We start from the raw sequence: 120985 nt of genomic DNA, 5'->3' as shown, positions 1-120985 counted from the left end.
GATAAACGTCATTGGCTCATTTTATTTTAAATATTGTTGAGTATGAATGTATTTGTAGAATTTATACTTCAATAGGAAGTAAATATATTGTTATGTGCAAAGATGATGTGATTTAGATATTATGTGAAATCTAAGACGAGTTCGTGCTTCAAATTTGCCAAGTAAACGATAAAACGATTTTTAAAATTTGCTACACTGATTTTATAAAGTTGTCGTTTGCCGCAAAACATAAAGATATGGCGTAGTACAGTGCCATCTGCCCATTTCTAGTATGCTGAATGTTATCGTATTTTGAGTACGTGTTTTTCTTAGACTATTACAATCTATTTTAATTGTTTTGCTGACCTAAAGTCCGTAACACACTACCGCAGCGCACCTCAAGGAATGTGCGCCGCACCATTTGAATCACTCTCACTTGAGTGATTCAAATTTTAAACTTATCAAGGGACCGCCTGATAAAAAAAAACACCTACAGAACATATTTTATTCGTTAGTAAAATTACAAACGTCATTCCTTGTGACTTCCTCTCTAAAATCACTTAATTATTAAATATTTAACGAATTTACAATAGTGTTTTACTCACTGCGGAATAAAACTATTTTATTTAAATAGTTCCGAAGAGATTTTGTCGGTAGCCTTTTTCCCGAAATATCTAAACAGAATGTCTAAATATGTTTTGATGACATATTTTAAAGAGGTATTTATGATTAGTGTCATGATCAATAGATTTCGACCGAAAAATTGATTTTTCGGATGAGGGCTCCATAATGAATTTAAATATATATAGATAATAGTTTTGGGGCATCGACTTTCTTGAGATCCTATAAAATATGTTTTAATTATTATTTTTGTATGTTTCAAGCATGATAAAATAAGAAATTTTATATACGCAATCATATTAAATCGATATCAAAGTCAATAAATAATGTACAACCCAAAACAGACGGCCGAACTGACGTGACAATGACATTTGGTGCGCTAAACATGGCGGATTTTCGGCCTCATTAGACGGAGACGGAGACATTTACGTATATTCATGTTTCATTTTATGTACGCACTGAAATACTGTTATATTGTTTTCCTGCGAGTTAAAGTGCTGAGTAAGAACGAGATAAATATATGTTTATGTGTGTGCCTTCAAAATGGGTGCTATTTATATAAGCAATTGTACGTATAGAACAATATGTCGTGTCCCTACTATATAGGTCTATGATTAATAGTAATTACGTTTGAAGGAGCAAATTGCTGTTCTTTATTGTCAATAGTGACGTGCAGGTCATTAATTTATCGAATGTATTATTTTAGGACACAAAATTGATTTATTACATTGATTTCTAAACTATATATATATATTAAGGATTATAATTATTATTGTACTTATTTATCACAGAACTCAGCGCTTGTATTTCAAAATTAAAATTAAAAAAAATGAAATTTAATACGATCGTCGCATAGGATCGCTGGCCACACGACTACTACCTCCGGCAAACTCGCGGCAATGCTCTATGCTAAACAAAGCAGTTTCGACTTGACGTTGCTTCGAAAAGTACAAACTGTGAGTGCACTGCGATTCTAATATAGTTTTGACCTGGCTTTGGATTTCGGATATTAATACTACAGTACTATTGACCCTTCCTTGTTAATTTGGACTCTGTTTATCCCTTTTGTCGTGGGATTCGTCGATATGGCCGAACGTATGCAGAGAACTGTTCTAAACAGACACGCGAGTTCGTCATACGCCTTCGTAACTATTGCGACCGTGAATTTCAAAATGGAGGGCCAATTTTATCTATACCGTCAGTGGTTGAACGCGTAGCTCATGCGCTTAATATTGGATAACAAACTGTTGGACAAATAACTAAAGAAAAATATGGCGAGACTGGCACAGAAGAAAATAAACTTCACACCAAAAAAGAGATCAAAACCAGTCGTAGGCATCGATAGCTTTGATGCCGATGCCATCCGAAGACACGTGAATGGCTAATATTTACGAAAGGAGAATCCAACAAGAAAAAAGTTAGTGCAATCACTGAAGCAAACTGAATTATTCTTCGTTGGAGACCGTTATAAAGACCGTCGGATTTCGATACAAACAATGTAACAAACGCAAAATATTGATGGAGAGATATCGTGATGGCAAAATATACTTTTTTATGGCAAGTGAAACAAATCGAAAATTGGCAAAATGTTGTGTTTTTGGATGAAACATGGCTTAATGCTAACCATACCGTAAGCCGTTCTTGGACCGATGACACTGCAGCATCTACGTCCACAGTTCCTGTTGGAAAAGGATCGCGACTTATAATTTGTCACGCCGGAACTATCAACGGATTTGTCGAAGGTTTTTTTTATATTTTTTTTATTGCTCTTGTAGGCAGACGAGCACACGGCCCACCTGATGGTGAGTGGTTACCGTCACCCATGGACTTCAGCAATGCCAGGAGCAGTGCCAAGCCGCTGGCTACCGCTTAATACTCTCCACAAGTCTCGTTTGAAGAAGAACATGTCATAGCGCTCGGGAAACACCATGGAGGAGAGCTCATTCCATAGCCGGATGGTACGTGGCAAAAAAGATCTCTTGAAACGCACTGTGGATGACCGCAGTGGCTCCAGGTAGTATGGATGAACTCTACTCCGGTGGCGGGCGTTGCGATGGTAAAAACGAGATGACGGTATCATGTCACACAATTCCTCAGAGAACTCCCCATGGAACATACGGTACAAAATACAGAGAGAACCGAAATCCCTCCGCAAACTCAGAGGTTCCAAACGATGCGTGAGAATGGGATTATCAACAATCCGAACGGCCATCTTCTATATGGAGTCAAATGGAAGAAGCTATTATTTGGGAGCCCCGGTACTCCACGCGAGGCCGGACTTGTGCTTTATAAAGCAAAAGTCTTTGTCCAGGCGTGAAGTACCGCTTCGCTCTGTTGAGGACTCCCAGCATTTTGGACGCCAACTTGGCTTTACCTTCCAAATGACTCTGAAATTGGACATCGCTCGAAATGTCGACCCCAAGTATCCCGATACTCTCGGAAGGTTGCAGGGATACTCCTTGGAATTGCGGCACCATGACAAAGGGGTCCTTCTTCGCAGTGAACGTGCAAACTTGTGTCTCTAATCGGTTAAATTGAACCTAGTTCAATCGAACCACGTTCAATTCACCCCATTCTAGCCCCATTCTCGCGGAAACTCGCCCCAGAGAGTTCTGCACTTCAGACACAAGTTTTGATCGTCTCTCTTGCACCACGCTCCGAGAGAGACTCTGATGGCCGAAATATCGCGCATCCCCCGTGCTGTCATCCGCATAGCAATGCATGCCACCAGTAGACAGCATTTCATTGATATACAGGATGAAAAGCGTGGGAGAGAGCACCGAACCTTTTGGAACGCCAGCGTAAATGGTCATGATATCAAAACAGTCACCGTCTACAACGACCGTGATGCTCCCCATCCAAAAAGCTAGCAATCCACTTGTAGAGACCCTCAGGGATTCCGTAAGATGGTAGCTTCGACAAAAGTGCCCTATGCCAGACCTGTCGAAGGCCGTCGCGATATCAAGGCTCACAGCAAGAGCTTCGACCTTACTCTCCCACTACTACAAGGCTTCAAGCCCACCTGTAAGTAGGTAACCAAGAAGATCGCCAGCTCAGCGACCGTGACGGAAACCGTACTGTCGGTCACTGATCGGCTGGCGATCTTCAAGATACTTCAGGAATTGTATATTTATTATTCGCTCCATCACCTTGGAAAGCAAGGAAGTGATCGCGATAGTCCTATAGCTCGACTCGACTCGTTTTCCGAACCACTGCAGGGATGCCGCCTGGCCCACTCGACTTATAGACGTCCAGGATTCGGAATTCCTGCCTGACTGCATACTGTGTGAAGCGGATCTCCGGTAGGAAACTATCACACCGGGGGATGTTCGGTGATGTGGCACCCCTGTCGTCGACGATCGAGTTTAAGGCGTAGAGTTTGACCAGTAGGTCAGCCTTCTCTTTCGCACTATGGGCCAGACTGTCATCGGACTTGCGTAGTGGTGGGAGACTAGACCTTCAAAAATTTCCTTCTGCAGTTTTAGCAAGCGACCAAAAAGCACGGCTCCCAGAGGGATAGCTCTTTAGTCGCTCGCCAATTATAGCAACGTACTCCGACTTCGCCCTGGCAATAAACCTCTTTTAGGACCTGGAAGCGGCGTTATATTTCCGCCTTTCCTCTGAGACGTTAGGGTCCTGACGTCTCCTGGCATTATCCCATGCCGCGTATGCGGACCACTTAAGGTGTGCAGCATCCCTAATGGCATTGTTATACCAGGTTCTGCCGCGACCGCTAACGCGCACCTCAGAGGAGGGAATAAGCAATGCCATCTCCTGGAGCATCACGTCATGTAAGACGGTCTGCGCAGACGTCAGAATCAGCACAAAAAAAGCAGAACCGCCTCCATGGGCAGGATGCGTAAAATTTTCGTAACCACAGTTCTCTCCTGGCTGATCATGGCAATCACTGAGAACTATAATGAAGAATTGAATGGAGGAAACTTAACTGAATGGCTTACCTCAATGCTGTGTAGCCTCCCTGAACCATCTATTATAATTATGGATAACGCCTCATACCACTCGATGCAAATTGACAAGCCAGTTACCTAATCCCAAAAGAAAGATGACATCGTCACATCTCTTAAAAAAAAATTGCGTAAATGCAAACATAAATATGTTAAAAGCGGAATTAGTACATACGTCTCTTAAAAGAAAACAAACCAACCAAGATACGATACGTCATTGACGAAATAGTGTTAGAACATGGCCACAGAGTTATACGGTTACCGCCTTACCATTGTGATTAAAATGCAATTGAGTTGGTGTGGGCTCAAATAAAGGGATATGCTGTAAGACACAATACAAAACTCTCATTTAACACAACAAAAATGCTAAAAATTTTAGAACAAGTTTGTGAACATGTGGCTAAAGGAGACTGGAAAAAGGTTGTGAATAGAACTGTTAAATAAATAAGGGAAGATTATGAAAGAGATGTGAACATAGATAATATTTTAAAAACGAACTTATAATTAATGCAGGTGATGATATTAGTGACAACAGTGAAAATAGCAGTATGAACGAATCTTATTAAACATAGCCTTTCGGGAATCTTTTTTTGGTCTCTTTTTTTATTAATTTGTTTCTGTGCATATAAAGTATGTATATTCATTTTCACTCCAATATTCATATCGTTCAAATATATTAAGTAAGCAGTTATATTTTTGTTTTATTAAGCCATTTTAATTAGGTATTACTTGCAATAAAAACTTATAGATTACAAATTTTTTCGAGAATAAATTGACATTTCACATCACTATTGTAATATGTCAAAACGGCCATCATAGCTTGCCGATAGTGTAATGTGTACCGGTAAAATGGGGCGATTAGGGATTGAGAGGCGAATCGGGAAAAAACCGGGAAAATCTTTCGACGCTCAATATAAGTTTTATATTCGTTGCAAAATCTTCCATTTTTTGTAGTTTAATAGTAGAATGTTGAAAGTTCACAAAACAACTCTGAATATGCATGATAATAGCTGCTAACGTATAAAAAATCGCGTATCAAATTAACTTCCTGTGGTGGTAATTATTTTAGTGCTAGAAACTTTGCTCTCTTTTATTTATTTGATAATAATAGAAGACGACTATGATTTATAAACGTTATTTAGTGTTTGAACCAGCATATATATTAAAGGTAAGTCTCAGTTATTATTGGTTTTAATGTATTTGATTAAATAAAAATACATGTAAAAATCTGTTGTTTTTGGGGATATTGGAGACGTCTTAGGTACAAATAACAACGAAAAAGAGGTCAATTGGTATGAGAATACGTGAAATGGAAACGACCTAAGTATAAATAGGTACAGGTTTGTAGGGTTGTCTATGTAGTTATAACAATATTTTTTAAATTTGTTAGTAAAAATCTGGTTTATTCGAAGCGAAATTGGGAATAAGTCTTTAGTTGAAATAGATAAGCAATTTAATATAAGGAAGTCGATTTTGCAGAGACATGTAACAAGATCAATGAAATCTCAAGGTGGACAAAAATGTCTAAGTAATACATAATAAAATATTTAATATTTGTTCAGAGTGGGGGTATTCATCTGATTAATCCATAGAATAACCGACACACCTAATCTCTTAACCCAGATAGAAATATCAGCCCCTAAGTACTTACCAAGAACGGAGAAATATAAACCGTTTCTAAGAAAGCCCATTATATATGTATAAATATATATATATATTTGTTAATGCAATTAATGTTGTTAATGCACTGTCGATTGCACCTATAATTGAGGTGATGTCTGCCATGTACTTTTGTCAGTTTTTCAATTTTTTTTATTGATGATCACTTTGTTGGTGCAACTAAATAAATAAATAAATTAAAACTATATATAAAAATAAAAGTAGTGCCAACCCTAGCAAATTTCTCATTTCGTCCCAATTAACCGCAATTTTCGGGTAAATAGGGATTACACCTATTTTTGCATTTTTTGCTTAAACTGTAATGCTAGTTGTATAATTTTAAATTAGACAACAAAGATGCCCCCAAGACTCAATCATTTTGATCCTGATATAGCATTATATACATCAACAACTACCTTAAAATTGCTCATAAAGTTGGAATTTGTCCCTAACCGCCCCATTTTACGGTAGTATTTTAGTATTTACTGTTTACCTGTTTTATTGTTTTTTGTATGGTAGCTTTTTGCTTTTACCCGGATCGTTAATCGTTCGAGTTAATAATGATAATATTTCTTACAGAATTACAAAAGGATCATCTAAAATTATTACATGAACATTCTGTTCAAGGTAAATAGAATAACAGAATTGTTATTATCTATTTTTGCAATAATACAATAATTATGCTTTTGGGATCATTTCAGTTTTGATAGACTTCTGCAAATTGGCTGTGGAATATATTAATAAGGGAGCCAACTCAAACAAGTATGGAATCGCTGCTGGTATAGTCTCAGGAAATTAAGTTGTTTGTTACATTAAATCGTAGGTAATGATCGAGGCATACTGAAATTAACGTATCTTCTTTTTTCAGAAAAACTTAAAGTTCCATTGGCCACAATACAAAATCTTGTCCAAGCTATCGTTTATCTAATATTGGAGGGAAGTAAGCACAATGTATGCAGTCAGTTTTATTTACAGAAGTTAAATGTTTTGTTAGTAATAATACTATAATTTTATTTTGTTTTGCGTCTACGTAAAATTATCAAATGATCTATTACGCACATATTTGAAGAATTAAATTGTACTTCAGTAAGTTTTTGAAGGAATGGGGCCACATTTTTTGTTGTTGTAGATGGGCATTCACTCTGAAAACACAGTCAAACTTGCTTTTAATTGATTGGGAATAACCAAATATCATCTCCCTTTAGAAAGTAGTGGTTTAACAGACTGCTTCTTTTCACACAAATATCACCGTGTGACACATTATGAACTCGTATCAAGCAATGTTTTGCTGTTCTTGTGGTTCAGATATTGAGGCAGATGACATCTAAAAAAACGTACCCAAGGCATGAGATTGAAGTCTCAATTTATTGATTAATAATGGCTATCACTCCTCTTAAACTGGAACATGTGATGGCTTTGGGCTAGAAACAGACAGGTTGGTGGTAACGGATAGTTAGATGGGCTTACAATTTCCAGAGCACCAGCGTTAATAATTATAATTTTCTATTTACAGTTATCAGAATCTGATTTTAGATCTTCATTAGCATTGGCAGGTTTTTCAAATGATCAGCAAGATGTTATGAGTAAATTGTACAATACAAAGAAGAAGGAACTATATGAAGCCTTACAATTGTTACAACGTAATGATCCAAAATATATAGATTTTACTTGGAGGTTTGAAGTGCAGGTAATTTAGTTAAAAAAGAGATAACTTTAAGTATTTTATCTGTGCTATTGGAGTTTAGTTATCCTATCCATTAAACATATTGCAGTTTTTCCATTATGTTTAATATTCAAAACTACTACTGAGTAAAACAGTTCTCTCGATTTATATAAATACTTACATATTTATACTTATATGGTTTTGCAGTCATCACTATTACACATTAAAGGTATATCAACCCTATATCATGTAAGTTGCATATGATATATTTAAATAAAGATGACTAGTAAAAAACAACAAAATAACCAATTTTTTAAAGAAAGTACTAGTTACAGCAATCAAACCGGTCATTGTTTTTGTTTTCTTGTTTTGTTCGTCGCTTGCGACGAAGGTCTCGGCAAGTAAATTAACCCACAGACACAACCTACTGATTTTCACACCGGATCTTTTCAGTGGGTCACGTTGCCAATCCGGTAGTAGATTCTGCAAAGCACGGCTCTTGCTAGGGTTTGTGTTAGCAACATCGTCAGGTTTGAGCCCCGTGAGCTCACCTACTAGCCCAGTGACGCCGGCATGGTCTCTCTAGACCATCTGCTTAGGTAGGAAAAAAAAAGCAATCAAGTTCTACCATTTCGAAGAGGAAGGATCATTTGAAATTTATGGTAGTTCAACTGCCCCTTAGTGTATTTTATTGGTTGGTGTATCTCACAATAGACAAATAAAGTATTATGTAGTATAGTTTTACTGCTGGTGCTACAAGTTAAAACAAATTAACTTGTTTAAGAAACAAATTTAATCAATAAGCCTACTAAGTCTACTAAGAGCATTGCTATTTACTAATCTCAGACATATTAAGCTATTAAGTCTGCCTAGAGCAGGGCTATAATAACAGCCAATCATGTACTTACAAAAATATAATTGGAATCATATTTTCAGATTGCTTCTAGGAATTCAAATGGAGGAATAAAACCAGTGGTGACAATGGATTTTGTTACAATGAGACCTAAGAGCTTTGCCTTACATGAGAAGGAAACCATTATAAATAGAAAACAAAAGGCTACAAATTATATAGTGGATGCAACTGTACAGGAAGCGAAGGCAGCAATTCAATGTCAAAATAATGTTAATCACACACTTCTTCAGTGTGATATACCAAACCTTATTCATCTCACTAATAAACTGGATCAAGCACTAAAGGAATCAAAGAGTCAACATGTACGTAAAGTACAAAGATCGTTATAAAGTAATGTAAATAAATATGAAAATAATCAATCAAATTCTATTTGTATTTTATACATTAAAATAATTTAGACAACATCAAACCTCCATAATAAAAAATTAAGAGTTTCCACCCAAACTTAAGATCTCAAGTAATTGCCTTTTCATTCATTCACGTTGTGATGTCTGCAGTAACCACTGTAGATCGTAATTTTGCTCCCGAATCTACACCATAAAAATTGATACAGAAGAAGATAAGTTTGTAATTGACCCAAGAGGTTTAATTCTAACATGTTGACGTATGTGCCCAGTGCCAGCCAGTGCTAAGAAAATTGTGAATATACAGTTTTTCACCAAACAGATCACAGACTTGCAAATATTTTCATATCGCCAAAAATGACAACATAAATCGAAAAACAAATCTGGGATGAATATGGAGTGTGATCACATTTATGATTCATGCAGATGTGGAAGGGCCTGAACAGTATCATGCGATATGATAGTAGGTAGCATTTATTTATCACAATTGGCTTCGACAATTCTTTCTGGTGTAAAGATGTTCAATCCGATCCGATACTTGTGTGGATCGAAACAAAGGAATACAATCCAAACGATTTTTCTCGACACAGTAGTTTTCCATCGGTTTGTGGATTAATACATATACAATGAGGATCGACCGATTGTTTCATATTAAATTCTAAAAAAGTTAAACTTATACTTTTACATAAACAATATTATCTCTTCGTAACATTATTACCGTGTTCCTTAATTACAAAATATAACTCTTACGAACAGGTTCATATAACAGTGCACACCTATGCAATGTTTTGCATCTGAAATTTCAATATACTTTCAATTTCGGCATTTTTATGGATTAATTTTTGTGTATTACGTTTTCCAACTAAATGCTACTGTTTGGTCGTTTTTCACGAAAACGGCGAGTGGTGGAAATTGAAAATTATGTTTCCTAGATGTAAGATTTTTTAATGGCGCTGATGGTTGGACGAGTTCATGGCCCACCTGGTGTTAAGTGGAAACCGGAGCTCATAGACATCTACAACGTAAATGCCGCCATCCACCTCAAGACATGAGTTCTAAGGTTTCAGTTTTTACAGTACAACGCCTGCCCCACCCTTCAAACCGAAACGAATTACCTATTGCGTCATGGCAGAAATAGGCGGGGTGGTGGTACCTGCCCGTGCAGACTCACAAAATGTCCTGCCACCAGTAATTACGCAAATTATAATTTAGGCCACAACGACTTCAAAATTCCAAAGGAATAAGGACAAACTGAGCGAAACATAACAAAACACAAAGAAATACAGAAATTGGAAGTGCAATTTTTGTAAAAGTCAATATTTATCTCTTTATGTAGATACTAGCGACCCGCCCTCGCTTCGCTTCGGAAACATTAAAACACACATGAAACCAAAAAAATAAAAAAATAAAAATAAAAAAAAGTATGTAGCCTATGTTCATCAGGGACAATGTCGGCTTCTAATGGAAAAATAATTTTTCAAATCGGTCCAGTAGTTTCGGAGCCTATTCGAAACAAACAAACAAACAAATCTTTCCTCTTTATAATATTAAGTATAGATAATTGTAATATGTGGACCAATTCATGTGATTCTTCTTTTTTTTTGTTATAAAGGAAAGCTGATCTCGTTTAAATTTTAGTAACTTTGGCACAATTGGAATGAAAGCCCCAGTCGTCTATATTATTGAGGGTGGAATTAAGGAGTACCATCTCAGTATATTAAAAAGAGTCCGCTGAAAACGCTGAAAACGCTACTAGCCTCTACCCTCCGTAGCCTAGATCCAGAGCGGCTATATCCGTATCAATCAAATATTGGCCCTACGGCAAGTACAGCTGACATGAATGCTAGTATCTTGTGAAGAAATAAGCGCGGTACTCGATTTCCGCCATTAAAATCTTTGGCCAGCCCATTACCGCGGACTTTGAAGGCCAAGTATCTAGGCGTCACCTTCGACAGAGGGATGACATTCGGGCTCCAAATTAAGTGAGTGCGCGACCGAGCCGCGTTCCTACTCTGTCGACTCTACCCCATGATCTGCAAGCGAAGTGAATTATCCCTTCCTCCAAACTTGAATATGTCCGTCATGACCTATACAAGTGTAGTGTTCGCTCACGCGGCCGTTTTCGAAGGAAACCGTCGGAGCCCCGTGGTATGAAGAATGTAGATTTTTCACGACCACCTAAATCGAGTGCCGATATGTAAGTATCCTAATGAAGCGTCAGAACGCTACTTCAACAAAACGGCGCGTCACAAAAACCCTCTTAACGTGGCGGCCGCTAATTACCCGACCGCGACGGGGCAACGCTAAGCCGCAGCGGGTCGCGATTCCGATTCGGTGGTAAATTCTGCGAAGCACTGCTCTTGCTAGATAGAGCTAGTGTTAGCAAATTCTCTCAGGTTGAGCCCGTGAGCTCACCTAACCGACCGGACGTAGCTGAAATAGCCGCTGAGGCTACCAGCGAATGGTTAGAGAAAAAAAATTAATTGGCCAATGTAAAAAGTTTTATGCTCTATCAAAACAAACTTTGATTGACGCTAAAAATACAAAAATCGAATCGTAGTCGGATCGATATAGTTTATTACCATCTATTGCGGTTTAGATTATTGATACAAAGCACCTGGAGCGAACGCCCCTATTTTGCTATCCGTTGCTTAAATAAATACCTACACACACATTTATTTAATTTTGTGACTTGTTCATAGATAATACACTTAAGACTTGTAATCATTACTCGAGATTCACTCACACGCTACGTCACTTACGCCAGTACCAGTATATTGTCTACTCGCATTATATATATAAAGCCAGTACGTCGGCTTTGCCGAAGCTACTCGCTTGGGTAGTTTGTTGTTTTTTTTTAAATAAGACTGTGATATAACTTAAGGAAGTGTCGCTTTAAACACTTTTTAAACAAGATAATACGCAATTATATTCCTTTAAAAATGTAAATGTTAAGAATACTAATATTAGGAATGTTCATAGCTGGTACTTTGAGCTGTAAATGAAATTGGCCGGAGTATCTCGAAATTCTAAACGCTCTACTGTTGCTAAGCAATATTGAGGTTTAATACTTTGTGCCTCGAAATAACAGGACGCGAAAACTATTTGTGATTATAAATACACGTAAGCTCGATTGTTTTAGTGTGAATTAAATTTATGACTTAATATTTCATAACCTATAAAAAGTTTTATAAAAACAACAGCTCGTTTAACTGTTTTAGCTAAATTAAAATTACAAAATGGAGTCAAAAGTAGTGTTGAACAATAAGAATCCTCACGATGAAGCTAATATCCTGTCGAAGACGTTTTTAACGTAAGTACAATGTTGATGAAAATTTAGAAATGTAAGTTATGTTGGTAGGTAGGTACTTCGTAAAATTAACACTGAAAAAAGACCCAGAACATTAAAATTATTATTTACCCACGTATCACATTTTTCAATTTGTCGCAAATGCTATTAAATTATAATAATATATAAGCATTAAGCTTATAAAGTTATAAATAGGTAGGTATATAATTTTATAGTAGAAAGTACTTATACCTATCTAGCAAACCATGTGAAACATATCAAACAAAAATTCACAACCATATGATTTTAATTAATAACCTATTTCAATCATCAACCTGAACATAACACAAATATATAAAAATGTAACAGACACGTACCTACATATACTTTAATTTATTACCAATTGTGATTTTTTGAAATTCTAGAAGTCTAACAATTGCCGAATATGCGTGCATATGTATGTTGTAATATGTACTGTGTCTCAAATATATTAAGTGTATAATCTATGGTACTGTGTTTGTTTAACTTTGTTGATGTTTGGCTTTGACAATAACGAATGTTGATTGACATTAATGGACAACGTCAAGGACGGAAATCACTGGAAATCGGGAAAACGGACTGAGCTCATAAATAAATAACAAGGGAAAAGGAAATTACTTAGAACCAAGAATATATCAAGAATAATCTTTGGATTATCACTACGTACATTTTGCACTACTATTAGAAAAGTAGATTTTGCAAAATCTATAAAAGATTTTTAAAGCTCATTTGTATTGATACATTCTGTGTAGGTAGTGCTACTAAAGAACCATTCTACATATACCTATAATCTTGTAAGTGCTCCAGGCTTACGAATTTGTAACAAATTATTTAAATTAGAAAACCTTTAAAATGAAAAAGATGGTTGTGGGAAGTCGCGTTCAGAAATATATGAAAAAGTATTCTGTGAGAAAACTTAAGAGAATCATTCTTCCTCCTCTGAAATTCGCGCCAAAGGAATGGTTTCCGAACAGGCAGGAACGCAGATTTTAGGAGCAAGTGTAATATTATGCCGATTCGAAAATAAAACGGATTAAGTAAATCGAATAGACTTGATCTAAAAAGTCAATTAGATTGTAGGTCGTTTGGAATATCTGGGTCTGATTCCTGGGGGACTTCGGTTCTCTCTGTGTTTTGTACCGAATGTTCTATGGGGAGTACTTTAAGGAATTCTTTGAGAAAATACCATTATATCGTTTCTACTATCGCATCGCCCACCACGGGAACTAGAACCACTGCGTCATCCACAGTATGTTTGAGATTTTTTCTGCCACGTACCATCCTGCTTTGGAATTAAATCCTCGCGACCGTAATTCTTGAGCGCTATGACATATTCCTCCTCTTCAAATGAGACTTACGGAGAGAACTTAGCAGTAGGCGTGCGACTTGGCTCTGCCCTTGTCATTGCTGTCTTCCAAAAGCGACGGTAGCCGAGTGGTTACCGTGGTGAGTACCATGAGTTCGTATGCTCGGCAGGCATTCTCGTCTGCCTCCAAGGGCAGTAAAAAAATGACAAAATTTTGTTATCCTTCTGCGTAAAAATTAAATACTTTTTTATTCTCTAAATCCTTATTTTAGGTTGTTTTTTTTCTACCTAGCTGAGAGCCTTGAGAGGCTATTTCAGGGTAACCTTAACTAGTAGGTGAGCTCACGGGGCTCAAACCTGACGACGTTGCTAACACGAACCCTAGCAAGAGCCGTGCTTTGCAGAATCTACCACCGGATCGGAAACGCGACCTACTGAGAAGATCCGGCGAGAAACTCAGTGGGCTGTGTTTGAGGTAAAAGCACTGTTAGTGGATCGGGAGGATCCATAATGTGTCATAATCAATGGTTAGGTTATTTTATTTTATTTTTTTATTTTATTTTATTTCCTGGGTTGTTTGGCTCGGATCGGCTTCCACCATCTCTTTCAATTCATTGTTACACATATCTTCCACGTGGCTCGTTCTTCAAATCAAAATTTCCATCACGAAAGCGTTTAAACCAAAATTGCACGGTGCGTTCATTAGCACCCCCCCTTAATCCCCTCTGTTTCCGCATCGGAACCCGTATTCAAAAATCACTCGAATTTTCGAAGTATCCATCTTCTTGTCTAAGCCGAATAAAAATAAAAACAACTGAAAGTCGATAATCGAATGTTGCACATTTTTTTAAAGAAGAACCACATTCATAGGTACCATCTGAAAAAAGTTTCACTCAAAAATCTCAGACCATGAAGCTTCTATGTCAATTCGAACTACCTATTGCAATATAACGGCAATTTCATACTTTAACCCCTATTATCATAATTATGTTGGTACCTCCACTATCCGACGTTGGCAAAATTGTACTTTAATCTAAGTAACAAAAGCCAGAATGAAAGGAAAAAAACCCCTGTTATTATCCACAAGGCCATCCTTCTTCTAAGCTAAACAATACTTGTTTCTTCTTAAAGTACACCATTTCGCAAATAGTGTAATCCAAAACACACAGCTCTAGTTTATCTGGGTCTCTCTGCAGTCGCCGGTACTTGACAAGACGCAAAGCTTAGATTATTGTGGTTTGTGCACCATTAAAACGGGTTCCAACAAGACTCCTTAGCGTTCCATATACCTTAATAGGCCCTTAATCAGTAAGAGAATAACCGGAGTGATGGTTTGTTTTCGTCGACTCACGCATTCTGTTTCAGCGTATTACGCATAGCAAGCATATTACGTATTATGAATTATTGGTATTCATGTCGCACAGTTTTTTTTTTGTATTTGGAATGCATGTCAATAAGTGATGTACAGTAGAATGCTGTAATTCTAATAAATACCGGTACCTACTGTTTTAATCAATAACGGTGAAATTGTTTGGACGATCATTATCTACGTTTTTTCTTATTACTATTCATTAAATAAATATTATTTTAGGTTTCCATCTCTTTACCATTCTACACTTAAGTGCCATACAACAAAATCCTTGTAAATTGCGTTATGTCCGCCTAGCCCTCGCGTCAGTATGTTACAGTCCGTTTACAATAGCACAATTGTTTACTGTTACATATTATTATTATTATTGGTAGTAAAGGTGCGGGCTGCGCCAAACTGGTCTTTGTGGCGGATTTTGGGGGAGGTCTTTTCCAGCAATGGACATCTGTGGGCTGATAATGATGATGGTAGTTATCACTCGAAAGGGCTGTCAGGGAACCGATTCCGGAGCCGAAACGACTTAAGTATTACGCCAATAGAAATGGAAAACAATAAGAATTAATTAAATGAAGCCTATGTACGTTTTACCTATCGTTTTAAAAATTTTTTTTTTTTTTTTTTTACTGACAATCACGCAATTACATTAAGTACTGTGGACTCTAAATGAACTAATTGATATTTAAAAAGCATGGGATCATGGTATGACTTGTTGTTTGTTATCTGTCAAGGGTATTTGGGTCATTCATATCAAATAGATAGTTGGAATCCATCAATTTTGATTTGGATGATGTTTGTTCAAAAATTTATTTCATTGTATAACGAAGTTTTAGCAACGAAAAAAAATGTTTAAAAGGAATCGAATAAAAAAAAAACTTTAAATCTTCCAACACAATGTTTTTAGTATTTGGAAACTTATTATAGTTACAAAAATAGACTTTGGATTATTTATTAATAGGTGATATTTGAGGCCAGAAAAAAATATGAATAGAACAAAAATTAAAAATAACCTCCCTAATTATTTGTACAGAATATTTCTACCTTTTTGGAAGGTTAACGTAAATTTTACAATTTCATAGCGTACACGGATGTAAATATAAAAGTAATGAAAATGTGGAGTGTACCTAATAGATTGCGCTGCACGCAGACGAAGAATTCATTGCTCTCAGTGTTATCATATTGACATAGTTTTAAAGAAAACTTCTGTCTAAATTATTCAAATCATTAGGATAGTTTAAAAATGAAAGTGTAATTTTTCTAAAATTACCATTTAAAAATATAGAATTCGATTCTTAAGTTGTAGCTTGTCAACACACAATTTTGGTTTTTTCCAAATGCCAAGAAGGTTATAAACCCGAAACCGGTATTAAATGTTTATTTTCGATTTCTTATCACATACAAACTGTCCAAACGTATACAATTTAAATATTTCTACTGTTGGTGACTATTTGAAACCCGCACAGGTAGGTTCCACTACTCTGCCTAATTCTGACGCGAAACATTTTAATTAAAATGTGTGTATAAAACAGTCATTTTACAACACAAACGATACTTCGGCCTTATGGCTCAAGGTAGGTAGGTAGCGACATTTAACCATTTAACATCAGATGGGCCGTGAGCTCATTTAACCATCTATCCAATAAAAATATATAAACTTGTTTACTCATTGATATGCAAAACTGAATAAAAAGATATTTTTAATAAACCATGAAAGTAAGTTTATTAAATATATTATTTAATAAAATATATTATTTAATAAACTTTAAGTAAGTTATTTGAACAAGTAAAAATATTGAAATTTAAATAAGAGTAAAAAATACTGTAAAGGTACATAGGTACATACATTCCATTTTCTGTCAATCTTCGATCAATTATTGATCGAAGCTGTCAATTATTTAATTTCTTGGCCTAAAGGATAAGACGTTCGGTGCATTCGTATGTTGCCATGCATCGGTGCTCGAATCCCGCTGGCGGGTACCAATCTTTCTAATAAATACGTACTTAACAAATGTTCACGATTGACGTCCACGCTGAAGAAATAAACGTGTAATAAAAATCAAACCTGCGAAATTATAATTTGCGTAGTTACTGATGGTAGGACCTCTTGTGAGTCCGCACGCGTTGGTACCACCACCCTGCATATTTCTGCCATGAAGCAGTAATGCGTTTCGGTTTGAAGGGTGGGGCAGCCGTTGTAACTATACTGAGACCTTAGAACTCATATCTCAAGGCATTTATGTTGTAGATGTCTATGGGCTCCGGTAACCACTTAACATCAGGTGGACCGTGAGCTCGTCGACCCATCTAAACAATTAAAAAAAATATTAAAATTTATCAACAGTAAATCATACCTTATTTGACTACAGTACGAATATCGCTTTAATTTCCCTATTAAATAAAAACAATTAAAAAAAACAGTTGATAAGCATTGTTTGCATAACCTGTAAAATATGTAAACATGTAATTTTGTGATGTTCACAGGTGGAGTTTTACTTTATTCAAAAGGGGTTATAAACAGGGCATTTCTATCGACGATTTATGGCAGGCTCGTGGGGCAGATCATTCGAAGCACCTCGGCGATCGTCTTGAAGTAGCCTGGGAAAGAGAGTTAGAAAGAGCCAAACAGACTGGTTCAAAACCATCTTTCTCGAAAGCGATCATTCGCTCATTTTGGCTCGAATATATGATTTGCGGCATATTTGTTGGTTTTCTCTTTATCGTATTATGGTAAATATTTTGTCGTATCGTTATTTTATTCAACACAACAGCAAGACACGATTTTAAAACAGAACATTATTTCCAGGCCACTGGTTCCGTTTACACTAGCATTGTTTATCGGATATTTCTCTGGAGAAAAATCACCTGAAAATTATAAAAACGCTCACATCTACAATTTCTTGATGAACTTTTTGAGTATAACGACGTCTTTAATGTTAAATCATTTACAACTTAGTCAGGGGAGAGTCGGTATGCGGATAAGGATTGCTAGCTGCTCGTTACTATATAGAAAGGCAAGTAAAATTTTGTTTTTTTGTTTTATTTTATGTATACTTTAACGACAAAGTGGGTTTTCTACAAAAAAACGTTCTGGTTACAGATTCTCAAACTTGACAGGACAGGATTAGCTAAAACCGAGCCCGGTCAGGTGATTAATCTGATGTCAAACGATGTTAATCGATTTGATTTGGTTGTTTTGTTTTTGAACTACATCTGGGTAATGCCTATTGTTGTACCTGTTGTTTCGTATCTCGTCTGGCAGCATATAGGCTGGGCCACACTTGCAGCGCTCATTGTAATATTTTTACAAACAGTTGTCGTGCAAGGTATGTCAAATATTATCATAAATTTCAATTGAAAGACAAATACAAAAAATTTTCATTACCCTTGTCGGCATACTAGCTGAGAGCTTCTCTAATGGTGAGAGGTTACCGTGACTCATTGACATAAGCAAGCCCAGGGGCACAGCCAAGCTGGTGCCTACAGTGTGCTTAAAACTATACAGAGATCTTAGAACTTATATCTCAATGTGGTGCATTTACGTTGTAGATGTCTATGGGCTCCAGTTACCACTTAACACCAGGTGGGCTGTGAGCTCATCCACCTACCCAAGCAATAAAAAAAGAATAAAAAAAAGAAGTCACTATCAATGAAGCACTTATCTATATTTTACGTAAAACATTACAATTAATTTTGTTTTCGTTTAAAACTAGTTTTCCTTGTGTTTGATAGAAACAACGCATGTAACTACATCATGCATTTTTCAATAAATGTAGTACAGTTGTAAATACATATTTAGGTGAAATTGTGTTTACAAATAAAAGAAGTTACAAGACAAAGAAACTTACCGACATTCTTAGTCATTGTTAAAGTTCGTTTACATTATATCGAATTGTGGATTAAACATGTGGTTTAATCATGGCAATCAAAATTATAATCATTCGTTTGTTCCCAAACAAATAAAAAGTGTTGCGATTTTACAAAATTATATAATTCGTTGTTACCTTTCAGCGTATCTAAGTAATATGCAAGGTGTTCTTCGTGGAAAAATTGCGAAACGCACCGATGAGAGAGTAAAAGTTATGAGCGAATTGGTGAACGGAGTTCAAGTAATCAAAATGTATGCTTGGGAAAAACCGTTTGAGAAACTCGTTGATAAACTGAGAAAGTAAGGGAGTCAGTCGTTTACGTCATAAAAAAAGTAAATATGTAGTGCCATGTTTGTGGTAGTGCTCATAATTTTCCGTTTACAGGCTCGAAGTGCATTACATAATGCGAACGTCCATGATCAAAGGTTTTTCAACAGCACTGAGCGTGTTCACGGAGCGTTTCATACTTTTCGCCGCCATCGTCGCATTCGTAGTGATGGGGGGCGAAATACGTTCAGAAATAACCTTCTCATTAGTGCAGTACTTTAATCTTTTGCAACTCGCCTGTAACATATTCTTTCCCTTGGCTTTAGCATTTCTTGCTGAGTCAAAAGTCTCAGTGAGTCGTTTGGAGGTTAGTTATTTTAAAATTGTTAAAATTCTTAAGATTAGCATATTATTTATTCTTATATAATAGTCATAAAAAATACCTAACGGTGGCAGATTACCGTTGCTTGTTCTTTAGCTTCATGTTGTATATGTTTCGGATATGGACATGATCAGACTAGACACTACCTACCAATCATACACAAATATATACTGTACGACTCAACTCAGTAATATTATCTTATAATACTCTATTTTAAAATACTCACTTTAAACGTCACCATCATCCGTGCAATTAAGAATTACACAAAACAATTATAAAACCGGTAACCAATCAAACACAAAATTGTTTTCAAATTTGGTTTATTCATATAAGAGGCAATCCAGAGATAAACACAAGTGCAGAAGAATTAGGTATCTCTTAAATAAAATAAAGAATTATTTCGTTCTCGTTTGCAGATATAACGGTTATACCAAAGCATTTCAGACTCAAACCTTATGTCTCATTGTGAGCAGCAACATTCACGTTAACCATGGGCTACAAGTTATCAACAGAATGTCTATTGAAAGTCCTAGCTTGGGATCGTACAATATTGAATGTTTTAAAAAATATATATTTTTTAAAACTGCTCTTAACATTTAAAAACCAATGAATAATGATATGAAATGTAATGTAACATGTACTTAACGTAATCAAATCAAAGTTTACGTAATTATCTGAAGTACCTAGCTAGTTACTAGAATACCTACTAATCATGGATTACAAGTGCTATAATTGAATACAATGATGTACAAATTTGATAGTATTGCTACTCATCGCGTTAATATACGCGCTATCGTCATTATCTTGGGCTCTTGGATAAAGTATGTTTCAACATAATAAAATTTTTCGAATAGGAATTTCTGTTGTTGGACGAGTTAGAACAAACTAAGCAAAATGAGTCTATCAAAGCCGCAATGGACTCTAAACTCATTTTGACCAATGGAAACGCAAAAGACACTGAGAAAATTAAATCGAAATCAACTGGTTTAAGTTTGACCGGAGTTTCGGCCAGTTGGTCAACCGATCCAATAGTCCACACATTGAGAAACATTACGTTTTCCGCTGAACCAGGAGAATTTGTTGGGATCGCCGGTCTCGTTGGTGCCGGTAAGGTAAGTAGTATTGTTCACAAGAATCTTTGCTCTTAACTGGTGTCTCAATAGTACATATAATTTTCATTTTAAACGTTGTAGTCGTCTCTGCTACAAGTGCTCCTGGGAGAACTGAAGCCATCTCAGGGGACCGTATCATTGGATGGTGCGCGTATTTCTTACGCAAGTCAAGAGCCGTGGCTCTTCGTGGCGACGATTAGACAGAATATCTTGTTCGGTTTACCATACGATAAAACACGTTACAAGAAGGTAAGGTGAATGCTATCTTCGAATCTTGTTGATCGATTGATACGAAGATAACAATAATCTATATTACAAGTTCGAACATGCACTGCACGGTCTGCATGTGCACACTAAACAATTTGAATTGGCGATCTGCTTAATTGAAGGTCAATTCAATTTAAATTGTAAAAATGTAGTAAATTATATGTGTATGTAGTATATTAAAGTCGTCGTGGCCTAAAGGATAAGACTCCCGGTGCATTCGTATGAAACGACGCGACAGTGCCGGTGTTCGAATCCGAACACAGGTACCAATTTTTCTAATGAAATACGTACTTGACTCGTCTTCATGAATGATATTATGCAATAAAAACCATACTCTCAAAAGTTATAATTTGTAAAATTACTCTACAATAATTAATTGAGTTTAAGATCTCTCAGGTCGGAAGGTGGGTAGCGCAATTCACGTTGCGATGTAACGTTGTTAACACCGGGTGGACCGTGTGCTCATTCACCCGTCCACTCATTCACCAAAAAACATAAAACGAAATTACCCAAAACCAATCAGTTAATTTAGTCGACGAATATGATATAATAACAAATACATATACAAGTTTTCTTCGATAACATTATAAACTTAACATTTTCAAAGATAAAGCTAGAAACTACACCAATAACTCATAATTCATTAACTGTAAACGCATAAATTACGATTTTTCTGATTGATTGTATTAACAATTAATTGATTGTATTAATTTATTGATTGATTGTATTAACGTTTAACAATTAATATGAAGAATAATAAAAAAGGACAATTAATTCGATTCCATTATCTGTTTATCAAAGCGGAGACTAATGTACCTGCAAACATAATACCGATATAACAATTAATCGGTCATTGATTTGTTATTGTTATTATTAATTTTAGCCTTTCTCAAAGTGTGCGATAACGCCCCCTTGTGGGCACTGCAGGCCTAAAGGGGGTGTAGGGTGGGGGGGGGTGGTTTAAAAACCCAGAAAATAAATTGGGGGCGTTGTGTAATTGCGTCTAGAAGGACTCTTTAGACACCCACTGAGCTCTCGCTATAGTGGTTTTTAAGTCGGTGAAAATTGGAGGCGCTAAAAAATAATTAAATCGCCAAGTGGGCAGTAGATAAAATAAGTTTGGGAACCCCTGCCACTTCGATAAAGCGGCACGACACGAGAACCCTCTCATCGTGGACGTCATTTCGGATCCTCCCGATCCACTAACGGTGCTTTTAGGTACCTCAAGCACCGGTCACCATTCTCGTCGAACCCGTCGCTTGCGACGAAGGGCTCGACGAGCGAATCAACCCATAGACACAGCCCACTGAGTTTCTCGCGGGGGGGTAATGTGGGTCGCGTTTCCGATCCGGTGGTAGATTCTGCGATACACGGCTCTTGCTAGGGTTCGTGTTAGCAACGTCGTCAGGTTTGAGCCCCGTGAGCTCACCTACTAGTTAAGGTTCCGCTGAAGTAGCCTCCCAAGGCTATCAGCTTAGGTAGGAAAAAAAAAAGGTACCCCTGATTTATTTATAGGTGGTGACTGCGTGCGCCTTGTTGCGGGACTTCGAGCAGTTGCCGGCGGGAGACTGCACGCTGGTCGGCGAGCGCGGCACCAGCCTCAGCGGGGGGCAGCGGGCGCGGGTGGGACTCGCGCGTGCCTGCTACAGACAAGTACGTTAACTTTACATAGCTTCTCGTTTCTAAATGATTACAGATATCGTCGCATTTGTGGGAAGGCTTAAACGACGAAAGGAAGGATCTTCCACCGAGCGGGTGGTATTGCTCGGTAGAACGACGGTCCGAATGTTGTTGTTCGGAACTTGTATACATATATGCAAGCTTTTCTTGAAAATGTCGTAAGTGAGATTCAGGCATCTGCAAATATCTTGCGTTGTATGATGGCTACCCACCACACATTCTATGATCATTGACAGTTCAGCAATTGACATATTTTCCGTCCCTAGTTCTAGTATTTGTTAATTTCACGCAACCATTTACTAGCTTAAATCTTCTAGCATAGCTTCTTTTGAAGATCTGAGGCTTATCGTTCCCAAGAAGGGCTGATCTGTTTGTCTGTCTGTTGTCACAGGTGTCAAATAAAACAGCTAAATGGAAACATATGCCAACTATGCCTAGTGATAACAATAGTCATTCTCAGTCAGAATAGAAATTTGTGTGCGTGTCGATTGCAACTTGCACGAATATTTGCAACATATAATTACTGACCACAAAGTTTAATAGATTGTAAATAATACTTGGCTTTAGACAAAGGAGATCATTTTTAAATGAGCTTCATATTTTTAAATTGTTGTTATATTATATTAATATGTACACTGACACACACTGTAGTAATAAATATATTATAAAAAAACAATGTTTTTCTTATAAGAAAATTTATCGCGAGACAGTATTGACAATACAATCTAAGATATGAAAGGTCTTGACGACAAGACGATTTGTCATTCACAAGGAGTTTCATAATAATACACATTCACGTTACGTTGCAAAATTTTCATGTTGAAAAAAAATACATTCCAAATTTACGTAAAATAAACTGTTACAGGTCATTTCATAAAAAAATGTACAAAATGTAATTTAAATTAAAACTGACATCTCAGTTGTTTGTTTTATAAAATATAATAATAATTATGTAGAACGAAGTACTTTGTTTAAATTTTGTTACCATGATGTTTATTTCATGTTTGCACTATATTTAAAATACATATGTAGGTATATGACCTCTATGTGTACATTCATATTTAGTTAAATCCTACAATTTATTCATTACACAACCGTATTTTGTTATAAAGATTTATTTATTATATTTTTTGCTAAGTGACGAAGTGATGAATTACGGGTACTTTTACTTAAAAAAAAAACATTTACATATTTCATTAGTTTAAATTATAAATCTACTGTTGACTACTTTACTCGACTTTGACTATCATATACATATTCATAACCTATAAATATATTCAACTATAGCATTTCGCTAACCATGAGTTTAACTATATTCAAAAATTTGCAAGTCATTAATCTAACGATTACGTAGGTAGTTCCTTATTTGTCAAATTGTAATACTGCGTCATGGTTATGAAATCTGGCGATGTCATATTGTTATCATTACGTTATATCAGTTTCGGTAAAAGGAAAAGATTTTATTTCAATAGATTAATCCAGCTTAAGTCGAATAGCGTGTAAACATTGACGGCGTCTATGTATCAAATAGATAATCAGTACTTTGAGTTAAGGAAGCTGCCGCGTAATGGTATTGCATAATGCAAATTAATGAAGACTGACTTTTTTTTTTTGAGGGACTCACAAAAGCTTCTACCACCAGTAATTGCCTTTTATTATACGGTGTTATTCTTTCACCGTGGAAGTCAATCGTTTTGTTAAGTACGTATTTCATTAGAAAAATTGGTACCCGCCTGCGGGATTCGAACTCCGTTGCATCGTTAGATACGAATGCACCAGACGTCCTATCCTTTAGGCCACGACGCAGTGTTAGCGCCACTGACCGTTCGTGATCGTGGATTCGATTCCCTCTTTGGACGAACATTCCTGTAATCAACAAGTTTACTTGTTTTTGGTGTCTGTGTTTACTATGTATAACATGATAGGTATTTATAAACGTATTAATTATATTTATAAGGTATCCTAGTTTGGAGCCAGATACCCTCGTTCAATTTGTATTTTTTTTGACGTGTGGACGACCTCACGGCCCATCTGGTGTTCAGTGGTTACCGGAGCCCATAGACATCTACAACGTAAATGCCACCACCCACCTTAAGATATTAGTTCGAAGCCCTCAGTATAGTTACAACCCTTCAAACCGAAATGTATTACTGATTCACGAAAGAAATAGGCAGGGGTTGATACCTACCTTGCGGTTGTTCTATTACCAGCTTCAAGTATTTACTTATATACTCATCAAGTTACCTAAGTTTTATTTGTTCAACAGGCCGATATATATCTCCTCGACGATCCATTGTCAGCGGTGGACACGCATGTTGGCAAACATCTCGTTTCCGAATGTGTGAATGGATTTCTGCAGAACCACACCCGTATTCTGGTCACACATCAGTTGCACCACCTCAAAACCGCTGATAAAGTCATCATTCTACGTAATGTAAGTAGCAATATACACAAATCCTTGATTAAAAGTTAAAACTTAGTTTAATTTCGCGTTTATTATTTTCATTTTATAATTTCTTATGTTTCGAGAACTTTACTACTTTCGTGGTCGCGGACTTCGTAAACTCATTCGTTGACATTTCAATATTATCGTGCATACTATAATACCGGTAAGTTTGTGATTTTTATATGATCATTACTAAGATTTTTTTATAAGTGGACTAGAAGAGTGTTGGTTAACAGGACGATAGGGGGATGTCACAGTGGTCACGATAGTAGATATTTTAAAGTATGAATGAGTTAATCCGTCATTAAATAATGGAACTAAAATGAATAGGAACGTAATACCATATATCTCAAATTTATAGAATATGTAGTTTAAAAAAAACAGAAAACACGCTTAAATAGCAAGCCGAAATTCAAATAATTTCTGTTTTTTTTTATCCTGCTGATATCGATAAAGATATTAGAAATTTGTATTGACATTGGTAGCACTTGACGGATTGCTTGTTCAGTCAAAGTTCGCGACTGAAACCTTTATTTTTAAGTAATGTTTTTTAATCATTCATTTAACGCGAATTATTACGCGATTATGATCTGGTTAAGTGTCTCATCGACGAAACGCGGTTGTCCTAAATAGCAGTTCATGAGAAATTGGGGGAAGAAAGGGTCGAGTCAAATGTCTCGGAATTTCACCAATCATGTGGGCTCGACAAATCGCCAATATCGCCTGACCTAATTAATGGACGCAGGACGCCCCGTTATTGACGCGTCTGTGTCTGAGCACGTGATCTCATATCGTAGTGCTTTAATAAGTAGACTAATAAATTGTTGCCTTCTATCTGTATTAAAAATATCTACCAATGTTGATTGAAGTGATACATATGCCCAAATTAAAAACGTACATTTAAGCCAATAAACTAAAGAAACCTTGCCCGTGGGTCAATTGTTATCCCACTTACAAAGTGATACATAAACAATGACCATATAAACGTAACATATAAAAATAAATCAATAAATTGAATTTCGTTAGGTTTGGTTAGGTAAGGATTTGGAACATGTGGGTATAGAGAAAAAAAGTGTAAAAATTATACATATTGCTTCGTTTTCATATTGTAGCAGAGTATATTGTTTCGGGCTTGAATAATATCACTCGCATCTATGCCCGTGGGTGTCTTAAAGACCACCAATCGATTCACCAGAGCACGGGCCACAGCATTTTCTGAGTATTGTACTAGCATATTGAGTTCTTCAACTGTTATTTATTGGTAGTAGGAAGTATTATGACCCCGCGCGGGTGTATACCACTATCCCGGCGTGGAAGGTCAAGTCCGTGTGCATGTACGCATCTTTTAGTTATTTAGTTTGGTATACACCAAGAACACACCTCAGTTTATATTGGTATAATGATTTACTCCAAAACGATTAGGTAAGTTAGTTTACACTGCTATTAGATTAAGTTTAAAATGAGTCAGCCCACCTGCATATAATACACTAATAGTCATGTTTACACATCTTATTGAATTGAATCCTTGTGTATTTTATTATATTTTTCTCGATAAAATGCAATTTTAGTAGTATTGATTTAATGAGGTGCTGCTAATATTCATTATTAAACCACTTGTTTTAATTATATATCAATATATTGTTGATCTTCATGACACTTTTAGTTTATTTTGTTTAGATAGCTGGTTGTAATTGTATTGCTACTATGGATAAAGTAAAGATATGTAGTAGCATACTTTAGTGAAGAGCCATGACAAACATCATAAATCAAAAGTAGGATTCTCTGACCTCAATATTCTCTTCAAAATTATACACAAACAATGAGCAAGATCAATTTTATTTTAGTAGATTGAATTCAATGACAGTAACTGGCCACTGTATTGTTGAAGAATTTGTTACTCTTTTGACAACACATTTTTGTGTACAAAATGACATAGCTGATTTTTATCAATTCCTAAACTTGTTATCCTCAACTCATATCGATTCCTAGTTTGATTCAGTTGAAACATTCTACATATTGCATTAATATTAGGTATTTATTTATGAAATTGCCGTTTAGTATAGAGAAGATTAAAGTTATTTTTTTATAAAGATTTTATATTTCTATAAATCAAAATATGCATCCATGGTATTGATGCATTTCTGCCAGCGCATTGATAGTTTTTCAATGTCCTTCTTGAACGAGTCATTTGTACGGGAGCCAGCAAACTCTTCAAATGCATTTTGTACTGCCTTCTCGGGTATTGAATTTTTTCGCTGCAAAGAAGTAGTTTCAACTTTTGTAGTAGTAAAAGTAGAATTCTGTTAGTGTAAGTTCAGTCAAGTACGGTAGATGACGCAAAACTTCCAATACGTAGCTCTTGTAGCGTCTGTTGGCCCATATAAGCGCTGTCGTGTAGGAGCTGCGGGGACGAACGATTAACCAAGGTTGGAAGATTCGCGAGCTTCTCCATCATTGTGTCCAGTTCCTCACAGCACAGATCCGTAGCAATGTTGGTCCCATTCGGTAAGAAGCTCTCATGACCATGACTTTCTTAGTGGTATTCGTTATGGGCATAGCCTAGTTGCTGAATCAGGGTCAAGCCAACATGATGACCGTTTACAATTATCAAAAAGAAACCATTTTTCATCGCAAGTGATAATGCGGTTCCAAATCCCTTCGTTTTTGTTTCTGTTAAGAAAAGCAAGGCACACGCGCATTAACGCGGTCGTCATGCTGCAGACCATCCAGTTCGAGCGGAACCCACTTATGAAGTTTTTTTGACCTTGCCAACTTGACGCAAATAGACCAAGATTATTTTGATGCTAACGTTGAAAGCTGCTAAAGCAGTAGCAGTTTCAGTAGGTTCGACTATCGCCTTTATTCCCTTGTCGTTGACTTGAGTTTTCGGACCACGGGTTCATTTTTTAAATAAAAATATCGATATCAGAAGCGTTCTAACTAATAAAGTGTTATGCGTTCGTTTGTAATATTCATTCCCCCACGTCATTAATGTTGTGAGCTGTTTGTGCGGTATTGCTAAGGCGACGGAAACACCTATTCCTTAATTAATCGTATTTTTAATATGTACATATTGATTAAAAATAAACAAATGTCGTGAAAACAAAAAAACACTAATCAATAAACGAATTCCTAATTTTGAAAATAGAATTCAATGTGTTTAACATAAAATTCATTTGAATTTAGAATTAATTTTCAGCCATACATATTTTCAACTCTCTAACGGCAACTATATAGGTGAAGACCTATTTATTATTCATTAAATATTACGGTAACCTTATCAATATTTCAATACCTATGCATTTTGTTCATTGTTACTTAGGGAGAAATTGAAATGCAAGGAAAATTCGAAGAGGCGTCACGCTGTCCACTCTTTTCTGAAATGGAAGAGGAAGATGAACCCGATGAAAAAAATCTAAAACATCTCAGGAAACGAACTATCTCCATTCAGGTATGTATTTTTGAAATATGCATTCATATTATGAAATAAAATTCGAATTCATCTCTCAACCATTAAAAAAATGCGTATTTTAATAAATTAAAATTGCTCATAAAGTTGGAATTTGTCCCTAATCGCCCCATTTTACGGTAGTTGTTGATGTATATAATGCTATATCAGGATCAAAATGATTGGGTCTTGGGGGCATCTTTGTTGTCCAATTTAAAACTATGCAACTAGCATTCCAGTTTAAGCAAAAAAAGCAAAAATAGGTGTAATCCCTATTTACCCGGAAATTGCGGTTAATTGGGACGAAATGAGAAATTTGCTAGGGTGGGCACTACTTGGTTTTAATTAATTTATTTATTTAGTTGCACCAACAAAGTGATCATCAATAAAAAACATTGAAAAACTGACACTCTGAACAAATATTAAATATTTTATTATGTATTACTTAGACATTTTTGTCCACCTTGAGATTTCATTGTTCTTATTACATGTCTGTGCAAAATTGACTTACTTATATTAAATTGCTTAGCTATTTCAACTAAAGTTATTCCCAATTAGGAAATTTCCCAATTGCTGTTTTTAATATTAAGGGATAATATCTCTTATAAGGCTTTGCACTCTTTGATACGTACACGCGAGGCATATCTAAAAATAGAAAACAATACGTAACTGATAATATAAATATTTACCAAACAATAAAATAACATACTGATAATTTTGAATAAAAGTTCTAGACAAAAACATAATGAATACACCAGATTTTTACCAACAAATTTAAAAAATATTGTTATAACTACATAGACAACCCTAGAAACCTGTACCTATTTATACTTAGGTCGTTTCCATTTCACGTATTGTCATCCCAATTGACCCCTTTTTCGTTGTTATTTGTACCTAAGACGTCCCCAATATCCCCAAAAACAACAGATTTTTACATGTATTTTTATTTTATCAAATACATTAAAACCAATAACAACTGAGACTTACCTTTAATATACATGATGGTTCAAACACTAAATAACGTTTATAAATCACAGTCGTCTTCTATTATAATCAAATAAATAAAAGAGAGCAAAGTTTCTAGCAGTAAAATAATTACCACCACAGAAAGTTAATTTGAAACGCGATTTTTTATAAGTTAGCAGCTATTATCATGCATATTCAGAGTTGTTTTGTAAACTTTCAACATTCTACTATTAAACTACAAAAAATTGAAGATTTTGCAACGAATTTATAACTAATATTGAGTGTCGAAAGATTTTCCCGGTTTTTTCCCGATTCGCCTCTCAATCCCTAATCGCCCCATTTTACGGTACATATTCATAATATACATATAAACATACAGTATTTAAATTAAAGTTATTAGCCTGTAACATTTGTAACCGTTGTGTGTTTTGTGTAAAATAATTTATACCATCTTGTGGCCAATGAAGTGTAAATAAGTAAAAAGTAGGTAGGTAGCTACAGAAAGTAATTGTGAATATATGAATTGAGTATATCTTATCACAGTGTCTGACGGCGAAAGGACGTTAAGGACGATCCGATTCTATTTTTGATCTCTATCTTTGTTTTTATTATTTTAAAATATTTTATTTTTTTACCTAATCGTTGTTAGTCTAAGGGGCTATTCCGACTACACGGCTGAACCCGACAGAGTTTGGTAACACTGGCCCCAGCAAGAGCAGTGCTTTGCATAATTTACTACCGGATCGGAATCGTAACCCACTGAGCCGACCCAGCGAGAAGCCCATTGGGTTATTTCTAGTTCGCACTCTTCGTCGAATTTGGCGATTTCAACGAGGAGGACAAAACAATAAAGTGACATAGTAGGCACTTCTGCAAACAGTTTTATTGAACAATATAAGGATACAATACAATACCAAGCTATAAGGAATCACATCACTTATTAATGTTTATTGAAATAAATATATGGTTTACCGTTTGTCATCGTTTACAAATAATATCTTCAAAGAAAACGATGAATCAGCGGTCACTACCATTTACTGAAAAAGTTTATTTGCCTCAGCATGTTTGTGTGCATAATTTGTCATCGTTCGCAAGGGAAAAAAGCTAAATACCGGTTTTAACTGGAAACTAAAATATGTTTTACACCGTATTTAAACTAACAATACATAAAACTGGCATTTTTGGTCCATTTACCGGAAGGTGCACATTTAAATAGTAAAATAATTCACAATGAATTATTTAGTTCAATACGGTTTTCGATTATGACTTCATGAAATTACCGCAATACGCATGTAATACTTACCAGGAACCATTATACGATAATCTTACCACATTACCTAATATCCAATGAATGAGACGAGAAGTACTTACTTTAATTTATTTACAGTCCAAAACGAGTGTTAGTACAACACACGATGGAAGCCAGGTTGATGTTGAAGAAGATGAGCAGAAGGAGTCCGAAGAACTAACTGGATCTGGTACGTAAAATATATCAAACTTCACCACAATAATGAATAGCTATGAGAAAACGCGTTTAATACATGCAATATATTCCTGATCCCTACCTGGATAATGAAACCGCAAAAAATGTTTTTCTAATCTTTTGTATTATGTATTCTTGTAGAGCAGGGGTGAGCAACCTTTTTAATCAATGGACTAATTTAAATTTAAATATTTTTCGGCGGGCCTCACTTTCTTTTACTCTTATTAATAATTTACGAAACTTTATTTATAATAAACATTAGAATAAAAAAATATAAAACTAAAAAAAAGTAATGATTTCATATACAAATTTTAATGCAAAATGAAAACAGAAAAACAAATTTGATGGGAGAAAGACGATAAAATAAATTCAATTTTAGAAATGCTTGGCGTGCCGTGTATTGCTCGTCCTTGTTGTAGAGTAATATCATAAGTACATATTAGGAACTCTAAAATCCACGGATTTACCAGCAAATACATCACAAGAAGCAAATTGAAAAGGCAAATCGTAAAAACGGTTACGTAATTGTATTTTTTAGAAGCATGTGTGGAAAAAAACGTACAAAAGAGTAAGAAAAAATATAAGCTCAGCAATTAGTAGTTTTACAACCCAGAAGATATAGTAGAATAAAAAAAAAACATTACTCTTTGATAGATAATTTTTATTGAGCTCCGCATATTTACCTTAAATTTTATATTATTCTTATAATGTTACTACGTACGTATGTGCTATAAGCGTAAACATAATTCATATCTATCTTAAGCTCAAAGAAACCTACAGTGTAGGAGTTATTTCCTTATTGAATACTCTCTGAAATTATCATGCTGATGTTGTATGGCGAGTTCGCAAGCTGTTACTACTCCTCAGCATATGCCGTGAAGCAATTATTCGTTCTTATTAACGGTAGCAAAGCAATTGTTCCAATGACATTGTAATTGGCTTCAAGGTTCGCGTGCTAGTAGGGCACATTTTGAGATCGTACCACCACCCTGCTTATATCTGCAATAATTCTGAAAACAAAATTCTATGTTTTAATGGTGGTTTATAGTACAGACCGATATTTCTAAGCAGTAGCGAAAACTATTCTTATAAATAGATACATATATACTGTATAGTCTATCTAGTGTCTACAGAAGTTTCAATTTAATTAAAACCCAGTTTTCTTTTTAACGTCCATCCCACTTTTTATTTAATCGTCATTCTGGTCCAGTTTACGTAGGCATTTCGAAGTTTTTTTTATCTTGTAGGCAGACGAACATACTGCCCGCCAATGGTAAATGGTTACCGTCGCCCATGGACATCAGCAATGCCAGGGACAGAGCTAAGCCGCTGCCTGCTGTTAAGTACAGAGCGTAGAACTTACTGTCGTTGTACAATACGGTTGAGTCTTCGACGTTATGGTGGCGGGTATCAGATTGTCTGGAAACCCCCTAACAGGTCCCAGGTAGTGCTAGATTCTACGAAAGTTAACTCTTATAAAAAGTACATAGACGCATATTTTATTCACTTATACTAACGCAAAGTCAGTCATGGTTTAGTCTGTCAATCTCGTACTATTTGGACTTAAGTCAGCTGTCACATGTCATGTCACATAATTGATTAATGTAGTCATATCGTCGACGTTCACGATAAACAAAGAATAAAATGTGTTTCTGTAAGAAATTTTGCAAACTATGTATCGCACAGCTCTTTCTCCTTGATAGCTCTCTTAGTAATCGTGATAAGCACATTGCGTTTAAATTATTGTCTTCATAATATTTGCTTACTGTCGTAATACTTCATTACGTTGTAATGTGATAAGATTTAGATGTATTATGTATTTAATTAGATAAATTTCGCTACATTACACCATTTAATTACTTACCCTATTAAACAGTTGTTAGCTAATACATATATAATAGTATAAATTAATGATAGAGAAACTCTTTTTTTCTTCTCCACCTTATCCCACTAGGTGGGGTCGGCATAGCTATTTTTTCTCTTCTATTCTCTTCTATCAGCCGACATCTCAACACTCACTCCTCTCTCTCATATAGTCATTCACACACTTCATCCATATCTTCTTCGGTCGACCTCTTCCCCCTTACTATACATGCCCCCTTGCCCTCTACCTTGCCATACATCTCCTGGTCACATGCTAGAAAACAGAGAGCTCGAATTATTTTTTTCTAATTTGTTTGGTTTTCCGAGAGGAATGATAGGTTTTCGAGTAGACGCTAGAAACATCCTCACGATACACACCGTGTTGAAAACGGCCAGTGTGTTAGTCGAATAATTTGGACAAAAAACCGTTCACAGACAAAACTATCGTAACACCGGTCACTCACATGCGCACGAATACGCAAACCCACAAGTGTAGGACGACATTTGCGAATGATTATGCAAAGTTTTCGCTGCATTCGTGGTTTTCCAAGCTGTGTCGATTTTTTAACAGACATCAAAGCGCGCGAACCTCGAACCTTCGCGTAGTCTCCCACACATTCGCTTGCCCAGTTGCGCCGACGATTGCGAAGGTAACGGACGTATACTATACGCCATTTTCATAGTTCGTGACGTCTACTGTGTAGCGTATCTTCATCAAAAGAAATCCCATAAAAACAGCATGGCTGTTAATGATGTCTGGGAAAGAATTAAAAACTCTTTTTCTCTTCAATGTTCTATTGACGAATTAAAAAGGAGGAGAAATTCGTGACACATTCGTAAACAAGTGTAGGAGGAAGCGCAAACGGGTTCTCAAATTGAGTATGCGAACCCATTTGCACAGCCGTTAGGTTTGCGAATGAATGTTTGAAGGCCCTTCACATGCGCGCAAACATTCGTACAATGTACGAATATTTGCGCGCATGTTAGTGGCCGGCATAACAATGATACTTGTGTCAACATGTCACGTGGCTGTGGTCTCGTGATACTTTGAACGTTTTATCAATTTATCCTTTTCTGTCTTCACGAGGTTTTCATCGTCCCGTCCTTTATTTGTCATGATAACTACTACATTTACAATTGCAACGAAGAAACCTACAGTTTCTCAAAAGAGGTAACGGTGTTAAGTGGTTACCGGCGCCCATAGACAGTTCTAAGATATCAAGTATAGTTACAACGGCTGCCCCACCGTTCAAATTAAAACGCATTACTGCTTCACGGCAAAAATAGGCAGGGTGATGGTACATGGCGTGCGGACTCAAGACGTCCTACCACCTGTAAGATCTAAGTATCTACCGTGCCGTCGAAGTCAACAATTTAATAAATGTTATTTTAAGATTCTTTGGTATATATTTTCTAAACGTCGGAAATAAAAAAATTAAAATGTAATCTAGATTAATCTGTGACGGTAGTTTTAATTATATCTACGACTTGCGGAAACTAATGGTCGTGATTTATTAATTTACAATATTACAGATATTGAGTTATTACAGGTAAAATGTATTTCAAACATAATATTACAATGTTGCCACAAGCTAAAAGAAGATCCTAACAATAGTGCGTGTGAAAGATAAAATGTTCTTTCATTATGACTTACATGTTTGCATAATTATTATACTATGTAAATACGCAAATAAAGGAAATTCTACTGAACACATAATATGTATGCATATATTATAATGGGTAGACGATTATTTATTCACTGACTGTATGAAGTATTTTTTATGGAGGTATTTATTTTATACGCTATACATTATCATCTGCTGTGGTATGTGTTTATTGTAATTATAATATGTATTTAAGTGTTAAGTGGAATCTTTCAAGTCAGTTTTCGTCCTCTTCTAATTGCTGTGTCAGACTCGTTAATAAAACTATTCATTTGTATTAGCAGTTCTGATGGCAACATGGTTGATACTATGCACAGAAAGACTTTGTGTTTTTGAAATATAATTTGTTTACAAAATACTGTAGCTGTACTAACGAAGTTGCGGCCATAGCTAGCATACCATATTCCTAGCCTTAAAAATGCCGCTGACAACGACATTGGTGTGGGCAAACTATACGTCACTAATCTATATATTCATGCATATGAAAGTGAGATAGATAGTTAATAAAGCGATAGTTCGTTGATTTGGTGTGTGACTATGGCTACTATATTGCGGTATCCGGATTTGATATATTGGTATCGTGAGCTCTACTTTTCCTTCAAAATGGAACGCATGATTACTTTGGACAGGGAGTTGTAGACATAAACGATGGTTTCACAAGATTAATCTTTCGCGCCCGATGTCGCGCATTGTGTGTCTGATACACGCAGCTGTTAGTGTGTGATAAATTTTTTTTCTTACGTGTAGGGGAGCTCACGGGGCTCAAACCGGGAGCGTGGCTAATACTGGCCCTAGCAAGAGCAGTGCTTCGCAGAATCTACCATCGGATTGGAAACGCGACCCACTGAGAAGATCCCGCGAGAAACTCAGTGGGTTGTCTCTATGGGTTAATTTACTCGTCGAGCCCTTCGTCGCAAGCGACGGGTTCGGCGAGGACGGTGACCGGTACTAAGGTACCTAAAAGCACCGTTAATGGATCGGGAGGATCCGTAATGTGTGATGATCAATGGTTAGGTCTTTATACTTTTTCGCTCTAAATGACGTCACAGGTCATGTTCCCTTCGATCGAACTCCGTAGCGTTAACGCCGAAATTGAGAAAATAAAGAACTGACCGGTTCTCTGTTATAATATATTCAAAACTACACACACACCCATACTTATTGAAAAATCACTTTCTACTAACTTGTAAATATAAAATTTATTAATGAATTTTTAGGGAGAGTATCAGGATTAGTATACATGAGCTACTTCCGTGCCGGCGGTGGTTGGGGACTTTTGTTCTGGACTTTGTTTTCTATCATTATTGCACAAGCCGTGACGTCAATGAGCGATATGTGGCTCACACACTGGTAAGTTTCATTGCCATCATTCATTTAATCGCCCGCATAAAGTCTTACAGATGAACTAATTTACAAAAAAAATACGCCTGTTTCGGTTTCTTGATTTCTTCTATGTATTTTACAATTATTTTACTGTATTCATTAGCGGTTAATCGATTGCCGTCACTTATAGTCTTGCAAAAAAACAATTGAATAGAGTATCGGGAATTAATCTTCCAACTACATTCTATGTCATACAGAGTTAGTAGCTGTATTTTTTTCTTTTTTTTATTGCTTAGATGGGTGGACGAGCTTACAGCCCACCTGGTGTTAAGTGATTACTGGAGCCCATAGACATCTACAACGTAAACGTGCCACCCACCTTGAGATATAAGTTCTAAGGTCTCAGTATAGTTACAACGGCTGCCCTGCCCTGCAAACCGAAACGCATTACTGCTTCACGGCAGAAACAGGCAGAGTGGTGGTACCTACGCGCGCGGGCTCACAAGAGGTCCTACCACCAGTAAGTGTTTGAGGTTAAGCAATACTCTCACTTCATTATGTGGAAATTATCAGAAAGAAGACAAGGAACAAGTTATTTTACATGACATGTTTCACGTTTTAGGATGAACGACGTGGAAGTGACGTACTTGACACCGACTTTTGAAACGGATCTCCTTACTGATCGCAACGAAACGAATAATTTAAATTTAACGAGTGAAGTTCCCACAGTCGTTGACTCGGCCGCCTTCCCGCCAAACTTAACAGTGATCGGTACGATCATGAAAACGGCCATGGCCATACAGAACGCGACGGAAACGGAACGTGAAAATGTAAATCACTCGTATTACATTTACATATGGGCGATCGGAATATTGGGTTGCATAATATTAACAACGGCCAGGTACGTCGTATTGATTATTAATACTTATTTATATTTATATTATTTATATTTATTTAAAATTCAAATTAATTACACCACATATTTTAAAAAAAAGATGCCTATTTCTGCCGTGAAGCAGTAATGCGTTTCGGCTTGAAGGGTGGGCCAGCCGTTGCAACTATACTGAGACCTTACAACTTATATCTCAAGGTGGGTGGCGCATTTACGTTGTAAATGTCAATGGGCTACACCTATCTAAGCAATACAAAAAAAAAAAATTTTTAATCTATAAAAATAGATTGCTACTGATGGCGGTGTCTACGACACAAGCCACCTGTGATTAGGACTCCGAAGTGAGAAACCTCCTCACAATGCGCGCAGTATCGAGGATAACTGCCTTCTGCACTAGGCCCCTAATCCAACTGGATAACGAAAGCTTATTAAGATGTTGATCCAAACTTTTCGCTATCAAAATCGTGTATCGTACACAACTATTGGAACAATGATGGTTGAATCAACATGGCGGTAGTCTAGTCTCGTGGGCTAGGTCTAAATTGATAATTATTATTATTATTAGCATCATATAACTATTTCGTATTTTCAAAAGTACCTTTTTTTGGTATGTCTACGCCGACTCACGGCTGTCAAAGGAAAATCATGTTTTTATTTACGTTCTCAATTGTATTTGTCGATATGTTTCACTGGATAAATAAATACAATTGAGTCGTCTATTATCAAAGGTGGCAATCTGTGCATTTGGACAAAAAAATGTTATTGATATGTCAATACAGATTGATTTGAATATAATCGTCTCCTTCAAAGAATACGGTTCAAAACCTGCATTAAATAAAGGTTAATATTTAACCTGTTATTTATCTAAGATGTCGTTCCGAAGAGTTTTGTGACTGCCAATGGAATACAAAGTCAATAATTCGTTTTTCTGCTTTACCAATCATTGTCCAAAAGTCAGATTGCCGGCTTTGATAATAGTCGACTCAATTGTAACGATATCTTTTATTGGCGTAACTACAGCTATAGATACAAGATTTGAAACTGATTCACCGGTTAGTATCATTGTCATTGTCACGTCCTTGTATGTATATCGTATATACCTATATAAAATACGACACGATAATAAACGAAGATAACACAATTTTATTTTGTAAGTAAATTTTACATCACGTAAATCCGTCTCATAAAAAACCGATATTTATTATCAATCAGTTTTAGTAATGGGTGGATAACTGACAAAGTACCGTTGTTACGTGCGTCACGTTGAAATATCCCCATTATTTATTTATGATTTCCAATCGAATTATATTACTTCTATGGTAAAAGTGAATGAGTGATTTCAAACGTTGAAATAAATTTCAAAAAAGGCAGTAATTGTTGAAAAAAATGATTAATGTCAAGATTTTTTTAGGTGAAATGTGAATGAAACACGTGAATGTGCTCGCGATCCACCGGAGCCCATAGATATCAAAACATGAATACCTTCAGTCCAATACCAACTTTTATGCTTACTGCAAGTTTTTTTAAATTCTTGATAGCTAAAATCTAACTCAAATTTGTATGCAGTTGGAACAGCGCCCCTGGCGGCAAACATTCCAACTCCATACAAATTTTAGTTAACTTTTACGTCGTTATCGAGAACCTTAAAAAACTCGCACTAAGCACACTTGTGCGGGCTTGAAACATTCCCTATGAGAAATTACCAAAATAAAAAATTATACATTGATTTTTATACACGATGCTACTCCATTTAAATCATTTGTGAGCTATATTAAATGCATTTAAGTATATTTCTTTAGAACTATTATATTATAATGAGATGTGAACACCCGCATCGCGCGTTACGAGTACACATGGCGTACTTTTTCTATAGGTCAATAGGAATACTTTTATAAATGTTGCCTTCCTTCTTAATCTCCTCACTATAAAGTTCATTTTAGATCGATGATGTTCCTGTGGGTGTGTATGCGGAGCTCTATAAAACTCCACAACCAAATGTTCAGTAATATTATCGCGGCGACGATGCGCTTCTTCGACACAAACCCGTCCGGACGAGTCCTCAACAGATTCTCGAAGGACATGGGCGTAGTCGACGAGATACTGCCCCGGATGTTTTTAGACAGCATACAGGTATTATGCAATTTATGGTCTTTAATAGTTTTTTTTTTAATATTACCAGTGGTCTCCTGTAAGTCGAAATTCGACTATAATTAATTAAAATTATAAGTTTGTACACTATTATGATTCTATTGTCACAGATTTCATCAAGATTGCACTTTAGGTAAATATTAATAAAGACAAACAAAATTTTACCACAGACTATATGCAATAAGAAAAGTTTGATGCAACTATGCATGCGTGTGTGTGTCAAATACATGGTAGTGTGTCTAATGAATTTTTATTGATTTAATGTATTTTTTATGCATAATTTAAAAAAAAAATTAAAATTCTGCACTCCATCTGTATATTCTCTATAAATTTAGAAAATTTTATACTCCACTGTCCGCGCAATTTTCGAAAAAGGGGTACTAAGTTTTTGCTTCACGTATTAATATATAAATATAACTGGTAATTCAGTAATGAGAATGTATTGTAAGTATTTTAAAAGGAAAACATCTATTTAGCATTATCATGAACTTAACCCTATTATATTGCAAATAATAATTCCATACTCAATAATTTAAATAAAACTAAGTTTTTTGTCAACTGTATTTTGTTGCGGGTGACGTCACGTGAATATTAACGTGAAATGGTCTCGGCGCATTAACAATTTGCTTTTATTGTATCAGGATCGACATGAGGTCGGAGTCTCGGTGGCAACTATCATTTAGCTTAAAACGTGAAATTAATGTCTTAGTATCTAAATCAGTCTAAATACATCTAAGCCGGTAGCAGAAGCTTGACCGGGGCGGACTACTTATCATATGATTAAATTTGAATTCGTTATTATAATGAAACTAAAAAAGAAAACATGTTCAGCTAAACAGAATCAATAAACTCGTTTTGAGACGGTCTAATGTCCGTTGAAGGTCAATTCATTTGTTTAGCCCGCACATTAACTCAATACATTTTTTGTTTCTTTTTAATTGCTCTCGACGAGCTTATTAATTAATCGACGAGCTCTTGACCCATCTGGTGTTAAGTAGCTATCGGAGTCCATAAACATCACCATCTACCCTCAGGTGGATGCCGATATTAGCACCAGCTCCTAATCAGATCCAGAATTATCTGAATAAAAAATATTATTTTAATTTTTAGTTCGTTCTGCTACTTGTGCTTATTTTATTATTGCGTTAGCCAACGAATGTTCCACATTCGATCATCTACAAAAAAATGCACTTCAGCAGTGGCTCTCAACCTTTTTTATTCAACGATAGACTAACATTCTCTTTACAAGTTCGCGACACCGCTATATATTCACTTTTTTTTTATTGCTTAGATGGGTGGACGAGCTTACCCACCTGGTGTTAAGTGGTTACTGGAGCCCATAGACATCCACAACGTAAATGCGCCACCCACCTTGAGATATAAGTTCTAAGGTCTCAGTATAGTTATAACGGCTGCCACACCCTTCAAACCGAAATGCATTACTGCTTCACGGCGGAAATAGGCGGAGTGGTGGTACCTACCCGTGCGGACTCCCAAGAGGTCCTACCACCAGTAATTACGCAAATTATAATTTTGCGGGTTTGATTTTTATCACATGAATTTTTACACACATTAAAGTGAAATAAATAGAAATCAATAAACTATTGAACGTATTTCTGTAGTTAACACCCAGTAAACGTTTGATAACGTAACCCAGAGATGCGATTCCCCCGGATCGCCTTAGATAAAAATACCGTATCGCAAGCCCCTGTTAAGCTTTTTTTTTTTCCTAACTGTTCTAGTGACCTCGGGGGGTCATATTAGATTCAACGAGCGAGTATTTTGAGCTCACGAGGCTCTAACTTGAGGACTTAGTTAACTCTAGCCCTAGCAAGAGCAGGCCTTCGCAGAATCTACCCCCGGATCGGAAATGCGACCCACTGAGAAGATCCCCCCTGTCAAACGTGTCGCGAGATTGTGAACTTCACTAATGTGTCGCGTTACTGTAGTTAAGAACCACTGCACTTACAGTGTAATTTTTCGCTAAGCATTTTTTATTCGGATTTTTAATTTTTTAATTTTGTAATCTTTCAGATATTTATGGTGATGATCGGTATATTAGTGATGGTCGCTATAGTGAGCCCCTTCATGATGCTTACGACGGTAGTGTGCGGGGTGCTCATGTATCTGTGGACCGTCGTTTACCTCACCACCGCTCAAGCTGTAAAAAGGTATTGATAGCTATAGCTATATACTATATACAATTTAATCAACCATTTTTTTAAATTTCATTTTATTGCATTGTTGAGTGGACCAGCTCACAGCCTACCTGGTGTAAACGGGTGGTTACCGGAGCCCATAGACAACTACAACGTAATTGCCGCCACCCACCCTGAGACATGAGTTCTAAGCTCTCAGTATAGTCACAACATTGCCCCACCCTTCAAATCGAAACGCACCAGTAAACCAATTCATTAATCTCCTATAAGAATAGAAGTAGATTTACGGTTCTTTCTGAAACAATTCAATTAGATAAAATAATGAAAATTACAATAAAATTCACCTTTTTTTGATTTCATACACTAGTTTGAAGAGACAAATTCATTATTATTTAGTAATCTTTTTTTTTTTGTTGCTTAGATGGGTGGACCAGCTCACAGCCCACCTGATGTTAAGTTTTTACCGGAGCCCATAGACATCTACGTAAATGCCACCACCCACCTTGAGATATGAGTTCTAAGCTCTCAGTATAGTTACAACGGCTGCCCCACCCTTCAAACCAGTTTTAAACGATGATTTAAAATTATATGTAACTAGCGGCCCGCTCCGGCTCCGCTCGGGTCTTTAACAAAAATTTCAACGATATTTGACGTTGTTTTATTTTTTTAAATAAAAGAACTCTTATTGCCGCATAACTATAATAGTTAGACATATGCTGTCGCGACACTTTTTGCAAATAATAATGTGTTCTACAAAGTCGTAGTATTATTTTATTCTATTATCAATAGCTTTCGCAGGGCACGTGATGTAATGAATATTTTAGATATTTTTTTTACACCTTGGGTTACATTATTGGAGTTTTAGTAAGGATCCCTAATTTTTTTCAAAAAAGATTATAGCCTATGTTACTCGGGAATAGTGTAGCTTCCAAACAGTGAAATATTTTTTCTAATCGGTTCAGTAGTTTCGGAGCCTATTCAATACAAACAAACAAATCTTTCCTCTTTATAATATTAGTATAGATGTGTTGTGTGCGTGGTTCCTTAGGGTTGAAGGCATATCTCGGAGCCCTGTGTTCTCCCACGTGTCGGCCAGCATGGCGGGCCTGTCCACCGTGAGGGCTTGTAACGCTGAAATGATGCTGGCGGATCAATTCGACGATAAGCAGGACGTACACACAGCCGCCTGGTGAGCTACTATTAACAACATATTTAATGATCTTGAAGTCTGATGTCCTAACAGAAATATGTAGGAACGTAATTAGTAAGATGATATTATTTTTAAATATTTGTATGTAATTTAAATTCGGCATTGCTATTTTTATTAGTAGGCGTTTTTTTTTTTTTTTTGCCTGGATGTGTGGACAAGCTCACAGCCCACCTGGTGTTAAGTGGTTACTGGAACCCATAGACATCTACAACGTAAATGCGCCACACACCTTGAGATATAAGTTCTAAGGTCTCAGTATAGTTACAACAGCTGCCCCACCCTTCAAACCGAAACGCATTACTGCTTCACGGCAGAAATAGGCGGGGCGGTGGTACCTACCCGTGCGGACTCACAAGAGGTCCTACCACCAGTGGTTACGCAAATTATAATTTTGCGGGTTTGATTTTTATTACACGATGTTATTCCTTCACCGGGGAAGTCAATCGTGAACAATTGTTAAGTACGTATTTCATTAGAAAAATTGGTACCCGCCTGCGTGATTGGATCATGCTTGCATCGCTATATACGAATGCACCGGACGTCTTATCCTTTAGGCCAGGATGACTGAAGCGTGGATAAAGCGTACAGCATATCTGATTTTTGCTCTTATCTTGAAGCTGCTGTTTTACGCACGGAACGCACAATGCTTTGTCGTAAGAATTATCGAAATCTGGTCCTTTCCATGTGCGTGTCACATTAAAAACCCTTACCATAACTTTTGAGTTGTGTCTTAATTTTTTTTTATAAACATGTCTCTTCCAGGTATTTAACTCTGGTCACAAACACTGCTTTCTCGATCTGGCTCAGTCTCATATCTGCCTTGTACGTTATAGTGGTGGCCTATACATTTTTACTACTGGATGACGGTGAGACGATTTTCCTTTATTAATCATTATTATTTTCGTATTCAACATTTTTTTTAATTTAGAATTTTATTTATGTACCAGGAACCACGAAGTCTGGAAACGTCGGTCTGGCGTTAAGTCAAGGTTTAATTTTGGTGAACATGGTTCAGTATGGTATCAAACAGACAACGGAGGTTATATCGCAAATGACCAGCGTCGAAAGAGTGATACAATTCACGTCGCTGCCTCTCGAGAAGACGGAAGGGCCCGCCCCGCCGCCGAGCTGGCCGCAGCGCGCTCGCGTCGTATTCAAGGATCTCAATCTTCGATACGACAAAGATTCCGACCCGGTGCTCAGAAACCTTAACATCATCATTGAAAGCGGCTGGAAGGTACGGAGAAACAAAAATGCTTTGTAGGCAGCTAAATTTAACGAGTGAACGAGTTCGCGGTTTGGCCGTGTTCTTAGTGCGAGTTTTTTAACGTTCTCGATAGCGTAAAAGTTAACTCGGATTTTTATGAAGTTTAGGAAGTTGAACAGCGCCCCTAGCCGAAAACCTAGGCAAACGTTGTGACAGCTGTCACACGTACGATTTTGTTTTATAATAAGCTTTGAATAAAGTTTAATTTACCACACTTTTTTTTAAAGGTCGGTGTCGTCGGGCGCACCGGTGCCGGTAAATCGTCATTGATCTCGGCTTTGTTCCGATTGGCTCCGATCGAGGGTCATATTTATATCGATGATGTTGAAACTGGAGAAATCGCTCTTAAAGTAAGATTTTTTGTTTTTTCGTATGTTTATTCCACGACTACATTTTTTTAAGGATAATGCGAAGCGCGATCTTTAGGTGGTGGTTTCTAGGTATATTCTTTTGTTTTATTATTTTATTATTTCATGGAGTTTAAGGATGTAATACCGGCTAACCTTTTAGGATCTGCGAAAGTGCACGTGATTGTAAAAATGTAACAAAGTCGCACGTAGCTTCTCAAGTTCTTCCAAAAAGTCTACTGAAGTCGTCGTAAATTTCTTTTATTTTACTTCACCAACTTCAGATAAATCATGTAGCGAAGTATAATATACTTAGTTTAATAAATATTACTTAATAAAAAAACTTCACTTTTGTTAAGATAATGAAATTTAAATATGTAATAACTTTTAATCTTTAAACTAGATCAAATCGAGACGCAGTGACATTTAGTGACAGAATGTAACAATGAGTCATCGAGTATGTAGCTACAATGGAATACAATTTGCATAAATAAAACGATAAAGACTTGTCGTTGTGTGCGCTTCACCCAAAAATTAGTTTATAGATTTCGATCAGTTCCCTTTTAATTTAGTAGTCAGACACATCAACATATTGTTACGCGCTGGGGTTCGGGATAAATAAAAAAAATCCGATTACAGACTGACTGCGTGCCATCTCTGCAACGCTTTTATAGCCGATACCACATCCTTAGAATTATCGAGAATATTCCACACATTTCGAGTATTGTTTTTCCGCTATCTAACAGTAGATGGCGTTGTACTTCTCGCGCGTTCTAGATGCTACTATACCCTTCGGTGTTCGTTCGACTATGCGGCGATAGATGACGTTACTCTCACCGACGTTCATTGCATATCAAAGTTTGAAGCTTCATTGAATTAAGTTTGAAATCATTGAAGTTAACTAGTCTTAAGCGCTTTTACAATAGTATACACAGTAGATGTAACTACACGTTAGTTTTCTGAATCGCGTTATGAGTGTTCCATAAATGCATTTTTCTCTTAAAAAGATTAGTTAGCAAGCTTTCCACTCCTGTTTGATTTCCCGCCCCGATGCATTGGCATATCCTCGCGGCGTATTACAATCGATCTGTCCCGATAAAAAAAGATTAAAGACAAAATAATGACAAAGAACTTATATACTAATATCAGAGGACTTTTCTTAATAATGTTTAATTTAATTATTTTAGGCATTGCGCTCGAAGATTTCCATCATTCCTCAAGAACCAGTCCTGTTTTCTGCTACTTTGCGATACAATTTGGATCCATTCGATAAATACACTGACGCTGAAATATGGACCGCCCTAGAACAGGTAAGGAGTATAGCAAGCAATGACAATTATCATTTCTAAAATTTAACTTTTATCTATGTAGAATTCCTGACAACAATATGTGACAACCCCTGAATTTTTCTTTTCAATGATTACCGTTAAGGCTATGTTTTTTTTTATTGCTTAAATGGGTAGACGAGCTCACAGCCCACATAGTTGTTAAGTAGTTACTGGAGCCCATAGACATCTACAACGTAAATGCGCCACACACCTTGAGATATAAGTTCTAAGGTCTCAGTATAGTTACAACGGCTGCCCCACCCTTCAAACCGAAACGCATTACTGCTTCACGGCAGAAATAGGCGGGGTGGTGGTACCTACCCGTGCGGACTCACCAGAGGTCCTACAATCAGTTTATGTATCATCAACATGGTGTAAGAATAGTAAGATGTAAGAAATAACCGAGACGGTGATCCGTATTTATTAACCACAGGACTTAAGCGCCATACGATCTCAATAGGTAATAAGAATTAGGAATTGAATTTAAACATTTACATTGTTTTTAGGTTGAACTCAAAAATACTGTGACGTCATTATCATCATCAGTCGCTTCTGGTGGATCCAATTTTAGTGCTGGACAACGGCAGCTTCTGTGCCTGGCTCGAGCGGCCCTTGCTAGAAATAGACTACTCGTGTTGGATGAAGCTACCGCTAATGTAGATCCGAAGTAAGACAATAAAAATGTTATTTTTGGAACGAAGTTCCTTATGGGACGATGCGGAGGGGTACCCTAACTGGGAAAAAACGTCCGTAACGTAAGACTTTTATTAGTAATGCACACAGTGTACGATTTAACTTTGTAATAATGTAAAAAAATAACATATTTTTTTATCATTCATTGACCACGATTTCAGAGCGTTCGTTTGCGCAATACACTAACTCTTATGTAAACAATCGTGAATGAAGTGTACCACAATAAGTTGGCACGTTACCGAATGACCGTGGGTTGTTGCGAAACCTTTAGTTTTATTTTCTTTATACCTCGAATAGAACTTAAAATTAATATTTTTATAATAAAGAACTTCGTTCCTATCCGGTGTGCCACGACACCACACATCTTTTTTTTTTATTTATCTGCTTTCTTGTTTCATTCGGTCACACTTCGCTGTGATTTATTTAATATTTGAGGCATTTAAGTTGGCCTTGTACAAAACGTAATCAGCTACTAAAACAACTAATGGAGTTTGAAATCAATAGAACGAACAATACTTAAAATACAGATAAAAAGAAGGAAAACAAAATTTTTATTTAAAATGGTTTGTCTAAATAATTTGACGTAACGAAATCCATCGACCACCTCTGAATGCTCTAAAACCAATGAAGTAGGAAACCTATGGAAATGAAACGTCAACCAAAATTTCGTGCCACTGTGACGTCATCTGGCCACAAAACATGGCGGCTTTAGTGCTGTACAAAAGATTTCAATGTTATCAGGTTTTATCGATAAACGTTCTTGGCTCATTTTATTTTAAATATTGTTGAGTATTATTTATTTGTAGAATTTATACTTTAATGGGAAGTAAGTAGGTATATTGTTATGTGCAAATATGATATGATTTAGATGGGTGAAATCTAAGACAAGTTCGTCCTTCGAATTTGCCAAGTAAACGATATGATGATTTTTAAAAGTTGCTACACTGATTTTATAAAGTTGTCGTTTGTCGCAAAACATAAAGATATGGCGTAGTTCAAAGCCATCAGCCCATTTCTAGCATGCTAAATGTTATCGTATTTTGAGTACGTGTTTTTCTTAGACTATTACAATCTATTTTAATTGTTTTGCTGACTCTAAAGTCCGTAACATACTACCGCAGCGCACCCCAAGGAAGGTGCGCCGCACCATTTGAATCACTTTCGCTTGAGAGTGATTCAAATTTTAAACTTATCAAGGGACCGCGTGAAAAAAAAACACCTACAGAACATTTATTCATTAATTACAAACGTCATTCCTTGTGACTTCCTCTCTAAAATCACTGAATTATTAAAAATTTAACAAATTTACAATAGTGTTTTACTCACTGTGGAATAAAACTATTTTATTTAAATAGTTCCGAAGAGATTTTGTCGGTAGCCTTTTTCCCGAAATATCTAAACAGAATGTCTAAATATGTTTTGATGACATATTTTAAAGTGGTATTTATGATTAGTGTCATGATCATTAGATTCCGACCGAAAAATGGATTTTTCGGATGAGGGCTCCATAATGAATTTAAATACATATAGATAATAGTTTTAGGACATCGACTTTCTTGAGATCCTATAAAATACGTTTTAATTATTGAAGTGAAACTTCTTTATCGGCGTTGGAAAAAAATTTACCGTCACATTTTTCGGTTACGCGTCACATTTTTCCGTTACGCGCCATCTTTTTTGTATTCATGTCTATGATAATAAAATCCTTTTGTTTAAACTTTATCTAATTTAACTTTTTTGTATTCATGTCTATGATAATAAAATCCTTTTGTTTCAACTTTATCTAATTTAACTTTATTTAACCAATTTCTAGAAAGTTGCATGTAGATCATTTTTCGAAAAATAAGGCCATAAAGAAGTTTCACTTCTTACGTGTGTACACTAGTACACGCACACATTTTTTTTTATTTTTGTATGTTTTAAGCATGATAAATTATGAAATTTTATATAATCAATCATATTAAATCGATATCATAGTCAATAAATAATGTACAACCCAAAACAGACGGCCGAACTGACGTGACAATGACATTTGGCGCGCTAAACATGGCGGATTTTCGGCCTCATTAGACGGAGACGGAGATATTTACGTATATTCATGTTTCATTTTATGTACGCACTGAAATACTGTTATATTGTTTTCCTGCGAGTTAAAGTGCTGAGTAAGAACGAGATAGATATATGTTTATGTATGTGCCTTCAAAATGGGTGCTATTTATATAAGCAATTGTACGTATAGAACAATATGTCGTGTCCCTACTATATAGGTCTATGTCTAAAACACGTGCACATTTTGTCCTCAGTACTGATGCATTGATCCAGAAGTCTATTCGCAAACATTTTGCCGACTGCACCGTTGTCACAGTCGCCCATCGACTACACACCGTTGCGGATTCTGATCGAGTTGTGGTAAGTCAATCGTATTCACTATGGCTTTTTTTTTTATTAATAAATTTGTAATATATTTTTAGTAGTGGTATTCACTGGTAAGCCCGTCGCTTTGACCGGTTTGGCTTTTGTATATTTATGTGCAGTATCCAGAGGGTTTATTTGCAACAAAAAAATGGACAGTCCATTTTATAAGCATTGACCAATCAACGCGTCAAACTGCCGAGCTCGGAGTCTGTTCCAATCCCAACCATATGCTAGATTAACTAATGTTTAAAATAGATAAGCTATTAACAACATATATATTATCCCAATATAATTTTTAGAATCAACGTGAGATTTTGACCTCGTGTCTCAAAGGCGATTTCTATCTGAATTCACGTAGTGAAGTTTAAGAGCTATGATTTATTGTTTAATATCCTTCTTGTCGTGACTTCGTCTACTCGTATTCACCAATTGAAAAACAACGAATTATTAATGGCTGTGCCAGTCTTATGAATGTGCTCAACATTTGCTTGTAGGTCATGGAAGCAGGCCAGATTGTCGAATGTGGACACCCCTACGAGCTACTTAAGAACGATAACGGGCATTTCTCGAAAATGGTTAAACAATTGGGTCCCGCCTCAGAGCAGAGCCTTAGAGAACTTGCGCGGGACGCACACGCACAACACATACAATACGTCGACGCGGACGACCAGGATAAAACGAAATAACTGAACGTTTTATTACGTAATAGAAACGTTAATATTATGTAACACACGTACTCGCCTATTTGTCATAATCGTCATTACAAATTGATAGGTACTTCAATTCTGAAAGTGGCAGGCGGCATTCCGTTGTGGTGTCTATGAGCTCAGATAATTACTTAACAACAGGCGAGTCGAAAGCCGGTTTTATGTACGATGTACTTAATGTGTTACTTAAATTTTTAAGGTACTTAATTCGTTGGTACAAGATTAGTTTCAAATAAATAAATTGCCATAGCTGGGCAGCCAAGTTCGAGATACACTTGGTTTTAAAAGATTACAAGTATCCATAGACTCCACAGTTGAATACCCTCGACGAGAAACTACCGCCCGCCTTTTAAAACGTCAGATCGAAGCTTTAATTGAGGCAACATTCACGGGTTCCCACTGTTTGCTGTAGGTTTTTTTAATGTCATATTTACTTGATAATAGCATTGGCGATGTTTATATCTAATTAAGAATATTATAAAGTCCCGGTAACACTAACATAGATAAGTAAGAAATTATATCCACCACAACTGTTAAATTACTATTTTAAACGGTTGTCACCAAAGTACATGTCGCGTCTCTAAATTAATAGTGCATGGATATCTTTAGTCCAATTCACATTTACAGGGTCATAACGAACTATTTGTTTAAATTATCTACATATATCTATTTTCACAAAGAGTTTATTTCTGTTACTTTTAAATAATGAGGAAGCTTTAAATGTTACCAATAATAATCATAGTACTTATTTAGTTATACATATATGTATATAAAAATATTTTATTTACAGTCCATATTTAATACTCTATTTATAAGCAATGTTTTTAATTTGTATCTTTGCTTTATGTTTGTATAATGTACATTTTACTATGGCAACATACAAAAAAGTAACTTATTACACAATATGTTGATTATAATAAGGTTTTTATCGAATATATGTAGATTAATGTTTAAATTTTAAGATCTGCTAGTAAGGTGCTGTTCATTATAACCTAACCTAGCCTAGCTAGCCAATAAAATGTATCCAAATTCCAGATATATTTTTGTAAGGAAAAATAATAAGCTGTCAGATTTCACTTAAATAAAAATAAGTGCTTTATGAAAAAATATTGTGATATAATTACAAATAAATTTACATTGTAGTTTTTTAATGTTTCAACTGTCTATTCTTACATAAGTAGTAATTGTAACTGGAAATATATTTAAATTTTGTGAGATTATAATACTTCAGTACTTATTGTGTACTTACCTTGTATATTTATTATGTTAATTTACAATAAACTGAAAGTAAAAATTGATTTTGTTTAATTTATTAAACTAGCTACAAATGTTTTAAAAATAAATGAAATACAAAGTGTTTACAGAAAATTTACTATCATAACAATGTGACTTTCCCGTTCTTTAAAAGATCTGCAATTGGTTTGTATTGCAAGATGTGCTGCGAGCCCTCTGAAAGAAATAAGTAGTACTAAAGACATTATACTGCATTTTATGAATTTCACTTACTTTTATTCTTAGTCTGAACCCACACTTGTAGCAAGATTTTACATTTTATACTTAAATAAAACAATTTAATTGTAAACAATAAAGTAAAACTTGTGGCTGTTATTAACAAGTTAACATTTAGTATAGTGAAAATGATGAACAGGTAATCTTCCACAGATCAGTAATTATTTCTTGTTAAGCCAGTAGTCCAAATGTTGTTTGAAACTTTTATATATCTTAGATTTTTCTTGTATTTTTTTTGCATGGTTTCAGTTTTTGCTCAATTTTTGTCCTATGATAGTTACTGCTATTTCAGATTTAAAATTCTATGACATTCCCTAGTTTTCTTAGGAAATGCACAAACTTAGTATTTATATAGATAGCATTACTGCAATTACAAACCTACAAAATTAATAAATTTGACTTTACTGGTGTAAGTATATGGTTGGGTTACATACCTACAATAAAATTTAGACTTTAAATTGAAACGTTAAGGTAAGTACAAGCATTTTTACATTACAGCTTTATCATTTAACATCTTACTTACACTTTCACTAGTGGTACGGTGTCTTGTGAGCCTGCATGATGTGTACCACCACCCTGCCTATTTCTGCCATGAAGCAGTAATGGGTTTCGGTTTAAGAGTTGGGGCAGCCGTTAACTGACTGTCATAAAACTGAGACTTAGAACTCTTGTCTCAAGGCAGGAGGCGGCATTTAGGTTATTGATGTCTATGGGCTCCAGTAATCACAATTAACGTCAGGTGGGCCATGAGTTCGCCCATCTAAGAAGCAAAAAAATGAAGACCAGGTGGTGGTGGTGGTGTAAAGTAAAAAAAAAACTTGGAAAAGATTAATAAATTTTCACATTTTTAAAATTGAAATTATAGCATAACTTTGCAGTTTAGACTAGTTTAAAAGTATAAGATTTTAACTCTATGTATAAGATTTTAACTCTTTTAACTGTCATTCACTGTTTTTGATTCTTTTGAATTTCTGAGTCAGGCATACAATGGATTTTAGTTAATTAATGCAGGAGTGAAGTGAACATGCCTACACAATGTTAAATGTTCACCAAAATCTATAAATATAAAATGTGAATACCCCCTGAGATATGAGGTCTAAGTCTCCATTATCTAGTATGGGGACTTTCCCAATTGTTCAAACTTCATGACTGCTTTATGGCAGAGACTAATTAATGGTAATACATTCCCATATGGCCTACCACCAATAATTATGGGATATAATTTTTATTTTGGCAAGTTTATTTTTTCTATAGTGTTATTTCTTCTTTGTGGATTAATCAAAGAGAATTAGATTCAATTTGAGACATATATAATCAAATCATTCAATATACCATAATATTATTATTTAAGTCATGATAACTTCAATGATATAGGTGATATCCTGTGGTACAATAGTCAAGGTCATTAAACCAACAAGGGTATTGCTCTATCTATCAAAGTATAACAAAAGAAAAACTATAATTTGTTTTAGTTGTAAGAAAATCAACAACAAACCTTCTAAGTCAATTTCTTCATCTTCACCAGTCAAGTCTTCTAATACAACCCCATTAATGGTTTCATTGGCTTTAAGGAATACATGAGTTTGTAAATTAGGATGTTCTGCCATTTTATTCATTTCAAAGACTTGCATATTACCAGGCATTTTATTTAATACCACATTTTTCATATGATTTTCCATGTTCAAAACATATTCTTGAGCATATTTATATTCTGATGGTGTTAAGTAATTAGTATCAGTTTCTATTCTTTGTCTTTCTTGGTTTAGTATTGGAATGCAATATTTTTCAATCTTATTCAGTCTAGTTTTAAGATAATTACAAATAATAAATTTAATTCTGCTAATCTCCATTTTGTGTATAGAGGTTCTCAAATCAGTTTTTGAAAGTTTATTTATGTTTCTTTCCATGTGTTGTATTTGACCTAACATACATTCTACCATGTCATTTTGATGAGGGAGTATTTCTGGGGACAATCTTTCATTTTGCCAAGCACTTTGTAGTGTTTTTAAAACAGTCTCAGCTGTTACTTCTTCTTCATCATCACTAAACTGCAACTCTTCGGTTGACTCCATATTCTTCTAAATTATATATACCCACAGAATACTAGTGCAACTTTAGGTTATCACTGAAGGATATTAATCTAGCTTTCACGACTCGAATTTGAGTTCTGGTGTTTTTTAGGTTCTAAACAACTTTTTTTTACCAATTCATTATAAATTTAAAGAGTATATAATCGCATTCATGTTTCACTACATTACAATCATATCTTTAAGTTTATTTTTCTTTTTATCTTTTTCTTTTATTAAAATTTTCTGTTTTATTGTCTTTTGAATTTTCTGTACTAATTTACTAAACAAATTATAAGATAATTATGACATACCTCTATACTCTATTGTCATTAATTTTTTTTCTGAATAACACGGAATTTTATTTCTACTACCTTTATTGAAATAATAAGTTTATGGTAAAATTTATAATGTATTTTTTTTCTCACAGATTTTTTTGCTTACCTACTATTTGTTTAAAGCTTTGTTGGTTTGAATCAATGTTTTATCTATTTATAACATAAGTAAAACGGCGAAGAGTGAGTGAGCAGCTATGAGTCTCGATGATATCTAATAGCAAGTTCGATTTCTACAAATGATAATGTTCCTGTATTTGAAGTATATTCCTCCACTGTGCTCTTGAACAAAGTTTAATAGTGAAGCAATAACACCGAATGCTGTAATAAAATTAATATAAGCCGCCATGCCATCTTGTATATTTCTTGTGCAAACCAATCATCCTGGTTTGAAGGGTTGAATGGTTAATATTTTTAAATATTTTTTTATTGCTTCATGTTGTGGAAGTCTCAGTAGTAATGGGTGCTCGAGCCATCCTAGTAGGCTTACAGCAAGCCTTATCTTACTAGTAAAATTAGGGATGAAGAGCAAGAAAAAGAAATATGTCGATATTAATAAGAGAAAAGCCAGTGCTGACACTATGAAAGAGTGCGTCGCCTCCCACATAAAACTATATATTATTTTCAAAACTCGTCTGAATATAACTTTCAGAAATACTTTGCTAAGGAGTTCATCCTAGAATTATTTCTAAAAATGAGCTGTGGATGAACAATGAACTCTGCTTCGGACATTACTACTGAAAGTTGTTGTACCTAATAAAAGCATTTGTAAATAATTACTACTGTGTTGTTACACCTAGCGCGCATCTGCTTAGTACAAGCACACTAACCATCCCGTAAATACGTTTACATTATTCATTCTAAATTTCATTTAAAATAGAGCCGCGGGCCACGGGACACACCTAGTTTGTTTTAAACAATTAATTGCAGTTTTTGTATCGAATAATGTATGTACTACCGAAGACATTTGCAAGTCATCGTGGCCTAAAGGATAAGAAGACGTCCGGTGCATTCGTATGTAGCGATGCACCGGTGTTCGAATCCCGCAGGCGGGTACCAATTTTTCTAATGAAATACGTACTTAACAAATGTTTACGATTGACTTCCACGGTGAAGGAATAACATCGTGTAATAAAAACCAAACCCGCAAAATTATAATTTGCGTAATCACTGGTGGTAGGACCTCTTGTGATTCCGCACGGGTAGGTACCACCACCCCGCCTATTTCCGCCGTGAAGCAGTAATGCGTTTCGGTTCGAAGGGTGGGGTAGCCGTTGTAACTATACTGAGACCTTAGAACTTATATCGAGGTGGGTGGCGCATTTACGTTGTAGATGTCTATGGGCTCCAGTAACCACTTAACACCAGGTGGGCTGTGAGCTCGTCCACACATCTAAGCAATAAAAAAAATATATTTAATCTTGTTAGCCGCATAAACCTGCTTCTTTGAAGTCGCATAACTACATTACCTCAGTAATACAGAGCTGTACTTACAGCTTTAAATAAATTTGCAAATATCAATCGTGCCATAACGGCGGCACATAAACTTAGGTTATTTTATGTCTAGGACGGATAATTTTAGACATTAGAATATAGGTAAAGTTTTTCCTTGTTGTAATTAGGTATTTGAAATGTCTCCCAATTTAAATTTGGAATAATAAAATGTACATACTCTCGTTTTTTTTTATTCCATTAACGTGTCTTAATAATTATTTAACTTAAACATAATCGAAAATACATCTTTCTTATGTATAATTACATTATTATTATCATTTTCAATTTTAAATCCAAACCTGTAAAATTCACCCTCAAGTTAATAATGTATTCACCTTCTAAGACATCGTATATCTTATTATGAATATTGATTTTCCTGCAACGCAACATTAATCCTCGTTAGGTATATAAAACAGAGCCGTACTAGTAAAGACGAGTAGCCTCCACGGCCTCGGCAATCCTGCCACACTTCGCACCACGAGATCGGTTTACTGTAATTAATCTGAAGTTCATTTAATGATTTCCTTCAGTATTTTATACCCATTTCAATACATAATTAAAGTTCACATTCCTTCTTTGTGAGCAAAAAATGACAAGTTATTTTTATTTTAATTGAATTGGAAGTAATTGAATTTAGATTACTATTTCCTAAAATTTCACTTTAATCATTCAGGTTACGTAGTCAACTTTAATAGTGCGAAAATGATTTCCTTGGATCCTGGACCAGGAATGGCAGCTCTCCAGGCGTGGGGTGGTCAAGTGGCTGCCTACGGAGCCGCTAACCAAACCGTGGTCGATAAAGTACCACCTGATATGCTACACATGGTCGATCCTCATTGGTTTGTTGTTAATTCATATTTTATTTTAAATATCATTCAATGTTGTATTGCAATAACAATTCGTAAACTAAAGTGATAATTTTTCAACGATTTCATTTCAGGTACCAATTTCCACCTATGAACCCACTATGGCACGCCCTATTAGGCTTCACAATCGGAGTTCTTGGCTTCATATCAATTTCGGGTAACGGAATGGTCATTTACATTTTCATGTCAACAAAGGTTTGTGAAAATAAATAACTTTTAAAATGCCGAAACTTTACGTCGGTAGATCGATTTTACCTCATGAAATGTACTATTTTCCAGAGCCTTAAAACACCATCAAACCTTCTCGTAGTGAATTTGGCATTCTCAGACTTCCTCATGATGTGTGCTATGTCTCCAGCGATGGTCGTTAACTGTTACAATGAAACTTGGGTTTTCGGTTAGTAAAAATGTTGCGAATAGAGTTTTTGTTTTTAAATAAATTTATTAAACATCATCTCCTTTTAGGACCTTTTGCATGCGAGCTATATGCTTGTGCCGGTTCATTATTTGGGTGTGCCTCGATTTGGACGATGACAATGATTGCTTTCGACCGCTATAATGTTATTGTGAAGGGCATTGCGGCAAAACCAATGACGAACAACGGCGCTCTTCTACGCATTCTTGGAATTTGGGCATTTTCGCTAGCTTGGACTCTTGCACCCTTCTTTGGCTGGAATAGGTGCGTAAACTGATCTTGAGGTACTTCAGAATTAATTGCAATTCAATAGACCACAGAAGTGCCCATGAAATACAAAATATATAATATTTTTTTTCTTCTATTGCTTATATGGGTGGACGAGCTCACAGCACACCTGGTGTTAAGTGGTTACTGGAGCCCATAGACATATACGATGTAAATGCGCCACCCACCTTGAGATATAATCTCTAAGGCCTCAAGTATAGTTACAGCGGTTGCCCCGCCCTTCAAACCGAAACGCATTACTGATAATATGTATATATCGCTCAGCTCAAAAGACTTTTTTAAATTTGCCTTGAGCCTGCTGCCTCAATGCGTAAAATGCATGTGCAACAAAAATATTTTGTTTTTACAGATATGTGCCTGAAGGAAACATGACTGCATGCGGTACTGACTATCTGTCTAAAGATTGGTTTAGCCGCAGTTACATTCTTATTTACTCCGTTTTTGTTTACTTCGCCCCACTTCTTCTCATCATATATTCGTACTTCTTCATTGTGCAGGTTTGTTTCACTATTCTTCAGCATATGATTTATTGTCTGAGATGGGCAATTAATATTACTGTCTGTCAGATGTTATATGGTTAGCTGAGCCTGTAAACACCTTAGCGTGAAAACTGACGTCTAGTCTTAAACCTGGTAAATCAAATCATCAAATGAATAGAACGTCTTCTACTGAAACAACGGCTACTTTCGAAACTTTCTAATGACTACTTCGCTGAGAAAAGATGCAGCGCAATGGTAACCCCCGTGCAGGACCGTAAAATAGCATGTTCTGGCGCTTTGATAATTGTACAATCAATTAAACGTCCAGACAAAAATAATTTAACATTACAGGCCGTAGCTGCCCACGAAAAAGCAATGAGGGAACAAGCGAAAAAAATGAACGTCGCCTCCCTCAGATCATCTGAAGCAGCCAACACTAGCGCTGAATGCAAACTCGCCAAGGTACTGTAATTACACGACACAGTGTAGGTGCTTTATAGTCACACATAAAACTTAAACAACAACAAAGATTTAACGGCCGTCTGGTGTAGTGGTAAGTGACATGGTCACTACACAAGGGGGTCGCGGGTTCGAATCCCGCCAAGGGCAGATATTTGTATGATAAATATAAAATGTCTTTTCAAGGGTTTTGGTATATTATATATATATGTATGTGTATAATAAAATCTTACATTTATTTCCGTTATCTGGTACCTGTAACAGAAGTTCTTTACGAACTTAGCACGGGATCAGTTAACGTGGCGTGATTGTTAGTAATTATATATTTATAATATATACATAAACTGTCAAAAATTCGTATATTATAATGACTTAAAAATTTTCAGGTGGCATTGATGACAATTTCCCTGTGGTTCATGGCTTGGACACCTTATTTGGTTATAAATTATACAGGGGTGTTTGAAAGCGCCCCGATCAGTCCTCTGGCCACCATTTGGGGATCGCTCTTTGCCAAAGCTAACGCTGTGTATAATCCGATTGTTTATGGCATCAGGTTTGTTTTTGTATCTCTTTTGAAATGAATCAAATAATAATGAAAAACATAAACATGTTAATGATTACATTGGTATATTTTCCAAAATGAAACATTAAACTATATTTCCATCATATATATATATATATTGATTTGATCATTAAACGTGTGCTATTCTTACAGTCATCCCAAATACCAAGCAGCGTTGTATGCAAGGTTCCCTTCATTACAATGCCAATCAGCACCTCCGGACGATGGCGGCTCCGTGGCTTCGGGCGCCACAGCTGTCTCGGAGGAGAAGCCGGCCGCGTGAAAATTTTACAATCCACTCAATCACACAGACATAGACGACGCGATTCTCTTATACGGACACATGGATATGCTAGAGCGATGTTCTTTATTTTTATATGAAATGTTTTACGTTTGTAAAAAGATGTAAGCTCAGACACAGAGCGTGAACTTGTTACAAAATATTCAGTAAAGCTTCTGAAAACATTCTGCGTATTTTGAGTCCACGCTTTGTTTTTGAGTTGAATAGTGCACACTTTTCTTATATCTTATAATTGCCTCAACTTTACGGTGGCGGTATTAAAAATAGAAAAAAAAAGGTAATGATTAAAATATATGCCGTTAAACCGAAACCCTTCCCAAGAGTCTGTTCCTCGTAGAGTTAAGTTCTACGCTGTATACTACGAAATGGCTATGTAACCTGGATCAAAATGACCGTTAAATAAAAAATAAGATGGATGTTGACCACATAACTGAGTTTTAATTGAATTGAAACATCTCGTTGATGCTTGACTACATTTTTTTTACTTATCTGTCTATTGTATCTATTGATAAGGAAAGATAGTAAATATGTCATTAGTACTCAAAAACTTCCGAAAAATTAAAATTTTGAAGAGAGAAAAGTTGGACATTTCCTCCCGTGTGTAAAATTGCGGGATGAGATGTCCTACTTTTTCCCGCAGTGCACATACTATTTTTCTCCTACCAGGTCGAAACCTCGTGGAGTACCGAGCCGGGGTCCAGGGGCGAAGCCCTGGCAGGGGGTAGGCTGGCGGCCATACTCATAAAAAACAATTTAACTATTTTTTTATTTTTAAATAAACTACTACTAATTGAATAAGAACTGTCTGATGAACTCATATTTGTTTAATACTTCACTTTTAAATTTTATTGCCTTTTGTTTATTTCACTTTTACACTAAACACAATATTGCAAATTATCCGAGCACAACAATGGCGGAGAAGCTTAGGTGCGTGAGAGCAGACGTAGACACTAACGCGCATGCGCACTTGTCAGTACCCAGGGAGGAAAAGTCACACTTTCTTGCCTGTACAGCGGGACGAAAACCGAACTTTCGGCGTAGGTAGGAGAAAAATTAAAATGCCACGTGTTTTTTGTCAATAGGTATTAGATTATTAAATAATTATTTTTTTGAAAATAAGATTTAGTAAGGAAATTTTATGAAATATCTTTATTTAATATTTTATGAAAAATAGTATATTAGATTCTGAAATGACGAATGGCTAATTAAATTGCCACATGATTTTTGTAAATATTACAATTTCCTAATCTTCAAGCGAATTAACATGAAAAATTGTAAATGAACAAAAACAATAATAAAAATATATTTAAATAAAGTTTTTTTTTTGCTGATACTACCCCTCGGTTGAAGCCATATTGCCAGGGGGCAAACTTAGTGCGAACGGTTAGTACATTTTTTATTGGTGAAAATGTACAGTCGAACTCCAGATTGAAATGGAAATGCTACTCTTAAATTTCTCCCCGCCTATCTGCGTTCATTGCTTAGCAGTACTGGCAAGATTCACAATGTTGTCTCTTCTAAAAGTGTGTTAGGCACCGTCTTGGCTGAGACTGGCATTTCTGACGTCTATGAGCGACGGTATCGGGTGGGGTGTATGCTCATCTGCTTACTAAAGCAATTAATAAAATTTAAAAATGTGCACTACTTTGCAGTTCGACATTTCAAAGATTATTTTACGTTTTTTAATAACAGTTTTTGTTTCTTCGATTTGAACTAAATCAGTTAATCCTGAATACATAGCTTCATTTTGCTATTAGCCTATTAAAATATCTAAGGTGCCAACGCAACCACAAGATCGCTTTGTTCTATCTTTACTGTTAGCACAAAAAGTACGGAAGATACAACGAGCATTTCATTCGCCTTCATTGCTGCGTAGATGACAGCGTGGACTTATGGGGGGGGATTATGAACAGTCTGAAATGGAAAGCAAAGATACACTTGAGGTTGTAAAGGGCTTTTCATCATTGGGCTACGTTTGGGCGTGGGCTATCGATACGTTTAGTAATACTTAGAAAAAACATATGATGCCATTTTTGGCATAATCAGAAAACAAGCCATAAATCTCGTTGCAACATATTATTATATTATGATACGATAATTTAAAGACGATTGTCGTTTACAAAAATAGCACGATTTCTAGGCACGAAACGCACGACAAACTCCATCTAAATTTTAATTAAATGATAAATAGCATTGGAAAAAAACGATGCATTCTGATGTAAGCTGTAAATTAACATTTTCCTCAAAACCGTCTTTAACGGGTTTTTTGTTAAATGACTGTAGGTTTTTATTTTTATTATTATCTATATATTAATACGTGAAGCAAAAACTATGTATCCCTTTTTACGAAAATTGCGCGGACGGAGGAGTATGAAATTTCCCACACTTATAAAGAATATAGAGAAGAAGTGCACAATGCTAATATTTTTTTTAAATAATGCATAAAAGATGCATTAAATCAATAAAGAAAACATTACACACACTACCATGTGTTTGACACACACACACACATATACTCTTTGTTTATTGTCAAACTTTTGTTATTGCTTAAAGTCTGTAGTCAAATTTAGAATAGGTTAGTATTGTTTACCTTTAATATTACGAGTATTTGTCTATAGTGTGGTCTTGGCGAAATCTGTAACAATAGGACCATAATAATGTTGAAATATATAATTTCAATTAATTATAGTCGAATTTCGACTACTGCGGGACCACTAGTTAGAGTAGATAGGCAGATGCGCCTACGGGTCTACAGATGTTAAGCAGTTACCGAAGTCTATAGATATCACAGCATTAATCCCGCCACCAATTTTGCGAAAGCAGTCTTCAAAGGGCTTCTTCAGGTGGAAGACCCAACCAGTTGCACTTTAAAAACAGGTAATCAACGCTCCGACTTGTGCGGAAGTTTTATTCATGACAGATATAGGTAGCAGGATGATACCAACGTGTTCGACTAAAGGACAACACCCAACCAGTACTATTCAATAAGGTGAGCAGTACAGGACGAAATAGAAAACAAGTTGAGAATACTACGAGGATGTAATGAAATAGTAGAGGGGAAAGTAAATTATAGATGGCGGTCTCACACCTTGTGATAGTACCTTTACTGGTGGTAGGACCTCTTGTGAGTCCGCGTGGGTTGGTACCACCGCCCTGTCTATTTCTACCGTGAAACAGTAATGCGTTTCGGTTTGAAGGGTGGGGCAGCCGTTGTAACTATACTGAGATCTTAGAACTGATATCTCAAGATGGATGCCGCATTTACGTTGTAGATGTCTATGGGCTCCAGTAACCACTTAACACCAGGTGGGCTGTGAGCTCGTCCACCCATCTAAGCAATAAAAAAAAACCTTCTATTTAAGACAATGAGAAATTGTAATATGTATAGTAAACGATTTCCTGTAACATTATTTTTTAAGTACTCAACCTAAAAATCGAACTGGTAAAACTGTCCACTAATATGTCTATGATGTTGTTCACGCAACATCGCACATCGGTGCTTCGCGTGCACTGTGTAGGGGTATCCGAATATTTACCGAACATAAATATTTTATTCTATAACTTTAATAAAATAATCTTGAATGACTTTTTGCTAACTAACGTGTTTCATTAGTCTATGAGTGAGCCGCTGAAATAAAATTGTTCATTTTTTAGTAAACGAACTAATAGTAATTAATCATAATAAAAAATATTATGAAAGTGCTTACTTAGAAAAACCTTTAAGGCACCATCATAAAATATATATATTTTTTTTCTTTACTGGTAGGAAAAAAGTAGGTAGTGTTAAAAACCCTCTTTTAAGTTTATTATGCTAAATACAGATAATAAATAAATAAATGTTTAAAAGTATAGTTTTAATTTTAATCACATCTATTGTACGCATAGATTATACACTTAAATTGTACGCTCTTTTGATAGGCAAGATGCGCTGCGTCTTGTCTTTATGTCAAATGACGTCAGATTGAAATCCTGAACCCAAATACCAATTTTCTTTAGTAAATACGTACCTAGTTAACGTGTTCATGAATGACTTCAAATATGAAAGAATATCGCCACACAATACACAAAAACCCGAAAACTATACTCCTATTTTTCGAAGGTAAGGCGTACTACTCTGAACAGATATGGCGGTCTGGCAATTCTTGCCAGCATCATACTTATTGGTTTGAAGAACGAAGCACCCGCTATTTAATACAACTAAGGATTCAATCTCTCAAATCAATCACTTAACATCAGAAGGGTATAGAGCTAGTCAGTTCAACTACACTAATAGATAAAAACACATGTAGATGTCCGTAATATGTATTCGTATATCTTATAAACTTATTAAATAAAGAACACCGCCTTTACCAAATAAGTGAAGCCTCTCCCTACTTTCCTATTCTTAGCTTAACTTAAGTAGCTAATTATTTCACCTTTTAAGACACTTACATCTGATCTAATTATGAATATTGATTTTGGTGACGTTGGCTAAATACTTCTTGTGAAGTATAAAAGGTGAGGCAAGTCTCTAAACGCCGAGTAGCCTCCACTGCCTCGGCAATCCTGCCACGCCACGCACCACGAGATTGGTTAGCTACAATAAAGACTGGAGTAGTTCGTTAAACGATTTTCTTCAGTATTTTGTAATAACCATTCTCAACACAAGCTTCATCCCCCTTCAAGTAAATTGTCATCAGCGGTCATTCGCACGTTGATTTTTAATGCTAATGTTCATTAAATAGTAATTGTATTTCAGAATTTACCTTTCGTGAAACAAGTAGAGATGTCGATATCTATGGACGCCGGTCCAGGCTTCGCAGCCCTACAGTCATGGAGTAGCCAAGTGGCAGCATTTGGAAACTCCAACCAAACCGTGGTGGACAGAGTTTCGCCAGAAATGTTACATTTGATCGACGCTTACTGGTTCGTACTTTTATTTAAATCTTAAAAATTTCTGATGTTTTGCTTATTGCAGTTGAAAGTAAAATACGAACTTAAAGTGAAATCAAAATTAAAGTAAGAATTTTATAATGTACCAATAATATTTTTAGGTATCAATTTCCGCCCATGAATCCCTTATGGCATGCGCTATTGGGTTTTACCATTGGAGTCCTCGGTTTCATTTCAATGATGGGCAACGGTATGGTCATTTACATCTTCATGACAACAAAGGTAAAGTACCAAATATTACGTACCTACATTTAATTAATTTATAATTTTTCATCAGCCACACTAAAGTTTTTATAAATCCATGTTTCAGAATCTGAAAACACCATCGAACTTACTCGTAGTGAACTTAGCATTTTCTGATTTCCTAATGATGTGTGCCATGTCTCCAGCTATGGTAATTAATTGTTACAATGAAACTTGGGTTTTCGGTCAGTATTCTAGTTATTTTATTTATTTATTTTTTATTGCCTTTGTAGGCAGACAGCATACGCCCCACCTGATGGTGATTGTTTACCGTCGCCCATGGACTTCAGCAATGCCAGGGGCAGAGCCAAACCTCTGCGTACCGCTTAAATAGATTATTAAGAATAAACTCTGTTGAAAGATTTAGCTTTTGTTATTTAAAATATTTTAGGACCATTCGCGTGTGAGCTATACGGTTGCGCTGGATCGCTATTTGGGTGTGCTTCAATTTGGACGATGACAATGATCGCTTTCGACCGCTATAATGTTATTGTGAAGGGAATTGCGGCAAAACCAATGACAAACAACGGAGCTCTTCTACGAATTCTCGGAATCTGGGCCTTCTCGTTGGCATGGACAGTGGCACCTTTCTTCGGTTGGAACAGGTAAGATAACCTTGGAGACACTAGAATTACTGTTTTTCTTCTACTAATTTATACTATCAACGATTATAACATCAACGAACACAACCGAAATATACGAGTACTACAAGCTGAACACCGATCAAAATCAGCGGTAGCATCAAATTTTAGCTGTAGGCAGCGGCTTGTCTCTACCCCTGGCATTGCTCAAGTCCATGGGCGACGGTAACCACTCACCATCAGGTGGGCCGTATGCTCGTCTGCCTACAGGGACAATAAAAAAAAACAGGATTTTTTAAAAGAAATTTTTTTTGGATCGCGTTGCGTTTTAGTGTTTTTTTTTTGTTTTTCAATTACTTACCTATTATTATATTTATTATTCTCATGTTTTCCAACAGATACGTACCTGAAGGTAATATGACTGCATGCGGTACTGACTACCTGACCAAAGATTGGTTTAGCCGAAGCTACATCGTTGTCTATTCCGTTTTTGTTTACTTTGCCCCGTTGCTTCTGATCGTCTACTCTTATTACTACATTGTACAGGTTTGTATTCTTGGCGTGTATAGTAATCTTAACTATATAGTAGCCCAATTTTTTATTTTTTATTATTTACCTTTTGCGACTAGGCTGTGTCTGCTCACGAAAAAGCAATGAGGGAACAAGCGAAGAAAATGAACGTGGCATCTCTTAGATCGTCAGAAGCTGCTAACACTAGCACTGAATGTAAGCTAGCTAAGGTACGTGGTATTTTCTTAAATTTCAATGAAAATTCATTCATGTTAAATCGGATTGTCCACTGAGTTTCTCACCGGATCTTTTCAGTGGGTCGCGAATCCAATCCGGTGGTAGATTCTGCGAAGCACTGGTCTTACTAGAGCTAGTGTTAGCGTATTTTCTCAGGTTGAGCCCGTGAGCTCACCTACCCGTCCGGGCGTAGCTTGAATAGCTTCCGTAACTTGAATAGCTTCGTAGGCTACCAGCGAATAGGTAGGAAAAAAATATATCAGATTAATTTAATAACATGTTGCAGGTGGCACTTATGACAATTTCCCTGTGGTTCATGGCCTGGACACCTTACTTAGTCATCAACTACACAGGAATATTGGAAAGCGCTCCGATCAGTCCTTTGGCTACTATCTGGGGCTCACTCTTTGCCAAAGCTAATGCTGTATATAATCCGATTGTATATGGTATCAGGTCAGTCGGACTATTTTTTAATTAACCCTTCTGGAAAAAAGTTATGTTTGAAATGTTAGAAGAAGATAATTCATTAAAATTTGTAACTAAAAAAAGTAGTGACTCATAAATTACATACATAAATAAATATTGAGGATAAACAATTGAACACGCACAATTTTATTTGTTCGAATTTCGTAATCACACGCCAACAGACATTCGCATATCTACTATTAGGATGTGAAAGTTTCATGCAAGTGGGCATAATACTTTTTCATTATATAGCGATTTCTACCAGAAAATTTCGTAAAATAAATATCAATGACCCCATCAGGCTTGACAATTCAATACGTAATTTTTGTATGGATCATATTTTAACGTTTATATTTAAACGCATATAGTATGTATATCAGTATTCCACAGCACAGGGATCCCAGTTTGGGACCAGAAGACCATGTGATTTGTTCTACGTCATTTATTATTTTTAGCCACCCTAAATACCAAGCTGCTCTGTACAAAAGATTCCCAGTGCTTCAATGCCACTCAACGACTACTGATGAGGCCAGCTCTGTAGCTTCGGGCACTACTGTCATGGAAGAGAAACCGACAGCATAAGACGTCTACCTACTTCGTTTTTATGTCACATTTAAATTAGCTTAAAATCTTTTTGTATATACTGTTCGTATTATTTAACGATATAACATAAATGCTTCAAGTCAACAAATTCATATTGTGCATGTTATTATATAATGTTAAGATGAGGCTGCTCCTCCTAAATTTAAAATTAATTGATTTATTCACTTCGACATGGCTGTGTGTAATGGAAAAATGAATTATATCATAATTAATCTAAATAAAGCAATGTGGAATTCAACCACGTAAATATAGTGTTTTTATTTTTATTACCTTATTTTCTTGTTTTGGTGGGTTGGCAAAAAGTGAACAGCGGGCATTTAAATAGTAATGAGAATTAGGTTTAATTTTTAGGCAATCACAACATATTAAATAACTATGATTTACAACAATTGAATTAAATTAAACTAAAAATAATACAAGAAAAAACCATCAACGAAGTATCTACACAGAGACCGATCAACAATTCTGCAATGGTGCATTAAACATTTAATACGAATCAGTTTAAAGTCACGTATATTTTCTTTGCTTTCAAAGATTAATATCTTAATACTCAGCTCCTGGGGCACTATGAAGGTTACGAGCTGATCAGCACCCAACAGAATGAGTTCAGTCATAAGTACGTCCTTGTTAGTGCTGCTGAACATTTTGTGTACTTCACTCGCCCTTGGGCTGAGAATTTAGACAGCAAATACCAGGTTCTCATTGTAAGCCTCGAGTGTCTGGCATAGAGAGCTTCTGTCGAAGTTACCAGCTTACAGTATTCAGCAGTGGTTGATGATTACTGCTCTATGATCATTATCGTTGTCGTTACACAAAGTTCGGTACTCGCTCTCGTTTTTCAAGCTTCGATCAATAGCATAAATTGCTACACAGGTAGCATGGGGATGCATGATATACTGACACTTTACGTCTGGACAAAGACTTGTGCTATACAGAGCACAGGTCCGGTTTCGTGTGTAGTAAGTACTGCTCCTAACTCTGTGTCAAGAGTCAAGACCCCCAAAATATCAGCTACTTCTATTTAACTTTATACCGAAGAAGACATAGTACATGCAATCAATTTAACGGCATGTCATTGATATGTTAAACGAAATCCAGCAATATTTTATCATTTCATATAATATTAAATTAACCAACGACCATAGGATTTTTTCTTGGAAACTGCAGTTCTGAAAAGATTCGGAATCTCTGATATAGATAATTATTTTTATTAATTAGTACACAGGCTTTTATAGAAAGTTAATAAAATGAATAAAACAACAGTTGCCATGAACAATATTTATGTGATTGTTGATGTATAAGCGTGCGTTACTTAGCAACTGTAGGTATTGTCAACAGATGAGTAAATTTATAAGTTTCATAGAATAGTATTCAAAATATTTACAGTTACGAAAAATTTAATTGGAAATAAAACATTTAAAATAAAATGACTTGTAAAACATCTTATGAGCTCTACCATCAATTTCCGAAGTTAGCTGAAGAATCCGGATTCGCGTTCAATACGCACAGACCAAGGGTTCATATTGACTGGAATAAAATAAGTAGGTACCAAAACAATTTTTTTATGTTTTTGATCTATTTTTTCTAAAAATTGTGTTGATTAATCAGTCGATTCGGGTTTCACAGCCCTGGTAATTTTGCATTACTCTTAAAAATTCTGTGTTATTACTGGTGCAAAACCTTATCGTCAGAAAACGTTATGGCTAGATAACGTCCAGATAAAATGTTCATACTTTCGTTGTGATAAATAACCTCCGCCTCATTTTCTTTTCTACTTTGAAAACTTTCACTTTGAAAAGCTGCATAATTGTTTTTCTATAAGATTACCATTTATTATAAAATTTTCCAAACTACCAATCCTTTTTCAAAAACGGATCTCTTAAACGATTTATATATAGATGTAATGTAACGAATTATTATTATTTTCAGAATTAATTGATGTCGATAGTCTGATAAGGGAAAGAAAATTTGCGCTTATTGAACAATATATTAACGACGTAAGTAGCGAAAACTTCAAATGAAGTAAAAATAAAGAGTACTTCATTTGAAGTTTCGATGAAGTATAATTCTATTTATCAGAAGATACTACCTGTTCTACTAAGAGTACTTTTTATGTTTTTTTATTGCTTAAATGGGTGGACGAGCTCACAGCCCACCTGGTGTTAAGTGGTTACCGGAGCCCATAGACATCTACAACGTAATTGCACCACCCACCTTGAGATATAAGTACTAAGATCTCAGTATTGTTACAACGGCTGCCCTACCCTTCAGATCGAAACGCATTACTGCTTCACTGCAGAAATAGGCAGGGCGGTGGTACCTGTCCGCGCGGACTCAGAAGAGGTCCTACCACCAGTAACTCAGAAGAGGTCCTACCACTAGTAAACTGAGAAGAGGTCTTACCGCCAGTTACCTACTTACTACCTTTAAGCCTTAACGAAAGTCTAAGCCTAACACGAAACAAGGCAACTAGGTACCTAGCTTTAGCATTTGTTGCCGACAATTTAACCTACTACCTGGTAATTTTATGTTAACGGAATCCCATAGAAAGATGCACCGACATAAATGTTGCTACACACCTTGAGTCATGGGGTATGCTTAAAATGAATTAGATATTTAATATCTTGGTTTTCAAATGGGAACGCGTAACTGCTTAACAGGGCGGTGGCACCAACATCTCACAACAGTCGTTACCAGCAGTATATATAGCAGAATACTACCAAGATTGTTTTTATCGCGGATTTAGATTTTAGACTGCGTGTTGGAATCTGAATTTGATGTACGCATACTCGATGAAGGCGTATTGAAGATGTTCCGGCTGGCACAACTGACAGTAGAGTATCAGCAATTCTGTCGACATTATCTCGACCGTAGTGTTTACGTCTTACGACAAGAAATAAGTTCATTGGCTCAGGTTTGTAAAAAAATACCGTACCACTAACTAGCGTTCTTTAAAATGTTTTTAAGTTAAATCTATTTGTTTAGGAACTTAGTGCAACAAAAAAGGCTTTACAGGAAAAAGAAAATGAAATAAAAAAAATGAAGAAGAAAACACGATATCCTTATCAAGCACCTCTTGCTTATGGTCATGATAATATAGCATCTATGATTCTAAAGACACTAACAACTCGAGCAGACATACTTCCGTCTACTTCTAAGGCGGATATACCGGAGTGTAATAAATGTAAATACTGCGATAAAGTCTTCCTAAATCAACTTTACTTACAAAGTCATATTAATAGGCGTCATTCGAATTTAGTCGACGCACCACAGCGTGATGACGAAAATGGAGTTTTAAATAATAATGTAAATAGCATATTGACCAAAGAAATTATTGAACTGAAAAATAAATTGAAAGAAATGGAGGCAGGAATAGCTGAAACACAGAAAATGAATTTACTTCCTTCCGTCATGAAGCCTACTGAAATAAACAATTCAGAGAGTGTCAAGGAACATAAAAAAGAAGAAAAGTCGATGAAAGATGCTGAGGTCTCCACCAGTAACGACGAATATATTTTAAGTAAAATCGAAGAATGGAAAACTGGCGAAAGACAAAAGTATGATAAGGAGTTGAATGATTTAAAAACTCAAATAATGGAAACTATACACTTAATGAAACAAAATGATGGTCAAAATAAATCAGATGAAAAAGACCCGAAAATCATTGAACAACTACAAATAAAAGTAGCTCGACAAGATAGTGAGATCTTAACATTAAAAAAAGAATTAAATGAATCGGTGAGTATTTTAATGTATTTGCATAATTAACACCTCGAACAGCAAATAATATTAAATGCTCAATTTCAGAGAGCCATTGCACAAAAACAAACTATTGAAAAAGAGAAGGAAGCTGAAGAACAGGTTTCGTTTTGGTCAAAACGAGCAGAAACTCAGTCTAAACAATATGAAGCATTAATTCAAAAATTAAACGAGGTAGCAAAAGACGCAAAGGAATCTCGAGCTTTAGCAGAAGCGGAAAGAGAAAGAGCTAAGCAATTACAAAGTTTATTAGAACAAAGTATGGCGGAAAGATGTAATGAAAATATGAAAAGCTTTCCTATGATTGAAAAGACAGATGTAAGCACAGTTATGAAATTTCACCGTAATCAAATGTTTTTGTTATAAAATTATATATTATTGGATTTCAGGTTGTTCAGTCATCAGTTACAGCTAAAACCGAAGATCGAAGCAAATTTAAACATTTACCAAATAAAATCAATAAATTTGGAGATCGTCAAACATTGGAAACTCTTCATCGAAAAGCACAAGAGCTCTTAAATATTGGTTCAATTAGTTCTAGTTCTTCCGAAATTTCAAGTATTGAGAAAGTGGAAAACACTGTAATGAAATCAAACGGTAAAGAAATCAGCACGACGACAGCAAAGAATAAAAACAACAAAATTGCGGTAAATAATGCGAAAATTAAAATTGACAAAAAACAAAGATCAAACAAAAGAAATAATAAAACCAAGAAGATGAACCCCTCTCAACCTGCAGACATGCAAGATGATAACCAACAGGGTATCCTACCGGGAAGGTAAAAATGTCAAATGTTTTCAACATTAAACATGAAAATAAAAATTTAAGTTCTAACATTACCTTATTACTATTCAAAATGAATACTAAAATTATAAATATAAAAGTTTGCACGTTTTTACGCATTTATTTAAAAAGGACAACGGATTGGGGTGATATTTAGCACAGTTTCGTTTAAACACAGGATACTATTGTCGTAGTAAATGAGTTTTCTATAATAAATACTTAAGTCTATCATTATTTCTGAATTACAAATTTATCGACTATGAAACCCCCGCATGTCTATAATAAATGATGATTACAGTAATGATGATGATGTACTAAATGATGATCATTCATTTTTCTCGGTATATAAAAAACCTACATTGTTTTTATCATATTACAGTCCTTTGAAAGTACTACGGGCAAAGATTACAGAAGAAGTCAATAGCAGACTTATATCAGCTGGAGTAGATCCACTGTCGAGCAGATTACCAAGAAATGTATTCCAGAAACAAAAAATGCAATTACTTCAGAAGCAAGAAATAAAAGCAAAGGTAAGGGTCTAGTATAGAAAAGTCTCTCCTTCCATGATTTCTTGCTTATAAGGTAAAAGACCGTTTAAGAACATAAGTTTTACGATGTCGTCCAAAAACAATGAGAGAACCCAAAATTTCTAAGCGTATGTATGTGTGTATAATACCTATTAACTATAACCTATATGACCTCCACAGAACATTTCAGTATTCACACCCTGTCTATTTCTGTCTTATGGTAGATAGCAGCGTTTATGTTGTGATATCTATGTGTGCAGTGTACTTAGTGCGAGTTTTTAGAGTTCTTCTCTTCCCATCGTCTGCCGCTAGGTGCGCTGTTCCAACTCTATACAAATTTGAGTTAACTTTTACACGATCGAGAAGTTAAAAAACTGCACTAAGCACACTGGTAACCACTTAGTCGGATGTTGTCGAACATGAGGCCGTCTACTTTTTATAAAACGCAGGTCCGCCCTCGTGTGTAGTTGTTACGTTTGATAACATACCGAAGGGAGTCGTTCGGATTTTTGATAATTCCGATGTCACGAATCGCGTTTTTTGCGGTGGACGATTCACTTCTAGAATAAACTTTCCTCTACGGTGTTTCTTGAACGCTATGACATGTCTTTCAAAGAAAGAGCCCTAAATGGTAACGACACATCTGTGTTGATGTTCATGAGCGCCGTTACTACTTACCAGCAAAAGGCCGTATCCTCGTCCGCTTTCAAAAGCATGACTGAGTTTTAATTTAAAAAGTTGTAAAGCACCTTGTCTCTATTACGAGATGACTTGTACATCATAAAATCTCCAGGGTAGATAAAGATTTACGACCTAGTGAACAATTATTACAGCCGACTATCATACTCAATGAAGCGTTTTTATTATTTTAGGAATATCCAGATTATGAGAAAATCAGGCATTCAGTTTTAGCTTTTTTAGACAATAATACGATGTCTAAAGAAGATTATAAGCAAACAAGCAGTTATATTTCAGCCAGTAACTCAAAAAATCCTCTTTCCGCAATTACTTCTGTTATTTCTGGTGTAAAATCGAAGGCTTTGTCTTTGATGAAAAATGGAGAAATGAATAACAGAGCTAAACATAAAGAAACAAACGCAGTGACAAAACGTGCCATGTCTTTATTGAGAACACCTCCAGGGTCTCCGAGTAAGGATAATCAAACGAAGCCAGCTGCATTAAATGCTTCAGTTGCTCACAATGATTTATCATACATACGTAATAAAAGCCTCAATACAGATCAAATGGAAATGAATGATACCAGTTCGAATTCTGATTATTCTGTAAAAAATGGTCATAAATATTATTCAACAAACGTTGAACAATGCTCTAAATCAATTGAAAGTTTAATAAAATCACCAGCTCATCGACCGACTACGAATAAAAATAAATATAATTTGGTAAACGGTGCACAGAATTTGCTACAACAATCTGAAAGTAATCTAGTTACTGAGATTAAAAAAAGTGAGAAGGCTCAATCTTCACTATACGATAATAGCAGCAGTGACGATATAGAATCTATACCGGTCGTATTACAAAAATCATCGTCAGAACAGAATTTACATAATGCCAAACAAACAAAAAGTGTTTTAAAAAATGCAACTTCTACTTCATCTTTGAACAAGAAAAAAGTAATTTTCGACATGGACGCTATTCAAATGAAATCACTGAGTGCCTCACCATCCCAGAGTATAACTGAGAAAAATGACAATGAAAAATATGAACTAGGCTTGACTAACTTAGAAGATGACGAATGGGATATTTCTAGGTATTCACAAGAAAACAATTTTTTTAGGTATTGCTTCTCGATTGTTTTTAATATAACATTCGATTCCTACTTTTTTTCAGCATAGAAAATGAGGCCCCAAAAATTGAAACAAAAATTCAAGTCAACGCCCGTACAGGTCCGAAAATAGCAGAACTTAAAAAAACCATTGAGTCCCAACTAGCACGACGTGGTGATATAGCTTCTTCTAGTGTTATAGGTGGAGTAGATGTTTTTGGTTTAGGAGGAACACTGAATCGAGCGCCCAGTACCGGCGGCAGTAATACAAGCCTGGGCAGTTCAATTTTAGATGAATCCGACAATATGCCTGTTTTAAATAATAAGATTTATTCTAAGAGGACTGACTGTGAAATTTATAATACTGATATTTTGAACAACACAACCAACAATATTAAAAATGATTCATTTTAATATTTATATATGTACCTACATCCTGTGTTTTGGTAGGGACTTACCTACTGGTCACCTATGCTCTAGCTCATTAAGCTGTTACATTATTTGTTACAATAAAATGTAGCTTTAAGATCAAGTAGGCTAATGCTTGTTTTTTTTCCTTTTTTTCTTAATTGATTACCAGTAAACACTGATTTCACCATGACATGTGGGATACTCAAGGGGCTCAGCCTGAAAGAATTGTTAACACCTGCCCTAGCAAGAGCACTGCTTGGAATGCCTAAAAGTACTTAGAGTGGATCGGGAGGATCAGAAATGACATGTTCACGGCCAAACGGCTATTGCGAGATAAAACTATACGTATTAAGTGATCCGACTACGTCAGGGACTCTCGTGATTAGGGTCCTAGAGCTGCGTCAACTGTATATCATATTATATAGATACGTACCTAGCGGTTTCTACGATGAAGAAATAGTAATGAAATCTGACCATGTCTGCGTCCTTGTTGGTGGTAGGGAACACTGCGAGCACAGATGGATTGCTTTCGATTATGGTGGTTCATCTTGCTTATTTCTGCGAAACAATCGTGCGTGAGGGACACCTATTAAGGTGTACCTAAGGCGACAAGTTCCGAACAACAACATTCGGACTCGCCTCGATATTAACCTAGCGACAAGCACAGTAGTGTTCTTTCAAAAGGATATTTCAACCCATATTTGCTCCCGCATTAAGCATAGAAATCTCACACCAATCACCCTCTTCAGCCAACTCATACCCTGTGCCAAGAATGTCAAGTACCTGTGAGTCACCCTGGATGCATTTATGACATTCCACCCAAGCAGTCTTTCCGCGACCACGTCGCGTCGCGTTTATTCTCGGCAGACCCCATAATTTGCAAGTACGATTATTAGTGTAGTTGTGTAGCGATATATGTTGTTTGTAATGTTTGCATCACAGTTTATATTGTACCTGTGCTGTAGTAGTAGGTACGTTGTTCGTTGTAGTCTGTGGATTTATGGAAACAATTCTAAAAGGAATCGTATATTTTGAAAAATACGATGTTGTGGATATGACCACCCAGGTTTATTAAGCTGGTACAGCGGACAGACTTCGAGCGAAATTTATTAGCCTTAATAGTTCCTGGTGAAACCGGAAAGGCCTCAGAGCCACCAGTAATCCTTCAATCATAAAAAAAAGGCGTTAATAGCGCGAAAATTTGGTACACTCATTAATTTACCAGAGTAGTAGCTTACTATGGTAATGTTTTGCTTTTGTAGATATCTTTTTAAATTTTTATACTGCTGCTTATAGGCTTTTATAGTTCATTGTAATAAATAAATAAATATAAATAAATATTTACTAACAATCACGCCACGTTAACTGGTCCCATAAGTTCGTAAAGAACTTGTGTTACAGGTACCAGATAACGGAAATAAATGTAAGATTTTTATTATACACATACATTTATTTTATATACATCCATAACCCTGGAAAAGATTTATATTTATCATACAAATATCTTCCCTTGGCGGGATTCGAACCCGCGACCCCCTTGTGTAGTGACCATGTCACTTACCACTACACCAAACAGTCGATTGTATACCAAATATATGTAATTTTACCAACCCGTAAGTCGAGTGTGGGCCATGAATTTAATACGTATTATTGGACAGGGAATTATGTATTTTTCACGGCATATTATACTAAAAATAAGTATTATTAATAATTTAAAATATTTAGATAAAAGTTGAAGCTTACAATGAAAACTACACATTAGTAAAAAATGATGTCCAAGATTCAAACTTGACGTTGATGAGACATATGCCAAAGACAAGAGTTAAATAAGTTCTTGTTTGAAAAGAAAACATGAACAGTGCACATTACATTGAGAAGGAAAGTTTATTTCAAATACGGAGTGAACAAAAATAGTACCTAATAAGATTATCTGGTGACCTAAGTCATACAAACAGGAATAATGTTTTTTTTTGGATAACTTTTCTACTGTAAAACAGAATTTATTTATTTACTTTTGTGTGTTACATGGAACAGGAACAAAATGTCTCTAATTTATAAAATGAAAACAGCATATTTTTACAGATTTTTAATAGACTTAATAATAAATTTAGGTCTCCTTCTTTGTATCGGTCTTGCCTCCACGAATCCTTCCGGTCCTGCGAGCAGCAATAAGACCAACTTTGCGACCAGCAGATGTTCCTCTCTTGACAGTGGAAGCCTTACCTGTAAAACATTGTATTTATTAAGTTCTTATTGTCATACATGTGGGTAAGATCTCGAGAGACTGCCTAGGTCAATTAATAGAATAATATCTAAATTTATCACAGGATGTTAAGTGGTTACCAAAGCCTATTGAAACCACAAGGTGAATTCCAACCCTGTGCCATAAGTTTGTAGTCTCAAATTATATTGCCTAATGATTGTCTCAGTCTTCACACCAGCAAGCATGACTATTTTGCAGAAGTGAATAGGCAGTTTACTTGTGAGGGCTAGAATACTTCTTACCAATTGTAATTTTGCAAATTTACTAATTTTGGCCCTTTGATCATAATTAAACAATATTATTTATTCTTCATGTAAGTTATTAGTGAACATCTAGTAAATGTCTAGAAAAATTTGCAGAATAATTGCAGGATTTGTACATTAACATATTCCCATCACTTGATAAGGGGGACTACACCACGCATCTTATTCTTTAAGCTAAGAAGACTTCTCAATTGCTTTGAAATAAATGAATTGTAGACTGTCCTATTACTAAATGAGATTATTTTGCTTATAATCACATTGTTTCATAGCAATTCATGAAATGATCAACTCACCTATATGTTGATGGTTACCACCACCGTGAGGATGCTCTACAGGGTTCATGGCAACACCACGTACGTATGGCCAGCAGTTACGTTTGACCTTGTACTTGTGGTATGCCCTTCCAGCTTTCAAAATAGGTTTGTCAATACGTCCACCTCCAGCAACAATACCTGAGTGAAATTTAAACTCATTAAAAATTACATTATTGTAGTGTTCTTGATAAGTAAATTTATGTGCTGTCTCAGAAAGAGCCTCTGTGTAATCATAATTTTTCAGAGTAGGTAAGTGAAAGTCATCATTGCCTTTTGCCTAGCTAGTTTTTTATGAGCAGTACATCATGAGGACAATTTTAAAAATATAGGAATACATTAATTTAAGAATAAGACTGTCTCCAGTGCATATTACATACATTACATATTTACATACTTATTTATACAAAGGTAGAATTTCTTCTTTTTTTGAACTGAGTAAATAAATTTAGACTTCAATTTGCTGATAAGAAAGTCCTAACCATCTGATGTTAAACTGTGCAAAACAATAAAGTAATATTATTTACTTTATATTTGCATTTACTCACCGACCATGCCTCTGTTGCTTGATGGCAGAACCTTCTTGGCTCCAGACGGTAGCTTTACTCTTGTACGCTTAGCATCAGGATTGTGTCCAATCACAGTGGCGAAGTTTCCAGAGGCACGTGCCAGACGACCTCTATCACCCATTTTCTCTTCAAGATTGCACACAATGGTACCCTCAGGCATAGCTCCAACAGGCATCACATTTCCTGTAGTTATTTATTATTATACAGTTAAGGTAGCAGAATTTGAATTTTAGACTGGAAAATATTGTTTTAAATAATATTCACAGCTGTCACTCTGTCCAAATGAAATTGGCAAGTGATATAACTCATCTGTTGATGAGTAGTCATTATTATGCATATCAGCAGTAACTATCAGCTGATTCACAATGGTGTTGCATTGCAAATTGCACAAGATATTTGTAACAATTTAAAAACTTTAGCTTCTTACCAACTTCAAGAGTTGCTTTCTTTCCACAATAAACAAATTGGCCTGTGTAGAGCCCTTCGGGAGCAATGAAGAGCTCTTTCCTTGTCTTGAACTTGTATGGATCGCGGAAGTGTACAACAGCCAAAGGTGCACCTCTACCAGGGTCATGGATTATATCCTAGAGATCACACGTAAGCAATTTTACTTGTATTATTATTGTGTTAACAACAAGCAAAGAATAAAGAAAAAAACTAAAAACTAAATTTCATTTCAGCTTCAGTGATTGAGTAGTAAGATAGTTAATCATTTCTTTGAATAAAATGTTGTAAGTTAGCTTCTCATTGTACTGGATCAGGAATGCTTGGCCCACACACCTCTCTCTCCTCGGACTTGTTAAGTCTATTTTTGATTTCAGTATTGGAAGGTGGTGTTAAGCGGCACATTTGTAATTATTTTGTATTGTCATTTACGAAATCTCATTTTAACCTATTGAATTTCATACATATAAGTATAATGGCTACAAATCGTGTTGATAGTTTTAGTCAATTTTGTTGTATCAAGGGTCAACAAGCAATTTTTTAATGTAATATTATAAAATTCAATGATATGCACGCAATAAAAAGTGATAACGAATGTGTATACAATGTGTTGGTTATATTTTAACAAAATTATTTACAAACCTTAACAACTCCCTTGATGTATCCATGACGTTCAGCGTAATCTAAAGAGCGAAGTTTAGGAGCGCCTTTCCTCTTCTTCGTGTGAGAAACGAAAACTGAACCGGCACCCTTACGCTGAGCACGTATTACACGACCCATGATTACGACCCGTCACTGAAAGATTTTATAAAATCTAATTAACTCAACGTAGGATTAAGCTTTTCGTTATATATTTCATATCCGGTTATAAAATTTAATGACTGTTTATTTCGATTTAATAAGATTTTCAGAAACACAAAAATTCACCACATACATCTCACAGACGGTCAAAATTGAAAGACCATAGTGATGTGCGAAATATAGTGTGTCGAAATCGATATAAAAATGCGATATTTCGATACTTATTTCGATTAAGTTATTACAAAACAAGATCGATAAATCGTACTTTTCAAAAGTATTGTATTTTATTTAATTAATAATAATATTGTGACTTTTGAAGACTAAGGTTTTATTAAGAAAGCCTTTTTGTCTCAAAATTTAGGTTCCTCTGGTATGATCTCATAACTGGGTATCAACCCAATTACGAATAGATAGCAGGTTGGCTGCACTTTATCTTTGCTAATAAGGTTATTACACTTGGCTGAATTCAGACGCTACTGAATTCAGTGAAGTGTAATAGCATTAAGTAAGTTAGTCTACTGAATTCAGTAGCAAGGATGGTTTTTGACTGACAGAATCATTTAGAAGCCTAATTAGAAACGCATTTAGGAAGGTGTAATCGCATTTAGTTACTGAATAGCTTCAGTCGGCCCATAGCTCTCCGTGCGTGAGGACGTTTTAGTTTGTTTTTTGCTTCCGAATAAAAAGTATTCATTTCGGTCGCCTTTATTTAATGTGCCAGACGTTTAAAAAATAGCCCGACATGTTTCAGGGATAGTTTTTGTCATCAGGGGTTGGGATATTGAAGAACTAAATTTTAAATCTTGATACGAATTTCCTGTTGCAAGAAATTTTAATGTTACAACCAATCTTTCTTTTGGACTTATACTATCGTAGAATTAGATATGTAATAGTTATAGAATAGATATACCTAGTCAGGTCATAAATTCTGTCACATGTTTAATGTAAAATAATTGAAACAAGTTTATTCATTTATGTAACCATTTATATACCAAAATGAACTTAACAAAACATAGATTCTTATGACACTAAAGTTTATTCAAAATGACCTCCGTGATTTTGAATACAGGCCTTCAATCTGCGCGGCCAGTCGTCTATCGCAGCACGAACGAGGTCCATGTCAATATCGGCGGCTGCCTTAATCAAGGATGTCTTGAGTGACTCCAAATTGGGATGAGACTTTGAGCACGCCTTTTCCTCCAAGTGTTGCCATATCTTGTAATCTAACGGATTCAAATCTGGACTGGAGGAGGGCCAGTCTTCGTGCCGGATGAAGTCGATTTCACGCGCCGCCAGCCAGTCTTGTGTGCTCTTCGCTCTATGAGCTGGCGCCGAATCTTGTTGGAATACCCAGTGCCTGTTATTGAACATGGTATGAGAAACAGGTTCCACAAGGTTCGTCAGGACTGTATTTTGATACACAACTGCATTCGTTTTTACAACTTTCTCACAAAAATGTACCTCTGTTAAGCCCCAATAAGAAACTCCCAACCATACCATGAGCGAGGATGGAAAATGACCTCGTTGGACACGCGGAATACGGTTGCTCGCTTCTTCACTACTGTGTGCGTACACCTTATCATTTTGTTTGTTGTAGCTCTCTTCTACGGTAAAAATTTTTTCATCCGAAAAAAGAATTTCCCGATATTTTTTTCCCGCGTACCGCTTCAACAAAGCGCGGCATCTCTTCAGTCTCAGGTCCATTAGACGAGCATTCAAACGATGTCCTGTTTTTCTTCGATATGCCCGAAGCCCTAAGTCTTCATTTAACACCCTTTTCACCGTGGTTCTGCTTAACCCCATCTGAAGGGCCAACAGTTTCTGCTTACGTTTGGGATTTCTTTGAATTCGCGCCTTCACAGCTTTTATCAATGCTGGAGTCCTAACAGACCGAGGGCGACCACTTCTTGACCTGTCATCTACACTAGAGTCTTCATTGTATCGTTTGATGGTACGATAAACGAATCTTTTGGTTATATTCAAATTTTTCAGTATTTTAAAAATTTGAATTGGCGCGTAACCGCAACGATGCAACGCAATAACTGCAACACGGTCTTCTTTAAGCGTCCACTCCATATTTAAAAATGAGTAAAATTCTAAAAGTATACATTTTTATTTTTATGAACAATTCGAAATTCGAATTCAATAAACTTTTTTGTGGCCAGCATTCTAAAAGAAAAGTTTTTACTGTGTGACAATACTTATGACCTGACTAGTTATAATAGACTAACGTAGAATAGTATCCTGCTTTTGAATAAACGGTGTCACTAGGTTTAATATTAGGTCAAACGAGATCGAATCCATTTATAGACAATTTCTGAAGTCTGCTGGTTCTAAATCACTCACAATGTTCATATTTGCTAACATTCCGCACAGCAATGAATATTTATTCACCGATATTCTTGTTTTTTTTTTGTGAAATTAAAACAAAACACCTATACAAAAAAAAAAAACAAAAAAATATTGTTGTTTAACAATACTGGGGCCATCCTCTTACGCACATGACACGTCTTACTTCGTCGCGCTTAAACTGACAATTGATTCAGTAACTGAATTTAGAACAGTGTAATCAGAAGCTTCTAAATTTGCTTCTGAATTCAGACGACTAAATTCAGCCAAATGTAATAAGCCTTTAATGTCCATTAATAACGGACCACATAATATTAGATACACGGGACACTTTAAAGCATTAACATACACCAAAATTTGGTTCCACCAATTTGGTTTCAACCAAATCTGACCGTCTGTAGCTTGACATCCTGCGAACATAATTATTATTAATGGAGTCTACCTCGGTCTGGTAGTTAGCATTTCCAACATAGTTTGCTCCATACCAAATCTGCGCGCATAGGTAATACTCTTAATAGTTGACTAGTCGTGCTTGGAAGCTCAAATATCAAGTATATTATCTATGGCTTGGAACGCCAAGAAAGATGGCCGCCGCGACTTTTTGGCGGGAACGCGAGGAGTGAAGTTGTGTGATTTGTTTTATTTTGTCTATTTAGAATTTCTTCAGGTTTAAATGTGTAATAACGGTGGTTTATTAACTGTTTAATATCTGTGAAAGTGCACAAATGTGGGAAAACAAAACAAAGCCGCTGGACGTAACTTCTCGGGATCCTCCAAAAAGTCCACTGAAAAAATATCAGTAAATTTACTGAGATTTTATTTCATCCCATATCATCTTATCTCATTTCATTGAATTCCAACCCAGTTGATTAATGTCTCAAATTAATCATCTTCATAGTATTTCATTTAATTTCACTAGATAATATCATTTTTCATTAAAATAATAATAAAAATTAAAATAAGACATGACTTAAAGGCCATAGTTACCAGATCATAAAATCCCTTTAAAAAAAAAGACAGACGGCCGCGCGGGCGTTCATTTTATTTTCCAGCATTCTCAAGAAATTGGTGAACATACATAGATAAAAAATGGTGGTCGAAATGATAACCTCCTCTTTGCAAAGTCGGTTAAAAAGCGTGATTAAATAGCTCCTGCACAATCTATTATTCAAAAATATTTTCACATTCTACGTAAATAAAGTCGCGGGTAAAACCTAGTGTATAACCTGGGTTTGATCTTATCATTCGCAAGGTTTTTGAAGTGAAACTTATTTAGGCGCGTTGACAGTAATGCCGGCCACTCACATGCGCGCAAATATTCGTACATTGTACGAATGTTTGCGCGCATGTGAAGGGCCGTCAAACATTTATTCGCAAACTTAGCGGCTGTGCAAATGGGCTTGGTACTCAATTTGCAAACCCGTTTGCGCTTCCTCCTACACTTGTTTACGAATGTCTCACGAATTTCTCCTCCTTTTTAATTCGTCAATAGAACATTGAAGAGAAAAAGAGTTTTGAATTCTTTCCCAGACATCATTAACAGCCATGCTGTTTTTATGGGATTTCTTTTGATGAAGATACGCTACACAGTAGACGTCACGATCTATGAAAATAGCGAAACGTCCGTTGCCTTCGCAATCCTGGGCGCAACTGGACACACGAATGTGTGGGAGACTACGCGAAGGATCGCGGTTCGCGCGCTTTGATGTCTGTTAAAAAAACCGACACAGCTTGGAAAACCACGAAAACTTTGCATAATCATTTGCAAATGTCGTCCTACACTTGCGGGTTTGCGTATTCGTGCGAATGTGAGTGACCGCTATAACATTTACCTCGCGACAGATTCGTTACGGCTAGAGGTTAGAGATCAGAGCCTAGACGCCAGAGACCAGAGGCTAGAGGCTAGACGCTAGAGAGAAAAGAATCAATTTAGGACGAGCAAGAGCGAGACAATAGGCAGGGCATCTCGAGAACCATTCGACCTTGGAGAGAGGGAGAAAGCAGGCTAGGTCGTTTCTCTTATACACATTCTGTTTACGGACGTCGGCCACTAGGTGGCTTGTTATTAGTTTCTCATTGCTCCTGTAGACGGCAATATTTTATTTTTAATGAAGGATTTCAAAACAAAAATATTTTTCCGTATATATTTTGAAATATTAATCAATGGTGAAGAGGCCGTTTCTCTTATACACAGCATTCCGTCTTGCAAGAAAATTTTATTTAAGGATAAAAAATTAATAAAACCACAATACTACACACCGAAAAAGAAGTTTCACTTCTTTTACGTGCACCAAGTTGTACGCGCACCATTTTTTTCATCGTGGAGGTCGTTTGCGAACAAGATATTACTATGATATTTTTCACACACACTTCAAATTTTTAAAGTTTTTCAATATATATTTTTTATTTAATGTTATTAAACTCTTTATTAAATCTATCTTTTTATTGTCGATCAAGGTTTGTGAAGCATTCTAAGTTAAGATGGCATATACCTAGTCAGGTCATAAGTATTGTCACACAGTAAAAACTTTTCTTTTAGAATGCTGGCCACAAAAAAGTTTATTGAATTCGAATTTCGAATTGTTCATGAAAATAAAAATGTATACTTTTAGAATTTTACTCATTTTTAAATATGGAGTGGACGCTTAAAGAAGACCGTGTTGCAGTTATTGCGTTGCATCGTTGCGGTTACGCGCCAATTCAAATTTTTAACATACTGAAAAATTTGAATATAACCAAAAGATTCGTTTATCGTACCATCAAACGATACAATGAAGACTCTAGTGTAGATGACAGGCCAAGAAGTGGTCGCCCTCGGTCTGTTAGGACTCCAGCAGTGATAAAAGCTGTGAAGGCGCGAATTCAAAGAAATCCCAAACGTAAGCAGAAACTGTTGGCCCTTCAGATGGGGTTAAGCAGAACCACGGTGAAAAGGGTCTTAAATGAAGACTTAGGGCTTCGGGCATATCGAAGAAAAACAGGACATCGTCTGAATGCTCGTCTAATGGACCTGAGACTGAAGAGATGCCGCGCTTTGTTGAAGCGGTACGCGGGAAAAAAATATCGGGAAATTCTTTTTTCGGATGAAAAAAATTTTTACCGTAGAAGAGGGCTACAACAAACAAAGTGATAAGGTGTACGCACACCGTAGTGAAGAAGCGAGCAACCGTATTCCGCGTGTCCAACGAGGTCATTTTCCATCCTCGCTCATGGTATGGTTGAGAGTTTCTTATTGGGGCTTAACAGAGGTACATTTTTGTGAGAAAGGTGTAAAAACGAATGCAGTTGTGTATCAAAATACAGTCCTGATGAACCTTGTGGAACCTGATTCTCATACCATGTTCAATAACAGGCACTGGGTATTCCAACAAGATTCGGCGCCAGCTCATAGAGCGAAGAGCACACAAGACTGGCTGGCGGCGCGTGAAATCGACGTCATCCGGCACGAAGACTGGCCCTCCTCCAGTCCAGATTTGAATCCGTTAGATTACAAGATATGGCAGCACTTGGAGGAAAAGGCGTGCTCAAAGCCTCATCCCAATTTGGAGTCACTCAAGACATCCTTGATTAAGGCAGCCGCCGATATTGACATGGACCTCGTTCGTGCTGCGATAGACGACTGGCCGCGCAGATTGAAGGCCTGTATTCAAAATCACGGAGGTCATTTTGAATAAACTTTAGTGTCATAAGAATCTATGTTTTGTTAAGTTCATTTTGGTATATGAATGGTTACATAATGAATAAACTTGTTTCAATTATTTTACATTAAACATGTGACAGAATTTATGACCTGACTAGGTATGTACAAACAGTTCAAATTGCACTATATCAGGTATAAGTAACTTTAATATCATAATCAATATTAAATAACCTTGTTGTCGAACAGTTTCTCATAATTTTCACAGAACATTCATCATCATAAGTGGAAACAAATTCATTTTGCAGTAAAAGTGTCTGAATGATCCGTGGCCACGCATTTGTCAGGGGTATTTGTGTCAAAGGGTACGTCGGAAGGGTACTTCGATAAGAATATGCGTCTTCATAATCGCCTTATCGTTGCCGGCGCTGACTATTCTCCGAATCCTGATCACGCAGGAACCAGTCACCGTCGACGCCCTAGACACGTCCTTATGGATCCATTAGATGCAATAACCCTTGCGTTAGACACCTGTATCTCTAACACTAGGAGTAGGGACCACGCTAACCATACTCGTCAAATTCGGCAAAGAGTTCGACGTGTAACCTAAGCATCAGCTCGCTGAGTTTCTCGCCCAGCGGGTCGCGCTTCCGATCCGGTAGTAGATCCATTCGCTAAGCAGCTACTCTTGAGTTGTTAGATCTCTTTTGAAGGTGCTCGGGTAGCTGTTAGCAAATCCCACCCCTCCTGGCTGAGCGCTTGCTCGCCCACCTGCCCTGGTAAAACTGGAAAGGCCTCCGGACCACTCAAACAGAAAAAAAGCTCAAATCCTGAATTTAAATACCCTTGTCGATGTTGAAAGCCAATTAATCAACAAAGAACTTTTTTTTTTATGTAAAAGGCCATAAAATAAAAAAAATGTATTGTCTAGCAGTAATCTGCAGCTTTAAGCCAATTCTTCTTGCATAATTGCTACATACCTTTTTCGGTTCGAAGGTTCTGAAACGTCGGCCGTCTCGGCACGGCAGCTCGTCGCCGCGTCGGGTCGTCCAGACGGTGCCGCTGGTGCACCAGAATACCCCGCTGGACCAGAACTAGCCTGCCGGGTCGAATTGCTATATACTTGCACTTGTGATGTTTTTGTATCAAGATGGCGGCTGACGGCATGTCAGTTGTATGAAAAGTGAATAGCACTCTGAAATAATCTTGTATCTAAAATTGATTATAGGCTGAAATTGAATGAAATGAGTCATGATGAAATAATACAAGCCTCTGAATAAAGTGGTGCGAATTTAAAAAGGAAATTGAAGCATTCAGACTTCGCAAATCATTATGTGAATTTAAGACTAGTATTTTTCCGCCGTACCTCTTTGTTAAATAAAAACCGAATAGCAAAACTAATAGAAAATTGTAAGCGCTTATCATGTTAGTTAGTGTTGTACGGTTTTTAGGGGATTGGATTCTGTAGGTTGATGAGGGGCTATTTAAAAACACACTGCTTCATTATAATTATATTGCAGATAGTTTGAACACTGTTACACCATTATAAAATTATTATCTTTATATTTTTATAAAACTCTTACATGTTTCTCTGACCGTGTCTAGATGAGAAGTCCTTACTTTTTTTTACGAGAATACAATCATCTGTTTTTTAAACATTTAAAATAATTCTAATATTCGAAATCTGTAATCATGTGTCAAGTGTTACCTGCCATTACATTTACATTCAAACTCCAACAGTTAGTTCAAGACTTAGGCAATGCCCCAAACAAAAAAGTCATGGTCACTTAGTGACATTTGCTGGTCTAGTACCGGTATAATTCATCTTCATTAATAATATATTTTATCACAGCTACTTACCAAATGACACCAGCATTACTGCGGATGTGTACTGTGAGGAAATAGATATAATGATGGAGAAAGTGGAGAAAATGAAGTTTTGCGTTATCCACCGTACTATCCATGCCTTGTACCGATTGAATTCTACTTTTTATAAAGCTTGGACAATTTCTTAGCAGAAAATAAATTCGATACTAAAGAGATACAAAATGCCTTTGAGAATTTTGTTGACTCCTTTATAGACGGCGTTGGTGAACTATGTTGATGCCATGGGTGCATATTTTAGTTTAAAGAAATAAAAAATATTTTCAAAGAAAATATATTTCGTATATTTAACGCCAATTTCGTAGGTAAAGATCTAAAATGATCACTTCGATATCCATTTTTCTTACGTTTTCGTGAGAGCAATTACTAAATAAATGCATAGTTTAAAATTTAATACTCCTCGGATAACTCGAGAATAAACAAACATCACCTACATTCTTTAGTATTATGGTTTGCGTGTTACGACGTCACGTTGTGGTCACGTTGCAAGCGGCGTGTTCGACTTTGACAGTTCCATAAATTCTGATTAATTTACAAATACACAGTACCGCAGTCTTGTTCGTGCTTAACTAGAGACTGTGTCGTCGTAATTTATTCTAAATGTTCTAGAAGGTGCAGTTTTCACATTATGCTCAATTACTAATTTTTTTTAACTTAATTGAAATTATTTAATATTTAAATTTCAATCAAGATTCGGATGTGTACGTGCATAGAACACAACTTTATTTACATAAACAAAAGTGCATTGCTAATATTATATTTTTAAGCTTTTACTGGCTATGAACTTAGATCTTCAGTGTTATTCGAGGTGAGTACGTTTAACGTTAATTTATTAACAAAATTGTAAAATCGACCTTATGGAGATAAGATCTCACTGTAATACGAGGCTGAAATGGGGATTTGTTAGTTGGCAATTTCAACAGAAGACAACTGAGTGCCTATTTTATTAGATATACTGTCTTAATAAAATGCTTTGACAGCAAACTAACATACTCATGGCCATAAGTAATGTTAGGCGAATAGTTTAGCCATTATGTATCTGCCTACTATTTAATTGAATTTAAAAAAATGTTTGTTAGCTGAAATCACAATATATATAATAAATAGATATAAAGTTAAATTACGTAATTAAAATAAATAAATTAATTTCTTCTCTTTAGATACTTTTATATTTTATTTGTCACAATACTGGTGTAGCTATTTGTTTGTGTTTTGAGTATCCCATACTTTGTAATAGGATTTTTTTTTTTTATTGCCCTTGTAGGCAGACGAGCATACGGCCCACCTGATGGTGAGTGGTTACCGTCGCTCATGGACTTCAGCAATGCCAGGGGCAGAGCCAAGCCGCTGCCTACCGCGAATACAGAGCTGACCTTTCTTAAATTCCTCTAGCTAATTTTATTAATTTCTTAAAACACATTTTTTTGTTTCAAGGTTTTAATTGTATATTGACGCTTGAAAGGCAAACGTGACTAAGCGACAATAACTGCTTTGTACATAAATGATAGGTAATAACCATATTCAATGCGCAAAAAATATATTCTAGGTCTATTAAAATCATTTCAATCCTACAGCCAGATTCGTTAAAATATATTTTTTTTCAGGTATTACAACTTTAAATTAGTCTACTGTAAAGTTCACGCATTGTCGCTTAGTCATGTTTGCCTTTCAAGCGTTGATATATTCTTTATTTGTATTTATATAGGTTTTGTATATATGTATGAATTTGTGTTGGTTTATTTTAAATTGTGCTATGAATGTTCTTGCATGTATTGGGTATACTTGTAAAGTCATGTGACCTAAAGGATATAGTGCCCTATGCAAATCGTATCAAGTGATGCAAGTGCGGTACCAATTTTTCTATTGAAATACTTACTTTACAAATGTTTACGATTAACTTCCATGATTAAGGAGCAACATCGTGTAATAAACATCAAACCTGCAAAATTATTTGCATAATACTCGTGGTAGGATGTCTTATGAGTCTGGACAGGTAGGTACCATCACCCTGCCTATTTCTGCCTTGAAGCAGTAATGTGGAATTAAAAGGTGAGGCAGCTGTAGTAAGGTAAAAACAGAGACCTTAGAACTCATATCTCAAGGTGGGTGGCAGCATTTACATTTTAGATGTCAATGAGCTCTGGTAACCAATTAACACTAGGTAGTCTATGAGTTTGTCCACACATCTAAGCAATAAAAAAGCAGCAAGTATTGAAAAAAGAAAGTTTGTTTAGAAACTGTTAATTCATACACTATACATACCTGGATTTGCAGCCCTAGATTTATTTTGGTCTCTTTGTAATTCTTTAGGTAGTGTAGTTTAATATCTAGAGAAGATTGTTAAAATTACTTATTGCAGTATTTTAAAACCACTAGATTTATATATTAGTACAGATTAAGCTGCTTGCCTTTGTACACACTATATTATAATGTTAATATTTTTTGCATTTGTATATTCTGTGTAGAATAAAGATAAAATAAAATAAGAGAGGCCACCCCAGAACAACTTGGCGTCGCTCAGTGGAGCAGGAGTTAGGGGTTTTGGGCATGACGTGGGAGGAACTAGAACAGATTGCCCAAGACCGATGTAAATGGAAAAAATTGATTCGAGCCCTACACCCCAGCAGAGGGTAATAGGAAAGAATGATGATGATGATGTGTCGAATAAAGAATAGTTTGATAAACAATGAACAAATTATATTTAAGTTTTTTCCGCAGGTCCTTGAGTGCATGGTTATTAATAGCATGCATTAAAGCTCTTGTAGAAATAGTTTCTACATGAGCAGCATTACTTTTTAGCCTTAGTTCTGGACTTTTTAGCAGTATGCTACGGCTTGGCTTGCCTCTGGCGTTGCTGAAATCCATGAGCGGCGGTAACCACTCACCACCAGTTGGACCGTATGTCTACACTGGCAATGGAAACAAAAAAAAGTTACTTGGGGATAATTGCCTTGTCCTGGCTAAAATAGGCTTAAAGTACCAAGATTGATAATTTTAGGAACTGTTGCTCTGTAGTAAATATGTATGCAATATAACATTATGAATATAGCCAGAACAAGAAGTACTGCATTCTTTATTGTTGTACATCAATTTTTGTTTATTTCTTTACTTATTGTGACTTGTTGTAATGTTGTAAAGGAACGTATGGTTAAGGGGGTAGATTATATTTAAGTCTGAAACTGTGTCACCATGCTGCATAATTCTACCCCAAAAAGTTATAGGACTCTAGTGTGAAGGGTGGTCTTCGAACTTATCTCTCAAGGCCATTGTGATGACTCTAGTAACAACCTAACACCAGGTAGGCACATTAATCCACATATTCAAGAAAAATCTGAATATTTACTCTGAGATAAAGACATTTAAGACTCAATACACATATTTTGTATAACGGTCAATACTTTACCATGAAAAAAAAAGTAATAAAACACAAAAATGTTATCCATTAAAGATACCATTTTCCGATTTTTCCCCTTATGCTATAGGACCTTGCCACTTGTCAAATTTCATGATTTTAGGTTAATGGGAAGTACAATGCCTAATGACCTAAGTAGAACTTCTATCCAAATAGACCTGAATATGAACATGCAAAAAAAGGAAAATTATGTCGAATGCCTATGTCGCGTCCATTCCAGCAATGATCGGAAGCTCTACGCTCGAAGTTGTTGACGAGTAATTTTACCTGGGGCAAACTCACAATGCCATATCAGAAGGCTGAAGGTCACCCAAAGAGAAATGGAGAAGGCTATGCTCGGTGTTTCCCCGCGAGATCAAATCAGGGTTGAGGAAATTCGCAGGAAAACCATGGTAACCGCCAACGAGCCTAAAGCATTGCGATTTTGAAGTGGCAGTTGGCAGGGCATTTCTCGTAGAGCAGATGGACGCTGGGGCCCAAAAGCTCTCGGGTGGCGACCGAGTACATGAAGACTTAGTTAGAGTTAAGTAGACATAGTAAGGAAGTCCTTAGGCCTCCCACAAGATGGACCGACGACCTATTGGGTTTCGCAGGGACCCGCTGGATGCAGACGGCACAGGACCGGTCGTTGTGGTGAGGCTTGGGGAGACCTACCTCCAGCAATCGATATCTTGTGGGATAAAACATAGATAGATAGATCGGGAATTACAGTTTTATAAGAGTGATAAAGTATGGCTATGTAAATCTTTTGATTGCGTGTACTGAGAAGCTAGATATATCTACGACTACATACACTTTCCGCCGTAAACCTGTATTTGGTACTAATTTCAACTTGACATATCTACTTGTTCGCGAGAAAAACTGTCTTAAGTCTTGAACAAACAGACGGACAATTAAGTGATTTTATAAAGTTCCGTTTTGTTTTTTGTCGAGAATCGGAACCCTAGGTACACGTACTATATACGTACACGCATTATGTACGAGCACCTCGTTGGTTGCTAAGTAAAAACGAAAAAAAAACAAAACAAATATATATATGTACAAATATATAGAATTATATTAATAATATTAAAATAATATTAACATTAATAAATAATAAGAATAATAATTTAATAACTAAAATATATTATTAAAAGGAGTCCCTTTAGGCAAGGTTCCGAAGATACTGGCAGCGTTCCCCCTTTGAATAGCTAGACTAATTCTTTGTCCAAGGTAGCTGCCAGCTCTTCGGTCTCCTGTGGTGTCGACTAACCTTTTTGCTATTTCCTTAAAAAGACTTATAGCGCTAGGACCCCACGGACCAAGGGTCTCGTCACCGAATGGGATAAAAACATATTCCGAGCCGAGACCCCTGTATTTGCATGCTTTGGCTTTTTCAGCCGCTTCACAAGCCGCACCAGCTCTATTGTTGGTTCCGTGTAGATGGGAAGGGGCCAGCGTGTCTGAACAGGTTGCATCCCATACCAGCACCTGGCCCATCTTCCATGGAATCAAACTCATACCGTCCGGTCTCTTGCCATCGTCTCTTGCAATACCAGTCGGCTCAAGTAGACTTGGCACGATGACGGTGGCAAGGGACCGGCGTATGATATCATTAAGTGCGGCATGTCGCGAGAAGCGGCCTGCACTTTTTTGGCATGACAGTCCGTGATGTCCTAGCTTGTCGACATCACTGCCACAGGGACATTTATGAGGAACACAGACCGGAACCCCGAGCCGTAGACAGGTTGCGATTCGGAGCGTGTCAGGCTCAAGAAAGCCACCCACCCACCTTGAGATATAAGTTCTAAGGTCTCAGTATAGTTACAACGGCTGCCCCACCCTTCAAACCGAAACGCATTACTGCTTAACGGCAGAAATAGGCAAGGCGGTGGTACCTACCCGTCCGGACTCACAAGAGGTCCTACCACCAGTAAAAAAGTAGTAGTAGTAGTAAATAGGACAATTGCTACATTTCAGGTATTGTAAATGCGTATTATTCATAAATTTTATACATTAGTCATTATGGAACATCGCTTTCAACACGAAAACAACAAGCAAGTTTCGAAACCTAATTTGTAAGCTTTTCCTGTGCGACTCGAAATTTCGCAAAAATAAAAAGTTCCACGGGCTTTCTACGGCTGCAACGATTTCGTAAAAAATGTTTTACAAGATTTCTTAGAATTTTCTAAATTGGAGTTTCAGTAAATTGGAGTTGTTTGGAATAATAGTAATGATTATACCGGCATTTGAGTGGGCTTATTGTTTCGAGGTAGTAATCGATACGACGGTGGTACCTGTTTCTCACTACTGCTCAAAATAGGAAGTAGTCAACAGAGGATTATGGCAGTTAGATGATGACGGAATCCGGAAAGAGTTCTCATGTTAGATCTTCGGTATCAAAACTTGTAATTGTGTATCTATATGGTGCTTTTTAATTTTTTCACTCCTAAAAACTCAACACGTTTATTCGTAATGAAAATCTTATTCCATGGTCACCTTTTTACTCGAACATTTTTATTACATAAACGAGTAAACAAGTTCAAGGCTCACCTGTTTGTAAGTTTCACTGTAGACCATCACAACGTGAATGCTGCCACCCACTTTGAGATATGAAGTGTAAGTCTCAGTTGCATCGTATCGGCTTTATCCTCCCTTCAAAACGGAGCGCATGACTGCTTCGCGGCAGAAATATGCAGAGTAGTAGACTGTGTCCACGCGGGCCCAAATGGCTCCCTTGCACCATATTCTATATTTATAATACAAAACTTTCCAACATGTTTCTTTACAAGGTCTGTTATGCCTCATTTATGGTCGATTATACGCCGAACGGCGAACAATACGCAATAGCAATAATTTGTGTTAATATGACCACATCGATACCCGATTATAAATTTGTCCATATTCAGTGAAATTAGATATTTCCCACTTAGATGACGTGTGCCTTACTGCTAAGGCTTCGTATATTTAATGTGCATTAACTCGCAAAAACAAGACAGAACGGTGTTTTTATGTGGTTTTTTTTTGACATCTCATTGAATAAATGAAACTTCTCGACAAATGAAGTCGTTCAATCCAACTGGACCACAGTTGGATTTTGTGACGATGACACATGAAGAATGTGTTAACAACCAATAACCATTTAATTCTGATCGAAAACCGACAACGTGCGGAAAACCTATCGAGTATTTCTGGCGAATGGCATATACTACATACGAATAAGTCGCCTATTCGTGCATATTCTTTTGTGTTCGACGCGTATCTAAATGAAGCATTACGGTGGTAAAGTTTGTATTAGAGAAATCGTTTCTTCAATATTTACCCTGTACTCTGATGACTAGTCAAAAATAAAATAAATGATCATTCTCTCACTCTCTTAACATTGTACAAAGTATTTGAATAAATGTTGTTGTTTTGTATTGTTGCAGTTAGGATGTAAATAGGAGCTTATAGAAACAAAAATGTCAGCAGCCCCGGAAACACTGCCACCACCAAGTGCTCAAGCTCACACGCCGGCCAGGCCTACTCATATGTCCGCACCTCGACGTACGCCGGGTAAACACACCGTGCATTGGTTCCGGAAAGGATTGCGAATCCACGATAACCCCGCCCTTCGAGAGGGCATTATAGACGCTGTCACATTCCGATGCGTCTTTATAATAGATCCATGGTTCGCCAGCTCTTCAAACGTTGGCATAAACAAATGGAGGTTAGTTTAAAAATATCTATTATTTGTGCACATTCATTATGAACAGTCGGCATATGGTGTATATAATGTTGTATTTTCCAGATTCCTATTGCAATGTTTAGAGGATTTAGATAATAGTTTAAAGAAACTTAATTCGAGGCTATTCGTTGTTCGCGGTCAGCCCGCGGATGCGTTGCCAAAATTGTTTCGAGAATGGGGTACAACAGCATTAACCTTTGAGGAGGACCCTGAGCCTTACGGCCGCGTACGCGATCACAATATTATATCTAAATGTCGTGAAGTTGGCATAACAGTGACCTCTCGCGTCTCACATACTTTATACAAATTGGACAAGTAAGTATTTCTTATTATTATGGAATCATTATTATATGGTGTTTTTGCGTTAAATTTTTTCACTCGATTACAATCAATCGTTATTTTCAGAATAATAGAACGCAATGGTGGTAAAGCTCCGTTAACATATCATCAGTTCCAAGCGTTAATCGCCAGTATGCCGCCCCCTCCACCGGCCGAAGTTACAATAACTCCGCAAATGCTCAATGGAGCCACTACACCGATTACTGACAATCACGATGATCGTTTTGGAGTCCCCACATTAGAAGAGCTTGGTAAATTTATAGATTCGTTAATATATGAAAAATATATATTCTTCACAAATAGCCTTTAGTTGCCTTTTTTGGATGCCCTTTTATATAATACCCCTTATATGATATAATTCCCCTATTATTTCCTTTTCTGTACCCCCGATAACTTGTGTGCAAAATTTCACGATGATCTGTTGATTAGTTAAAACGTGGAATCGTAATAAGCGACAAACAGATTCTCTTTCGCATTTATTATACATAGTTTTTTTTTTTTTTTATGGTTGAAGGATTACTGGTGGCCCGGAGGCCTTTCCAGTTTCACCAGGACAGGTGGGCGAGCAAAGGCTCAGCCAGGAGGGGTGGGATTTGCAAGCAGCTACCCGAGCGCCTCCGAAGGAGACCTAACAGCTCAAGAGCAGCTGCTTCGCGAATGAATCTACTACCGGATCGGAATCGCGACCCGCTGAGAAGATCCGGCGAGAAACTCAGCGAGCTGATTCATGGGTTAAGTTGCACGGCGAACTCTTTGTCGAGTTCGACGAGTACGGTTACCGAGGTCCCTAAGCCTGCTCCTAGTGTTAGAGCTGAAGGCGTCTAATGCAAAGGTTATTGGATCTGATGGATCCGTAAGGACGTGTCTAGGGCGTCGACGGTGACTGGCTCCTGCATGATCAGGATTCGGGGAGTAGTCAGCGGCGGCTACGATAAGGCGATTATCATGACGCATAGCCTTATCGAAGTACCGTTCCGACGCTGACTTCATGTATTTCTGGATAGATTCGAGGCCCAGGTCGTCGTGTAGGTCAACGTTCCTCACGAACCACGGAGCTCCGACGGCTAACCTGCAAAAGCGGGATTGTAGAGATTGGAGGGTGTCTATGTGTGTGCGGGCCGCGTGAGCGAACACCACACTCGCGTAAGTCATGACGGGCCTTATGCAAGTTTTGTAAAGTGTCATCTTGTTCCGAAGGGACATTTTACTCCGCTTACAGATCATGGGGTAAAGTCTACCGAGAATAAACGCGGCACGGTCACGGACTGATTTTATATGCGGGCGGAATGTCATCGATGCGTCCAGGGTAACGCCCAGGTACTTGACCTTCCTGGCCCAGGGTATGGGTTGTCTAAAGAGAGTAATCGGGGGTGTGAGATTCCTCCTCCTAATCCGGGAGGAAATCCGTGTGGAGTTTCCCCTCTGAAATAGCACCGCAGTACTTTTCGCTGGGTTGATGTCTATGCGCCATTTTCGGAACCACTGTCCTAGGGCTAGGGCTGCGCTCTGAAGCTTCTTCGCGATTAGGGACTTGTTTCTACTGGAATAGTAAACAGTCGTGTCGTCGGATTATACATAGTACGACTGGAGACCGACTTATAAAACGTAACGACGCTGTTACCGACACTTGAATAAAGGGCTTCCTACCGGAATGAAGAACATTAGTCGTTTCGTAAGCTAAAAATAACTACTCGTTGTTTATATAAAATTATGCTTAGCGAACTCGTAACATAACGCGAAGGCAGCTCGCATACGCCACCCCCCACCTCCCTGCGCACCGTAGAGACTATTTCAAAGAATATATAATTTTAAGAATGGTTTTTTCATCGTGTATCACCAACTTTAACAACTTCGATATGTGCAGGGTGTAGTGAAACTTTACCAATAATCGAAGAGTGGTGGTATTAGTGCCTATGATAATTGGTGGATAAACCAAAATAAAACCCTTTAAAAATGTACCATACTAACAATAGCCGATGCGCGTCCTTATGCTGGTGGTAGGACCTCTTGTGAGTCCGCGCGGGTGGGTACCATCACCCTGCCTATTTCTACCGTGAAGCAGTAATGCGTTTCGGTTTGAAGGGTGGGGCAGCCGTTGTAACTATACTGAGACCTTAGAACTTGTATCTCAAGATGGGCGGCGCATTTACGTTGTAGATGTCCATGGGCTCCAGTAACCACTTAACATCAGGGTGGGCTGGCAGCTCGTCCATCCATCTAAGCTAAAAAAAAATATATGCGCGTCTTGCCTATTGGTTCGGGGTTCATAGGACGCGTGCAGTACACTGTATTTTAATCACAATCATGATTAACCAATATAATCTGAGCTCGCGTTCCAAGTTTGTGCATTCAACTTATCTATTCCAAATTTGAATTAAGTGGGTACATCCATATGGATGTAATCAGCTTAAGAAAATTGTTAGAACGCAACAAAATAGATATTTGGTTTTTATATGAGTATTATAGTATATGTATGTATGTATATACTAAGTTATTAAATTATGATTTAATATTAAACACGATTACAGGATTCGAAACCGAGGGACTAAAGCCACCAATATGGATAGGCGGAGAAAGTGAAGCTTTAGCCAGGTTAGAGAGGCATTTAGAGAGAAAAGCCTGGGTGGCTTCATTTGGAAGACCCAAAATGACACCGCAATCATTGCTGGCGAGCCAAACGGGACTATCGCCATACTTAAGGTAATAGAAAATACCTATTAGTATTATTAGTTTTAGTGGTAGGGCGTATTGTGAATTCGTACTGGTAGATACCACCATTGATTGTATCACCAAGAATAGCCAATATTAGATTAATTCCAAACTGCCATTTCCTGAAAATACTCTTTTAATTCAGCATCAGTAACGAAAAAATGAAATGAAATGGGGAATTTGAATGTGGAATCTGATTGTAACTGCGGAAAAACCTGGTGTAAAACAAAATTTACAGAAGTTTAAGAAATTAGCATCTTCTTGCAGCAACATTGTTTGTTAGATGGATTTGTATCAGTCGTACTTTTCTCAGCCTACAACGTTGTGTTGTACTAATACAATTTATCATGTCTCCCAAGATGTGGCTTTACGACATAAAGCCCGTTTAATATTGGCATTTATTGACACATTCCACAATTTCGAACGTTTCAAACACTTTACAGTTGAGGTTGTTGATTTCGTTCATAGATTCGGATGTCTGTCGACCCGGTTGTTTTACTATCAATTGACGGAATTGTATAAAAGAGTGAAACGGGTGCGGCCTCCGCTCTCTCTTCACGGACAAATATTATGGAGGGAGTTCTTTTACTGTGCTGCGACAAGAAACCCAAATTTCGATCGCATGGAAGGAAATCCTATATGCGTTCAAATACCTTGGGAGAAGAATCAGGACGCTCTAGCGAAATGGGCAAATGTAAGGATTTAATAGAAATTTTAATTTTCAAGTTGGGTATATCATACATTATTTCATTTAAGCGGGAACTTAACGTAAGAGGAATGAGAAGGAATGGATGAAATAAGCGCATAAACTTTCGCAATATGGCGATTGGGCGACAGTAATTGTCGCGGTGCGATACAAGATATAAAATTCAGAATAAAACATCCTTCTTTACTAAAAATCGATAATAGAAATCCATCCCATAATTGTTCAGTTTTTGATATTATTAAAACAATTTAAATTTTGTTCATTTTTTTTTGGTTATGTTAATTTTAATTTAAAGTGAATCATAAAACAATTACTATTTTTTTTTATAATAAATTATACTATCATTTATTTCAACTTTTGTTTTTCACGTTTTGTTTAATCGTCGTAATGTTAGCTAGGTGGTCAAGGAATTTCGTCTTAGAACTGTTGTGTGGCAAATTGCGGTGAACTCACTCTACGAAGGACTAATCAACTTCAGTTCAGAGCTAGGTAGGACTTCGACCAATATTGTTTGCCATAATTTTTGAAAATATATTTCTAAGTAAAATATATACTTTTTTGTAACCTTTAAATCATACTTCATGTTTGTCGTCATCAGTTCTGCATGTCATGTTTATAAATTCAAAGTATGTTATTTTTAATATTCGTTTTATAGCCAAATGTAATTGTGTCTTTTATTTATGTACTTTTTTTTAAAAGGGGCAAACCGGATTCCCTTGGATTGACGCCATAATGATTCAATTACGAGAAGAGGGCTGGATTCACCATTTATCGCGACACGCTGTAGCCTGCTTTTTGACAAGAGGAGATCTTTGGATTTCATGGGAAGAAGGAATGAAGGTATATTATATGTGGAAATTTCGTTAGTTTTTCTCACTAGTTGTAGAAGAGGAAAGGTATTTCCAAAGTGTGTAATGAGGTTTGTATTATGCTATTTTTTAAGGGGATACAGTAACTCGGGCAAGTCGACATACCAGTCTCGTAATATGACCAATCACCTAAGTATAAATCTATACTAATATATAAATCTACAGTGGTTTTTACGGATGTTCTGTTATAACTACTGAACCATGCATCCGATTGACTTGAAACTTGGTATCCATGTAGAAAATACATGTACTTAATGGATAGGTTAATATTTATATGAGTGTTGGACTCCCTACACCAGTTGCAGGGACGTTAATGATGAGAATGTTTGTGGGGGTGAGAAATAATAATGTTAATTTTAAATGCCCAGTGAAGCGGGCGGGTACAGCTAGTATGAAATAAATCTAGTATTGTTTTAGTTTGAGAATTACTGGTGGCAGGGCGGATTGTAAGACTATACGACTAACCGTCGCCTCACTTTCCCCCCGGATCTGTGACTTACGTCAGTTTGTCATGTTTGTCCCGGTCCCTGTCCTTGTCGAATTTTCAACCTATATATTGTTAAATATGAGTTTGACCTATTAAAGAAAGAGGATGTGTGTCGTCAGGTGTTCGATGAGTTACTCCTCGACGCAGACTGGTCGGTGAACGCAGGCATGTGGATGTGGCTCTCCTGCTCGTCGTTTTTCCAACAGTTTTTCCACTGTTACTGCCCTGTGCGTTTTGGAAGGAAAACCGACCCTAATGGTGATTTCATAAGGTATGTTTTTCTTTTCTTTTTGTATTTTAACACGTTCGACTGCCGTGTAGGTCAACGGTACCCTACGTGGCGCACTATAGTAATTATGGCGATTTCTGTCTTCAATGTTCTTACTATAGCACCGGAATATCTAGTTCACTCTAGGAAAGATGAATCCGAAGATACTGAAAATTAATCTATTTCTAAGAAACCTAAAAGTCTAAAACATATATTAAAAACAAAAGAAGGTAAAGTTAGGTAATTTAGACGCTCAGTAATAGAAATCGACATAATTACTTCAGTGCGCCACGTAAGGCACCGGTGACCAACATGGCAATCTAAGTGTTAATCGTTGTTGCCTTTCGTCTACTCGGTGTTAAGCTGTTACTTAAGTAACGCGTTGAAGAAGTGGCACGCGTTGATAAATTTCGGAACAGAATTTATATATTAATACGCGAGGAAAAAGTAGGCTAACCCTTTTTACGAAAATTGCGCGGACTGAAGAGTATGAAATTTCCTACACTTATAGAGAATATAGAGGAGTGCAGAAAGCTATTTTTTTTTTAAGTTATGCATTAAAATAACATTTAATCAATAAAGAAAACATTAAAGGCACTCATAATATATACTCTTTTGTTTACTGTCAAACTTTCGTTAGTGTTTATTATAGTCTGTGGTAAAATTGAGAATAGATTAATATTGTTTATCTATGACGAAATCTACGACTATAGAAGTCTTTGACAATAGAACCTTAATAAATGTTTAAACTTATAATTTAAATTAATAAATATCGTCGAATTTCGACCGTTCGGCGACGACTAGTTTGAAAAAAAATACGTTTTTCAAAGGAAATACATACCGGCTCTGAAGAACATGCCAACGCGCTACATACACGAGCCGTGGGTGGCTCCGGAGTCTGTGCAGGCGGCCGCCCAGTGCAGCATCGGACGCGACTACCCCATGCCGATGGTCGACCACACCAAAGCCTCGCAGATAAACATCGAACGGATCAAACAGGTCTACGCACAACTCGCCCGATATAAGCCTCAAGGTATCTATCTTTTTTTTTTTTTCTACCTAAGCTGATAGCCTTGAGAGGCTATTTCAGCGGAACCTTAACTAGTAGGTGAGCTCACGGGGCGACCCACTGAGAAGATCCGGCGAGAAACTCACTGGGCTGTGTCTGAGGGTATCTATCTAATAATACGTGAAGCAAAAACTTTGTACCCCTTTTTAACGAAAAGTGCGCGGACGGAGGAGTATGAAATTTCCCACACTTATACAGAATATAGAGAATTAGTGCAGAATGCTAATAGCATTTTGAATATATTCATAAAAATACATTAAATCAATAAATAAAAGATTATACAAACTACCATGTATTTGACACACACACACACACACACACACACACATATATATATTCTCTTAACTTGAATTATTATTTTCTTGCTCTTAATGTAACATGAAATTTATAGCTTTTGACGGTCAAACAATCCCCTAGCTCGCTTGAGAGAGCCGTCATCCACTTTGTGAAACAATATCGAAGTATTGATTGTATTGTAATAACAACTGTTCCACTTTTGAAAATGGAATGTTTAACTGATTAATAGAATTGGACAGTAACTAGGCGTGTAATTTTAATAATAAGTCTTAATATCTATGTATAGTTTTTGTGAATTATTGTAAATAAGTCCAACGGTGTTTTTCGCTGTCTCCATCGATTCTCGTGAAGCCCCAATTTGATTCGAATTCAATTGACCGCATAAAGTTTTCAATCCTTCAAGTAACATGATAGAAATATATTTTTTTTATATGCTATTTTAAAGTAAAATCTTTATGTTTAGATGTTAGGTTCCTGTTGTCTAATGACTTCTTTTTAATGTAAACTTTTCTCTGCTAATGTAATGTAATGCTACTGTTATCATATGATTTAAAATTCGCAGCAAGATAACTTTTTAAATATTTTGATTATTACTTCCAGCTACGCTAAATGCTAATGCAGTCCAGCGACCCAACGTGTTGCAGTCGTCGCCAAGTCCGACATCAATAATCGCCAGCATCAACCAGTCCAACTTCTTGTGCAGCCAAACTCCGGATCCACAAAACGCTACATCGCATTCGTTCAAAGAGCCGTCAGACACATTCCCAATAAACAAAAAAAACAAAGATACCGAATTGAACCAAACTCGCTACAAGCAAGTAATTATCGTGCAAAAAACACGCAATTCTAATGTGGAAATTAATGTATCCGCTCCACAAGATCGGAGAGCTTTAGATAATTATATCACAATTAATGAGGGAGATCCTGCACACAGTACAGACGCAAAAAAACAAGAAAATAATTACGATTTCAAAAATTTGGCTATCGACAATCATATCCGAGGGTTTAATAACATTCAAAATATAAATTCTCAATATTATTTAACTAATTATTCTACTAAGAAGGAAGAAACTGAAATAAAAAATGAAATAGACGAAGGTCCATTTGTGCGCCCGGAAAGTTATGGCACAGACAGGGCTTACACAATCAACCGTTGCCCTTCCATGTCAAATGAAAAAGAATTTGAAACGCCCAAAGAAAATCTAAAACAATAAAACTTGGAAAAAAAAATCGTTTTCGAATAAATAAAAAATATTATACAAAATAAATAAAGATATACACAAAATAAACAATACATAAAGTTTTTTTTAAAATTAAAAACGTTCACTGCGACTAGGTGAGATACGTGAAACATTTATTACATACATTTTTACATTTCAAATACCCGGCATCTCAAAAAGTAGAACCCTTCAAAGCATTTTTGATAAAATTCTTTTACCACCTGTATTTTTTATTCAGATGCTTCGCGTAGGGGTATAGAGCCTTCAAAAGTTTATCAGTTATAGGGCCGATAATCGCCTAAATAAATGAATTCATGACATTCGGAAAAACACACAGGAAAAGTTATACCTTTGGGTTTTTGTTATTAGATCACGGAACCCAGAAAAGCTCTGAAATCTGTATCTATCACTACAACTTTGAATATTTTAGGTTGATTTTTTTGGTGTGATTTATTTTAAATATTTTGATAGTTTTTTTTTATGATTTCGTTCTGAACATACTTAGTGATAGGAAACGTAAATTAGATGTTTTTAAAATGTACATTTAAATATTATGTAAGAACTAGTAGTACTATGAACTAGTTTATGTATACAAGTTTATATTTCAATTTGTAGTGAATAACACAAAATTATAATAATATTGTTAAATTTCTGGACCGGCAATAGCAACATAGAGCAGAGCGTCCGAAGATGTTGCATCATTACCAATATTTAACTGCTTTAAGAACAGGCTCGAACGATTCTCCAAATGTCTGTCCGCCTTATTAAGCTTATTAAGCCACAAATAATCATCTCTATGTTCGAGAAAGAGCAAGCAAACCATTAAACAAATTGGTGTTTTTTAAGCATGCGGTAGGCAGCGGCTTGGGTCTGCCACTGACATTGCTGAAGTCCATGGGCGACGGTAACCACTCACCATCAGATGGGCCGTATGCTCGTCTGCCTACAAGGGCAATAAAAAAAAGCATTTAGTAAGTAATGCGAAGCTTGGCTGAAATCAACTGTTGCAGTGCAGATTATATTATGACAGTTTTCGAAAACTGTCATAATAGTATTTCCGACGATAATAATTGGTGCTGATAATTAATCCTTACACACAAAAACACTTTGAATGTGAGGTAGATATAACGAACTACATAATATACGAACGTTTTTTTTTTGCATTACACGCATTTGATAATTATTTATTTAAAAGAAATTGTTGTGTGTATTATTCGTTGTTTAATTGTGCGTGCATGTGTATAGTTATTAGTTATTTATTAAGGTAATTTACTTAATATGTACATTTACTGTGGGCCAATTTACACAAGAAGAGTTTTTCGAAAAACAGCAAGCGAGAATATAAAAAACATGAGTAGTTCAAACGTCGTAGAAGGGAATCGTTCAGAAATATTCTTCAAATTAGTACTGTCGTATGTGTATGTTCATTAGTGCGTCAAATAGTTCTCCAAATTTTGAATTGTGTTGCATTGACTTGGTGGTCACAACGTGACTTCACACGTGATTAGATTTGTAAAAAACTACAAAATCAATCGTGTGGCAGAACACTCACGTAACTATAAAAACTCACCTTTGAATATGAAAAAAAAAATTACTACAATACTAGCGTGTGAACTCTTGTCCATTTGGATGAATTATGATGGCCACATGGCTACCAGCGACTTTACTCTTCGAGAAATGTTGTTGAAACCTAGTATGTTTTCAGATAACCACTTTAGCGACGTGTCTTTTTCTAATAGGTTAGTCACTAGACTTGCGCAAAACATCACTTCTCAATGTAATGTGATATGACATCACTTTTACAGACAGGTGATATTACTCGAAAACATTACACATCACTCTTAACATTACTCGGTGCGTTCAATAGATACTGTGACGAATACATTGTATCTATACACCCGAATCATCACTTAAGTGATGTGTTCATACTTTGTATTGTAATACACTGTTATATTACTTGACAGAGATTGACTTATTTAATAATATAATAATTTTATTTTTTACTTAATATAATTTATTGTGGGATGAACGGATTTCATATGGCGACTTAGACTGCAAATTGAGCTCGACGATAATGTTAATATACGAGAGCAGTAGACGCATTGTTTCGGCGCGGTCTCCTCAAAATGCATCCAAAGAGGACTGTACTTTCATTTAGACGCCATTCTTTCTTTCACTTAATAAACACGCATTAAAACAAATAATAAAACTATCTTCAAACAAGTGCTTAAGTAATTCAAACACAAAAATTAATATGAAATATTACTAAACAATTACGAGCGACTAGCGATTTTACAAAAGTTGCGAATAAAAAATTAAGTAACTACTTGCGGGGAGCTACCGGCTGGCGCATGAAAAATATAAACACAAATACCTATATTAAAATTCAGACGTACCATAGGTATAAAAATGTACCTAGCGGCCAGGGCATACGGTTCAAAATCACTAGGAATAATTCCGTGTCGCTTGCTCATTTATTTTGCGTAGATCGGTCTGTCTCGCTCGTTCGGTTCCGTTCGTGTATCAAGTAACATTACACGACAAAGAAAGAAACATGTTGGGTGATAGCTTCGCTAGAAGTAATAGTGTTCTGTGGGTGATAGTGTGATGTTTGTTTCCTTCGCGTAATGTGTGATGTTGCATTACATCGTATAGTAATATTACCGGAGTAATATCACTCGCATTACTTACACATGTCTATTAGTCACATAATTGAGTGCTCTAACGTAAGCTGTCGCCATCAATTGTTAAATACCTGGATTGTTCGACGTACTCCTCTGATGTAAATTGGCCATTATTGAAAATAATCAATTCTCAGTATTCTCTATGTGTCTTTAATGTTTATAGTGATTAAAAATGTTGTTTACAAACTTATGTTCGTCTCCCAGAGAGAAGTTATTTCTGAGGTCATGAGTTATTGTGCAGAAAGATTAAATAATGTTAACATTATTTGTATTTTAATTCTCTTCTTTAAGTATTTTAAAGGTAAATTCCAGATTGTCCATTTTTAGCTATTTCATATTTGGATATAAGAACTAAAATTACTATAGAAACAACTATATAACTATAGTGCATTCTACGATATTAGGGCTCAAAAAAAATGTTTTTTTTTTTTTTAGTAGAACTGAACAATTTTTTATGAATCATTTTATTTTCTCTTAAGAATCTGAATATGAGCCATGGTTTCGATTGCTTAGTAACATACCTCTTCTATATACTTATTTACATGATTATAAACTAGTCATTTAAGTCGCAAGATGACAACTATTTATTATGGTCTTATTATTTCTCATTATTTTGAGTTTGTAGTCATTGAAAATTGTATTTTAGGAATGAACAATGAAACCAGACTTTGTACAAATACTCAACTGTGTAACATTACTACAGAAACATTTAGAACATAATTAATATTAAAGAACTATACTGAGATCTTAGAACTCATATCTCAAGGTGGCTGGTGGCATTTACGTTGTAGATGTGTATAGGTTCCGGTAACCACTTAACACCAAGTGGGCTGTGAGCTCGTCCACCCATCTATGCAATACAAAAATAAAAATAGAGAGCGTTGTCTGTCCTCTTCTCCCACATAATAATAAAGAACATCACTGTTTTTTCTCAACCCGTTCGCTGATAGTAGGGCTATTCCAGCTTTTCAGTGTGATTTAAAAGACGAGAAAACAACGCATTTGCAAAGGAATTTTATTATGAATATGTTTGAAGAAGGTATATTTTATTTAGCAAAATTAACAAAAGTACTGTTCGCACCATGATCGAAATTTGATGATAATCACCGACTTTTTTTTGTATATCAGTGTTAAAAAAAATCCATTTAACATCTTTTTATTATTAAAACATAACAATAGTTAAACAAAAACCAAACAAAGAAATGAAAATGGATTTAAAAAAAAGGTACATAATTTGTATTCGCCTATTTATTTACAATTGTTCGCCCTATGATCGAAATAGAACATACCTAGTCATAAAGTAAACTTTTCTAATGTTAATAATCTTTATTGTTAATTCGTTTTTTCTTTTTTATTATTAAGGTTGTTGCAAAGTATATAAATTACGGCAAATAATAGGTTCATACCCTTTTAAAACCTTTATTGTCTGGTAAAGGTTTCATGTATTGTTTTTTTTATTGTCCAAAGTTCGTTTAGGTTATTTATCGCGTTTCGCTCTGGCCCCCAATTAGTCAATAACAATTTATATCAGTGACATATTTGTTATTTTATTAAAGTTTTTTTCAATTAAAAATCACTATTTCAATTGTAGTAACCAACTTGATTTTGTACACGAGCGCAGCGGTGTTAGGGGGCTCCGGGCCCGGCACTTTCAATGAACCTATTACATTTTAACCGCGCGCCCATAGATGGCGCTAGGGTAATGATTACGTAGCTGGATGGGCTAGAGACGCCTTTGTCCACATGAATAGCGTGACATCGTTCATTAAAAATGGATTTTACATTTTAGGCGCGACTTGTCCCAACCTGTTATAATGACTTATGCACCCTGACGCATGTATACTCTATATGAAGCGATGCTTCCAAGGAAATCTTTCCAATACGTACCTACGTCACGAAACACACGTATGGAAAAATCTTAAAACGCAAAAAATGAACGTAAATACCCAAGCATTGTGACCAATATTTTATGTCAAAGTACTCGGACCCTTGAACACCGACAGACAGCAAGCTAAGATATTAAAGAGAGTAAGGACTGCTTTAGGGTTATTACTTTTTAGCTAAGTTTAAAAAAGTAGGAGGTTCTATTTTCGATTAGGTATATCATTTTTTATGTAGATATGTCCACTGATTTCTCCGTTTGTGGACCGATTTTGATATCGGACATGATACATGGAACGATGTAATAAGGTGGTTGACATTAATTTATTTATTTTCATCTATTGTTTTCAAGTACCTAACGAAATTGGATATTTTTTGAAATATAATATAAATAAAATGTTCTGATTTAAAAAAAAGCTTTATGTGTTTAATGATGCTACTACTTTCATATGTTGCATTACTGCTTTTTTAGTTTTTCTTGTTTTTTCTGTGAGCTGTTTCATATGGGGCTTGTAGAATTTTTTGGAAACTTCATGTCGAATTGTTGATAGGAGCGACATCTGTTCGAGATAGATTTTTTAGAAACGAGAATACATTCAAGGTTCATACTGATTTTAAATTCTATATTATAATAATTAAATCTTTACCCAGTGATTAATTAAATATTTTAGAAAAACAAATATTTTTTGTTTAAACAAATTAAGGATTAATTTTACAATACTTACATTTTCTGGAATATGCACATATCTGATATTACGACCGTGAATAAACAGGTTGTCAAAAGCGAATTCATTTCCTTGTGGATCACAATAAATCGCATTTTTAAATGAAATGTTCATAAAACTGTAACAAATTTTAACTAAATTATAACAATAATTTAACAGACATACGAGGGTATAATACTCAAAATTGAACATTAGGATATTTTCTTCGATATCTGCAAAAAACGGGTAGGTAATCAATTTGTAATACTGTATTACTATATATCAAAGTATAAGGTCAAAAAAAATTACATTTTAGTGAAATTACTTTTAAAATAAACAAGTAGCTCTAAAAGGTAAGTTGCCAAAGTAAGGTAACAGCAGGCAAGTACCATTTATTTCAAATAAAAAACATAATTTAGATTACTAAACAGCCACTGCCTGATTTACGTCCCACCCACATTGCGTCCTACTAAGCAACTGAAAAGCTTCTGTAGCATTAAAATTTATTTTTATGCTTTTACCTTGTTTTTTATTTATTTTATTATTTTCGGCACTTTGAATGCTTTAGTTTTCATGGTCAAGGAAGTCTCAGCTGCCGAGACTTAAAAACACTAGATTAAATTATAAAAGTATTTTTAAACATGTTTATCTCAAAAAATGAAGAAAATTCCTTAGCCTTGTTATAAACTCATTATTTATGATTCTTGTTTAATAGTTAAAAAACCTTATCCATATTTTTTGTGAGGTTTCTTTGTGTTTATTTTTATTTTCTCTGAATTAATTTATTGGATAACTAATGACCAATAGTTTCAAGTTTTTTTTTTAAATATTTAAATGACATTATTATTAATTTTCTTTACATAAAGAAAACTAGCTTTGGAACAGGATCTTTTCTGATTATTCCCTTCACTGATTTTCAATATGAATAAATAGCCAGTCCCAATAATTAATAAAGTGAAAAAGCAGATTTAATTTCAAAAGAAACAATTGATGCATTATCATATTGAAAACTGTGATACATCTTACCCATCTACTAATTCAATCAATCCACAGACATATGTATCATTTCTTAAATCCACAGTCACATTTTTTCCTTGCAAAGAATTAACAACACATAAAAGTGTATTATGATAAAAGAACTTTTCTTGAGGTGTACCTATGAAGAGCGCTGCGTCAGACATGTTTCTGTAAAGATTATAATAATACGAATCAACCTTTTGACAACTTTTAAAAAGCATAATAAATTTAAAAAAACCTTTTTTTTCATTTATATAAGGCATTCATGATGTTGACACATTTATTGATACCATATATTGAAAAGGGTGTATTTACTTCTTATAGAAAATGATTTAAAAAAAATTTTGTATGTCATTTATATATATGTATAATCAATCCTAAATAAATACAAAAACATAGCAGCATTACCAATATATCCACATAAGTAAAATAAAGTGAAAATAATGCTTCATATTAGAAAATAAACAGTATTCTCAGACTCGATTCTGTAAGATAAAAAAGAAAAAAGATACAAGGCACAATAAATCATTTTCCATTTTTTTATCAATTTGTTCACTACATTTTTAGTGAGGACTAATATCTTTATCTACCGCTAGCCTATTTTATTAATTGCTATTTCTATTGCTAATGCTTATAAACTGTTAGCATATTAATCAGTCTTAGACTATTTTCGGTAGCTACCAATTATTTTTGTCCAGTGGGATTTATTGTTTACTAATCTCTATATCTTTATGAATTATTAGAAAATTTGTGCACAACTTGATCAGTTCAAGAGGTTGTGGACATAAGTGTGTAGGAGAAATAACTATTTTGAAAATTCTATAGTCCGGATATAACACTTAAATTAATAATTTGAAATCATTTTTGTGTACTAGCTAGAACTATACTTTGAATGAAAGTCTCACTAGATCATGACTCACCATATCATGAACACCTTTTAAATTACTAAGGAAACAAAAGAAAAAATTGTTTCATCTAAAATTTTATATTGCACTAATTATGTACTTTTGATTAAACTTAATCAAATATATTTTCGTTATTATTTTACTATGACCAATCTCGCATCTGGTTTGGATTTCAGTTCTAATTCAGCCCTTTTTATAACCCATTTTTCATTCATATTTTCAACCCAAATGAAGTAAGCCCCTCTGTCTTTTGGTCCAGAAACAGGTATCCTAAACCTGGCTTTTTCCCTATCCGAATAATTATTTTCAGTATCGGTCATCTTGAAACGTTTGTCTTTGATAGGCTCTCCTAAATGTTGTACAGCGCCATGGTGTGTCCTCAATTTCTTCAAAGCATCTTTGTAGTAGTCGTAATTCCTGACTGTGTCTATTAAACGATTTTGTAAATAAAAGCCCGTGGAACTCACTATCACGCCTCCCCATCCAGCGATTTGAAGCAAAGTACTGGTTTTTATTGGCATATTCGTGAATTGTTTACTCGCTTTAGTTGTACTCCTATTTTACTTACTTTGCTTTGGATTACCCACTTCTAGTAGGTAACGAATGTAACGATTACTTACAGACTAATAAACATATAAGTTAATTTATTTTATTTACTAGCAAGGTTTAGGTCACTTTAGGTTATTATTATTTAAAAAAAAAAAGGATTTTCGGACCTGGTAACTGAGACCTTTAAGTCATGTCTTATTTTAATTTAAATTCATATTTTTATGAAAAATGATTCATAAGGAGTGAAATGCAATGAAGATGATTAATTTGAGACATTAATTAACTGGGATGAAATTAAATGAAATGAAATGGGATGAAATACAATCTCAGTAAAATGGTGCTCATTTACTGAAATTTTTTCAGTGGACTTTTTGGAGGATCCCGAGAAGTTACGTCCAGCGGCTTTGTTTCATTTTCCCACATTTGTGCACTTTCACAGATATGAACAGTTAATAAACCACCATTATTACACATTTAAACCCGAAGAAACACTAAATAGACAAAATAAAACAAATCACGCAACTTCACTCCTCGCGTTCCCGCCAAAAAGTCGGTTTAGATAAAAAAAAAAATGGGATTTTATGACCTGGTAACTTAGACCTTTAAGTCATGTCTTATTTTAATTTATATTCTTAATTTTATGAAAAATGATAATATGGAGAGAAATGAAATGAAAATGATTAATTTGAGACATTAATCAACTGGGATGAAATTAAAAGATATGAAATGAGATGGTATGGAATGAAATATAATCTTAGTAAAATGGTGGTCATTTACTAAGATTTTTTCAATGGACTTTTTGGAGGATCCCGAGAAGTTACGTCCAGCGGCTTTGTTTCATTTTCCCACATTTGTGCACTTTAATAAACCACCATTATTACACATTTAAACCCGAAGAAACACTAAATAGACAAAATAAAACAAATCACACAACTTCACTCCTCGCGTTCCCGCCAAAAAGTCGGTTTAGGTTTAAAAAAATTTGGGATTTTATGACCTGGTAACTGAGACCTTTAAGTCATGTCTTATTTTAATTTATATTCTTAATTTTATGAAAAATTATAATTATGGAGTGAAATGAAATGAAAATGCTTAATTTGAGACATTAATCAACTGGAATGAAATTAAATGATATGAAATGAGATGATATGGAATGAAATATAATCTTAGTAAAATGGTGGTCATTTACTAAGATTTTTTCAGTGGACTTTTTGGAGGATCCCGAGAAGTTGCGTCCAGCGGCTTTGTTTCATTTTCCCACATTTGTGCACTTTCACAGATATTAAACAGTTAATAAACCACCATTATTACACATTTAAACCCGAAGAAACACTAAATAGACAAAATAAAACAAATCACACAACTTCACTCCTCGCGTTCCCGCCAAAAAGTAGGTTTATTAACTCCATGGGTAATTTTTTTTTTTAAGAGATTTTATGACCTGGTGACTAGGACCTTTAAGTCATGTCTTATTTTAATTTATATTCATTTTTTTATGAAAAATGATATTATGGAGTGAAATGAAATGAAGATGATAAATTTGAGACATTAATCAACTGGGATGAAATTAAATGAAATGAAATGGGATGAAATATAATCTCAGTAAAATGGTGGTCATTTACTAAGATTATTTCAATGGACTTTTTGGAGGATCCCGAGAAGCTACGTCCTGCGGCTTTGTTTCATTTTCCCACATTTGTGCACTTTCACAGATATTAAACAGTAAATAAACCACCATTATTACACATTTAAACCCGAAGAAACACTAAATAAACAAAATAAAACAAATCACACAACTTCACTCCTCGCGTTCCCGCCAAAAAGTCCCATGGGTTATTAATACTTAGTAGCATAGAATATACACATAATATATTTGAGCTTAGTAGTGTTGCAGTTTTATTTTTCCAAATGGAAAGGCAAAGGTACCTCACTATACTGCCTTTTTGTTTATTGCTTAGATGGGTGGACGAGCTCACAGTCCACCTGGTGTTTTTACTGACATTTTACTGAGATTATATTTCATCCCAAATCATATCATTTAATTTCATCCCAGTTGATTAATGTCTCAAATTACTCATCTTCATTTCATTTTACTCCATAATATCATTTTTCATAAAAATATGAATTTGAATTAAAATAAGACATGACTTAAAGGTCTCAGTTACCAGGTCATAAAATCCCATAATTTTTTTAACCTAAACCGACTTTTTGGCGGGAACGCGAGGAGTGAAGTTGTGTGATTTGTTTTATTTTGTCTGTTTAGTGTTTCTTCGGATTTAAATGTGTAATAATGGTGGTTTATTAACTGTTTAATATCTGTGAAAGTGCACAAATGTGGGAAAATGAAACAAAGCCGCTGGACGTAACTTCTCGGGATCCTCCAAAAAGTCCACTGAAATAATTTCAGTAAATGAGCACCATTTTACTGAGATTGTATTTCATTCCATATCATCTCATCGCATCTCATTTAATTTCATCCCAGTTGATTAATGTCACAAATTAATCATCTTCATTTCATTTCACTCCATATTATCATTATTCATAAAATTAAGAATATAAATTAAAATAAGACATGACTTAAAGGTCTCAGTTACCAGGTCATAAAATCTCTATAAAAAAAATTGTTTAAAATTTAATTCATAGATTAAACACTAATAAATTAATAAATTTACTAAAATTTACTTGATGTCTACTTAAAACAAAACTGTACACCATGAGTTTATCTAGAGGAAATACTAATAGAACGAGACCGCAAAAACACCAAAACCGGGCAGCTTTCAAGAACGATTTGCATGATACGAGCCACAAAACTAAATTTATAAATTCTTTAGAAATACGTGGTGTTTGTCAACGCTGCAAAAACATTCTCGAATGGAAGATTAAATATAAAAAATATAAACCACTTGCAGTGCCTACTAAATGCACGAGTTGTTTAGAGAAGACTGTAAAACACGCATATCACGTTTTGTGCTCCAAATGTGCTTCTGAAAAAGAAGTTTGCGCAAAATGTTGTCAAAATATAAATGTAAGGTTATCAATAAAATATAATAGGTTGGGGGAAAGTTTCTTCGCATTTTTTAAGAAAATTCACAACCTTTTTTAATATAGTTTATTTACATTTAATTAAAGTATGTAGGTACCATTTTGTTCGATAACTTTTTACCATCTTGTAGATAGAGAAATGATCTCATTGCTATAGAAATTTTGGGACTTCTAATCAAAATACCTACACAATTGGTTTTGGCAGTCCTCTCGTGATGTTAACGTGACACTGCCCTTAAGAATTCTGAAGAGACCGAAACAGGTGGAAATCGGAAGGTGCAAGGTCAGGACTAAACGGCGGATGCATTAACACCTCTAAGCCAAGCTCTCTTAATTTTTGCTGAGTGGCTAAAGATGTGTGAGGTCTAGCGTTATCATGATGAAAAACCACACCTCTTCTATTGATTAATTCCGGCCGCTTTCTCTCAACTTCTTGCTTTAATCTTATCAGTTGTCCGCAGTAGGGTTCAGAATCGATGGTCCTGCCTGGTGGTAATAGCTCATAATGAATAATGCCCTTCCAATGCCACCACACACACAGCATCACCTTGTTGAGAGTTAACCAGGGTTTCGCCACAGTCTATGATTTAAGTGAGCTTGTGAGGTATCCAAATATCGGGCTTTTTTTGCGTACCCAGTTTTTTTCAAATGCACCAAAACTATTTTGTGGTCAATTCCCAGTTCTTCAGCTACGTTGTAACTACTAATATGCTGATCCTGCTCCACTTTTATCTTTTTTTAAATTTTAATGATACCAAAACCGGCTGGTTTAAAATTTTATTATTTATTTATTTATTTAGATACAAATATTATAGCTAAAGAGATTTTATTACTAGTTCATACATACTATAATGCGAAAAGTCTTTCCGCAACCTATTATTTAGATTCTTGTGACAAAAAAATAGGCAAACGTAATGAATCAATTTTATGGTTCATAAATTCATGCTAATTAGCCTATAATATTATATAATATGCTTAATTATTTCAGATAGAAAAACAAGAAGACAAAAAAGCTGACATTTTGGGTAAATTAAGTGGTTTGTCAGAAAGAAAGCGTAGAACAGTTCTTAGGTAATGTACATTTCATAAATTTATTAGGTATCTAATGAAGTTTTGTTATAATAAAGTGGTTGAAGCTATTTGCCACCTGTTCTTTGATGTTCAGCAATTGATGGAAACAATAATACAAGTGCTGCTGTGCGCTTGTTCTGTCTCAATTTGTTACCGTTTTGTCTGATTCGAAAGTTCTACATTATTAATTACTTATTAAATTTATTGTACTTTCCATATTACATATATTTAAATTTTTTTCTAATAATGAAATTATAACTTAGTCACAGTACATTTAAAATAGTTTCACAATATTGTACATGTAACTGACAAATATATTGTCAGCTCCATCAAGATTTTCTGTTGTGTAATGTTTATAAATATTTGCTACTAAATAAAATGTAAAGTTTAGAGACCTCAATGTTTCAAACATGCTTATACAATTTTTTTATTATTATTAATGCAATTTATTAAAACTAGAGGTTCCGCAGTAGTCTAAATTCAACTATAATTAATTGGAATTGTAGGTTTGTACACTATTATATGTTTTGTACTTCTATAATCACAAATTTCGCCAAGGCTACACTATAAAAAAATATTAATAAAGATAAACAATATTTAATCTATTCTCAATTTGACTGAGGACGTCAATAACAAAAGTTTGACAATAAATAGTATGCATGCGTGTGTGCGTCAAATACATGGTATGTAGTGTGCGTAATGTTTTCTTTATTGATTTAATGTATCTTTTATGCATTATTTTAAAAAAATATTAGCATTGTGCACTTCTTCTCTATATTCTCAATAAGTGTGGAAAATTTCATACTTCTCCGTCCCGCAATTTTCGTAAAAAGGGATACAAAGTTTTTGCTTCATGTATTAATATATAATATAGATTACGAAAGGCGTGGAAGTTTTGTCTCCTTGATGAGAGATAAAAAAAAAAAAAACAGATATAAAACAACATTCTATTATTTCCAGGTATCTCAAAAACCAAGAAGATGGTACTCAGAAAAAAACGCCAGCATCAATTAAAACTATTGATGAAATATTATCACAGATGGATAAAATGGATTTGAAAAATGATGATGATGATTTTAAGTTTTCTAGTGATGAATATAGTGATTCTGATAGTGTACTTGGAAAATAGTCTAGTACAATTAAAATATATAATATATAAAAACGTAAAATAAATATAATTGGAATTCTCAAATTTGTCTTTATTTTAAACAAGCCTTAGAACATAAATGGTCATTTCGGATCCTCCCGATCCTCTAAGCTTTTAGGTACCCCAAGCACCGGTCATCGTTCTCGTCGAATCCGTCGCTTGCGACGAAGGGCTTGGCGGGTAAATTAACCCACAGACACAGCTCAGAGTTTCTCGCCGGATCTTCTCAGTGGGTCGCGTTTCCGATCCGGTGGTAGATTTTGCGAAGCACGACTCTTGCTAGGGTTCGTGTTAGCAACATCGTCAGGTTTGAGCCCGGTGAGCTCACCTACTAGTTAAGTTTACGCTGATATGGTCTCTCTAGACTAGACCATCAGTTTAGGTAGGGAAAAAAAGTTGAAGTGCCGTACTTTTTGTTTATGAATTATTGTTGATTCAAAATAGCTCTGTTCTGTCTTTGTATTATAATGTGATTTGTACCAATGAAGTAGGAAACCTATGGAAATGTCTATCTATCTATCTATCTCTTAGGTTTATGGCGTTTCCTTTTAGATTTCGCCAATGTCAAGTGTATATAATACTCTGCTTTCTATAGCGGGCTTCGTGAACGAGCAAGGTCACAGATATTCACTAAGAATTAAGTGAGTAGCTAAGAATGTTTGATGACAGGATCTCTGTTGATTTACCTAAAACAAATAAGACGCACACAATATATATACAGGGGTTAGTTCGATAAAAGACAGACAAACTACAGATTAATGTTATTTTGGTTAATGAATGAACTAAGAATATAAATGAAAGGAGAGTTGACAAGGGAAAGAAGAGATTTGAGATCAATGGGGCGAGGAATATCAGGAGGAAGGAGATCATAGAGGGAGGAAGATAGACGAGGACAACTGAAAAACATGTGATTTGGAGAGCCTTCGTCAAGACCACATTCGCAAATAGAACTATCCCTGATATGAAGTTTAGCCAGGTGGACGGGGGTACACGTATGGCCTAGCCTTAATCTACAGATCGTACTTGTAACGCGTTTATGTAAATCTTTGAAGTTGCAGAACCAAGGTCGGGGAGGAATAAAGCCTTGAATATCAGCGTAGTGTTTACCTTTACAAAAACTAGTCTTTTGCCAACAAGAATTCCAAGAAGAAAGCAATCGTTGTTTAGCTATTGGGAGTAAATCATTAGAATAAATTCTGTAATGATCCATACAGCCAGTTGTTGTGGCATCTTTGGCACAAAGATCTGCAGTTTCATTACCTAAAATGCCACTGTGGCCAGGCAACCAAGCAAGGACAACTTCAATGTTTTTAGAATGGCAGCTGAAAAGTAAATTTTTAATTTTTAGTATGTAAGGAAATTTAGATTTAGATTTAAATTGGTTAGCAACGATAGCCTGTAAACAACTCTTAGAATCAGTAAGAATAACAGATTTATTTAGTTTATGGGACTCAATGAATGATAGTGCTTCCAGAATAGCTATGGACTCACCAGAGAAGACTGAAGCTTGAGGGGGGCATTTAAAATTGAGAATCATATTGTATTTGGGAATCCAGACAGCGGAGCCAACACAACCCTGGTCTGACAACTTAGAAGCATCAGTGTAAATGATGAGCCAATCGGGCCAATGCTTGGCAATGTATCTATTTAACTGGGAATTTGCAGAATTACATTTTTTTTCTATGCCGAGATCTAAGAGAACTTGAGGCTGAAAGATAAGAGCCTTAAAAGAGATGTCGAAAAGAGGAAATTTTTGATACTGAAATACAGGACAAGGAAGGCGGAGATAGCTGACAAAACTATTGAAAAGGCAGGGATAATCCTTGTGGTACCAATATTTATTAGAAGAGATAAAATCAGAAAGGATATGAAGTTTAGAGATAAGAGGATGATAAGGGGATTGAATGACTTTAGAAAGGAACCGGTCAGATAAGTATTGTCTTCTAAGGAATAAGGGAGCATCGCCGCATTCTACCTGAAGAGCATTAATAGGTGACGATTTCATAGCTCCACAGATTAATCTCAGACATTTAGATTGAAGTTTGTCAAGGGAACTCATAGCAGATTTGTTACAAGGTTCAAGAAGGAAAGTGCCATAGTCTAAGTGACTACGTACTAAGGCGTTATACATAAGTTTTTGAGTATAGGGGTGACAGCCCCACCAGACACCAGATAAGGAACGCAGAATGTTAATATTCTTTTCACATTTTTTAACAATATGATTAATATGATGGACACCAGTTAATCTAGAATCTAATACAACACCAAGAAATTTCACATTGTCTACAACCGAAAAATTATGTTGATCGTAAAATATTGAAACGTTAGGACAAGATCTAGACCGAGAGAAAACAACCACTTTGCTTTTAGGAATAGATAGGGACAGACCGTGGTCTGAGAGCCAGTCTTGGAGATAGCCTATACCTGAATTTAGGCGAGAAGAGGCCTCATCAATATTCTTAGAAGAAACATAGAGTGCGAGATCATCAGCATATTGTAGAACTTGACAAAAGGAATTAACCGAAAGCTCTAAATCGTACGTATAAATACTGTAAAGTAACGGGCTGAGGACTGACCCTTGGGGGAGGCCCTTCCACAGCTGTCTGGGAGAGGAAGAATAATTTGGAGCACGAATATATACGAATCTAGGAGACAGGAGATTAAAAATTATGTTTACAATCTTCACAGGAATACTCAGCTGGAGCATTTTCTGCCTGAGCACTGGAAGAAGAACATTGTCATACGCTGATGATATGTCCAGAAAAACACCTACTAAAGACTCATTTTTAGAGAAGGAAATACGAACGTCTGTTAGAAATATGCTTAAACTATCCATAGTACTAAAACCTTTTCGGAATCCAAACTGAGATTTAGCTAATATGTTTCTGTTTTCCACAATCCATTCCAAACGATTCTTGATTAAATGTTCCAATATCTTAGCCATTGTACAGGACAAAGCGATTGGCCGATAGCTAGAAGGGTCAGAGCTGGGCTTTCCAGGTTTTAAAATAGGGATGATAATCTGAGTCCTCCATTCGTCAGGTGGAGTTCCAGATAAAAAGATATTATTAAGAATGGAAAGGAATACCCGTTTTACAGAGTTACTGCTTTTGGAAATAAAAGAGTATGGAATCCCGTCAATTCCTGGGGATGAATCACTTAAACCCTCCAAGACAGCTGAAAGTTCCTCCCAAGAAAAAGGAGACTCAAAATCATCAGTAGAATTAGAGGAAAAAGCGGAGGGAAAGGTTTCTTCCAAGCAAGGTACAGAAGGAGGAGCTAACCTACAAGAAAAATGTTCAATCCAGTCAGAAGGATCGTTAGATGAGATGACAAGAGCAGGAACAGAGCAGCGATATCGTCTCATATTCTTCCAGACTTTAGAAGGGGGAGTAATAGGAGAAAGCTCCTCGCAAAAACGCAACAAACCAAATCTTTTCTTTTCTGATAAAAGCCTTACAGTCTTGGCAGCAATTCTCTGGTAAGAGATGAAATTTTCCGAGCTCATCGCAACCGAATAAGCATTTTCTGCCTCTGATCTGCTCTGGCAAGCTTGAGTGCACTCCGAATCCCACCACGGAGGAGAAGGGAATTTACATCTAACAGTGTTTTTGAGAGGTATAGAATTAGCAGCAGAAGAAAGAAGAGCGTTTCTGAAAATTAGGTAAGAAGAAAGGACATTGACAGGGTTAATCAAAGGAATATTCATTATCTCTTGATCTAAATGAGATCTGAATTGAGACCAATCAGCTCTGTGGATATTAAATTTTAAGAGAGGTGGAAGGGAAGCAGTAGGAATAGAATGAAGGGAATCAGGAATTGACAGAATGATAGTAAAGTGGTCACTACCGTGAGTGGAAGAAAGGACAGACCAGGAGAGGCTAGAAGCCAAGGAAGGAGAAGTTAAGGAAAGGTCCACAGCAGTCTTTGGATTCTGAGATGGAGGAACTCTGCGAGTAGGGGACCCGTCATTCAGTAAACACAAATCTAGTTCATCACAGAGATCAAGAAAAGGAAAAGAAATAGAATCACAGTAATAACAACCCCAAGATGTATGGTGAATATTAAAATCACCAAGAATAAGGATAGGTGGAGGAAGACTTGTAATAATAGTTTTAATTCAGAGAGAATAGCTAAGTTAGGTTCAGGGATGTAGATGGAGAGGAAAGAAATATTATTAGCTCTAACAGCAACAGCGAAAATGCTATTACTGTGGGAAGGAAGGGAGAGTTGTTTAAATATCACATTTCTGGATACTAAAATAGCAGAGCCAGCATAACCATCTGATCTATCGTCCCGGAGACATGAGAAACCCGGGATCCTAAAGTTGGATCCAGGCTTAAGCCATGTCTCCTGGACAGCAAAGATAGAAGGTTTGTATTTGTTGATAAGAGTGATGATATCATTCTTCTTGTGACGAATGCTGTGACAATTCCATTGTAGGAATTTGGGCATTTTTAATAATTTTATTAAGCTCAGTAAGTTTAGACATGACATTGTTCGGTAGTTCAAAGTCCCCAAAACGGGAAAATATATTCAAAATTGTAGACAGTAATAGTTCCAGGAGATTGTCATTGGGAGATACATCATCTGAAGGATAGGCACTCCCATTAGGGAGACTAGAAGGGGGAGTAATAACGATTGCTTGATGAGCATGCCTATCATAACCTGGACTGGATGCCGGAGCTGGAGGGGATTTTTGTGTACAGTAAGTGCGACGGTACGAATTGGATATGGCTTGGGTGTGTGGAGAAGATTGGGTTAGGGTTTGGGAAGATTGAGTGGGAAAAAGGGGGGAGGCGTACGAGAAATGTCTGCAAAAGATCTTCTAACTTGTGGGAACCTGACTGCTGCTTCGTTGTATGAAATGTTCTCTTGTGACATCACCAGTTTGATAGATTTCTGTCTAGAATATTCAGGGCAAGATGTATCTATGGCTTTATGGTTACCAGAGCAAAACAAACAGGTAGGTATCGGAGATAAACTATTACATTCAATGCCAGAGTGAGATTTCGCACAGATAAAACAACGCGCATTTGACCGGCATTGCGTAGCAACATGTCCAAATCTGCAGCAATTATTACATTGAATAGTTGGTAAAATATATGTCTGAACTGGGAGGGAATTGAAAAAGCAGTAAACCCTATCAGGAAGCTTTTGGCCAATAAATGTAAGGACAACTGTCGGAGTAGGAGTCCAAATAGGAGTGTTGTTTTCAATTGATTTTTTATTGAGTCGACGGGCTCTGATGACACGTCCAAAACCATCAGGAACTTCAATGGAAGAAACTAATTCTTCTAAGGTCCACTCTACGGGAACGCCTCTTACAATACCCATGCGAGTCACATTATAAGAAGGTATAACGGCATTGTATTTGGCTGCGGCAAGACCTGGGTGATCTAGGAAGGAATTTGCGGCAACAGCAGTTTTAAATTGGACTGAGACTCGGTTTCGGCCGATACGTTTAACACCGTCTTTAGCAACGTCCTTGATATTGTTGTGATGTAAAAAGTGACCGAACTTAATTGGGCGAAGCGAAGAACTAGACGAAATCTCACAATCTTTGCTTACGTGGATTAAAAAAGGAGCAACATCCTGATCCAAATACCGTTTTCTGTTGCCCTCAAACTCTGGTAGAGTGTATACAGACTGAACAGATCCGATAACTTGCGCGACTGTATTTTTTTTTTGAGGTAAAGAATAATCAGAATTTGGGGGAGTTTGTCTTTTTCTTGAAGGATGTACTGACTCCGTGTCCATTGGGATTGGAGAGTTAGATGGGTCAAGGATATAACCTCCCCCGGGATCGGGGGGGTCGACGCCGTTCATAATTACACTATTTACACTAAACTACTATATTATAATACTTACAAATAAGACAACACACTTATATAAACACAAAACTAATAATTAGTTAACCAACAAGGAATGGAACCCAATAAAACACCCGAGAATTATATAAATAACCAAAACACTTGCTTCGATCACTCAACCACAAACCCCTATGGAAATGAAACGTCAACCAAAATTTCGTGCCACTGTGACGTCATCTGGCCACAAAACATGGCGGCTTTAGTGCTGTACAAAAGATTTCAATGTTATCAGGTTTTATCGATAAACGTTCTTGGCTCATTTTATTTTAAACTAGTGGACCCGGCGAACTTTGTTCCGCCACACGGTTTGTTTCAAACACATCAACCGATCAACTTCAAAATTTATTTATTTTTTAAGAGATTTTATGACCTGGTAACTAAGACCTTTAAGTCATGTCTTATTTTACTTTATTTTCTTAATTTTATGAAAAATGATAATATGGAGTGAAATGAAATGAAGATGATTAATTTGAGACATTAATCAACTGGGATGAAATTTAATGAAATGAGATGATATGGGATGAAATATAATCGCAGTAAAATGGTGGTCATTTACTGAGATTTTTTCAGTGGACTTTTTGGAGGAACCCGAGAAGTTACGTCCAGCAGCTTTGTTTCATTTTCCCACATTTGTGCACTTTCACAGATATTAAACAGTTAATAAACCACCATTATTACACATTTAAACCTGAAGAAACACTAAATAGACAAAATAAAACAAATCACACAACTTCACTCCTCGCGTTCCCGCCAAAAAGTCAACTTCAAAATTCTACTATAATTAACCATAGAATATATTACGTTTATCTGCAGTTGCGTTTTGTTATTCCATATCAGTTGCGTTTTGTTATACCACGTTTTATGTCGCGTCCCACGGGAACGTTATAAAAAGTATCCTATATCCTTCTCCTGGTTTTAAGCTACCTCCTCACCAATTTTCAGCCAAATCAGTTCAGCCGTTCCTGAGTTATAAATAGTGTAACTAACACGACTTTCTTTTATATAAAGAGATATTGTTGAGTATTATTTATTTGTAGAATTTATACTTTAATGGGAAGTAAGTAGGTATATTGTTATGTGCAAATATGATATGATTTAGATGGGTGAAATCTAAGACAAGTTCGTCCTTCGAATTTGCCAAGTAAACGATATGATGATTTTTAAAAGTTGCTACACTGATTTTATAAAGTTGTCGTTTGTCGCAAAACATAAAGATATGGCGTAGTTCAAAGCCATCAGCCCATTTCTAGCATGCTAAATGTTATCGTATTTTGAGTACGTGTTTTTCTTAGACTGTTACAATCTATTTTAATTGTTTTGCTGACTCTAAAGTCCGTAACACAATACTGCAGCGCACCCCAAGGAAGGTGCGCCGCACCATTTGAATCACTTTCGCTTGAGAGTGATTCAAATTTTAAACTTATCAAGGGACCGCGTGAAAAAAAAACAGCTACAGAACATTTATTCATTAATTACAAACGTCATTCCTTGTGACTTCCTCTCTAAAATCACTTATTTATTAAATATTTAACAAATTTACAATAGTGTTTTACTCACTGCGGAATAAAACTATTTTATTTAAATAGTTCCGAAGAGATTTTGTCGGTAGCCTTTTTCCCGAAATATCTAAACAGAATGTCTAAATATGTTTTGATGACATATTTTAAAGTGGTATTTATGATTAGTGTTATGATGAGGGATGAGGGCTCCATAATGAATTTAAATACATATAGATAATAGTTTTAGGACATCGACTTTCTTGAGATCCTATAAAATACGTTTTAATTATTATTTTTCTATGTTTTAAGCATGATAAATTATGAA

General features: G+C 35.8%; 11 protein-coding genes and 1 pseudogene across 22 annotated transcripts; 7 read left to right on the top strand and 5 right to left on the bottom strand.

Annotated features, from left to right (window-relative positions):
- Positions 1-5306: 5306 nt before the first annotated feature.
- LOC114248149 (COMM domain-containing protein 2) lies at positions 5307-9164 on the top strand. The gene is made up of 6 exons (XM_028181291.2): positions 5307-5406; positions 6695-6851; positions 6926-7003; positions 7093-7175; positions 7738-7911; positions 8824-9164. Exons 2-6 carry the CDS (start codon positions 6785-6787, stop codon positions 9127-9129), a joined length of 708 nt encoding a protein of 235 aa, XP_028037092.2. The 5' UTR covers positions 5307-5406; positions 6695-6784; the 3' UTR covers positions 9130-9164.
- Positions 9165-11927: 2763 nt separating this feature from the next.
- LOC114248190 (ATP-binding cassette sub-family C member 4) lies at positions 11928-50371 on the top strand. 3 transcript variants are annotated; one of them, XM_028181351.2, is made up of 25 exons: positions 11928-12267; positions 12366-12457; positions 17626-17871; positions 17948-18155; positions 18242-18467; positions 19153-19309; positions 19395-19644; positions 20514-20771; positions 20853-21020; positions 22554-22691; positions 24985-25152; positions 28487-28615; positions 30966-31056; positions 35806-35938; positions 36534-36812; positions 38744-38933; positions 40986-41122; positions 42159-42299; positions 43083-43186; positions 43268-43557; positions 43815-43937; positions 45122-45244; positions 45769-45929; positions 48259-48364; positions 48865-50371. In XM_028181351.2, the coding sequence occupies exons 2-25, from the start codon at positions 12384-12386 to the stop codon at positions 49054-49056; spliced, it is 4092 nt and encodes a 1363-aa protein (XP_028037152.2). In that variant the 5' UTR covers positions 11928-12267; positions 12366-12383; the 3' UTR covers positions 49057-50371. The 3 variants fall into 3 exon arrangements, with proteins under 3 accessions (XP_028037152.2, XP_089589053.1, XP_089589054.1); XM_089732927.1 differs by having other exon boundaries at positions 11962-12267; positions 12348-12457; XM_089732928.1 differs by lacking the exons at positions 11928-12267; positions 12366-12457 and adding an exon at positions 14051-14253.
- On the bottom strand, positions 50372-52976 carry Sld5 (DNA replication complex GINS protein SLD5). The gene is made up of 2 exons (XM_028181353.2): positions 52082-52976; positions 50372-50526 (listed from the first exon to the last, which is right to left on the bottom strand). The coding sequence occupies exons 1-2, from the start codon at positions 52656-52658 to the stop codon at positions 50453-50455; spliced, it is 651 nt and encodes a 216-aa protein (XP_028037154.2). The 5' UTR covers positions 52659-52976; the 3' UTR covers positions 50372-50452.
- Positions 52977-53094: 118 nt separating this feature from the next.
- LOC114248188 (opsin-1) lies at positions 53095-58281 on the top strand. 4 transcript variants are annotated; one of them, XM_089732932.1, is made up of 9 exons: positions 53095-53391; positions 55155-55320; positions 55422-55542; positions 55627-55744; positions 55813-56026; positions 56400-56547; positions 56881-56991; positions 57375-57541; positions 57704-58281. In XM_089732932.1, exons 2-9 carry the CDS (start codon positions 55184-55186, stop codon positions 57831-57833), a joined length of 1146 nt encoding a protein of 381 aa, XP_089589058.1. In that variant the 5' UTR covers positions 53095-53391; positions 55155-55183; the 3' UTR covers positions 57834-58281. The 4 variants fall into 4 exon arrangements, with proteins under 4 accessions (XP_089589058.1, XP_028037150.2, XP_089589057.1 ...); XM_028181349.2 differs by lacking the exon at positions 53095-53391 and adding an exon at positions 54842-54974; XM_089732931.1 differs by lacking the exon at positions 53095-53391 and adding an exon at positions 54921-55059.
- A 4095-nt stretch (positions 58282-62376) lies between these two features.
- On the top strand, positions 62377-65669 carry LOC114248189 (cerebral opsin). 3 transcript variants are annotated; one of them, XM_089732926.1, is made up of 9 exons: positions 62377-62422; positions 62590-62756; positions 62885-63005; positions 63094-63211; positions 63418-63631; positions 64006-64153; positions 64237-64347; positions 64641-64807; positions 65275-65669. In XM_089732926.1, the coding sequence occupies exons 2-9, from the start codon at positions 62617-62619 to the stop codon at positions 65399-65401; spliced, it is 1146 nt and encodes a 381-aa protein (XP_089589052.1). In that variant the 5' UTR covers positions 62377-62422; positions 62590-62616; the 3' UTR covers positions 65402-65669. The 3 variants fall into 3 exon arrangements, with proteins under 3 accessions (XP_089589052.1, XP_089589050.1, XP_089589051.1); XM_089732924.1 differs by having other exon boundaries at positions 62377-62515; XM_089732925.1 differs by having other exon boundaries at positions 62377-62515; positions 62576-62756.
- A 1094-nt stretch (positions 65670-66763) lies between these two features.
- DZIP1 (DAZ interacting zinc finger protein 1) lies at positions 66764-74233 on the top strand. Of its 2 annotated transcripts, none has more exons than XM_028181347.2 (9): positions 66764-66963; positions 67352-67419; positions 68169-68336; positions 68408-69160; positions 69230-69499; positions 69571-69959; positions 70344-70494; positions 71364-72259; positions 72340-74233. In XM_028181347.2, exons 1-9 carry the CDS (start codon positions 66849-66851, stop codon positions 72686-72688), a joined length of 3159 nt encoding a protein of 1052 aa, XP_028037148.2. In that variant the 5' UTR covers positions 66764-66848; the 3' UTR covers positions 72689-74233. The 2 variants fall into 2 exon arrangements, with proteins under 2 accessions (XP_028037148.2, XP_028037149.2); XM_028181348.2 differs by having other exon boundaries at positions 66897-66963; positions 68083-68336.
- A 525-nt stretch (positions 74234-74758) lies between these two features.
- RpL8 (ribosomal protein L8) lies at positions 74759-77605 on the bottom strand. Its single transcript, XM_028181314.2, has 6 exons — positions 77470-77605; positions 77178-77330; positions 76519-76675; positions 76071-76274; positions 75505-75663; positions 74759-74908 (listed from the first exon to the last, which is right to left on the bottom strand). Exons 2-6 carry the CDS (start codon positions 77313-77315, stop codon positions 74793-74795), a joined length of 774 nt encoding a protein of 257 aa, XP_028037115.1. The 5' UTR covers positions 77316-77330; positions 77470-77605; the 3' UTR covers positions 74759-74792.
- An 8066-nt stretch (positions 77606-85671) lies between these two features.
- On the top strand, positions 85672-103237 carry cry2 (cryptochrome 2). Of its 2 annotated transcripts, none has more exons than XM_028181273.2 (10): positions 85672-86014; positions 92026-92306; positions 92388-92639; positions 92730-92914; positions 95192-95363; positions 95841-96066; positions 96778-96918; positions 97554-97705; positions 98533-98735; positions 99669-103237. In XM_028181273.2, exons 2-10 carry the CDS (start codon positions 92059-92061, stop codon positions 100280-100282), a joined length of 2193 nt encoding a protein of 730 aa, XP_028037074.2. In that variant the 5' UTR covers positions 85672-86014; positions 92026-92058; the 3' UTR covers positions 100283-103237. The 2 variants fall into 2 exon arrangements, with proteins under 2 accessions (XP_028037074.2, XP_028037075.2); XM_028181274.2 differs by having other exon boundaries at positions 85717-86014; positions 92030-92306.
- A 2021-nt stretch (positions 103238-105258) lies between these two features.
- Positions 105259-108172, bottom strand: LOC114248183 (U7 snRNA-associated Sm-like protein LSm10). Of its 3 annotated transcripts, none has more exons than XM_089732921.1 (4): positions 108048-108172; positions 106584-106742; positions 105579-105696; positions 105259-105413 (listed from the first exon to the last, which is right to left on the bottom strand). In XM_089732921.1, exons 2-4 carry the CDS (start codon positions 106736-106738, stop codon positions 105273-105275), a joined length of 414 nt encoding a protein of 137 aa, XP_089589047.1. In that variant the 5' UTR covers positions 106739-106742; positions 108048-108172; the 3' UTR covers positions 105259-105272. The 3 variants fall into 3 exon arrangements, with proteins under 3 accessions (XP_089589047.1, XP_089589046.1, XP_089589048.1); XM_089732920.1 differs by having other exon boundaries at positions 107947-108087; XM_089732922.1 differs by lacking the exon at positions 108048-108172 and adding an exon at positions 107495-107633.
- Positions 107541-108000, bottom strand: LOC149501460 (cytochrome c oxidase assembly factor 1 homolog). Its single transcript, XM_089732923.1, has one exon. The coding sequence runs from the start codon at positions 107998-108000 to the stop codon at positions 107614-107616; it is 387 nt and encodes a 128-aa protein (XP_089589049.1). The 3' UTR covers positions 107541-107613.
- A 2509-nt stretch (positions 108173-110681) lies between the features above and the next one.
- Positions 110682-113333, top strand: LOC114248165 (uncharacterized protein C9orf85 homolog). Its single transcript, XM_028181317.2, has 3 exons — positions 110682-111053; positions 112059-112141; positions 113102-113333. The coding sequence occupies exons 1-3, from the start codon at positions 110742-110744 to the stop codon at positions 113268-113270; spliced, it is 564 nt and encodes a 187-aa protein (XP_028037118.2). The 5' UTR covers positions 110682-110741; the 3' UTR covers positions 113271-113333.
- Positions 113334-117465: 4132 nt separating this feature from the next.
- LOC149501459 (uncharacterized) lies at positions 117466-120424 on the bottom strand (annotated as a pseudogene).
- Positions 120425-120985: the final 561 nt, after the last annotated feature.

This window comes from Bombyx mandarina, chromosome 15 (assembly GCF_030267445.1).
Source record: "Bombyx mandarina strain Sakado chromosome 15, ASM3026744v2".
Lineage (NCBI taxonomy): Eukaryota > Metazoa > Arthropoda > Insecta > Lepidoptera > Bombycidae > Bombyx > Bombyx mandarina.
The sequence above is the reverse complement of the archived record's forward strand: the minus strand, read 5'-3'. Positions and strand labels throughout refer to the sequence as shown.

Bases quoted from the DNA above. Each gene is read 5' to 3' on its own strand.
- DZIP1 (XM_028181347.2), top strand. From the start codon at position 66,849: ATGACTTGTAAAACATCTTATGAGCTCTACCATCAATTTCCGAAGTTA. The intron at 68,337-68,407 runs GTTTGTAAAAAA...CTATTTGTTTAG, and splicing joins AAATAAGTTCATTGGCTCAG to GAACTTAGTGCAACAAAAAA. The intron at 72,260-72,339 runs GTATTCACAAGA...ACTTTTTTTCAG, and splicing joins GACGAATGGGATATTTCTAG to CATAGAAAATGAGGCCCCAA.
- LOC149501460 (XM_089732923.1), bottom strand. From the start codon at position 108,000: ATGCCAATAAAAACCAGTACTTTGCTTCAAATCGCTGGATGGGGAGGC.
- LOC114248183 (XM_089732921.1), bottom strand. From the start codon at position 106,738: ATGTCTGACGCAGCGCTCTTCATAGGTACACCTCAAGAAAAGTTCTTT. The intron at 105,697-106,583 runs GTAAGATGTATC...AATTTGTTACAG, and splicing joins TTGATTGAATTAGTAGATGG to TTTTATGAACATTTCATTTA. The intron at 105,414-105,578 runs GTAAGTATTGTA...TATCTCGAACAG, and splicing joins ATGTGCATATTCCAGAAAAT to ATGTCGCTCCTATCAACAAT.
- Sld5 (XM_028181353.2), bottom strand. From the start codon at position 52,658: ATGGAGTCAACCGAAGAGTTGCAGTTTAGTGATGATGAAGAAGAAGTA. The intron at 50,527-52,081 runs GTTTGTTGTTGA...TATTTCTTTCAG, and splicing joins TGAAGAAATTGACTTAGAAG to AGGGCTCGCAGCACATCTTG.
- LOC114248190 (XM_028181351.2), top strand. From the start codon at position 12,384: ATGGAGTCAAAAGTAGTGTTGAACAATAAGAATCCTCACGATGAAGCT. The intron at 41,123-42,158 runs GTATTGATAGCT...GTGGTTCCTTAG, and splicing joins ACCGCTCAAGCTGTAAAAAG to GGTTGAAGGCATATCTCGGA. The intron at 48,365-48,864 runs GTAAGTCAATCG...ATTTGCTTGTAG, and splicing joins CGGATTCTGATCGAGTTGTG to GTCATGGAAGCAGGCCAGAT.
- LOC114248149 (XM_028181291.2), top strand. From the start codon at position 6,785: ATGATAATATTTCTTACAGAATTACAAAAGGATCATCTAAAATTATTA. The intron at 6,852-6,925 runs GTAAATAGAATA...GGATCATTTCAG, and splicing joins ACATGAACATTCTGTTCAAG to TTTTGATAGACTTCTGCAAA. The intron at 7,912-8,823 runs GTAATTTAGTTA...TCATATTTTCAG, and splicing joins CTTGGAGGTTTGAAGTGCAG to ATTGCTTCTAGGAATTCAAA.
- cry2 (XM_028181273.2), top strand. From the start codon at position 92,059: ATGTCAGCAGCCCCGGAAACACTGCCACCACCAAGTGCTCAAGCTCAC. The intron at 92,640-92,729 runs GTAAGTATTTCT...CGTTATTTTCAG, and splicing joins ACTTTATACAAATTGGACAA to AATAATAGAACGCAATGGTG. The intron at 96,067-96,777 runs GTAAGGATTTAA...TTTTTTTAAAAG, and splicing joins CTCTAGCGAAATGGGCAAAT to GGGCAAACCGGATTCCCTTG.
- LOC114248188 (XM_089732929.1), top strand. The intron at 55,543-55,626 runs GTTTGTGAAAAT...ACTATTTTCCAG, and splicing joins ACATTTTCATGTCAACAAAG to AGCCTTAAAACACCATCAAA. The intron at 57,542-57,703 runs GTTTGTTTTTGT...CTATTCTTACAG, and splicing joins CCGATTGTTTATGGCATCAG to TCATCCCAAATACCAAGCAG.
- RpL8 (XM_028181314.2), bottom strand. From the start codon at position 77,315: ATGGGTCGTGTAATACGTGCTCAGCGTAAGGGTGCCGGTTCAGTTTTC. The intron at 75,664-76,070 runs GTGAGTAAATGC...AATTTCACTCAG, and splicing joins AAGCAACAGAGGCATGGTCG to GTATTGTTGCTGGAGGTGGA. The intron at 74,909-75,504 runs GTGAGTTGATCA...AATGTTTTACAG, and splicing joins TGGTAACCATCAACATATAG to GTAAGGCTTCCACTGTCAAG.
- LOC114248165 (XM_028181317.2), top strand. From the start codon at position 110,742: ATGAGTTTATCTAGAGGAAATACTAATAGAACGAGACCGCAAAAACAC. The intron at 111,054-112,058 runs GTAAGGTTATCA...TAATTATTTCAG, and splicing joins AATGTTGTCAAAATATAAAT to ATAGAAAAACAAGAAGACAA. The intron at 112,142-113,101 runs GTAATGTACATT...TATTATTTCCAG, and splicing joins AAGCGTAGAACAGTTCTTAG to GTATCTCAAAAACCAAGAAG.
- LOC114248189 (XM_089732926.1), top strand. From the start codon at position 62,617: ATGTCGATATCTATGGACGCCGGTCCAGGCTTCGCAGCCCTACAGTCA. The intron at 63,006-63,093 runs GTAAAGTACCAA...TCCATGTTTCAG, and splicing joins ACATCTTCATGACAACAAAG to AATCTGAAAACACCATCGAA. The intron at 63,632-64,005 runs GTAAGATAACCT...GTTTTCCAACAG, and splicing joins CCTTTCTTCGGTTGGAACAG to ATACGTACCTGAAGGTAATA.